We start from the raw sequence: 144179 nt of genomic DNA, 5'->3' as shown, positions 1-144179 counted from the left end.
ATATAACTGATGCTCCCTTAACTTCTTCAAGACCTGACGAAAATGTTGCTCATGCTCTGCCTCTGAACCAGAATACACTAGGATGTCATATATGAAGACATGACGAACTGATCCAAGAAATCTTTGAACACCCTATTCATTAGATCCATGAAAGTTGTCGGGGCATTGGTCAAACCAAAAGACATGACCAAAAGCTCATAGTGCCCATACCTCATTCGGAAGGCCGTCTTCGGTATGTCCTCATCCTTGATCCTCAGCTGGTGATAACCAGATCGAAGATCAATCTTTGAGAATACCATCTTTCCTTGCAACTGATCAAACAAGTCATCGATCCTTGGTAGAGGATACTTATTCTTGATGGTTAACTTGTTCAATTCCTTGTAATCTATACACATCCTCAAAGTCCCATCCTTCTTCTTCACAAACAAAACTGGAGCGTCCCATGGAGAGTAGCTAGGCCTGATGAATCCCAAATCCAGAAGTTCAAGTTGCTGTATCTTCAATTCTTTCAACCCTGCTAGTGCCATCCTATATGGTGCTCTTGATACTGGTTCTATCCCCGGTGCTAACTCAATAACAAACTGAATCTCCCTGCGGGATGGCAATCCTGGTAGATCCTCAGGAAATACATCCAAGAACTCACACACCAATCTAGTCTATCCCGGCCCTGCTGGCAAAACCCTGGTAGTGTCCACCACACATGCCAGAAAACCTATGCATCCTCCTGTAACAAGTCTCTGGCTCTCAACGTTGACATCATGGGTATGCGGGGTCCACATACCGCACCCACAAAAGTGAAAGGATCCTCACCCGCAGGCTCAAAAGTCACCATCTTCTTCCTGCAGTCATTAGTAGCCCCATACCTGACCAGCCAATCCATCCCTAAGATCATGTCGAAATCCTCCATGTCTAGCTCAATCAAGTATACTGAAAGCTCCCTACTATCAACCATCACTGGCAATGCCCTAATCCACCTCCTAGAAACTACCAGTTCCCAGTAGGAAATAAAGTCCCAAACCCCGCGGTATGGTACTCACTAGGTCTACACAGTCTATCAATCACATTACTAGAAAAAAATGAATGTGTAGCACCAGAGTCAATCAATACAGTAAAAGGAGAGCTAGTGCTAGAAAGTTGACCTGTCACCACCAAGGGACTAGCCTCGGCCTCTGCCTGTGTCAAAGTGAACACTCGAGCTGGAGTCAAGCTGTCCACCTTTCCTACTTCCCCTTTCTTCACTGTTGGGCAATCCTTCTTGAGGTCTCCCACTGTTCCGCACACATAGCAGGCCTTGGCTCGACACTCGCCCTAATGTCGTCTTCTGCACCCCGGGCACTCTGGATAACTCCTTCATGCCTCACCGCCTCCTTGACAGCTACCCTGAGCACTCCGACCCCTCCTATCAGGACCAGCAGCGGTCGAAGTGTCAGGGGTCTTTCTCTTAAAATCACTGAGGCCTCACGCCTTGCCGCACTTTCTTTCCAAATTGTGTTCTCCGCTTCCTCAGCGACAAGAGCCTTCTCAACAGCCTGGGCATAAGTCGTCCCCCCAGGTACTGTTGTGATCCTCACATCCCGGGCTATCATATCATTATGTCCTCGAATAAATCTATCTTGCCTAGCTGCATCAGTAGGCACAAGATCTGGTGCAAATTTCGCAAGTCTATCGAATTTTAGGGCATACTTAGTAACTGTCATTTTGCCCTACACCAACCCCACAAACTCATTAACCATCGCTGCTCTGATGGCAACATTGTAGTATTTCTGGCTGAACAAATCCTTGAATCCATCCCAATTCAAAGTAGTGACGTCCCTGTTCTGTGATGCCACTTCCCACCAGATGTGGGCATTCTCTCTCAACATATCTGTGGCATAGGCCACTCTGTCATAACCTTCTATCCTCATGAAGTCCAATATAGTAGTAATCATGGTCATCCACTATTCAGCCTTCAGTGGATCAGGTCCTCCCTCAAAAGTTAAGGGATGCTGCTTCCGGAACCGCTCATACAATGGCTCCCACCTGTTCCCAACTTCTAATGGCTGAATAACTAGTTCCACTACAGGTGGCACAGTAGGTGCAGAACTCCCTGATGGAGCCTGATGTCGTAGAAGACGAATCTGTTCATCTTGGCTCTAAATCCGCGCTTGCATCTCTGCCATAATCTGCTGCCAGTTCTCAGGGACTGGCGAAGGAATCTGGCCCTGATCATCACCTCCGGTCCCAGACCTAGTGCTGACTAATCGCGTAGCTATCCAAGTTAATCTTCAATCAATGACTCGGCAATCAGACCATGATGACAAGGTAAAAGCTTTCCAAAATCCACTAATGGAAAATAATCAATCACAAACAATCAAGATATAGGCATTCATCCGTACATTCACCCATATATACGCGATATGCAGTTAATCCTTCAAATATTCATTTACATGCATGGCAATACTAATAAGCACGCCTCAATATTATCACACAGCAGTCAAGGGCCAGGCCCTATCAGTATCTCATGCATCCTATTAATCCAACAGATAGGAACAATCATAATCCTTTCCAATCACTTAAGCATATAAGCACATATACACATTTACCAAACCCTAAGTCGAGCTTGTCTCTAGCAGAGAATGTACATGTCCAGCCGGTCTTCAGGAACCCTTAAATCTAGGATGCTCTGATACCAAGTTGTAACGCCCTGGGTAACCAAGATCGTTACATTGTGTATTTATAAAGGTGCAGGACTTGCTAATTAAGTCATATAGTTGAAAACGTGTCACTAAAACCATTAATGTACTAGGGTTAAAAGGATTTGGTCGTAAAAGACTCATTTCATTTAATTAAAATGTTTTGAACATGGGATCCCAAGAGAAACAACGTTTAAAAGTCAGTTTACAAAACTTCAAGGTATAAACAACCACTAGCCACTCTAAGGGCAAAACAGACATTTATGGTCCTCCTATTCCTGTCCCATCCTCAACCATGGTGGCCGAGGAGCTAGTCATGTACATTATGCTTTCAGAGCTCTCCGAATCAGGGCTGGTCAAGCTTACCCTTACCTTTACCTGCACCATGTAGCACCCGTGAGCCAAGGCCTACCAAGAGAACATAGCATCATAGCACAAACATTGATAATAATCATATAATTCTTAAAGCATGTTCATACACTTAACAATCCATATTAGTCACATATCTCATAGACATAATCATGAATCCACAAGTTAATACTCAGCTATTCAACATGTAATGTCCCAAATTTCCTAATAAGGTTTAGGACCATGATTAGGATGCCGGGAGGGCCATAATTGATTTATTATGCTATTTAATATTAATGTGCATGTTTATGTGAATTATATTATGATAAATGCATGCATATGGGTCCACATTTTATTATAAGGGCATTTTGGTAATTTGGCCCATTGAGGGCGTGATTGTGTATTTTCATGCATGTGGGTGAATTATAAATAATACCACATTATATGTGGATTTTTTCGAGCCATTCGGCATGAGACGATCATGGAGTGCAAGTTTTCTATCTAGTCATAATGGGATTAAGTTCGAGGCTCGGAGTGAGTCTCGGGGTAATTTGGTGATTAGAACGTTGCCAGGAATTAAAGGGTAACGGGATATGAATTATTAGCATTTGAGAATATTGAGAATAATGGGAATTAGAGGGTGTTAATTATAATTAACGAGAGAGGCGAGAAAGGACAGTTTTACCCTTGGAAGTCTTTAGAGGGATTTAATTGACCTAGGGCTATTATGGTCTTTTGACCTTAAGGATTTGTTTTAGCCATTAAGGCTTAGAAAGCTGTAGAAAGTGTAATAAAAATAGAGTAAGAAAAACATCTCTCTCGTACCTCTTCTTCTCTTCTTCTTCTTTGAAATTTTTGACCCCAATTTGAGGTATTAAGCTAGGAAATCAAGGTTTGGAGGTTATAAACTTGATTCATCCATTGAAGGGGATTCAAAACCAGCTTGAGGTAAGATTTTATCTATGAATTTCATGTATTGCTCTGTTTTTCTTTTAGTTTTCAGCCTATAGATTTTGATGTGTTAGTTGGGAATTAATGGAAGTTCTTGAGTTTGGTTGCTTGGGTTTTGATGAGGGTGTGATGTAGATGAGGTTTAGGGGTTGAATTTAGTGTTTGGGTGATGTTGGGGATTGGTTTGGAGGGTTGGTTTCAAGGGAAATTGCAAGGAGGGAAAACCAGAAAGTTTATGGTCAGTGGTTGGCACAGCAGCGCTAGGCAGGGCTGAGAGCTGGGCCTCTCTGACTTGAAATAGCTCCTCAGTGCCATTTAATAGGGCTGCAGTGCTGGTCCATTTTCCAGCAAGCCTATCTTAGGGCTTGGGATGACTTTTAAGGCTCGGGGATGGGTTCCTTTGCCCTGTTTGAGTAGATTAAGATTCTCAAGAGTGCGGGATGGATCCCGGGAGTGAGGATTTAGATTATAAACCTTTTTATGATTTATTTTATTGATGGAATTCCATATTTGGTTATGACTAGGTGACCGCTAAAGGATCAAAGGATTGATCATTTTCAAGGGTTGTTCTTTTACTAATTCTTGCTCGAACCCGAGGTAAGAAAACTGCACCTTGTGTATATGACATGCATGGTTGTTGTTGAGGTATATTGGTTGATAAATGTGGACATTGATTGCATATTAAATGCTAGCGAATATTGGTTACTTGTATATGGTACTGACTAGTCAGGGATACTGACCTAAGAGTCAGAAATGGCATAAGCGTCCTGAACGCAGGGCCGAATGAAGATTAGATCTAATCAATGTCAGCGTTGAATGACTCTAAGGCATTAATGCTGGACCGACCCTAAGGTCGATGAAACCTATAAGCACTTGGCTAGTCTAAGACTAGTTACTCAGAGCTAGGGCCTAAGGCCTAGGTGACTACTTGTCACATGGCTAGGGAACAGTGTTCCATAGTTATGACTCTAAGGTCATGAGGAAGGTTATGTTGATGACTAGTCATCATGCACCTATCCTATTTAAGCTAGTGAAAGGTTCACTTATCTATAAAGCCTCGGTGACCCTATCGTCACATGGCTATTGGGAATAAACCCAACTTAGTGACTATCACAACTGTCACTCTTCTATTTGGGGCTAAAAGCCTTGGATGATTATTATGATCATTGGTTGATGTGTTATACTCAACATTATGTGGATTCATTTGCCTGCTTGAATAGGGCTATATCTGCTAGGCGTGTGCCTTATGATTTGATGACATGTTATTACTGTTCATGAGCATATTAAGTTTTCTTGCTGGGCTTCGACTGACGGGTACTATGTGGTGCAGGTAAAGGCAAAAGAAAGTTGAACCATCCTTGAGTTGGAGAGCTTAGGTGACGATGTGTACATATGCAGCTGCTCGACCACCACGGCCGAGGTTTGAAGGGGAACTAGGGTTAAACCCTATTTTGCCGCCTAGAACGGCTGGTTGTAAATATTTTCTTGTAATAGACCTCTAAATTATATTTTTGGGATCCCAATGCATATAATAAACGTTCTAATGAAACGTTATATCTTAACCAAAATTAGTAATCCCTAAACCGCTAATCATACTTAGTTACACATTTTTGGCCAAATGACTCGATTAGCGAGTTTAGCACTGTTTACAAGGTACACTGTAACGGTCCCTGGAGTTGGGGCGTTACACAACACGTCATATTCAACAATTAATAATGATAATCAGATTGCACATTAACCAGGGTCGACGCCACTGACTCCGGTTTCCTTAAACTGACAAAAACGGACCAGTGGTTGTTTACCCCATTGACTTCAGTCCTTTTAAACCGAGCCCGATGAATATTATGCTATCCTCAGCTACCAGTGGCTGAGCCACGCATTGTGCGCCAATGTAAACTTCGGCACTCTTAGGCTGTTGGTTTAATATTCTCATGGCATAATACCAACTTTCATAATGCATACAATAATAAGGAACCCTTAGTCCCATTATAAATTCACAACCGGGTGCAGTTCTCTTACCTTTAATTTCCATGTGTTTTGAATACAAGAGATGCCTCTTGAGCACAATTCGTTTTCCAAGCCCTAGCTTATACCTAGTCACAAACAAGATAAGGGATACCATTAATAATTGTAAAAAGGTTTCTGGATAGAGTTCTAGCTCCCGAGACATCGTATTCCACGAAACACAGTAGCGGGATCAACCTCGAACACCCTAGGTTAGGTTCCTGCGCTTAAAAACTCCAAAAGGCCACAAATGTCCTTAAGGGCCGCAGCCCAAGCTCCCTATGCCGCGGCTTGCCCCCAACCATAGGCCCAGCCTCACCCAAAAACAGACACGGGCCGTGGCTCAACATTCCCCATGCCGCGACCGCCCTTCATTCCCAGCTACCATCTGTTCTAGAGGGCCACGACTCACCAAGAACTATGTCGCGGTCCAACCCCTTCGAACCCAGAAAATCCACCATTTTTAACACCCAAACCTCACTCAAATCCTCCCAAAACCACCCAAATGACACAATCCAATTATCACAAACATTCTAACATGTTTTCAGCAATATAACCCAACAAAAACCTAACCTAGAAACTCATCAAAACAACATTTTATTTTCTAAAGACTCAATCCTCCAAACAATTACTGAGCTATCTCCCAAGCCTTCTGCCTTAATTTAACCTTTAAATTCAGAACCCATAACAACTTAGAATCTAGCCCCAAAGCTATATAATAAAATGATCGAAAGTATAATTCAATGCTTACCTCAGTTCCTGGTTAGTTTCCTTAGCTTCTATTGAGTTAATCTTCCAAAGCCCCTACTCAATTCACTGAGTTCCAGCCAAGTTCCGTTAGTTTTTCTGTAGTTTCCCTTGAGAGAATGAGAAGAGAAAGAATGGCCGGTTGGTCTCATTCTACCACTTTTTGAGTTTTACTCAGTCTATACTTAAGCAATTAAGTCAATCCCGAGGCTCGAGGTACCAAAAACGTCCTCGAGGGCAAAATGGTAAAATTCCCCAGCATTCCCACCTAAGCTTCCTAACGTAAAATATGTCTCCAATTATTTATTTTCATAACCTGATAACCCAAATAACCATCCAATTCCCAAAATACCCCTTGACTTGCCACAAGTCAAGTATTAGGTCCCGTTGTGACTTTCTCGCTAACTAGCTCCCTAGGATCGCCTCAAGTCGCATGCTACATATTTACCCACATAATAATGTGGTCCTCACAACTATAACATATAATCACATTTGCGCCCTCAATGGGCTAAAATTACAAATATACTCCTTTAAGCTAAACGGGGCCTACATGCATACTAATACTCGTAGACATGCATTTCATATATATTCATATTATCATACAAGCATGCTTATCACAAAATCATGCATAAACTATTTACTTCACACATAAACCAATCGTGTCCTCCCGGCACACTTATTAAGTCCCTCAAGCCTTATTAGTGATTTTGGGTCGTTACAAAAAATGAGGGGAAATAAGTCATGGATTTTTTTTGCAAGGAAAAATGATCTATCTCCGCAGTTCTTTAGCAAAAACCGCCGAGAAAAATGTACTTTTCTCCGCGGTTTTCTCTAAAGAAACGCGGAGAAAAGTCCCCGCCTCCCCACTCTTCAAACTTTAGACTGGGCGCAATAAAATAGTACGCGGGTATTAAATGTGATATTTTAGACTCATTCAAATATTCTCTTTGCACTTTTTCTTTAAGGTTGAAAAAAAAAGCGCAGAAAAAGCTTATATTTATAGTAGTGATTAAATACTATGTTATTATTAAAATATAAATACAATAATGAAAAAAATGAGTGTTTATTTTCCAGTGCTTGGCTCTTTCATAAATATGGTGTTTCTTATGCGTATCAACCATTGGATCATTGATGGAGGGCCACAAAAGTTTTCTTACAGGTGGGGAAAAAACATGATTCCCCACTATACTATATAATAAAATATATATAAAAAAAAAAACATTTATTTTACCAATAACTTGAAAAAAAAAAAAATCTTACAGAATTTTAATTTCATAATTTCTATCCCAAATTTATTCAAGGGTAGGTAACCATTTGGTACCCTGTGTTTTTGCAAAGTATTATTTTGGTACCCTCTGTTTTCAATAATGCTCATATGGTACCTTGTATTTTAAAATCGTACATATTTGGTACCCTAAATTCAAATTTAATTAATAAAATTTTACCAATTTAATTAAACTGCTATCAATTATGTAAGTTCCAAATTTAAATTTAATTACTTAATTACATATAACTGATGACCGTTTGATCATATTGACAAAATTTTATCTATCAACTCTGAGTCTAGGGTATCAAATATGTATAATTTTAAAATACAGTGTACCATATGAACATTATTGAAAACAGAGGGTACAAAAATGATAATTTGCAAAAACATAGGGTACCAAATGAGTAAATTCCCTTTATTCAATGAATTTATTGTTTTTTTAGTTGTAGAACTTTAGCTAATAACAAATAACCACTTGTAAGTGGGGTGGAGGGGCACTGAGTTTGGTAATGTAGGGTTGCAATTCTTTTTTCCTTTCCTTGTACATATATATGATATATATTCATATTATAACATTGTAATGTTTAATATATTTGTATATTGTTCTCTATCTTGTGTTAGCATATGTTGTTATTTTGGTGTTGGCATCTTTTGTCTTTCTCATTGTAAGAAATGCGACACTCTTTCTTTCAAAGATGAGCTATCATATTATTGGAAAAAAAACTCAATAGAGTTATGCAATTGTTTAAATATCTTTTTATGGTGGAATTGTGTTCAGATTGGAGATGAATATTAATTTTTAAATAAGAGCTTATCATAATATTGTTGGAAATAAATATGTGGACTAGTATAAACTCATGTAACATTGTTGAACAACTATTTTTCATATGATAGTATTTTTGGAGACCATAATAGGATGGTAATATTTCTCTAAGTAAATAGATGGTCTCCCTATACACACTCTATTAAAATTATGTGACCAGCCTATTAGGCCGCATACACTCTTTTGATCCATTCTCAAGACCCAATAACCAACCATGTATATTAGAAAATGATTTTATATTCATTTTCTAATTTTGATATCTTTTAGACAAAATGGTTATATCAATATATTTGAGAGAAGTTGTTTTGGTTTTAGAACTCTGACTTTTGGTTAGAGTGACATTGAGGAGTGCTTCTAAAGAGACTATCACACTGTTATCATTTTCTGAATCTTGTTCATAATTTCAGGTTATACAAGATGAGTTTAATGCATGGAGAAAGTAGCAATGGTGGAGGTTAGTTGTTTCTAACTTTTTTCCTGGTATTTGGTATGCTTTAAAATCAAATGCATATCGTTTTAATGAGTTGAATATGTAAATCTATTGTACAATTTTATTGTTGCTCATTTATATTTATCATTGGTACTAGAGTCTCTGTTTTTTATTTTAAGGTTGCCAAAATAATTTGCATGTTGCTCTTTGTTTTTTTTTTTGGAATTAAGTTTTTTTTGGAGAATAAATTTATAAAATTCGGATTTGGGGTTTTATAAAAAAAATGAAGCTTGCATGATATTATAATGATGATTAGAAACTTTTTTTGCACCATTTTCCCCAAAATTTTCATGTTTAAGAGCCTCCATTTTCGAATTATTTTGGGTTAAGAGAGATTCAGTTTTGGGTTTCCTAGTTCATGCTTTAAAAACCATTTTGATCCAAATAAACCTCGTACATCACTTGGAATTGATTCAAGGAACAAATCTAGTTTTTCAGGGCTCAAAATAATGGTTGTTGACCCTCGATTTGGCCAACGACTCGGAGTCAAAAATACGACAAGAAATGAGATGATAATCAATAATGGAATCTAATTATAAAGAACAAACGCAAACAATTTATAGTGGTTCGGCCCCAATTGATGGTAATGACCTACATCCACTTAGTGCTATTATTAATATTGAATTCCAATGCCGTGATCAAAGAAATAGGGTTCTTGAGTTTCACAAACCTTGGGAAAATTACAAAAAGATGATGGATAATCGCACTGTATGTTCTTTTTCTTAGTATTCAGAGAAAGGATTCAAAAGTCAAAAAGTCCCTTCCTTGAGCCCTCTCATGCATACTTATAGGCTCAAAGGGGGTTACATGAGCCAATGGGCCTAAACTTTCCTTAATATCCGTGTATGAAGGCAATAAAGAGGAAATAATCAACGTAGTTATTACAAGATTACAATCTTTTAAGGAAATAAACCGAATCATACGACTAGCCTGGTCGTATCTAATCGTGAGGTTTGACGAAGTAAGGTGTAGCTAGTCGATAATGGAACATCATCTCCTTATTTCGACTCTGCCACGTGTCAAACACGTGTGAGAAATCCTTGCCACGTCATCAGCAGCTGTTTTTGGGTAAACAATGGCCGTAAGCCACTTTTTCAGGCGGGTCACAAACCGAGTCGGAGAGCCCGACTCGTTTGCAAAACAGGCGAAGAAGCACCCAGCCCGCTCGAACGACACGTTGTTTGAGCCAAATGACGTTGTTGTTTTCCTTTAAAAAAACATTCTTTTTCGGGCCGATTTTTGGGTTCTTTTTTTTGGCCTATTTTCTATTTTCTCTATAATTAGTCTTTAGACAATAACAAAATGTAATAATTTTTTCTACATATATCAATTTATTTGTTTACTTATTAAGTTTTTTTTATTATATTTTTCTGTTAAATCATTTTGTATGATTTATTTATATATATTTTTTGTTTTGTTTTGTTTAAAATAATCTTTCATGATTATTTATTTTTTTGTTGCAATTTTATAAGTAACCATTATCAATTAAATTTCATTTTATTATATTTCAAATTTTTGTGATATATATAATGATTATTTTTGTGATTAATATAATTGAGTGTTTAACTTCTTGCCTCTCATAAGATTTAACATGTCAATTATGAATGTCTTGATTGATATTGATATATTCACACATTTCGTTAAATAAAATAAATAAATTCTAAGATTCTATTTTTACTTATAAAACTTTAGCATATAATGATCATTTTGATTATTTGTGGATCATTCAACTTGAAGTTGGAGTACAAACAACATGATTTTGTTGATCAATGTAAATTGATAATTGTTACTCTTGTGTTCCTTCAACTTTGAGCAATCATAGACTCTCTGCTATACTGATGCTTAATGGGACTAATCATAAGGAATGGGTTCAATCGATGATGATGAATTTGTCAATTATGAAGATTGACACATCATTGAAGGAAGATGCTCCTGTTAAACCAACCAAGGATAGTACAACTGAACAGAAATCCTCCTATAAGGAATGGAACAATTCAAATGAAACATGTAGGTTGGTGATCTTATATAACATGGATGATGTTATTCATGATAGCATTCCTGAAACTGAGAATGCTAAGGAACTCCTCAAGGTCATTGCTGAAAAGTATGTGGAGTTTCCTAAGTGTAAGCGGGAGCACTACTTGGGTAAGATCCAGGATACTGTTTATGTGGGGTTAGTGGCAAAAGAAACCATGTAAGTTAGGTGATGTCTTTCTATATGAAGTTGAAGGGGCTTGGCCTTGATTTGGGAATATTAATCTGGTGCGCCATGTCATGAGGTATCTACCTCATTCATTTGACTTAATTCGGTCTAGTTACAACGCTAAGAAAACTCCTTGGACTGTAAGTGAGATGACTACCATTCTCTCAAAAGAGGAAGCTGATATAATAGCTAGGAAGGGAAATTCAATTTCCATGGTGACTTCCAAGGATACACCTAATGAAAAACCTAAGGAAAATCCCAATCAGAAGAAGAAGAACTTCTATAAAAAGCCTTATGGAAAGTCACACTTCAAGAAGTCCAGTTATGATGGAAAGACTAGTGGATCTTCTAATGCACCCAAAACTGAGTGTTTCACTAGGAAATGCAACTACTGTCATAAGATGGGGCACAAGAAAGACACTTGTTTTAAGTTGAAGAGAGCCTTAGAGATGAAAGGCAACAAAGTTGTGATGGTTTGTTTAGAATCAAATGTGATTGATGTGCCTTCAAATTCTTGGTGATTAGATACTGGTGCTACAATTCATGTTACTAATTCCTTTCAGGCACTGACAAGAAGAAGGAACCCAACTAGTTTGGAGGAGCATGTGTAAATGGGAGATGGTACTAAAGTCAAAGTGGATTTTTTTTAACTGCTAGACTTCAGCTGTCAACTAGACATATTTTATAAATAGATGATGTTGCTTACATACCCTCGATTAGGAGAAACTTGATTTCTGTATCTATTTTGGATAGACTAGGTTAGAGGAAATAACTCCCTTTTAATAGGAAATGGATGTTTACATGGAAATTTACACAAGCTCGTTTTAAATGAAGTTTCATCTCTCGCTTTCTCTTCTCTTAATGATGTTGTTCGTTCTAAACGTGTAAGATGCAATGAAATTTTTTCTATGTTATGGCATAGACATTAAGGTCACATTTATAAGAAGATAATAGAAAGATTGGTAAAGGATGGTGTTTTGCAAGATCTCGATTTCTCTGATTTTGATACTTGTGTTGGTTGTATAAAAGGAAAGGCAACTGCCAAGACTTGAAATAATAAAATTGACTGATGTGTAGATTTCCTTGAAATGATTCATTCAGATATTTGTGGTCCTTTTACTCCTTCTGCTATGGGTGGTTACAAGTATTTCATCACTTTTATTGATGATTTTTCATGATATGGTCATGTTGGGTTGATTCGTGAAAAGTCTGATTCCTTAGATGCTTTTAAAATTTTCAAGAATAGGGTGGAACTACAAAAGGGTAAGAAAATCAAGTTAGTCCATTCTGATAGAGGTGGTGAGTATTATGGGAGATATGATGAGACTAGTAGAAACCCTGGGCCTCTTGCTAAGTATTTGCAGAATTGTGGTATTGTTGCAACATACACAATGCCTAGGACCCTTGAGAAAAATGGTATTTCTGAAAGAAGAAATCCCATGCTTCTTGACATGGTGCGATGTATGCTTATCCATTCTTCTTTGCCAGAATTGTTGCGGGGTGAGGCTTTATGGACTGCTGCTTATATTTTGAACCAAGTACCAAGCAAGTCGGTTCCAAAACTCTATATGAGTTATGGTCTAATGAGAAACCTAGTTTCCACCATTTTCATTGTGGGGATGCAAGGCAGAAGTAAGGCCTTATAATTCGCAGTCTAAGAAACTTGATCCAAAAACCATTAGTGGTTTTTTTGTTGGTTTTTGTCTTAGATCAAGAGGTTCTAGATTCTATTGCCCTACTCACACTACTAGAGTGATTGAATCAGATAAAACTTTCTAATTTGAAGATGAGTTTGGTGAAAGCCAAAGGCCAAGAGAGATAATGCTTAGAGAAGAGCATGTCTTAATACCTATTCCTATTCCTGTTGCTTCCGCTGCACCTACAATTGACCAACCTCAAGTAGAAGCTCATAATGAACCACATGGTGAGGAAGTAGAAGATGTTCCACCTGTTAGTCCTGAAGAAGTTGGTTTAAGAAGATCTTAAAGAATACATAAACCTGCAATACCGAATGATTATGTGGTTTATCTTCAGGAATGTGAGTATGACATTGGAGACGTGTTAGATCCGTCACTTATCGCGAAGCAATTACTAGTCCTCAAAATGATCTATGGAAGGAGGATATGAATGATAAAATGAATTCCATGTCCAAGAATGAAGTATGGGAATTAGTGGAATTGCCTAAAGGATGTAAACCCATTGGTTACAAATGGGTGTTTAAGACAAAGCATGATTCAGATGGTCAAGTGGAAAGGTATAAAGCTATAATTGTGGCAAAAAGTTGCCGCCAAAGAGAAGGTGTTGATTCTAAAGAAACTTTTTCACCAGTTTCCACTAAAGATTCTTTTAGTATCATCATGGCAATTGTGGCTCACTTTGATTTAGAACTTCATCAGATGGATGTAAAAACTTCTTTCTTGAATGGAGAATTGAATGAGGATGTGTACTTGACTCAACCAGGTGGTTTTAAGGTGACTGGGAAAAAAAATGGTGTGTAAGCTGTTGGATAAACTTATTCGGGATCTTATTTATTTTCATGTAGATCTTATATTAAACAAATTAATATGAGATAGCCAAGAACATGTTTCAAAAATTGAATTCAAACAGAAATAATGATAAGAGCACTTACATTATATGCAGCGGAATGATTGAGTCATTCTTTCAGTTTCTTTAACCCTTGTATCATTTCTGTTGCAGGGTATCACTAAGAAACTGAACCGTTGTTCAATTTTCTTCACAACCTTCCAAAGTATCTTTAGAATCACCTAGACTAGAGTGGGAAATTCTCAACACATGAGATAGATACAATAAGAAGAAGAATAGAAGAGAAAAATTGAGGCTTAGAAATGGACTTATGTTGTAGAGAGAATATAAAACCTAGAGCATCAAGACTAGATCTTTTGATCTTCTCTCAGATAGTCTTTCTGTTATATTTTTCAACTCCCACTTAGCTTTCCTTTTATAGACTCAATTAGGTCATTTATTTTAATTAAAAACCAATAAATTAATAGCCAATTATCAGCCCTACGTCTAAATTCCCATAGACTTTAGGCCCGTGAAATTTCCCATTTAGTTATAAGCCTGTTGGACTTAAAATCAAGGCCTGTATTATTTTTTATTGATTAATTAATTAAATAATTATTTAAGTCCTTTATCAAATTAATTATTTATAATTTGAACCTTGATTTAAATTTATTTATTAATATAGACACCAATTTGTCTTAATTAATAAATCTGCTCTAAAATCTCTTCTTTTCTCTAAATTGTATAACTCTGTGAAACTAACCAAAATTGACCTGGTCAACTTTGATAATTATAATTGATAATTAAATCAATTAATTGAGACTATCAAGATGATTTTATTCAATGTACAATGGGGACCATGGGCCTATGAAATCAAGCTCCAATAAGTTATCATAAATTTAACAAATAAATTTACTAACTTATTAATTCCTCGTGACTCCACTAAAGACTCAGAGTTGCACTCTTGAATTCATAGAACACTCTATAAAAAATATAGATACATTATTTATTATCCATTGTTACAACCATAATTGTCACTCAATCCTCTATAGACGGTATACAATGAGATGGGACTAAAATACCATTTTACCCATCATTGTATTTTATCCTTAAAACACTTAGTTCCTTGTAAATGATATTTCAGTAAACTAATATTAATTACTAAAATGAGATCTCTATCATTTAGCACCTTGAACCGAACTAAAAGGAAACCATTGTTTCACTTCTTCATCAGAAGCTATAGATGTTCATATCTATGATTAAAACTGTCACTTAATTATACTATCGAATTCCCAAGATGTAAGTATGGGCTAGTCCGTAGGGTAAGCTGGTAACGAACAAATCAAAGAACTCAAATAATATAATCAGTTAGAATACTAATCACTCAAAATTGAGATTGAATTGACCTATGGTCAACTATATGATATGAATAGAATAGATAATAATGGTATGTTAACTTATCCTATCAACTGTCAATATCGGTCCAGTCTAATGTAACAAATACATTCGATCTTATTTACTTTGCTAATGTTCTGGAAAGAACATAACACTACAATGTGTAAGCAGATCATATCGTAGATTGGCAATTCAATGTAAATCTTGTGAACTGACTAATCTTAAGAATAATTTATGTTTGAACATATAATCATATTTATATTCCACTGTTATTACGTCACTATAAATATGATTAGCTATATGCCCGAGACTTAATAGAAGTTTATATTAAATAAATAATCATGAAAATAAAACATGTGAGCAAAGTGATTGATCATGTCAAAAAATGATTTCTATTCTTTTATTGATAATAAATGAGATTATAAAGAAACAGAGTTTTAATTATGGCATAAAACCCCAACAAACTCCCACTTGCACTAATGCCTTAATTCTACTAATCCCATTTCCTTGATATGCTTATCAAATGTAGCTTCTGGCAGTGCTTTGTAAACAGATCTGCAAGATTGTCTTTAAATGCAATCTTCATAACCTTCATATCTTCCCTGGCCACATATTCTCAAATTATGTGATACTTCCTTTCTATATGCTTACTCCTCTGTGACTTCGAGGTTCTTTCGAGTTGGCTATCGCTCCTGTGTTGTCACAAAATAACACAAGCAGTTTATCCATTTATGGAAGAACGCCAAGATCCGAATAGAACTTCTTTAGCCAGAATATTTCCTTAGCTGCTCCAGATCCAGCTATGTATTCAACCTCCATGGTGGAATCTGAGATTGCAGGCTACTTTACGCTTCTCCATATCACAACTTTACCCCCAAGAGTAAACATCATTCCAGAAGTAGACTTTCCTGTCATTGACATCGGTATGAAAATATGAATCGGTGTAGCCTATAGGTTCAGAACACCATCCTTGTAGACTAACATATAATCCCTAGTCCGCCTTAAATACTTTAGGATAAGCTTAACTGCTATCCAATGTTCTTGTCCTGGGTTTGACTGATACCTGCTCACTACTCCCACTCCATAGCAAATATTTAGTCTAGTACACAACATAGCATACATCAGACTTCCAATTTCAAATGCGTAAGGAACTTTTCTCATTACATCTTCCTCTTCAGGAGTCTGGGGAGACTGCTTCTTTGAAAGATGAATTCCATTGCGGGACGGTAAACGTCCTTTCTTGGAATTTTTCATTGAGAAACGTTCAAGCACTTTATCTATGTAAGCTGCTTGAGATAGAGCTAAGAGTTTGTTCTTTCTATCCCTAATGATCTAGATACCTAGAGCATAACTTGCTTCACCCAAATCCTTCATCTGGAATTGAGTGTTCAACCAATTCTTCACATCTGATAATTTCTTAACATTGTTTCCAATGAGTAAGATATCATCTACATAAAGAACCAGGAATACCACTATTTGATTTGCCTTCAATTGGTAAACACAAGGCTCATCAATATTTTGTTCAAAGCCATAGGTTTTGATTATTTCATGAAACCTAAGGTTCTAGGAACGAGAAGCTTGCTTAAGTCCATAAATGGACCTATTCAACTTGCAAACTTTTCCTTCTTGTCAAGCTACTTTAAATCCTTCTGGATGATCCATATAAATGACTTCATCAAGCTTCTCGTTAAGAAAAGTTGTCTTGACATCCATTTGCCAGATCTCACAGTCGAGAGCGGCTGCTATGGATAGGAGGATGCGAATGGACTTGAGCATGGCTACCGGACTAAAAGTTTCCTCATAGTCCTCGCCTTCACTTTGGGTATAACCCTTTTCCACTAATTGAGCTTTATAAGTTTCAATATTTCCATCAACACCTCGTTTCTTCTTGTAGATCCACTTGCACCCATGAACCTAAAGTCACTAGGCGCTTCCACAAGATCCCAGGTAGAATTTGAGTACATGGACTCCATTTCCTGTTTCATGGCTTCAAGCCATAGTTCCTTTTCAGGGCTTGCCATTGCCTATTTGAAAGAAAATAGATCATCGTATCCAGTGTCACCAACAACCATATTGGTTTCACCATCCAAACCATAGCGAACTGAGTTCCTAGAAACCCTCCCACTACGACGAGCTTTGTGAATGTTTGCTCAGGAACAGTGGAACTTTATTCAATTAAATTGACTTGCGTTGGTTGGACATGAAGAGTGGGAATTTCATCATCAAATTGTGTTGATGATGATGGAACATTGGTTGGAGTCAATTCTTCAACCATCTCCTCTAAAACTACTTTGTTGCGCGGTTTGAAGTTTTGGACATAGCCATTTTCCAGAAAAGTAGCATTCGTAGAAGTAAACACTTTCTTTTCTGAATGACTATAGAAAAGTCCACCCCGAGTTCCTTTAGGATAGCCAACAAACATGCAAACTTCAGTTCGTGGTTCTAGCTTTCCTTCCTTTTTCCTCAGGACCTGGGCGGAACACCCCCAGATTCTATAATGACGTAAAATAGGTTCATGACCATTCCAGTGTTCTAAAGGTATTTTGGGGATTGATTTGGACGGCACGACATTGAGAATGTCATTCGTAGTTTCAATTGCATGTCCTTGGAACAAAGTTGGTAGAGTTGAGTAACTAAGCATGCATCTAAACATTTCCAATAAAGTTCTGTTTCGGCGTTCTGCTACACCATTTTGTTGTGTAGTACCCGGGGTAGTAAGTTGTGATAAAATCCCAAGTTCAGTTAAATCATCTTGGAACTGCATATCCAAATATTCTCCACCCATATCAGATCGCAAGATCTTTAACGTTTTTCCTAATTGGTTTTGAGCCATAGCTAGGAATCCCTGAAACTTTGAAAATGTTTCTGATTTCCTATGCATTAGGTGAAGACGTGAGTATCTAGAGTAATCGTCAATGAAAGTGACGAAATACTCAAAACTACCCCTGGCTTGTACATTCAAAGGTCCACAAACATCTGAATGAACAAGTCCAAGTGGTTCCTTGGCCCTATCACCATTTGTAGAGAATGGACGCTTGGTCAGTTTGCCTTCTAGACAAGATTCACAGAAAGGTAATTCACCTAAAGTGAGTTCCCTCAAAGGCCCATCCTTTTGTAAGTCTTTGAATCCTATCATAGCCAATGTGACCTAGTCTCAAATTCCATAAATACGTCATGTTATCGTTATCGGTCTTTTGATGTTTATTGGTCCTAGGTTTTGCTACTTTGAATAAATCATTATTAAGAGCGAAGGGTTCGTTAGGTCGCAAAATATAATGCTCGTTTTCCAAACATGCAACTCACAATTGTGATCCATTGAAAGAAATAGAAATATTAAAACTTGTGAAAGTCATAACAAATTGTTCTAATTGCAACATGGAAACTGAAATTAAATTTCTACTAAAATTTGGAATAAAAAATACATCTTTCAAAATTAAATATTTATTTCTGAACTTCAGGCGGGCTCTTCCTCTAGCTTGGACAGCAATGAATGCTTCGTTCCCAACTCAAAGCTTTAAGCCGCCTTCATCCACCGCCTTCATCCACTTCCTCCCACGATTCAAGAAGTTGTAAAGAGTTACAAACATGGTTAGTAGATCTAGAATCAATAATCCAAACAGATTTATCATTCTCTAAAACATATGTTTCTAAGATAGATGAACTATAATCATTACATTTGTTTTTCGCTGCTAGAGACTTGGGGCAATCATGTTTCCAATGCCCCTTCTCTTTGCAATGAAAACACTTACCTTTACCTTTCTTGTTTTTCTTGTTCTTCCCCTTAGGCGTCTGTGCATTTGGTTTTGCACTCGTCTTTGCTGCCTTTGCAGGCTTGTGGTTGTTGTTTTGTCCATCTTTCCTCTTGTTTCTATCTTTCGAAGAGGAAGCTTGGTTAGCTTTAGCCTTAGCTGGATCAGCAACAGCAACAGTAGTCTTCTTTTCTACTCCCATACTAGGTCCACCCATGATAGAATAAAAAGTCTGAAGCTCGTTCATGAGCTGCATCAGACCATAGTTGAGTTGATCACGAACGTGTGGACATGGTGCCACCTGAGCCTTGGCATATTTCTTGGTGGCCTCAAAATGAGTCTGCACTGACTTTGAACCGAACATGTCTTGGAGCTGATCCATGATTTCGTAGGTCGTCTCGACAGTCTCCATCTTTGTCTTGAGAGTGTCGACCATACTAGTCAACATGTAGTGTCGTGCCTTGTTATTAGCTGCCTGCCAATGCTCATATTTATCTCTTACAGACTTGGGAGCTCCTTCAGCTGGAACTTCTGGGGATTCCTTAGACATGTTGAACTCGGCGTTGTCACAAATCAACACTATGCTGATATTCTGCTTCCACTTAAGGAAGTTTTCTCCAGTGAGTTTCTCCATAGAAAGTTGTTGTTAGAAACTTTATACAGGATCTTTATTTATTTTTATGTAGATCTAATATTAAACAAATTTATATGAGATAACCTAGAACATGTTTCTAAAATTGAATTCAAAGAGAAACAAGAATAAGAATACTTACTTTATACACAGCGGAATGAAAGAGTCATTCCTTCTTTTTCTCTAACTCTTGTATCCTTTCTGTCACAAAGTATTATCAAGAAACTGAATCGTTCTTCTACTTTATACACAGCAGAATGAAAGAGTCATTCCTTCTTTTTCTCTAACTCTTGTATCCTTTCTGTCACAGAATATTATCAAGAAACTGAACCGTTCTTCTAATTTCTTCACAGTCTTCCAATGTATCCTTAGAATCACCTAGACTAGTGTGGGTGTAGTGCACCAATTTTTTTTTTAGTTATTAAAATTTGTGTTTTATTTTATTTAATTGTTAAGTGTTGTGATTTATGTTTATTCAATTGTTAAGTGTGTGCTTATTTTATTTAATTGTTTGTTTATTTTATTTAATTGTTAGAATTTTTTGGTACAATTTTTGTGAATTTATTTGTTAAATGATATTTATTAATTTATTTTAAAAATGTGATTATTTGAGTTATGGTTGAATGCACTAAGGTGCATGGTAGGTAGTGATGCACCCTAGTGATTTAGTGTGTGCAAGTGCATGGTAGCATGGTGCACATGTGTAGAATTTTCTACACACTTTGAAGTTGACTTTTATTGAGATTATTAGAATTATTAGAAAATAAAAAGAAAAGGAAACAAGCTTGGGCGTGTAAGACATAGTGGGAAAGGAAGATAATTTTTCCATATTTTTTTTCTTTAAGAAAATAAATTAAATTGGAAGATAATAACTATTTTGGGTAAGGTGTGATCATATTCGTATCTTCTACCAATTTTAATAAAATCAAAATAAATAAAAATTAAAAGAAAATAAATAGAAAATAGGAAACTTACCTTTTCATCACTAGGCTATTATGGGCTAGGTTAAGGATAAAGGGGGAAGGAAAGAGGAGAAGAGCCATTTGCTCTTGTGACTGCCAAAATTAGAGAGAGAAGGAGAGGGAGGGGTGTGAGCTAGAGAGAGAAAGAGGAGAAGGAAGAAAGGAAGAAGAATGAGAAGAGAAACCAAGTCTAGAGTATGTTTTTCTTTGTGATTTTGTTTGTCTATTCTTTTCTTTTGATTCTAGTGATGTTGACTTTGTTTCTATTGTGTTCTGTTGAATCTTTCTTCTTCTCATGGTGGATTTCGAAAAACCCTAGGCTTGAACAAGGGGTGGTAAAATTTGGTATTGGTCACCTTGTGTTCTTGATTCTATCAATCAAGAAAGGTAATGAACCCCTAGCCTTTTTGGTTTTATGTATTGATAGTTTATATAAATGGGTATATTGATTTGTTTGACCTTTTTGATGTTGGGATTGAAAGGTTGTATTGGGTGCATTTATTGGAGATTTGATCTAGGCATGGCTATGATTTTGTTCTTATCTTCATGGTGATGAGTTTGACAAGGGAGGTTGTCATTTGAGGGTTTCGGCCGAAGGGGTTTGGGCATATTGGATTGTATGTTTTCCTTGTGTTTCATGCATGTTAGAAACATACTAGGTTTATGTGAAGGTTGTGTTGGTGTCTATGTTGCTATGATCATTTTTGAAGCTATTGATTATGTAAAAGCATGCAAGGGTTTGGTTTTGATCCACTAAATTTGATGATCTTGGTATTTTATGAATATGGGTTTCGGCCTATGCATGTCTATGGGTTCCCTATGTTTTATTATTTTATGTTGTCAATATGTTAGATCCATGTTCTAGGACCTATGAAATTTTGGTTTAATAAATAATTAGACTCTTATTATTGAATCCATGAAACTTGGTAAATATGTTTATATGAATATGTATCAATAAGTCATTGTATGCATGTAAGGTGATAGCAACATGCTAGGATGCATGTGGAAGTAAATGAGAATTTGGTTCGATATTTAATTCATGAAGGTTTTGGTTAAAAGGGTATAATGCATGATGAAGTTGTTGATTTTGTGTTGCCCATGCATATTAGGAACATGCTAGGGTTTGTGAATTAATTTAATAAGATTTAAACATGAATGGTAATGATGTAAATTATGTGAAATATAATGAAAGGAATGGAGTTCATGATTTAATGTGCTTGCTGATTTTTGTACAAAAATAATGTTGCATATGATGAGAATAATGTTTTGAGTGCTTAAATAAATTTTGCAAGTGTTTTGATGTTTTAAGAAATTAAATGGGAAATTAAAGATGCCTTGAAATGATATTTTGTGTAAATAATTACCTACATATTTTAAATATTTTTTAGAAAATATGAGTTTTTTAAAATAAGAATGGTGATTTTAAGGTTAAAAATAGTTCCTGGAATTTTAATAAAAAGTGAAGTTGTGTTTTTAAATAAAAGAGAATTTTGTGTATATGTTGAAATAAATTAACACCATAACCCATGAAAATATTAATAATGGTATTTTTATTATGACTATGAGTGATGATATTAATAGTTATGATTTTCTTTGTTTTTAATTAAGAAAAATGGTGAAATTATTTTACTTATGATTTTTAAATAAATTAAATCATGGCTGAAAGTTTAGTTAAATATTTATAAAAATAGTCATTGGATTTTTACATATGAATTTGTTTCACTTAAAATTAAGTCTTAAAAATAATATAATTAAAAGAATTTTTTTTCCATATCTAAATTAGATTTTTCTCACATTAAATTTATAAATTTGATAATTGAATTATAATGTTATTTTCTAAGTAAACATGTTAACTTATAAGTATTTTAAATATTTGTTGGTCTTTGTTATTTTATGGAAATTAAAAGTGATTAATGGAATAATTATATATTTTTTTATGGTTGATTAAATTATTTTTTTATGAAATAAAAATAATGCTTTTGGAAGATTAATCAACTTGAAATTTTTTAAAGAGATAAATAATGGTAATCAAAGCATGCTGCAATTTTATTATTTTGAAAACGATAGAAGTAAGACGCGTAGAATTATCATTTTAAACGCCACATTTACGCAACATTCCCACGTATGCATGTCGCATGCAAATTCACTTTTACGTCCAAAATTATGTATATTATGCAACCATGTAGTTTTTATAGAAAGATCATGCATGCAATATAAGTAGAATGTGTATTATTCTTTTATGACCTTATGTGTAACTATGCATATTTGTATGTTGTGAGTAACTCTTACCATGTGTGCATGGCCCATGCACACATGAGTTATATGAGTAGGAAAAATAGTGTTTATGTGAAGCTAAGGAATGTTATTTTGATTATGGTATATGTAATGCCCCAAATTTCCTAATAAGGTTTAGGATCTTGATTAGGAGGTCGGGAGGGCGATAATTGCTTTATTATGTTATTAAATGATAATATGCTGTTTAGGTGTATTAAATATGCATGTGAACCCACTTCTGAGTAATTAGGTGATTTTCATATTTTGGCCATTTCGGGCATATTTGTCATATATGTGATATGTGTGTGGTGCTTTATTATTATTTGGTTATGTCAGGGTTACTCAGCATAAGACGATCCTAGGAGGTAAGCTAGTGGGAAAGTCACAACGGGATTTATTCTTGACTTGGAATAAGTCAAGGGGTATTTAGAGCATTACCGGGTCATTGGGTAATGGGAATAAATATTTGGTGATAAATTGGGAGTTAGTAAGATCAGGGGGAAATTCTGGAGGTTTTGATTACTTTTCCCCAGGGAATGTTTTCGGGACCCCGAGCGTTAGGATTTGGTTGAGGCTACTTAAGCTTGAAGTAACCTTTTAAAAGAATAAAAGAACGTTCTGTATGTTCTCTCTCCCTCTAAGTTCCACTTTCGTGTCCTGATCGCATTTTCGAAGATAACTTGAGTTCTAGGACTCGGATTCAAGTGAGGATCGAGGCATAGCGATCCTAGGGAAGATTTGAAGCTTATTAGCCGAAGGATTTATTTGGGAACAACTCAATCGAAGGTAATTCAAGTTTTAAGTTCTAAGTTTTTAAAGTTTTTAAGCTTGAATTGGATTTTGTGTTTTGATGTGTTTTTGGGTGATTTGAGACTTGGGTTTTGTTGGTTTTGGATCATGGGGATGTTTGGGAACTTTGATTTTTGGGTTTGGAGATGTTTGGATATGTTTATGAAAAGATTTTAGATGAAGAAATGGAGGATTTTTGGCTAGGTTCGAGGTTGAGTCGCGGCTCTATTCTTGGGCGCTGCGGCTCAAGCTTGAAGAAGCTGGTGATTTGGTGCTAATGGGCTATTTGAGTTGCGGCTCTATTGGGTAGAGAGGATTTTTGGACCATCCTTGAGTTGGAGAGCTTAGGTGACGATGTGTACATATGCAGCTGCTCGACCGCCACGGTCGAGGTTTGAAGGAAAGAAACCAAGGCTGAACCCTGTTTTGCTGCTTAGATCGACTTGTTGTAAATATTTTGTTGTAATAAACCTTTAAATTATATTTTTGGGATCCCAATGTATACAGTAAACGTTCTAATGAGACGTTATATCTTAACCAAAATTTTTAATCCCTAAACCGCTAATCATACTTAGTTACACGTATTTTGGCCAAATGACTCGATTAACGAGTTTAGCACTGTTTACAAGGCACACCTTAACGGTCCCTGGAGTTGGGGCGTTACAATTTTGGTATCAGAGCCAGGTTAGGGTTTATGGGTTCCTAAAGACAAGCTGGGCATGTACACTTGTCACTGAAGATAGCTTCACTCAGGGGAATGGTAACTATTTTTGTAGTTATGTGCTTAACTGCTTAAATAGAATGTAAATGCTTTACCTGCACATTATATTGGGGAGCATGAGATTTTGATAGAGCCAGGCTAAACTCTTGACTATATGATTATATGCTCTGTGAATATATATATATATATGAATGTGATCATATGATTACCTGCTCCATGAATATATAATTGTAATATTTGCATGCTGGAGTTGGAGGCATGGTTTTAATGTTGGAAGAGCAGGGATCATGATTGATGTATGAATGCCATGGGCATGTTTTGAGCACTACAGTGATTTGTGAATGTGGTGTGGTAAGATTTATCCCGTGGGGAAAGCTCTCGATATGCTTATTATATTTAATGGGTCAAGTTATTGACTGCAGATTCAATTAGCAGGCATATAGTCAAGGCAGATAATGAGGCCTGGTGGTGGTTATACAGAGCCTGGGGGTTACAGCCAGGGTGTTAGTTCTTCATCTGTTCCTATGAGTTTTCAACAGATGATCACAGATTTGCAATCAAGATTGCAGAGGCATGAGGAAGAGATTAGGTGTCTGAAGCAACTACGGGATCTGTTGGGGAACACTTCTTCCTTGATTATGCCAGGAGTGGCACTAGCTTGGGCTCAGCCTAGGGTTGAGAACAGATGGGAATTTCTTTGTGGAAGATTCCAGGAGTATTACCCTCCAGTCTTCGAGGGAGGCCTATATCCATTTAGAGCTGAATAATGGATAGGCATGATCAGTTCCATTTTTGACAGTATGGGGCTGGTAGGTCACGATAGGGTGATCTGTGCGACATATGTATTGCGGGATGATGCCCGGACGTGGTGGGAAGTAGTATCCCATACACGAGACAACGTTGTGATGGATTGGAAAGAGTTTAGGCAGTTGTTTAATGAAAAGTATTATTGTGATGCAGCCAAGACTGCTAAGATGAATGAGTTTGTGGATCTCGTTCAGGGTAAAGCAACAGTAGTCTAGTATGTTAATAGATTTGATTAATTGGCCAAGTTCGTTGTTGACCTGGTACCCTCAGATGCAGCTCGAAAGAAAAAGTTTATTCAAGGATTGAATCCTGGAATAGCTCAGGGCATTATAATTGCCCCAGTGTATGAAATCGCTACCTATGCTCAGATGGTGGAGAAGGCTCTTGCTGTTGAGAGCATAAGAAATGAGAAGAAGAGTGTCAGAGAGCACGGAGCCCAGATAGTGGTATCTCCACTTATTGGAGCAAGTAAGAATGAAAGTTGGAAGAAACTTTATCCAATCTGCGCTCGGCGTAAGAGGCATCATTTGGGAGAATGTCGAGCAAGGGCATGTTTCTTATGTGACATGGTTGGGCATATCATAAAAGATTGCCCAAGGTTAAGAAAGGATGAGCAAAAGGGGATAGACAGCTCGACTCTAGTTCGAGTGTTTATTCTGAGGAAGTCAGAGTCTGAGACTGAGACTAGTTCCTCAGGGGTGGCAGGTCAGTTTTCTAGTTCTGAGTTTTGGGTTATGTTGATTGATTTTGGTGCCATTCTATTCCTTTGTTTGTCGTATATATAGAAGCATAGAGTCATTATGTTGATGGCATGGTTATGTTGTGATGGGAAGGCAATACCGTATTGGTGACTTAAGAGATGAGTTGGGTTATGATAAAAAGGACTCATCAGTGGTTTTGGTAAAGCTGGTGATGACTGGCTCAGTATGATTCTGGATTTGGATTGGTTAAGTAATTTTGGGGCAGTTGGCACTGTACATGGGTTGGATATTCTTACGACATCTGTATTGAGAGCTAGAGTTTTATGGCAGAGAGATGCGTAGAACTCTTAGCTAATGTGGTGGATACCCCTTAGATGGTGTCAGTGGAATCAGGACAGATTGGATTAGTCTGTGAGTTCTGGATGTGTTTCCAGGGGAATTGTCAGGGTTTCTTTTATATGGAGAGATAGAATGGTAAATGGATTGGTGCCAGGAAGGGATTCAAGTTTTAGGGCACTGTATTGATTAGTTCAGTAGGTTTGTTAGAACACGAGGCTTAGATTTTGAGTAAGATGGAACTCTCTAAGGTGGATCTTGGATCTGGTTAGGACCAGTTATAGATCAGGGAGAAAGTTATTTAAAAGACTGTGTTTGTATCAGATAAGAGCACTGAAAGTGCTGACAATGTCTTGAAAATTGGTCTAATGCCAAGTGTTTGTGAATCAAAAGGACAGAGCATTCAAAGGATTATTTGAATGGGATTTGTGATCGTCTTGGACGATGGTATTGTGGTATTTTCTCAGCGGAAATTTGCCAAGGTTAGGGAACGCCTTAGGGGCAGGAGTGTCCTTGGGTGGTAAGGATATTTCAGGTGCCTTGGGAAAGAGTTCTGAGTCTTCTTGCAGATCAGAATCAGTTAGTAGGTGATTATGACACCTCAGTGACACAGAGAAAAAGATTGCCTATACAACATGTTGGTTAAAGTATCTGACCAGAACTAGAGTAAAGTTTCTGGTGAACCAAGTGGTCAGTTTTATGTTCGAGATAATTATTTTAGAAAGGATAAAAAGGAAAGACAACTAATTGAACCACGGATAGGAAAGATTGAATGGAAAGTCTTAGCTGGATTAGCTAAGGGTTTTGCAGTATCAGGTATGCGCTTATTGTGGTGTAAGGATCAGACTTGGGATCCGATGAACATTGAGATTAATTGGGAGATTCTGGATGAATCTCATGTTACTCCTTTATTCTCTTCATTCAGGCATCATGGGAATGTGACAGGATATGAAAGCTTCATAGTGATGGCCTGTGATGGAGAGGGATGTAATGAGATGCGTGGTAAAGTTCTTAGCCTGATAGTTGGTCAGACAGAGTATCAGAAATCGATGAGGCCATTATAGCCTTTGAGTATTTTATAATGGAAATAAGATAGCATCGCGATGGGCTTCGCGGTGGGATTGCCCAGGTTAGTGGGTCAGCGTGAATTGACATTGAGTCATTATGGACTAGTAGTCCAAGTGAGTATATTTTTATCAGCAAGGATGAATAGTGCAGTTGATCAATATCAGATCTCCTTGTGAGAGGGATAGAGTGCCTTCATAAACTCAAGGTCTATCTTATCAGATGAAGACTCTATTGTGACTTCCAGGTTTTGGAAGGGTTAAGAAGGCAATGAGTATATAGATGGAATTCAATACAATTTATTACTCTCAGACTAATGGTAAATCAGAGAGAGAGGGTTATCCAATTATTATTGGAGGAACATCTTATAAGATGAATGAGTTAATATATATCTGGATCCTGAGGTGGTTCAGGGGACTATTGAGATTATCAAAGATTGAAGCTTGGGTGCTCACTTCTCAGAATGACGGAAAAAAAAAAGTTTTGTTGAATTGAAAGGTAGGAACATAGAGTTCCAGGTAGAAGATTGTATCTTCCTTAGAAGTATCACCATGGAAAGGGGTGACGAGTTAAGAGAATGTTGAGCCCTTGAGTAGTATAACAGTTTGAGTCTTGGATAGGACTGGTTAGGTTGACTTTGGTTCAACCTTATCTTTGGCACTGTCGATTGTGAACAGTGTATTTTGTATTTCCATGCTGAGGACATGGGTTAGAGGAAACTCATGAGTTGGGTTTTGAGAATCTGGGGATTTGAGGCTAAGTTGTCATGTAAGGAATAGCCAGTCCAGATATGGGATAGAAAGAATAAGGTTCTGAGGAACAAAGTGTACCTTGAGTTAAGGTAATGTTATAGAAACAGTGAGGTCGAGGGAGCGACCTGGGAAACTGGAATCAGTTGTGCGGAATTCTTATTCTGGGCTGTGTAGATAAATTTCGAGGACGAAATTTCTGTAAGGAGGGGATAATTGTAATGCCCCAAATTTCCTAATAAGGTTTAGGACCTTGATTAGGAGGTCGGGAGGGCCATAATTGCTTTATTATGTTATTAAATGATAATATGCATGTTTAGGTGTATTAAATATGCATGTGAACCCACTTCTGAGTAATTAGGTGATTTTCATATTTTGGCCATTTCGGGCATATTTGTCATATATGTGATATGTGTGTGGTGCTTTATTATTATTTGGTTATGCCAGGGTTACTCAGCACAAGACGATCCTAGGAGGTAAGCTAGTGGGAAAGTCACAACGGGATTTATTCTTGACTTGGAATAAGTCAAGGGGTATTTAGAGCATTACCGGGTTATTGGGTAATGGGAATAAATATTTGGTGATAAATTGGGAGTTAGTAAGATCAGGGGAAAATTCTGGAGGTTTTGATTACTTTGCCCCCGGGAGTGTTTTCGGGACCCCGAGCGTTAGGATTTGGTTGAGGCTACTTAAGCTTGAAGTAACCTTTTAAAAGAATAAAAGAACGTTCTGTACGTTCTCTCTCCCTCTAAGTTCCACTTTCGTCTCCCAATCGCATTTTCGAAGATAACTTGAGTTCTAGGACTTGGATTCAAGTGAGGATTGAGGCATAGCGATCCTAGGGAAGATTTGAAGCTTATTAGCTGGAGGATTTAGTTGGGAACAACTCAATCGAAGGTAATTCAAGTTTTAAGTTCTAAGTTTTTAAAGTTTTTAAGCTTGAATTAGATTTTGTGTTTTGATGTGTTTTTGGATGATTTGAGACTTGGGTTTTGTTGGTTTTTGATCATGGGGATGTTTGGGAACTTTGATTTTTCTGTTTGGAGATGTTTGGATATGTTTATGAAAGGATTTTAGATGAAGAAATTGAGGATTTTGGCTGGGTTATAGGTTGAGTCGTGGCTCTGTTCTTGGGCGCTGCGGCTCAAGCTTGAAGAAGCTGGTGATTTGGTGTTGATGGGCTATTTGATCTGCAGCTCTATTGGGTAGAGCTGAGGCTCTAATTGTTGTCAGAGAGGATTTTTGGACCATCCTTGATTTGGAGAGCTTAGGTGACGATGTGTACATATGCAGCTGCTCGACCGCCACGGCCGAGGTTTGAAGGAAAGGAACCAGGGTTGAACCCTATTTTGCCGCTTAGATCGGCTTGTTGTAAATATTTTGTTGTAATAATCCTTTAAATTATATTTTTGGGATCCCAATGTATACAGTAAATGTTCTAGTGAGACGTTATATCTTAACCAAAAATTTTAATCCCTAAACTGCTAATCATACTTAGTTACACGTATTTTGGCCAAATGACTCGATTAACGAGTTTAGCACTGTTTACAAGGCACACCGTAACGGTCCCTGGAGTTGGGGCGTTACAGTATAGGCTCGTTGAGAAGTTGTCGTTTTACTTAGCTTGGACCTGAGGTAAGGATGTTAGATATAATTTTGCTTGTTATGCTATGAATGGTAAGATTGTTTGTATGAATGAAAGTGTTATGATGCCTTGCGCTATGAATTATGAAATTCTTTGATATGATGATATGTTTGGATTGTATGTTGTATGCTATGAATGGATGTTAGCATGATGAACGCGACACATCAAAAAGGGGTTGCTAAGGATATGAAGACGTAACCCGAGTTACTAAGGATATGAAGTCGTAACTCCAAGGGCGGACACGCCGAGGTTATTCAAGGACCAGAGATCCTGTTTACCTCAAATAGTGACATGGACAAGTTAGCGGGCCATGCTCACAAGGAAATGTTTATGATGATGTTATGACGTTTATGTTATGATGATGATGTTAATGTTGACGTGATTATGTTTATGTTTATGATATGGACACCATTATGGAAATGATGCGATGATGTATAAAGATGGATGAATGTGTTTGTGATATGTTGTATCTTACTTGTTTGTTGTTTGTACTTCCTTACTGGACTTTTAGCTCACCCCATTACTTTCCCTTCCAGGTAGCAAATAGGTTTTCTCTATGACACGCATGGTGATGTGGGGAGTTCTGTCACCCTGGTGTGTATGGCGTGAGGGCATCCTATAGACGAGAAACGATCAGATTTAAATGCCATTTTCTTTTAATAATGTTATGTTTAATGGGATTTTTTAAAAATTGTGAGTGGGACTTGAATCTTTGGTTGTTTTAGAACTTTGCATGAAAACTGATATTTTCTTTTTAAACTATTGGGCCCAACTTGCATGTTTTAAGCAAGTCCCCACTGAAATCTTTATAATAAGTGGCTTTCTCTTATAAACAAATGAACATGTGAATGTTTTACAAAGCACTAGATTATGGCGTTTTACAGTGGGCAATTCTCAACACATAAGATAGATACAGAGAGAAGAAGAGTAAATATCAAATAGGCTTAGAAAATGACTAGTGTTTAAAGAGAATCTAAAACTATCAGAAAACCAGTGATTAAACTTGTCTGTCGTATGTCTTGACTTCTCTCTAAGCACTCATTTTATAAACTCAATTAAGCCATTTAATTTAATTAAAAAATTAATAAAATAATAGCCAATTTGAAGCCCTGTGTCGAAATTATCATGGGCTTTAGGCCCGTGAAATATCTCATTTGATTATAAGCCCATTGGACTTAAAATCAAGGCCTGTATTATTTTCTATTGATTTAATTAATTAAATAATTATTTAAATCCTTTATCAAATTAATTATTTATAATTTGAACCTTGATTTAAACTTATTTATTAATTTAGATACCAATTTATCTTAATTAATAAATCTTTCATAATTTCTCTTTTCTTCTCAAAATTACATAACTCTGTGAAACTAACCAAAATTGACCTGGTCAACTTTGATAATTCTAATTGATAATTAAATCAATTAATTGAGACTATCTAGATGATTTTATCCAAGGTACAATGGGGACCATGGGCCTATGAAATCGAGCTCCAATAAGTTATCATAAATCTAACAAATAAATTTACTAACTTATTAATTCCCCGTGACTCCACTGAAGACTTGGAATTGCACTCTTGAATTCATAGAACGATCTATAACAAATATAGATACACTATTAATTATCCATTATTACAACCACAATTGTCACTCAATCCTCTATAGACAGTCTACAATGAGATAGGACTAAAATACCATTTTACCCCTCATTGTATTTTATCCTTGAAACACTTAGTTCCTTGTAAATGATATTTCAGTAAACTAATTTAATTACTGAAATGAGATCTCTATCATTTAACACCTTGAACCAAACTAAAAGGAAACCATCGTTTTACTTCTTCATCAGAAACTATAGATGTTCATATCTATGATTAACACTCCCACTCAATTATACTACTGAGTTCCCAAGATGTAAGTATGGGCTAGTCCATAGCGTAAGCTGGTAACGAACAAGTCAAAGAACTCAAATAATACAATCAGTTAGAATACTAACCACTCTGAATTGAGATTGAATCGACCTATGGTCAACTATATGATATGACTAGAATAGATAATAACGGTATGTTTACTTATCTTATCATATGTCAATATCGATCCTGTCCGATGTAACAAATACATCTGATCTTATCTACTTTGCTAATGTTCTGGAAAGAACATAACACTGTAATGTGTAAGTAGATCATATCGTAGATTGGCAAGTCAGTGTAAATCATGTGCACTGACTAATCTTAGGACTAACTTATTTTGAACATATAATCATATTTATATTCCACTGTGATTACGTCACTATAAATAAGATTAGCTATGCGCTCGTGATTTAATAGAAGTTTATATTAAACAAATAATCATGAAAATAAACACATGCGAGATAAGTGATTGACCAAGTCAAAAAATGATTTCTATTATTTTATTGATAATAAATGAGATTACAAAGAATTTGAGTTTTAATTAGGGCATAAAACCCAAACAGTTGAGAAAGGATGGGAGTAGACACAAGCATACTTAAAACTACCAATTATCAATAAAATAGTAATCAATCACTTTTGCTCAATAAAACTTCTATTCACACAAATTTCAAGAAATAGCACAGCATATACCAAAATATGTAAGATATGGAAAAAAAAATACCGAAATAATCATATCTCTATTTATCTAGGTTTTTAACTATTCTATGATATTGTTGTCCCAGTTGGCGAGAGTAAAAAAATATCATTAGTTAAACAGAGTTGTAAAATCATTTAATAATGGATACCATTATTAACAACCTACTATTCGATCAAAATAAGAAAACAAAATCTCTTATTTTATGAGCTAGACCCATGGTTTCAATAATCAATAGATTTAATCATAGTAATCACCGTAGGGGTGAGTCTAGTAGAATTTGACCTATAATTATCTATCTTTCAAAATTTAGCTATTGAATCAAAGCGTCTCGAGGCCCCATTAAGCTATTGACCTTGTTAAACTAACGGTGGAGATCAAATATAATTTTTAAAATAAGCTCATTATTAAAATAGTTTATTATTAATTTTAAAAAATTAATGACTATGGTTCTCCAAAAAATTATAAGATAAAAATTTTAGAACCAAAGTCCTATAATTTTCTATTAATTCTAAAGTCTCACATTGAAACAAATTCAATTAAATTAGAATTAATTTGTTGCTAATCAATATTTAGGTTTAACTATTATAATGAACCTATACAATTAAGTCCAACTCAGGCAAATGAGCCTTAACAATTGGGCTTGTATGGATGAGGACTGAGTCCAATATGTCGTTCCCACTACTGAGGCCCACATACTTCCATAAGAGGTCCAAAAGACATGAATTAAGCCTTCGTTTTATTAATTGATTAGGCTCACTATAGTCATGAAATAAGCATTCATAAGTGGAACCACCCACAAGAGATGAATGTAAACTTTACATTTTCTAATGGGCCCAAATAAAACCTATCATTTTATGAATGTTTTACTTAGCAAAATCCACATATTAAGCAAACATATGGGCCACTATAGGCATCTAAGCCCAATTGTAAAAATATCACATATAGTTCAAACAGACATGTTATAATTGGATGGGCCTAATCATGTGACTATATAAGCAAGTCTATGAATTTATGCAAAAATACCACAATTTTTTTCATTTGCAAAAGTACCACAATTAATTTTCTAGAATTTATCCAAAATTCAAATTAATTAAATTTTGCAAAAATAAGTCAATTTAAATGAAATTTATCAACAATTAACAAAAGTTAATTTAAATTTTATTTATGAACGATCGATTTGGTTTAGGTTAATTTGAAAAATATTAATTTAATTTAAGTAGGATTTATTAAAAATTAACCAATTTAATTTAAATCCCATTTATTAAAAAAAATATTTTATTAATTGGTTTGAAAAACGTGATATTTAAAAAAAAAATTAACGAGTTATAAATTTTCAAAACAAATATCATCTGGTGTTTTTGAAAAAAATATCTTAAACACTTAAACAAATTCAAATATCTATAAAAATATCTAGTCAACAAATTTTCAAATTTCAAATAATTTAAATATTAAAATCCATAGAATAATCAGATATTAATATCTTAAAATATCATATTTAAAAAAAAATACCAAGTATTAAAAAATATCTTAAATATTTGATAACTTAATTCTAATATTTTAATATATTAAAATATTTAAAATTGATTAGTTAACCTATTTTTAAATTTGAATTTGAATCTTTGTAGAAAATATCTATTTTTAAAAGATGAAACAACAAAAATATCGTATTTAAAAAAATATATTTTAAATAATAGCAAATATATGATATTTTTGTATTAACCTATTAAAAATACATCCAAAAATAAAATATTAAGAAAAAAGCTAAAGCAGGCCACGGCCAGTGAAAGTTGGTGATCGCGGCCATGGGAGTATCTGGGTAAAAAATTGCGTGCTGGCCACGGTCAGGGGTTTAAGGTGGCCGCGGCCACTAGCGTCTGTCTCCTAAACCGCAGCTACTGCTCAAGAATATTTTTTTTAATAAAATTTGTGTTATTTTTCAAGCCAATAACCTTTTCTAAATAAATTTTACCGTGTTTTATATCAAATAAAAGCATTTATATAAAAATTATTTGCAAAGAAATTACAATAAAATAACCCAAATATGCTAATAATCACATAAAATTCAATATGCATCATAAAAAACATGAAATCCATCCAATTACTCAAGACATCAAATAATTCAATTTTTACCATGTTCTTGCATGAAAATAAAGATTACCAAAGGCTCTGAGGCCCGTTGTTAAATAAACTTATTCAGGATCTTGTTTATTTTCATGTAGATCTTATATCAAACAAATTAATATGAGACAACCTAGAACATGTTTCTAAAATTGAATTCAAACAGAAATAATGATAAGAACACTTACATTATACGCAGCAGAATGATTAAGTCATTCCTTCAGTTTCTTTAACCCTTGTATCCTTTTTGTCACAAGGTATCACCAAGAAACTGAACTGTTGTTCAACTTTCTTCACAACCTTCCAAAGTATACTTAGAATCGCCCAGACTAGAGTAGGAAATTCTCAACACATGAGACAGATACAATAAGAAGAAGAATAGAATAGAAAAATTGAGGCTTAGAAAATGACTTATGTGTAGAGAGAATCTAAAACCTAGAGCATCAAGACTAGATCTTCTGATCTTCTGTCAGATAGTCTTTCTGTTATATTTTTCAACTCTCACTTAGCATTCCTATTATAGACTTAATTAAGTTATTTATTTTAATTAAAAAATTAATAAAATAATTGCCAATTATCAGTCCTAGGTCAAAATTCCCATGCGCTTTAGGCCCGTGAAATTTCCCATTTAATTATAAGCCTGTTGGACTTAAAATCAATGCATGTATTATTTTCTATTGATTAAAAAATTATTTAAATCATTTATCAAATTAATTATTTATAATTTGAATCTTGATTTAAACTTATTTATTATTATAGACACAAATTTGTCTTAATTAATAAATCTTCCCTAAAATCTCTTTTCTTCTCTAAACTGTATAACTCTGTGAAACTATCCAAAATTGACGTGGTCAACTTTGATAATTAAATTAATTAATTGAGATTATTTAGATGATTTTATCCAAGGTACAGTGGGGACCACGGGCCTATGAAATCAAGCTCCAATAAGTTATCATAAATTTACCAAATAAATTTACTAACTTATTAATTCCTCGTGACTCAACTAAAGACTCAGAATTGCACTCTTGAATTTATAGAACACTCTATAACAAATATAGATACATTATTAAATATCCATTTTTACAACCATAATTGTCACTCAAACCTCTATAGATGGTCTACAATGAGATGGGATTAAAATACTGTAATGCCCCAAAATCTCCAATGAGGTTTAATGGTTGGATTAGTAGGTCGGGAGGGCCATAATTGATTTATTATGCCATTAAATGATTATATGCATGTTTATGTGAATTATATTATTATATGATGATAAATGCATGCATGTGAGTCCACATTTCATTATAAGGGTATTTTGGTAATTTGGCCCATTGAGGGCATAATTGTATATTTTTATGCATGTTGGTGAATTATTGATGAGGCCACATTATAATGTATATTTTTTCGAGCTATTCGGCATGAGACGATCTTTGAACACTAGTTAGTGGTTTGGTCATAACGGGGTTAATTTCGGGGCTCGGGGTGAGTCTCGGGGTAATTTGATGATTAGTGCATTACTGGGAATAAAAGGGTAATGGAATATGATTTATTAAAATTTGAGAATATTGGGAATAACAAGAATTGGAGAGCGTTAATTATAATTAACGAGATAGGCGGGAAATGACGATTTTGCCCTTGGTGGCTGTTAAGGGTTTTACTTAAGCTTGGGGGTATTTTTGTCTTTTGACCTAAAGATATATTCAACCATAGAAAGTTGTAGAAGGTCATAAGCTGAAGTAAAACAGAGTACTCTCCCTCTTCCTCACGATCATCATTCTCCTCTTTTCTTCCTTTGGATTTTGAAGCTCCAATTGAGAATTCAAGCTAGGGAAACAAGCCTTGAGGGTCTAGGATTATGTCCAGCCATTGAAGGGGATTCAATCTTGAGTTTGAGGTAAGAATTCAGCCATGAAATTTCTGGTTTTTGCTCTGTTATGAAGTTAGTTTTGAGCTAGAACTTTTGATTATATAATTGAGTAATTGGTGTGGTTTTTAGTGGTTCAAAGCTTGGGTTTTGTTGTTGGAATGTTGATTGTGTTATGGTAATGCTTGGTTTGGATTTGGAGATATTTGAGTAAGTTTTTGGAATGATTAAAAGAGGGGAAAATGAGGTTTTAATGGGAGAAAATAGGGGTTTTTGGCTGATGGGCAGGTAGGGACGCGACGCTTGGGAGGCATGTCGCGACATAGGGTGTAGGAGCTTGAGGCTGGTGCCTCTGTTTGGGAGGCGGGCAGCAGCATAGTGGGGGTAGGGTTGCGGCTCTTAAGAGAATTTTTGGCAAGAAATGTGTTTTTGTCATGGGAACTCAAACCTGAAGTCTCAGGATCGTTCCTACTACCCGATTTAGTAGGAATCGACGTCCCGGAGGCTAGGTCTTGGTTTGGGAACCTTTTATTATTCATTTATTGATGGAGTTCCAAATTTAGTTATGAATAGGTGACCCCTAAGGGACTTAAGGACTGATCATTCTCAAGGGTTGTTCTTTTATTATTTCTCACTCGAAACCAAAGGTAAGAAAACTGCACCCAGTATGTGACATGCATGGTTATTCATGAGGCATGTTGAGTGCTCTATATGTGGACATTGATTGCATATTAAATGATTATCAATCTTGCTTATCTCTGAATGGCATTGACCTATGAGTCAGGAATTAGCGATGGTGTCAATACTGACTATGAAGCTGTGACTTATTAGTCAAGTTCGACAGTAGTACTGAGCACTGGTCGTATGATATTGGCTTATGAGTCAAGAACGGTATTAGCATGTTTATTGCAAACCAAAAAGATTAGATCTAATTGACATAAGCATTATCGTCATGAGCATTAAATGCTTGACCGACCTTAAGTTCGATGAAAACAAAAGTGTTTCTCTAGTCTAAAGGCTAGTTACTTAGAGCCAGGGCAGAAGGCCCTGGTGACTACATCGTCACATGGCTATGGGTGCGGAGCCCAAGTTCATGACTTAGACATTAGCCATTTATCTGATTCAAGTTTGTGACTCTACAGTCACTCATCTGGTTTAAGTTTGTGACTTACTAATCAATCACCATCTGATTAGGGCTACACGCCCCAGCATGATTATTAGAATCTCGATACCATCTGATTAAGGCTACGTGCTCCAGAATGATTATAAGAATCTCAATATTATCTCATTAGGGCTACAAGCCCCAACATGGTTACTAGAATCTTGAAGTGATATTCACTTATCTGTTTAGGGCTATAAGCCCAGTACGATTATCATAATCATCAATTGATATTGTATACATGCAGTAATGAATTTTCTTGCTGAGCCTTGGCTCACGGGTGCTATGTGGTGCAGGTAAAGGGAAGGAAAAGCTCACCCAGCCTTGAGTGGAGAGCTTAGGTGGTGATGTGTACTTATGTGGCCACTTGACCACCACGGCCAAGGTGTTTCTTAGAGGAACTAAGGGTTAACCCTATTTTTGCCGCTTAGGTCGACGGGTTGTAATTTTTGCACTGCAATGACCATTTTGGTTTGTAAATAACTTGTAAACTATTTTATGGGCCCATGTACAGTTTTATGTTTTAAATAAAACATATCTTTTCCTTTTGATCGAGATTTTTCACCTTAGCCTATTAATAACACCTAGATGCACGTTTATAACCAGATGACTCGATTAGCGAGTTAAGCACGGTTTAAATTTCACAGTAACTGTCTTGGAGTAACATGGGCGTTACAACTTGGTATTAGAGCATGCCAAGGTTTAGGGTTCCTGTAGACTGGCTGGGCATGTACACTCGCCATTGAAGACATACTCGACTCATTGTTTGGTAACTATTTATGTAGTTATATATTTAACTGCTTAAATAAAGTATAAATGCTTTACCTGTCTACATGAAATACATTATCAAGGTTGGGCCTTGACTACTACATCATCAGCAAGAACGTGCTTATTAGCACTGATATTGCTATAACATACTTATTATTATTGTTCATTGTGAATTATTAACTAATATGTGTTAAATGCTAAATGCTATGATCATGTCTCCATTTGTATATCTGTATAATTGTGGAATATGGGTGATTATCTGTTGATCTTGGACCGTGAGGCAGAAAGATGTTTAGTTATCACTGCTTAACTGGTCGCATTGACTATTGCAGCAAGGTTTAAGTTGTAAGAATGATTCCAAGATAGATAGATTCACCAGCTGGCCAGGATGATCAAGGCCAGAATAACAGACAGGTTCAAGAGAATGACCAGAATTAGATTCCACAGCCAGCTCCTGATAACTGGCAGCAATTGTTTAATGACTTGTGATGCGTGTCGTATACCACAAAAAATTTAACAATGATTTTTCTTTCAATACTTCCAATTATTTTCGTATAATAGCAAGCACAACTCGAACCCACGAGGACTACCATTCACTTTATTATTCAATAATTAACACTAAAACTTAAAAGTGGGATTTTGATTTTTAACTCAAAATTAAATAACATAAACTAGAAAGCAAATAAAGATTGATATTATGATATTAAGAAACAGTTAAAGATTAATCTCCACCCTCAACAATCATTCCTAATCACTAATAATAAATATTATTCTAATTTCTCAATTAAACTATTAACCCCGCAGATAACGCTGAAGCAGTCAATTATCCCAGTCTCCCTATTATAAGTAATCAAGGCAAAGCGCTCAATAATTAACTTTTTAGCTAAGCAATAAATCTATGAATCATACACTCTATTTAACTTAGATAAAGCATTAATTTCTATGGAGACAAGTTAATCTAGGCAATAAATTAATTAAGCATATAATTCATTTAACCTAGGTTCTATTTTTCATCACAATCAATAATTCTTTTGACATCACTATCAATTGCAATTTATCACTTACACTTAGAATCCTAAACTATTAGGTGAGTAGTAATTCTAAGATGAAAATTGAATAATGTAAAACCTTAATTAGTTGGCCACCTAACAAGAAATCACAAAATTCATAACATTCAATTGGAAAAATAGAAACAATTTAATATTGAGTGAAATTAAAGAATAATATCCATTATCAACAATCAAGAATTCTTGTCTTGGATTTTGAATTAACCCTTAACCTAAAAAGAACCTACTCCATAATAGTAATCATAATCACAAACATAATTATAATTAAAATTAAAGAGATTAAGGGAAGAAAAGAAATTACATTGATGAACAATAGTGTTGTAGTCTTCTCTCCAGCCCTTTCTGAGTCCTTTTCTCTCCTAAACCGTAATAAAAAACCTCATTTCAAATTAACCCTAATAAATATTTTATAGTCTCCTTTAAATTAAATTTAAAATGTAATTAAAAATCTAAAAACAGCGTCGCATGTCGCGGCCTAGAAAATGCGTGTCGCGACCTAAAGCAAAATATGTGCGGAAATTGGTCACGCAGGCAGCGGCCTGAAAAAACTGGGCAGCAGCCCAACTCACTTTTCTTCACAGTAGGCAACGGCCTGTCTGGAACAGAAAATATAAAACGTCAATTTCAATTAAAGGGCCGCGGCTTGGATTTTATGGGTCACGACCTATCTTCAATTTCTTCAATTCTCAACCTTAGAAAGCTTGTACAGTATCGCCACTTCAACATTTCAATCCCGAAAGCCTGGAATGCTCCTAAAACTTCATTTTAACCTCATATCAGTGAGTCTTTTTTTCAACCTATGATTTATAAACTACACTTTCCATCAAAATGTCAGATTTATCATCATAAAATGCAATGTAGAAAATATGTTGTAGAATCACGAAACTAAGTTAAAACTACTAAAAATGTTGTCATAACACCATCCAAGCATAGAAAAACTTACCAATATTAATACAAAAATGACCTTATCAACTTGCAAGCCAGAATTTTGAGGCAGGAAGAAGAAATCTGCCTCCTGAGACAACAACAAGTTCTTGCAGGGAACATTTTGCCTGAGGCACCACCTGTATTGGTGCCAACAGTTGAGCAGCTGCCTGAGGCTGGAAACAAATGGGAACCTCTTTATGAAAGGTTCAGGAAACAACAACCTCCAGTATTTGAGGGCAGTGCAGATCCTGCTAAGGTAGAGAAGTGGATGAGTATGATTACCACCATCCTTGACTTCATGAGGGTGTCTGGTAATGAGAGTGTGGCCTGTGGCACATACATGTTTAGGGAGGATGCCCAAATTTGGTGGGAGGTTATATCCCAGACCAGAAATGTTAATGCCTTGCGTTAGGAAGAGTTTCAGACTCTGTTTAATGAGAAGTATTACAATGATGCCATCAGGGCTACAAAAGCTGAAGAGTTTATTAGATTACTTCAGGGGAGTTTATTAGTAACTGAATATGCTCTGAAGTTTGATAAATTGGCAAAGTTTTCCATGGAGATGGTGCCCGCAGATGGGACTAGAAGGGAGAGGTTTCTCCAGGGGCTACAGCCTAGATTAGCCTGGAATGTTTGTATCACCACTGTGGCTGGAGTTACTACTTATGCATAAGAGGTGGAAAAGGCGCTCACGGCTGAGAGTGCAGAAAACAAGATCTGGTGGGACAGTGCAGCCAAAAAAGAGTTGAGGAGGACAGGTCCTCCATTTGTGGGTTCTGGTAGGGGTGGAGGCCCCAGTGATCAGAAGAGGAAGGTTCCTGATACCTTCCCAACTCCAGGTCCTGATAGGCGACCACATGGTATTACAATGGGTCGTCAGGGCTGCAATGAGGCCTATAAGACTTATCCAGAGTGCCCTAGGTGCAAAAGGCGCCATTTAGGAGAGTGTAGGGAAAAGGCTTGCTTCTTATGTGGGGTAGTGGGTCATTTCAAGAAAGACTGCCCAAAAGCAAGAAAGGAAGAACCCAGAAAAGCGGACAGCTCGGCCCCAAATTGAGTGTTCCCATTGACATAAGCAGAAGCTGAGGCTTCACCCTCTGTAGTGACAGGTCAACTTCTTAGTGTTGGAACCCCTTATTGTTTTTTTATTGATTCAGGTGCTACACATTCTTTTGTTGCTAGTAGAATTATTGATAGATTGTGTAGACCCTGTGATTATTATGCTGTGGGGGTTTGGGACATTATTACCCACTGGGGAGTTAGTAGTATCCAGGAGATGGGTCAGATCTTTGCCAGTGACAGTGGAGGGTAAAGAGTTGTCAGCAGATTTGATAGAGTTAGTTATGACAGACTTTGACATGATTCAAGGTATGGATTGGTTAGTGAAGTATGGGGCAACCATTGATTGCCGAAGGAAGATGGTTACCTTTGAGCCTGAAGGTGAGGATCCTTTTACGTTTGTTGGTACTGTGCATGGACCCCGTATACCTATGATTTCTGTTTTGAGGGCTAGAGACCTATTGCAAGGAGGTTGCATAGGATTCTTAGCCAGTGTGGTGGATACCACTCAGGTCATGCCAGTGAGACCAGTAGAAACCAGACTAGTCTGTGAGTTTCTAGATGTGTTTCCAGAACATTTACCAGGGTTGCCACCACACAGAGAGATTGAGTTTGTGATAGAACTGGCACCAGGGACGGAGCCAGTGTCTAGAGAACCATACAGAATGGCCCCAGCAGAGTTAAAAGAATTGAAAGTACAGTTGCAAGAGCTATTGGATTTGGGTTTTATCAGACCTAGTTTTTCACCTTGGGCTGCGCCAGTTCAGTTTGTGAAAAAGAAAGATTGTTCTTTGAGGATGTGCATCGATTACAGAGAACTGAACAAGTTAACAATTAAGAACAAGTATACTCTGCCAAGGATAGATGATCTGTTTGATCAGTTGCAAGGTAAAAGGGTATTCTCAAAGATAGACCTTCGTTCTGGTTATCATCAGTTGAGAGTCACGGAGGGAGACATACCAAAGACTGATTTTCGAACTAGATATGGGCATTATGAGTTCTTAGTCATGTCCTTTGAATTTCCTAATGCCCCAGCTGCTTTTATGGATTTAATGAACTGAGTGTTCAAGGATAATCTAGACCAATTTGTGATCGTCTTCATCGATGATATTCTGGTTTATTCTTAGTCAGAGTCAGAACATGAACAACATTTGAGATTTGTTCTATAGAGACTTAGGGAGCATAGATTGTTTGCAAAGTTCAAGAAATGTGAGTTCGGGTTATCTCAGGTATCTTTCCTTGGGCACATTGTCTGTAAGGAAGGGATTAAAGTAGATCCAGCCAAGACTGAGGTAGTCAGAGATTGGCCAAGGCCAAAGAATGCTTATGAAGTTATAAGTCTCCTTGGGTTGGCAGGTTATTACAGATGTTTCGTGGAAGGGTTCTCTAAGATTGCTACTTCATTGATTGAGCTGACACGCAAGAATCATAAGTTTGTGTGGTCAAACAAGTGTGAGAAAAGCTTCCAAGAACTGAAACAGAGGTTGATTACAACTCCAGTTCTGAGTCTCCCAATAGATCAGGAGAAGTTTGTGATTTACTATGATGCCTCACATCAAGGTTTAGGTTGTGTTCTGATGCAGGCAGGAAAGGTGATTGCTTATGCCTCACGTCAGCTGAAGGAGTATGAACAGAGATATCCTACTCATGATTTAGAGTTGGTGGATGTGGTCTTTGCTTTGAAGGTATGGAGGCATTACCTTTATGGGAAAAAATGTGAGATCTATACTAACCACAAGAGCCTGAAGTACTTCTTCACGCAGAAAAACTTGAATATGAGACAAAGGCATTGGCTAGAGTTAGTAAAATATTATGACTGTGAGATCTTGTACCATCTAGGAAAAGCCAACATGGTAGCTGATGCTTTAAGCCGAAAGGGTCCGGGACAGATTTATAGTGCGAGGCTGATAGCCAGAGAATTTGCAGAGGATATGACCAGAGCTGGTATAGAGTTGTTGGTGGGCCAGTTGGCCAATATTACGCTACAATCTACACTGTTGGAAAGGATAAAGGAGGGTCAGTTGGGTGATCCACAACTGACCAAGATCAGAGAGGATGTTTTAGCTGGAGTGTCCAGAGATTACACAGTGTCTGATTTGGGCTTGTTGAGATACAAGAGTCGGATGTGTGTTCCGTTAGACGACACTACATTGAGACAGGAGATTCTAGATGAATCTCATACTACTCCTTATTCTTTGCATCCAGGCACAACAAAGATGCACCGGGATGTGAGATCATTGTATTGGTGGCCTGGGATGAAGAGGGATGTAATAGAGTATGTGGCTAAGTGCTTGACATGTCAACAGGTCAAGGCTGAGCATCAGAGGTCGGCAGGGCTATTGCAGCCTCTGGATTTCCAGAGTGGAAATGGGAGGACATCATGATGGATTTTGTGGTGGGGTTACCCAGGACTGTTGGTCAACATGATTCAGTATGGGTTATTGTGGATCGCTATACCAAGTTAGCTCACTTCTTACCAGTGAGGACTACTAATATAGTTGATCAGTATGTGGATCTCTATGTGAGAGAGATCGTGCGCCTCCATGGAGCACCGAGGTCGATCGTGTCAGATCGGGACCCCACTTTCATTTCCAAGTTATGGGGGAGTTTACAAAAGGCCATGGGAACACAGTTAAAGCTCAGTACTGCTTATCATCCTCAGACAGATGGACAATCTGAGAAAACGATCCAAATATTTGAGGATATGCTGCGAGCATGTGTGCTGGACTTTGGTGGATCCTAGAGTAAGTATCTACCTTTGATAGAGTTTTCCTACAACAATAGTTATCAGTCTACCATTGGGGTGGCACCTTATGAGATGTTGTATGGTAGGAAATGCAGATCTCCCATTCATTGGGATGAGACAAGGGAAAGGAGATACTTGGGTCCTGAAGCAATTCAGAGGGCCAGTGAGGCCATCGAGAAGATTAGAGCTTGGATGCTTGCTTCTCAAAGTAGACAGAAAATTTATGTAGATCCCAAGCGTAGGAACGTGGAGTTCTAAGTGGGAGACTGTGTCTTCCTTAGAGTCTCGCCATGGAAATGGGTGAGAAGGTTTGGGAAGAAGGGCAAGCTAAGCCCTAGATATGTAGGTCCATTTGAGATCCTAGAGAGGATTGGTCAGGTGGCTTACATGTTGGCCTTACCAACGGCATTGTTGACCATGCATAACGTATTTCATGTTTCAGCTCTTCAGAGGTATGTATCTGATGTGACTCATGTTTCGAGTTACGAAGATTTGGAGCTTGAGGCAAATCTCTCCTATGAGGAACAGCCAGTACAAATACTTGAAAGAAAGGACAAGGTCCTCAGGAATAAAACAATAGCTTTGGTTAAGGAATTATGGAGGAACAACAAGGTCAAGGAAGCGACCTGGGAGCTCGAGTCAGATATGCAGAATCAGCATCCCGAGCTGTTCAGGTAAATTTCGAGGACGAAATTTCTGTAAGGAAGGGATAGTTGTAATGCCCCAAAATCCCTAATGAGGTTTAATGGTTGGATTAGTAGGCCGGGAGGGCCATAATTGATTTATTATGCCATTAAATGATTATATGCATGTTTATGTGAATTATATTATTATATGATGATAAATGCATGCATGTGGGTCCACATTTCATTATAAGGGCATTTTGGTAATTTGGCTGGTAGAGGGCATAATTGTATATTTTCATGCATGTTGGTGAATTATTGATGAGGCCACATTATAATGTGGATTTGTTCGAGCTATTCGACATGAGACGATCTTTGAACACTAGTTAGTGGTTTGGTCATAACGGGGTTAATTTCGGGGCTCGGGGTGAGTCTCGGGGTAATTTGATGATTAGTGCATTACCAGAAATTAAAGGGTAATGGAATATGATTTATTAGCATTTGAGAATATTGGGAATAACGAGAATTGAAGAGCTTTAATTATAATTAACGAGATAGGCGGGAAAGGATGATTTTGCCCTCTGTAGCTGTTAAGGGTTTTACTTAAGCTTGGGGGTATTTTTGTCTTTTGACCTAAAGATATATTCAACCATAAAAAGTTGTAGAAGGTCATAAGCTGAAGTAAAACAGAGTACTCTCCCTCTTCCTCATGATCTTCATTCTCCTATTTTCTTCCTTTGGATTTTGAAGCTCCAATTGAGGATTCAAGCTAGGGAATCAAGCCTTGAGGGTCCATGATTATGTTCAGCCATTGAAGGGGATTCAATCTTGAGTTTGAGGTAAGAAGTCAGCCATGAAATTTCTGGTTTTTGCTTTGTTTTTGTAATGACCCAACTATTAATAAGACTTAGATTATTAAACCTACTAAACATAACTACTACTTCGAAGAGAACATACATGAGAAAAATTCATAACTTTATTTAAAACTTTAAAATAATATTTGTAATACATAAATGAGCTCATTGTTTTAAAATAAAACATAACTTTAAATGAAATTGTTTAAAAAGCTAAATGCGGAAAATACATAAAAATGTAATTTAAAGAGACTAAAGAAAATAATGTCGTCATCGAATCGACACGCAGCCCATCCACTCCACTCACCTCAACACACACACCAAGCTTCCAAGAACCCTTCCGCCTTTGTATCTATTTTCCTGCATCACACTAAAAATAAAGGAGTGAGCCTAATGCCCAGTAAGGAAAACTACTAACAACATAAAACATATACATAAATTATATCATAACCACATATAATATAATCATATGTCATATAATACTACAATGGCCATTATACTACTTGGGGCTTGTTAACTAGGCAAGTCATATGCCCAATAGATTTGTGGGCTTGCTAGCTAAGCAAGTCATATGCCCATAAATTATTGGGGCTTGCTCGCTGGACAAGTCATATGCCCAAGGTCTATAAACATACTATACATAATGTTAACATACAACATAAGATGCCATAACATATAACATAACATATCATACAAACATACAAGATCTATCCTATTTTCCTTACCAAAACCGGGATTTTTTAGAACAAATGCAGGACTTGGAACACTCCTAAAACCAACAATAAGAATGGTGAGAATTTCTAAAGAATAAATGTGGGAAGTAAACCTTCAAAAAGAAACTTACCAAGAAAGATCCTTAAGTTTCAAAAACCTAGTCAAAAACCAATATCAAAAGTTAGGATCTGAATAAAAGGAACTAAAGAAAAACTAAAGTAGTTTAAAGAACTGGACTTAGAGAATAGAAATACCTTAGTTAACCTTATGGATTGTTCTACCTTCAATATCGAAATACACTAATCCTCACTTCCCAAGTATTTTATAAAGCTTAAGAATGACAAAGTTTTTTCCTAACCCAAGTGTTTATCACTCTATGGTAGTACTAGCACCTTGGAGTCTCTGATCACAGCTTGAAGAATGAGGGGAAGGGCTGGGTACTAAGTCCTATTTATAGAGGTAAGGAGTGAAACTAACCCCGTTTTGATTTGAATAGAATAATGATTTTAAAATGAAAAAGAATTGAATTTTCGTCAATCAGAGGCTGAAGACTCGGTCAAAATGTTCAGAGGTAGGTCTAAGTACTTAAGGCTTGGTTTTTAAAATTACAAAAATAATAATTACTAAGGGCGATATATCACCCCTATGTGGCGATATATCGGCTCTACCCTAATCTCGAGCCTTCATTCGTACGATCGTTCAACGCCAACGTGTTTTCCGTACCCTTCGTCAGGCGATATATCGGCATACGTGAATATTTTAAACACGTAATTGCATTTTTTTTCAGCATAAATAAGGTTGGATAACTGCTTTGACTGAGTCAAAATACGACCCTAACAGTTTCTGGTAGGTGTTAAGGCTGCTATATCTTTATTTAATCATTAAAATACTTAATTCCTTAATAATCATGCTTATGACAAGTGCCATATTCTTATTGGCTCTATCTAAACCTTAGGTTATAATAAATATCATATTTATGACCATAAATATTAATCAAAGCTTATGTTATAATTAATATTCTTAAACTATAGGTTAAACTTATAAAATCCATAACCATTGCTAGGAGTTTCCAACTAAGTCCCGGTTTGAACCAAAATCCACGAAATCTAAAATACTACAACTACTACTAACTAGCTAACTAAGTAAACATTCTGGGACTCCACAATTCTCCCCTACTACAAAGAATTTCGTCCCCAAAATTTACTTACCAAAAAATTCCGGATACCGAGCTTGCATGTCCTCCTCCAACTCCCACATTGCCTCTCATTCATAAATATTTCTCCAGAGGACTTTGACTATCGAAATACTCTTAGACCGTAATTCCTTCATCCATCTATCTAGGATGTTAACCGGTTGTTCCTCGTAACTCAAGTCTTTCTGGAGTGCTATCATATCATACTTGAGAACGTGAGATGGGTTTGACACATAGCATCAAGATGTGGAACACATTGTGGCTATCTGCTAATGCTGGAGGTAAGGCTAATCTATATGCAACTGTTCCCCCTTTGTTCAATATCTCAAAATGACCTATAAACCTAGGACTAAGCTTGCCTTTCTTCCCGAACCGCTTCACACCTTTCATAGGAGATATCCTTAAGAAGGCTTGATCTCCGACTTTGAATTTCACATCATGCCGCTTGGCATCCGCATAACTTTTCTGACGACTCTAAGAAGTGAGCATATGCTTTCTAATCAGCGCTACTGCATCCTGAGCCTCTCTAACAGATTCGGGTCCATGTAGTTGTCTTTCTCCTACTTCGTCCCAATGTAACGGCGATCGACATCTCCTTCCATAAATTAGCTCGTAAGGTGCCATCCCAATTGTTGACTGGTAGCTATTGTTGTAGGAGAATTCTATCAGTGGCAAGTACTTTCTCCATGATCCTTCGAAATCAAGTACACAAGCACGCAACATATCTTCTAAAATTTGTATGGTACGCTCGGACTGACCATCGGTCTGTGGATGAAATGTTGTAGTAAGACTTAACTTGGTACCCACGGCTTGCTGCAAACTTCCCCAAAATCTTGATGTAAACATCGATCCTCTATCAGACACTATTGTCTTAGGGATTCCATGCAGTCTTACTATTTCTTGAACATAAATGTCTGCGTATTGTTCTGTTGTATAGGAAGTCTTGACAGGCAAAAAATGAGCTGACTTCGTTAATCTATCTATTACCACCCAAGCCGAGTCGTGTTGCTTATTTGTTCGTGGAAGTCCCGTCACAAAATTCATGGCTATGTCGTCCCATTTCCATTCTGGAATGCTAAGCGGTTGTAATAAGCCTGCAGGGCGTTGATGCTCTGCTTTTACTTGCTGGCATACTAAGCATTTAGACACATACTCCGCTATATCCTTCTTCATTCCTGGCCACCAATACAATTCTTTAAGATCGTGAGTCATCTTGGTCGACCCTGGGTGAACTGAGTATGGGGTATCGTGTGCTTCTTCTAAGATCTTCATCTTAATCCCTTGATCATTTGGCACGCATACCCGATCCTTATATCTCAATAAACCTTTACCTGATATTGAGAAATTTGCGGCCTTCCCTTCTCTAACGTGTCATCATGCCCTTGCCCAATTCGTATTTCTTCTAATAGACTTGACTGGATGGACAAGTTAGCCAGTTTACCAATTACTACTTCTATTCCAGTGTTGATCAGCTCTTGCTGTAGTGGCTTTTCTATTCCAGCTAATGCTGCTAGACTTCCATAATTCTTCCTACTTAGTGCATCAGCAACTATGTTTGCCTTCCCCGGGTGGTATAATATTTCACAGTCATAATCCTTCACTAGCTCTAACCACCTGCGCTACCTCATGTTGAGCTCCTTCTGAGTGAAGCAATACTTTAAACTTTTGTGGTCCGTATAAATCTTACATCGTTCTCCAGAAAGATAGTGGTGCCAGATTTTCAATGCAAAGACCACTACTGCCAACTCCATATCGTATGTTGGATAGTGTTGCTCGTATTCTTTTAGCTGCCTTGAGGCGTAGGCTATCAACCTGTCATTCTCCATCAGTGCACAACCCAACCCTTGTTTCGACGCATCACAGTAGACTACAAACTTGTCATTGGGTGTCGGTACACAAAGTATTGGTGCTGAGCATAGCTTATCCTTTAGCAACTGGAAACTTTCTTCACACTTATCATCCCAGTTGAACCTCTTCTACTTCCGAATCAGGTTGGTGAGTGGAATGGCTATCTTAGAAAAGCCTTCTATGAACCTCCGATAATAGCCTGCTAATCCCAAAAAACTTCTTACTTCAGACGCGTTCTGTGGTCTTGGCCAGTCCTTCACAATCTCCACTTCAGATGGGTTTACAACAATTCCGTCCTTGGATACTATGTGGCCGAGAAATGCTACTTGTGAAAGCAAAAATTCGCACTTCTTGAACTTGGCGTAAAGTTGATGCTCCTTTAGTCATAACAAGATCAATCTTAAATGTTCCTCATGCTCGATTTTATCCTTTGAATACACCAAGATATTGCCAATGAATACCATGACGAATTTATCTAAGTAGTCCTTAAAGACCTTATTCATTAGGTCCATAAGTGCGCCTGGAGCATTTGTAAGACCGAAAGACATGACTAGAAACTCGTAATGCCCATAATGAGTTCTAAAACCTGTCTTAGGAATGTGTTCTTCCCGTACCTTGAGTTGATGATACCTAGACCGTAAATCAATCTTTGAGAACACGGTCGCTCCTTGGAATTGATCAAACAAGTCATCAATCTAGGGTAGCGGGTACTTGTTCTTAATCGTCACCTTATTCAGCTCGCGGTAATCTATGCACATCCGGATACTCCCATCCTTCTTCTTCACAAATAGAACCGATGCTCCCCATGGTGAATGGCTCGGTCTAATGAAACCCAAGTCTAGGAGTTCTTATAGTTGCGTCTTTAACTCCTTGAGTTCAGTAGGTGCCATCCGATATGGTTCCTTTGAGAAAGGCTCGGTGCCCGGTACTAATTCGATTGTTAAGTCAATTTCCCGAGTCGGTGGCAACCCTGGTAAGTCGTCAGGAAATACTTCTGGAAATTCCTTTACAATATGAACGTATCCAACTTTTAGTGGTGTTTCCTTGACCACATCCGTGACGCTAGCTAAAAATGCATGACATCCTTTTTCTATCATCCCTTGAGCTTTGAGAGATGAAATAAGCGGTGTGCGTAGTCATGAAACTTGTCCCATAAAGCATATTTTCTGATCGTCAGGAGTATCGAACATCACTTGCTTACGTTTGCAGTCGATGGTTGCGCCATGCCTTGCTAGCCAATCCATTCCAAGTGTCACGTCGAAGTCTTTAATCTCCAGTTCTATCAGGTCTCCTTCTAGTTCTACATCCTCTATCTTGATCGGTACGCCTCGTACTATTCGTGATGATAAGACTACTTTGCCCGAAGGAAACTCAGTTACAAACCTAGTTCTAAATTTTTCACAAGGTTTGTCTAATTTCTCTATCATTCCTAACGAGATATACGAATGAGTGGCTCCTGAATCAAATAATACATAACATATATTATGGAGGATAGAAACCTGACCTGTAACTACTTTATTGCTAGCGTCAGATTCTCCTTGGGTTAAGGCAAATACCCTGGCACGAACCATCTTGTCTTCCTTTTACCCCTCTGGCTTAAGCTGGGGACAGTCTCTCTTCCGATGTCCTTCCTGACCATAGTTGTAGCATCCCTTGGTGTTTGCACGACACTCACTAGGAAGTTTCTTTGTGCATTTAGCACATTGCGGGTATTCTACATAACCCGGCCTATTACCTCCATTGTTTGTCTGTGCCCTTTTATCGTTATCAGATTGCTTATTGTCAGGATGTCGTCTCTTCTGACCATTACTATTGTTGCTGGATTGATTGTTGTTGTTGTTGTTCCGACCATTCTGAGGCTGACTCTGATGTTTAGGCTCAGACTTACTGGCCTCTTCTTTACCAACGTTTGCCTGAAGCCTTTCTACTTCTATTGTCATTTCTATAACATCAGTATAAGTAGTATTTCCTGGGTTGGCTAGCTTAACCCCTAATTCAATATTTGGTCGAAGTCCTTTAACGAACTTGGTCACCCTTAGAAAGTGATAACTCTATATTTTAGAGTTATTAATTGAGCTTTTGAACTTAAAAATTTAAGTGAAATAGAGTGTTTGTGTTATTATTGTGTGGTTTTAGTCATTTTGTCTATTAATTTTGTTTGTGTATTCTGTTTTAATTAATGATAACTCTTGTGGAAAATAATGGGATTATATTCTAAAAATGTGGTATCTATTTTGAAGGCAAAAAGAAAGGGTGCTTGGAAAGCTTAGTGAAACATGTGCAAGGAAATCATCTTGGAGCTGAAATTCTGGCATTTTGTTGTAGCATCAGTCAACTTTGCTGCAGCAAAGTGTGTACAACCAACAACATAAAGTTTGCACACTTGGCAAGTGATTAAATGAGGGGGAGAGGCTTGAATAGTGTGAGGATGAGGTGGAAAGGAGCTGAAAATTTCTAAAAAGAAGAGTGGTCCCCACGTGTAGAAGAAAAAGAAAGGGTTTATACCCAATTTTGGAGCTCTAGAGAGTTACTTTTTATCTTCTTCAACCTTGGAGCAGCCACCATTTTGGAGAGAGAGCTGCCATTGTAGAGAGAAAAACACGCAGAAAAATGAAGAAAAAGAAAAAGAAAAAAATATTTTATTTAAGTGTTAGTTTTAGGTTTGGTATTTTTCTGTAGTAATTTTATTTAGAGATTTGGCAAAAATCAAGAGGAAGAAGAAGAGGATTTTGGGGGGAAATCTTGGAGTCTTGTGACAAACTCCATATGAGTTTTTCTTTTTATCTTTCTCTAATTTAGAATTTTGTATTTTTGCACATCTATTTATGAGCTAATTTCAATTTTGCTAGTATTATTTTCTTGACTTGAAATTGTGATTTGGTACTTTGTTGCATGAATGTTTTGGTGGATGAGTTTTGTTCATTCAAGTGTGTACATTTCCTAATGCTTACTTTTGTTTGATCACCAATTGTCGGTTGATGAATTAATATTAATTATGGAAAGGTTAATGTTAATGGACACAAACTTGAATGGTGCAAGTTCTTAATTTCTTAGATTTGGATTTGTGATTGTATAGGGATATATTATCACCTTGCATGACTTAGAGGAATTGTACTTATATAGGTGTTCTTGAAATTAATTGGGCATAGGAATATGTTAATTAATTAAAGGACCAAACCATAAACACTTTGGAAAAAGGATTATGAAATTTAAATTCCTAGTCAACTTTGCCCAGTTGCTATAGCATTCCTCTGCAACATTGTTACCATAATTGCATTTTTAGGACAATTTAATAATTCTAGCTTGTTTCTTCTCTTAGTTTTTGTTTGTTAATTTTAGTTGCTTTTCATTGATTTAGTTTTATCTTATTGTTTTACTTTTATTTGAAACCAATTTGTGAGTAATTAATTTTGTGAATTAATTTCCAATTTTCAATCCCTGTGGAAACGATACTTGACTTATCACTTTATTACTTGTTTGACGACTGTGTATACTTGCACACACTATTAATTTTGCAACAAGTTTTTGGCGCCGTTGCCGGGGATTGAATTTAGTGAAATTTTTGTTTGTTAAAATAAATTGCTTGTCAATTTGGTTTCTTATTTTTCATTTGTTTATTTTTATTTTTCCTAGTTCCTATTTACGCCTGTTTGTTTAGTTCTTTTGCGAGGTACTTGAGATGTCTCATAGGCAAGTACTCATTAACTTTGTTCAACATGACTTGGAGCCTTTACATAGAGCATGGCGGAGATACAAAAATTTGTTCATGAGGTTCCCTTACCATAGTCTCTCTAGAGAGTGTTTACTTGAAGTCTTTCTCAATGGGTTGCATGCCACCACAAGAGAATGGGTTAAAAGAGGAGATGGTACCACCAATCTCTACCAATTATCCATTGATGAAGCCTATTGGATGTTGGAAGATATGGTGGAATATGATGAGTGGTATTGTTTGCTTTCTCCTATAACCAACCAAGTTTTGGAGAACAATTTTAGCCATATGGAGCCTACTTTTGAAGATTGCACTCAAGAACCATGGGAGGAAACATTGGAGGATTTTCAAGATGTTATCATAGAAGAGGAACCTCACCAAGTTGATCAATCAAGTTCGTTTGAGGCATTGATGATGGAGTTTATGGCTAAACTTGGCTAATCTGTAGAACTACCGAGCATATTCTGCTACCGTCAAGTTGCCCTACTTTAGACTAGCGAACTCCTCGACTCTTGAAGCGATGACTGCCGAATTGTAGTACTTTTTGTGGAACAGCTCCACAAATCAGGTCCAAGTCATGGTGGCGACATCGTGAGTCTGCTGAACTAAATCCCACCATATTCTAGCATCTTTCTTGAGCAGAGACGAAATGCAGGATATGCGGTCCGCGTTACCGAGGTTCATGTGTATCAGGATCGACTCCACATTTCGGAGCCATTCTTCTGCCTCGAAGGGGTCTGTTGTCCCTTCAATGTTCGGAGCGTGTTGCTTACGAAACCGCTCATAAACTGGCTCCATGTGCTGAGCTGGGTATGGCGCATAGTTCGCCATTGGCCATCCCCCATATGGACCAACTTGTTGGGGTGCTAGGGCCATTTGTTGAGGCTATGGTTGCGGCTGAGGTTGAGTCTGTTGTCTCTGTTGTTGCAGTAATTCCTCAACTTGTTGTTGTAGCCTGGCAATTTCTGCAGTGTTGTCAACCGGCGATGGTGGCGGCGGCGGTGCATTTCAATTGGCATTAGCACGTACTCCCCTTCTGTGAACTGGAGGGGCTTTATTGCTCTCAGGAGCGGTGTTAGGGACATTGACATTGTTGTGAGCAGATCTTCTGAGCGACATCTTCAGCAAAGTTCTAACAGTCGAGAAAAACATGTTAAAACTTTCCTTAATAGACTCTAAAGCAAAAACTTAATCTAAGCAAACATAACTCGGACCTATTAATTATGATTTCTTATGACAAGAATTATGTAAGCCTTCTTTATAATTAAGGTGTGTTTCTAAACTTAGAAAAATAAGCCATCTTTATTATTTTCTAAGTGTGTTTCTAATTATCCTATATGACTTAATTCTCAGGCTCAAAACTCATCATTGTCCCAAAGTTAACCATATTGAGGGAGGGCTGGGATTAGTAAAATCGTTCCCACTACTATGGCCCCCTAACTCTCAATATAGAACCCTGGTTCATTGATTTGTATCCACCCTCACCGAACTTAGTCATTATTTATTAAATTTATTATTTATTATGATTGCAAAATAAAAATCAAACTCATAAATGTCATCAAAATAACAATGATGTTAATTTGGAAAAACAGTTTTCACTAAGTTCAATCCTAAAGGAAAAATAATAAATAAAATAAAGAAACTAATCTATTCTAAAAATCGAGATCTTCTACATCAGATCTTTCATGTAACATGTCATCATTTATCTCATCATAATCATCATTTTCGTGAGCCTCAAAAATTCCTCGGGGAAGATTCGTAAAAATTCTATTCTTTTGTTCTTGTGTGAATTGGAATTCCATCTTAGAGGTAAACCTAATTATAAGAAAATAATAACTCATTGCCTCTGGTATTTCATCTTCAACATCTATTGTCTCTCATATTTCTTCCAAAGCAGCAATTACAAAAGAAAAATCTTTAAAAAGCCTAATTAATAAAATATATTGTTCCGTAGCTCTCATCATTATTTGCTTAGTCGTTTGGAGATGAACTATTTGATTATGGAATAAAAGAAATCTTCGAGAGATTGTTTCCAATATTTCTACTGTATTTCTTGGTTCTCTAATCCTTTTTAAGGCCTTAATGGCTCGGATATCGTTATATGATAAAGCTCCATCCATTCTTAACTGAAAACATAGGACTAAAACGTTAGCTAAAACACAGAAACATAATAGCTAAAACATAAACACTTACATTGGCGGTTGGATTCGGAGCTTGAGCGTGTGTATCAAGAAGAATTTTATGTAAATGGACCGTTGCTTTGATACCAACTATAATGACCCAACTATTACTAAGACTTAGATCATTAAACCTACTAGACATAACTACTACTTTGAAGAGAACATGCATAAGAAAAATTCATAACTTTATTGAAAACTTTAAAATAGTATTTGTAATACATAAATGAGCTCATTGTTTTAAAATAAAACATAAGTTTAAATGAAATTGTTTACAAAGCTCAATGCGGAAAATACATAAAAACGTAATTTAAAGAGACTAAAGAAAATAACGTCGTCCTCGAATCGACACACAGCCCATCCACTCCACTCACCTCACACACACCAAGCTTCCAAGAACCCTTCCGCCTTTGTATCTATTTTCCTGCATCACACTAAAAATAAATGAGTGAGCCTAATGCCCAGCAAGGAAAACTACTAACAACATAAAACATATACATAAATTATATCATAACCACATATACAATAATCATATGGCATATAATACTACAATGGGCATTATACTACTTGGGGCTTGTTAACTAGTCAAGTCATATGCCCAATAGATTTGTGGGGCTTGCTAGCTAAGCAAGTCATATGCCCATAAATTATTTGGGCTTGCTAGCTAGACAAGTCATATGCCCAAGGTCTATAAACATACTATACATAATGTTAACATACAACATAAGATGACATAACATATAACATAACATATCATACAAACATACAAGATCTATCCTATTTTCCTTACCAAAACTGGGATTTTTTAGAACAAATGCAGGACTTGGAACACTCCTAAAACCAACAATAAGAATGGTGAGAATTTCTAAAGAATAAATGTGGGAAGTAAACCTTCAAAAAGAAACTTACCAAGAAAGATCCTTAAGTTTCAAAAACCTAGTCAAAAACCAATATCAAAAGTTAGGATCTGAATAAAAGGAACTAAAGAAAAACTAAAGTAGTTTAAAGAACTGGACTTAGAGAATAGAAATACCTTAGTTAACCTTATGGATTGTTCTACCTTCAATATCGAAATACACTAATCCTCACTTCCCAAGTATTTTATAAAGCTTAAGAATGACAAAGTTTTTTCCTAACCCAAGTGTTTATCACTCTATGGTAGTACTAGCACCTTGGAGTCTCTGATCACAGCTTGAAGAATGAGGGGAAGGGCTGGGTACTAAGTCCTATTTATATAGGTAAGGAGTGAAACTAACCCCATTTTGATTTGAATAGAATAATGATTTCAAAATGAAAAAGAATTGAATTTTTCGTCAATCAGAGGCTGAAGACTTGGTCAAAACATTCAGAGGTAGGTCTAAGTAGTTTATGCTTAATTTTAATAATAAAAAAATAAAAAAAATTAATTACTAAGGACGATATATCGCCCCTATGTGGCGATATATCGGCTCTGACCTAATCCCGAGCCTCCGTTCGTACAATTGTGCAACGTCAACGTATTTTTCGTATCCTTCGTTAGGCGATATATCGGCTCCCAATTGCGATATATCGGCATACGTGAATATTTTAAACACGTAATTGCATTTTTTCAGCATAAATAAGGTTGGATAACTGCTTTGACTGAATCAAAATATGACCCTAACAGTTTCTACTTGGTGCTAAGGTTGTTATTTCTTTATTTAATGATTAAAATACTTAATTCCTTAATAATCATGCTTATGACAAGTGTCATATTCTTATTGGCTCTATCTAAACCTTATGTTATAATAAATATCATATTTATGACTAGCAATATTAATCAAACCTTATGTTATAATTGATATTCTTAAACTATAGGTTAAACTTATAAAATCCATAACTATTGCTAGGAGTTTCCAACTAAGTTCCGGTTGAACCAAAATTCACGAAATCTAAAATACTACAACTACTACTAACTATCTAACTAAGTAAACATTCTGGGACTCTACAATTTTGAAGATAGTTTTGAGCTAGAACTTTTTATTATAGAATTGAGTAATTGGTGTGGTTTTTAGTGGTTCAAAGCTTGGGTTTTGTTGTTGGAATGTTGATTGTGTTGTGGTAATGCTTGGTTTGGATTTGGAGATGTTTGAGTAAGTTTTTGGAAGGATTAAAAGAGGGAAAAAACGATGTTTTGATGGGAGAAAACAAGGGTTTTTGGCTGATGGGTAGGTAGGGCCGCGGTGCTTGGGAGGCATGCCGCGGCATAGGGTGTAGGAGCTTGAGGCTGGCGCCTCTTTTTGGGAGGCGGGCCGCGGCATAGTGGGGGTAGGGTCGCGGCTCTTAAGAGCATTTTTGGCCATAAATGTGTTTTTGTCATGGGAACTCAAACCTTCGGCCTCAGGATTGTTCCTACTACCCAGTTTAGTAGGATTCGAAGTCCCGAAGGCTAGGTCTTAGTTCGAGAACCTTTTATTATTCATTTATTGATGGAGTTCCATATTTGGTTATGAATAGGTGACTGGTAAGAGACTTAAGGACTGATCGTTCTCAAGGGTCGTTCTTTTATTATTTCTCGCTCGAACCAGTGGTAAGAAAATTGCACCCAGTATGTGACATGCATGGTTATTCATGAGGCATGTTGAGTGCTCTATATGTGGACATTGATTGCATATTAACTTCTTAGCATTCTTGCTTATCTGTGAATGGCACTGACCTATGAGTCAGGAATCGGCAATGGTGTCAGTATTGACTGTGAAGCTGTGACTTATAAGTCAAGTTTGGCAGTAGTACTGAGCATTGGTCGTGTAACGCCCTACTACCTTAGAGTCGTTACTTAGTGAGTTTAAATTAGAAATCGTGCTTTTGACTGACTCTAAGTGGTTTCTAAAACCAAAAGTGTGGATAAATCAGAATTTAAGGCTGTACTCTTTGAAAATGTTTAACTTCATTAAAATGTTAAGTATAAAGCATCTGGGATCCCAAAATAAGGTTTACAAAATATTTACAACTCAAAAATAGGTTTACACTTGATCAGTTATCAAAAGAATGATTTAATACAGCCATATACAAAATGCCCCCAACCAAAGCAGTCGGGCAGGCCGAACATGTACGCGCCGCTCCCACGCTCTCCATACTCATGGCCGGTTGACTGACTCCTTGCTCTTACCTGCCACACTGAGCACCCGTGAGCCGAAGCCCAGCAAGAAAACCCAAATAGCACATAACATATGCAAATAATATCGCTGGCATAATTCACTGATAAATAAGAAAATCATCAATTTAAACAAGCACGGCCATGCCGCCCCAGAGGCCTTACCAAAGCTTGGGGTCTCGGTCATTACCGTAGGATAACTCATGTATCCCTTGGGTCCCACCCTCGCTTTAGCATCCCATGTGCTGAGCGTTGCTTCCGGCCCCACTGCCGTACCCGGCCCTTGCCGCTCTCGGCCTTGCCGTTCATTCAATTACAATCACACATATCATACATTATGAAATAACCATTCAAACATACAATAGTTTATCTAAGATTACACATTTGCACACAATACAAACTAGGGCCGTGCCCAACAATCACACAGTGGGGCCATGCCCTAAACTCGGGTGTTACGGTTTTCTTACCTTTAGATTCAGCAGCCTTGATCAACCGGACTCCTTGAGCACGATCCTACCCGAGCCCTAGCGCTTACCTAAGCAAAATCCACAAGTCAAAGTCATCACCAATCCTCAAGTCCAAAACCTAGTCTCGGGACTAATCCCAAGCCCCCGGGAAGTCCTAGATCCCCAAAACAAAGTGGCGGAATCGAGCCCCGAACCCTAGGTCAAAATCCCTTCACAAAAGCCCAAAAATCCCCTCTGTGAACAGTGCAGCGCTACAGCGCTCAAAAGGTAGCGCTGTAGCGCTACAAGCAGAACCAGCCACACCAGACAGGGGCTAGCGCTACAGCGCCCCCTGCCTAGCGCTAGTTGCAGCACAGAAAAACCAAAAATCGCATCTTGCGATTTTCTTCCCCCATTTCGAACCCAAACTTGTCCAACTCTTTCCCAAGCCCAAAAACAAACATATATACACCACACACTCATCCCAAGCACCCCAAGAACTCAATCCCAAGCTCAAGCAACCCACAACTCAAAATCTAACCCAATGAACCCCAAAACCAGAAAAATCAATCAAACAACAAGGATAGGGTCTTAGAAATCATACCGTGGGTGGAATTTCGACCTTGAACTGAACCCTAGACCTCCTTGGCTTGCACCTTCACAACCTTGACCTGTTTTCCCCAAAAACCCCATCCATTTAGCTCAAAAACACAGTTCAAAACCAGAAAAACCCTAAAACCAAAAACCTCAAGAACTTACCTCAATCTCAGATTTGATCTTGCTAATCCCTTGCAAATCCACAAACCTAGCTTACCACTGAGCTTCACCTCAAGAAAAATCAAAGAAGAAGGGTGGGAGAACCACAAACCAAATCTTCCAAGCCAACCCTTCAGCTTTCCCTCTCTTCCTTTTCTCTTCTTTCTTTCTTTCTTTCTTTTCAGCTTATAATTTTCTCTACTAAATCCACTAAGTATAAAGGCCTTCTTTATTTTATCTCTTGCAAGCCTAATGACCAAAATACCCTCTCTTACAAATTCTAAGCCTTTATGTCCATAAAGGGCATTTTAGTCATAATACCCAAATTCCCACTAATTCCTCAAGTGTTCCTAATTATTCCCGTTCGCTACCCAATGCCTAATAAATCACCAAATACATTCCCAAATTCTCGATTAACTCCCCAGGCTTAACCCAAGCCTGGTACAGGTTCCCGCTTTGACTTTCCGCTAACCCGCTCGTTCTAGGATCGTCTCGAGTCATAGATCACAGGTATCAACATAAACATGCCCAACATGGCCAAATTACAAATATGCTCAATCAGGTCTACATGCATATTAATTCTCATAATCATGCACCACAATTAATCACATAATCATAAACGTGCACTAAATCATAATCATGCATAAAACCCATTAAGACCCACACAGAATTCCATTATGCCCTCCAGGCACGCTATCTCAGGCCCTAAGCCTTAATACCGAATTTGGGGTCGTTACAGGTCGTATGATATTGGCTTATGAGTCAAGAACGGTATTACCGTGTTTAACGCAAACCGAAAAGATTAGATCTAATTGACATAAGCATTATCGTCATGAGCATGAAATGCTTGACCGACCTTAAGTTCGATGAAAACAAAAGCGCTTGTCTAGTCTAAAGGCTAGTTACTTAGAGCCAGGGCTAGAAGGCCCAGGTGACTGCATCGTCACATGGCTATGGGTGCGGAGCCCAAGTTCGTGACTTACACATTAGTCACTTATCTAATTCATGTTTATGACTCCATAGTCACTCATCTGGTTTAAGTTTGTGACTTACTCATCAGTCACAATCTGATTAGGGCTACACGCCCCAACATGATTATTAGAATCTCGATACCATCTGATTAATGCTACACGCCCCAGCATGATTATTAGGATCTCAATATTCTCTTATTAGGGCTACAAGCCCCAGCATGGTTACTAGAATCTTGAAGTGATATTCGCTTATCTGTTTAGGGCTATAAGCCCAATATGATTATCATGATCATCAATTGATATTATATACATGCAGTAATGAGTTTTCTTGCTGAGCCTTGGCTCACAGGTGCTATGTGGTGCAGGTAAAGGGAAAGAAAAACTCGCCCAGCCTTGAGTGGAGAGCTTAGGTGGTGATGTGTACATATGCAGCCACTTGACTAGCACGACCAAGGTGCTTCTCAGAGGAACTAGGGGTTAACCCTATTTTTGCCGCTTAGGTTGGCGTGTTGTAATTTTTACACTGTAATGACCATTTTGGTTTGTAAATAACTTGTAAACACTTTTATGGGCTCATGTATAGTTTTATGTTTTAAATAAAATATATCATTTCCTTTTGATCGAGATTTTTCACCTTAGCCTATTAATAACACCTATATGTACATTTATAACCAAATGAATCGATTAGCGAGTTAAACACGGTTTAAAGTTCACAGTAACAATCTTGGAGTAACCCGGGCGTTACAAATACCGTTTTTCCCCTCATTGTATTTTATCCTTAAAACACTTAGTTCTTTGTAAATGATATTTCAGTAAACTAATATTAATTACTGAAATATGAACTCTATCATTTAGCACCTTGAGCCAAACTAAAAGGAAACCATCATTTCACTTCTTCATCAGAAGCTATAGATATTTATATATATGATTAACACTCTCACTCAACTATACTACTAAGTTCCCAAGATGTAAGTATGGGCTAGTCCATAGGGTAAGTTGGTAACGAACAAATCAAAGAACTCAAATAATACAATCAGATAGAGTACTAACCACTCAGAATTGAGATTGAATTGACCTATGGTCAACTATATGATACAAATAGAATAGATTATAACGATATGTTTACTTATCCTATCAACTGTCAATATTGGTCCAGTCTGATGTAACAAATACATCTGATCTTATCTACTTTGATAATGTTCTGGAAAGAACATAACACTACAATGTGTAAGTAGATCATATTGTAGATTGGCAAGTCAGTGTAAATCCTGTGAACGAACTAATCTTAGGACTAATTTATGTTTGAAAATATAATCATATTTATATTCCACTGTGATTATGTCACTATAAATATGATTAGCTATATGGTCGGGACTTAATAGAAGTTTATATTAAATAAAAAATCATGAAAATAAAACATGTGAGCAAAGTGATTGACCAAGTCAAAAAATGATTTATATTCTCTTATTGATAATAAATGAGATTACAAAGAAATTGAATTTTAATTAGGGCATAAAACCCCAACATATGCTTCAAAAGTCCATTTATGGGTTGAAACAAGCTTCAAGACAATGGTATTTGAAGTTCCATAGAGTTGTCACCATTAGTGGTTTCAAGGAGAATGTGGTTGATCAATGCATATATATGAGGATGAGTGAGAGCATTTACATTTTTCTAGTATTATATGTTGATGACATTCTGCTCGCATCTAATGACACCAATCTTTTGTTTGAAACAAATAATTTACTGTTTAGCCATTTTGATATGAAGGATCTTGGAGAAGCCTTGTATGTTTTAGGTATACAGATTCTTCGTGACAAGGCTAATGGTGTTCTTAGACTATCCCAAAGAACATATATTGACCGAGCACTGAAAAAGTTCAATATGCAATCATGTTCTCCTCTGAAAGCTCTTATTGTGAAGGGTGATAAGTTCTCTAGAGATCAGTGTCCTCAGAATAATGAAGAAAGAACTCATATGAATGTCGTCCCATATGCATCTGTTGTAGGCAGCTTGATGTATGATCAAGTTTGTACACGCCCAGATATAGCATTTGTTGTTGGCGTGTTGGGTAGATACTTGAATGATCCTGGACTGAGCCATTGGAAAACGGCTAAGAAAGTCATTAGGTATCTTCGGGATATCAAGGATCTTATGTTGACATATCAGCGATCTAACCTTCTTAATGTGGTTGGATTTTGTGATGCTAATCATGCAGGCTATGTGGATGATAAAAAGTCCACTTATGGTTACATTTTCATGATGGTTGAAGGAGCTATTTCGTGGAAAAGTGTCAAGCAGACACTTATACCTACTTTGTCAATGCATGCAGAAGTCATGGCATGTTATGAGGGTACTTGTCATGCAGCTTGGCTGTGAAAATTCATTTCAGCTTTGGGAGTTGTAGACTCCATTTCTAGGCCGGTGAAGATGTATTGTGACAATGCTACAACTATGTCTTTTTCCATTAACACCAGGAGCACTATTCCCTCCAAGCATATGGATATCAAGTTTTATTTTGTTAAAGAACAAGTTGCGAAATCCCTCATTACCATAGAACACATGCCTTCTGCCAACATGTTAGCAAATCCACTAACTAAGGGTTTGCCTATTTTTGTGTTTCAAGAACACGTATCTCATATGAGATTGTTGAGATCTTAGACCCTTTTGTGTGTGGTGAGACCTGATTTTATGTTTTATCGTTTTGTGATAAACATGTTGGTGTTTTTGCAAGAATCGCTTGTAATTTACTCTATACATTACATTTGCAATATATGTATTTTGGCCACTATTTTTACCATAATGTCTTGGTTGCATTTTGCTTGGTTAAGTGATAAATCAATGAGATATGTCTTGTTTTTGTATCTCTATTGTAATTTAATACATTATTTTGTTATGGTTGTTTTGTTTTGTGAATCTTATAAGTCTTGATCGTTAAAATATGTATATCATGTCGATATGATATTTTACGTTATTGTTTCGGTTTTGTGTTGACTGATAGAGATTCATTATACAATGATATATTTGTTTTGTTTTATTTATACTGTCCAAGTGAGAGAATTGTTGGAAATGAATATGTAGAGTAGTATAAACACATATAACATTGTTGAACAACAACCCTTTTTCATATAATGGTATTTTTTGAGACCATAATAGAATGGTGCTATTTCTCTAAGTAAATAGATGGTCTCCTTGGACACACTCTATTTAAATTATGTGACCAGCCCATTGGGCCACATACACTCTTTTGATCCATTCTCAAGACCCAATAACCCAACATGTATATTAAAAAATTATTTTATATTCATTTTCTAATTTTGATATCTTATAGACAAAAGGGTTACATCAATATATTTGAGAGAAGCGGTTTTGGTTTTAGAACTCTGACTTTTGGTTAGAGTGACATAGAGGAGTGCTCCAAAAGGGACTATCACACTATATCATTTTCAGAATCTTGTTCATAATTTCAGGTTATACAAGATGAGTTTAATGCATGGAGAAAGTAGCAACGGTGGAAGTTAGTTGTTTCTAACTTTTTTACTGGTATTTGTTATGCTTTAAAATCAAATGCATATTGTTTTAATGAGCTGAATATGTAAATCTATTGTATAGTTTTGTTGTTGCTCATTTATATTTATCAAATATGTTTTTTTTTTAAAGATATTTATCAAATATGTAATGTCTAGTAATTCATATAAATTTGGGATTTGTTATTTTTTTTGGAATATAATCATTTGGTACCCCGTGTTTTATCGAAATACAGACTTGATGCCTTTTGTTTTTAATAATACTCGTATAGTACTCTGTAATTTGAAATTGTACATATTTAGTGCCCTAGACTTAAATTTGAATAATAGAATTTTATCAATGTATCCAAATTGCCCTCAATTATATGTAATTGAATAATTGAATTTGAATTTGAAACTCATATAATTGAGGACAGTTTTATCATAGTGATAAAATTTAAGTTTAAGGTACCATATATGTACAATTTTAAATTACAAGATACCAAATAAATATTATTAAAAATATAAGATACCAAATTTATATTTTGTTAAAACAAAAAATACAAAATCAATATTTACCTTATTTCTTTATAATCGATAAATAAAATGCATTAAAAAAATGGAGTGGTTATGTTTCTTAGAAACTATTTCACTTTTGGCTTTTATGAAAAAAGAAGAGTGTGCGTGATATTAATTTAAAAAAAAAAACATTTAATCACATAATACGACGCAATTTACACCACTTGACTAACTAATCAATATGATGTTTTTTTTAAAGGGATAAATAGGGCGAGCTCGATGTGATCATAGTATATATTTATATGTGACTACTTATTTACTCGTGTACATGCCCAATAATGGGTCATGACTGCAAATAAAATTTAGAATGTATTTTATTATTATTATTATTATTTGAGATAAGAGTACTCCCACCAGTATTTATATTTTGTCTTTAAAATATATTATTAATTTTTTTTGTTATTTTACATCAGATTTTCACGGTACAACATACAATAATTTCTCTAAATTTTTCTTTACTTCATTTAAATATTATATATTAATTTTTTTTATTAATTAAAATAAAAAAATAAAAAAAGAAAGAGAAAGATAAAGATAAATAATAAAAAAAATAATTAATTAGATAAAAAAAGAAAGAAAAAGGAATAAAATAATGAAAAATAAATATATTAACATGAAAATGGGATAGCGTGTTTCACTTTAAAAGACTGCGAGATGAAAAGAGAATTGTTGAATCTTAAGTGCAATTTTTTAGCATATGGAAACAAAATAAAAGTGAAAAGTAAAATTTGATTTGATATGTTCTTAAATATATTATTTATTTATATTAGATTGAGTTTGGTTTGGTGGGTGGAGCAGCAGTCTTTAAATGGATGTGGCAATGGGGTTAGTTGATGAGCACTAGTAGTGGAGTGGAGTGGACCTCAAAAGGGTTGAATTGAAGGAGTAAACCCTAAAAAGACGCTGACGATGAGCAGCAATAAGGGCACACACGACGTACGTTAGCTAGGTAGCTAGTGGGTATGTGTCACTACTCATACTACACTATATATTAATACTGATGTTACTGCTATATAGCTCGTACCACCTACTCACTAGTCTATTTGTTTTGTTTTGTTCACCAAAGTATTATTATTAATAAATTAAGTGAAGGACTTTTCTATTATTATTCATTGGAACACCCCTATACTCTTATCTATTTTGACGCCAACCTGTTACGATCATGTAAGTACGTTTACGTATGTGTGGTTGGTTCACGGAGTTCCTTAAAATTGGCGCACACCGCTTTTTCTTTTGGCAGTGAGACTAGTCATGATCATCACCCTTTCATCTACTCCCCTACTTTTCTTTTCCAAATTTAGAAAGAGTTTTTTTTTTTATAAAACGCCAACTACTCTTAAAATTGGAAAGTTATAAACTATGTGTTAGAGTTATAAATTGAATAACTAATTGTTGCATATTTGTAATTTAGATTTTAAATGTGTAAAAGAAATTACACATTTAATTTGAATTTAAAGCAAATATAACTTATGGAGAATATAGTTGTTTTACATCATATTTTATTATTTGTAATGTGTACAAACGATATATATTTTGTTTTGAAAGTTTTTGGGAGGTTCTAGCAAAAGAGGAGAAAATCTCAAAGTGGGTAGCAATATGTCATTCATTGTGTGATGACGTATTGCCCATGGTACATTACCATGCGATGTCGCATGGTGCATAATTGCTCATTCAGAAGTTTTGTAATGTTTTGCTAGATTCTAACCGTTTCTGTATTCTCCAAATCTTCTATTTATGTTTATAAACACCCAATTAAGGTCTTACCATAGTCAAGGGGTCGGTGGATATATGATTTCAATATAAAAAAAGTGTTTGATTATAGTGGTCACTTAGTTCATGTGAGTACTTTACATTCTTAACGTAAATATATAGCACTAGGCTAAGAGTGATAGACTTAATAAATATCATAAGCATTTCTAGAGTGTTTTCCATAGTGTTGTAAGTCATGGAGGAAATAACTTTTTGGCAAAGTCCTTTGAGACTTGTTCAAGTCTTGTGTTTATCTTTTTTCTTTTCTTTTCTTCGTTGGTGTTGTGTTATTTACTTTTAATCTCTTTAGTATTGAGTTTGTATTCTTCTCATCTTTTTCTTGTGTGGTCTTAGTCTTTATTTGTAACCTTTTGCTAAGATTGTAATCTCACCATTTGTTGTATTTTATTCCAACATAAAAAAATGATATTTTTGTAATTGAAAAATATCATTTTTTTTATAATTTGAGGAAAATGTAACTTTATCAAAAAATATAACATTGCTAGAAGAAACGTAGGATTTTTTTTTCTTTTTGTTGAAAACATGTTATATTTTGTTTACAATTTGAAATATAAGAAGATTTAATTTTTATAAATTGTTATTGTAAAGAAGTAATTACATTTGGGCTTGTAAAATTGATTTTATTTAGAAAAATAACAGCTCAAATTTTATTTACAAAAATATCAAAATTTCAAGATTTTACACTCAAAATACCATATTTTCCCCACACTTTCTATCCACGCCATTTACTGTGAAACCCAAATGTTGATCACCGCTCATTAGAGTAGTAGACATGCCAGCCCCCGTTGAAGCCTGTCTATCAATGACCTTGATGCCCAAATTTTGTTGCTAGAAACTTTCAGATGGCAGGGCATTCTCCGGTTAAAGTCGTCCAAGGCATGACTTTAACTATATTTTTCGACTAACACCTTCCACCCCAAGCATGGGGTGGTGCCACTAAAATGAGCACTGCGAGGGGAACAAAACCAATCACCGATTCACATCGAGCCATGTTTTGGCGAGATCATGGGTATAACCACCTTAAAAAGTAATTTTTTAGTTACTTTTCTATTTGGTTAACAAAAAGGTAACTATAATTCAAACATAAATTTAATGAGTTACCAAAATGTGTATATTTGCTGTGATTTAAAATTAACTTTTAAGTTACTTTCTATTGGGTTTATACAAAACTATTTATAATTCAAAAGAAAATTCCATGAATTATCAAACTTTTGAGGGGTTCGGTATTTCGTGTGATGACATTATGAAATTATGTACTAGTGTGAGTATCAATAAAATGACTTCCAATTTCTCTTATATTGTTGAATCTTCTACTTTTTCTTTATGGCATCTTAGTTAGACGTGTGCATATATGATTTATTAATATGAAAAAAGTTGTTACATGTAGAAGTTTGTTAGGAATTTTGAAAAATGTAAAACTTGAGTTAAATCTAAGATGGTAATGAAACATTTTCCAAGTGTTGAAAAATCATCTAACCTACTTGATTTAGTGCATAATGATTTCTGTGAACTAAGTAGTGTTTCAACAAGAGGTTGTATAATATACTTTCTTACTTTTATAGATGATTGTAGTAGATTTACTTTTATATTCCCGTTAAAGAATAAAATGCTTTTAATTATTTTAGTATATAAAACAGAAGTTGAAAACCAACTTAATAGAAAGATAAAGGTGCTTAGGGGTAATAGAGGAGGTAAGTATTTCTCTAATGAATTTAATACATTTTGTGACGAAAATATTCATGAGTGCACACAACCTTATATATCACAACAAAATGGTAAATTTGAAGGGAAAATTAGAACTTTCGTAGAGTTGGTGAATGTCACGTTGTTGTATTGCAAGTTGAATTTAAGCTTGTGAGGTGAAACGTTGTTAACTGCATGATGTATCCTTAATTCTATATATTGGTGAAGAAGAATGTGATGTCTCCCTATGAGTTATGGAAATGAAGGAAACCTAACATATGTTACTTCAGAATGTGAGAGTGTCTTGCATATTGCAAGGAAACATAATCCAACAAAAAAGTGTTATGATTGGTTAAATATAAGTTTAAGTGTATTTTCACAAAGTGGTGCAAAACACTTAATGATTTCACATAATGGTAATGTGAAGTTTGAATTTTTGGTGCAGGCATTCAAAAATTGTCTTTTAAAGTCTAAAGTGATACAATGAGGAATCTAAGCATGTAAAAAAGTTTGGGAACATTTGGAGGTGTTTAAGGTCACTTTTGGACAAGTTGGACATACCTTAAGGCGATGCATCGCCACCAACTGCATTGGTAGGAACTATGTTTTTTTGTCTCCAAAATATGTTTTAAGAAGGTCTAATCCTATTGGTTGGGCCCAAATTCGATGCCTAACTATTTAAAGGTTTTATTATTATTATTATTTTTAGAGTTTTTGGGACTTGATCACTCCTTCAAACTCTCTTTATAGCTCTCCAAGATTCTCAATTTTCTCCAAGAAATTCATCAAAATTGCTTGACTTGAGAATTTTACAGGCTTGTTGTATCCCACTCCTTATTCCTTCATAGTAGAAACCTCAAGCAGCTTTCTAGTGGTTTGGAATAAAGGTTTTGGGCAAAGATCGACATATTGTGCAAGTATTTTGTGATTTTGTGTTATTGTCTTTCATTATTTTGTGTTATTGTTCTAAGTAATTGTTGAATTCCATTGTTGATTTATACCACTACCCCAACAATCAAAACCTTTATTCTCCCTCCTCTTGTGATCTCTATCATATTCAACAATGGAAGACGGTTCTAGATCCATGGTGGCTCTCAAACTCATGCATCAAGACTAAATTAGATCAGATCGCTTTGATGGAGCAAATTTTGTGCGTTGGCAAGACAAGATCTGGTTTCTTCTCACCACTATCAAAGTCTCCTATATCTTGGATTTTGAATTGGAAGAAAGATGACACTGCTGAAGTTATCTCCAAGAGGAAGAAAAGAGAGAAGGATGAACTCATATATAAGGCTCATATTCTCAACGCTTTGTCGGATAGGCTATATGATCTCTACACCAAAACTAATGGCGCTACGGAAATTTGGGATGCTCATGAAAACAAGTACAAAGCGGAGGAGGAGGGTACCAAACAGTTCCTAATTGCTCTATATATAGAGTAAATTTTTTCATGATAAAGCATTGCTTCCTTAAATTCATAAATTGCAAAATATTGCCAATAATTTGAGTACCCTAAAGGTTGTATTACCCGAGGCATTCCTTGTTGGTGAAATCATTGTCAAGCTACCTCATGTTGGAGGGGCTATAGAAAGAAAATTCTTCACAAGAATGAGGAAATCTCATTAGAAGAGATTCTTAAACATTTGAGAAATTAGGAGGAATCCTGCTCTAGGGATAAGTTTGAGAATGAGGCCAATAGAGGGATCTCAAAGGAAAATGTGGTACAAATTCTCAAATCCTCTAAATCTTCTAATCAAGGGTGATAACCCTCTAGCACCTAAGAAGAACAAAATACAATTCAAGGCAAACAAAGACCCTTGTTTTGTATGTGACAAGAATGGTCACTATGCTAAAGAGTGTAGATTTTTCAAGAACCCAAGTGGGGATAAGGTGAATTCTAAAAATGATGGAATTGTGGCTGCCCTAAGTGAAGTCAATGACATCTAATTCATGGTGAAGGGATGGTGGTGTGAAACATGTGACACCATTCATGTATGTTATGACAAGACACTTTTGAAGACATTTGAAGTGATTAAAAATGGTCATGAGACACAAATGGAAAATGGGAAGAGGTTAAAAGAAGAAGGAAAATGCACCATTGACTTAATCTTCACATCCAAGAAGAAGGTGGTTCTCACCAATGTACTCTATGTGCCCGAGATGAATGGAAATTTGTAAGTGGTGATTTACTAAGAAAATTGTCAATCAAATTGGTGTTTGAATCCGACAAGCTAATTTTGTCAAAGGGTGGGGTCTTTATTGGGAAGGGGTATTCTTGTGAAGAAATGGTTAAATTGTGTACTCTTGAAACCAATGTTTCTAATAATAATTCATCTCATTCTTGCTATGTTGTTGATTCTAATTTTCCTTCATTGTGGCATAATAGACCTACTTATATAGGTTATAGTATTATTAAAAGAATTATTAAATGTAGCATGATAAATTGCGATGTTAGAAATGTTGATAAATGTGAATTATGCATTAAATCTAAAATGGTTAAGAAACCTTATCCTAGTTTTGTTAGAAGTACAAACTTCATTGACTTAATTAATAGTGATTTGATTAAATTGAATGACATGTTAACTAGAGGTAAAAATATATATTTCTTAACTTTCATAGATGATTGTTCTAGTTTCACTTATGTATATCTACTTAAAAGTAATGATGAAACTTTTAATGCATTTAAATATACAAACATGGAAACTTGAGCTTAACTCCAACATGTGTTTGTATGAATAAGCAAACATAAAGGTAAACTTTTAATATAAATTGCTTGAAATATTTCGATCCAAGATATGCAAAGCATAAATATTAAAGTAAAGTCAAATATGGTATTACAAATATCATAAATATATAACTCTTTTACGAGCTGTAAATCGTTTTTGCCTCAAGGGCATAAAAAGCAAAAGATAAAAACTATTACAAAAGATTCAGAGCGACGCAGCCTAGGATCGAGATTTAGGAGGTAGGAGCACCCTCCTTAGCCTTCTCAGCATTCTCCTTGGCCTTCTCAGCATCATCGAAAGCACTACCCTCACCAGAATGAATAACATGACTATCCTCCTGAGCAGCTTCCTCCTCATCAAGTCGAGCTTGCCATTTGGCAACAAGCTCTTCCTCAAAAGAGCCCAAGAAGCTCGTATCGAGATTGGCGTTGCTGGCCCAAATCCTGTACATAGCCAAGTCAACCGCCCGATCCTTCCTCTGCTTGAACTCTTCAAGAAGACGAGTTTTTTCATCCTCCATCACCTCAAAGGTGGCCTTTTTCTCCTCCTCAAGATTTGCATTGATCTTCTCATGCTCCTCAATCTTGAAACTCTTTTCTTTAAGCTCAACCTTCAACTTCTCGACCTCAGCCTCCAACTTTGACCTTGCGGCATTGAACTCGTCAGTGAGCTTGAGCTGGATATCCTTCGACTCTTGAGCATAGGACATGCTCGAGTGAACCTCATTGTTCAGCTTATAATTTAGCTGAGCAAACGCGGTAAGAGCCTAACACACAAACAAATCAAGTTAGAGCATGCTCCAAATAAAATCACAATAAATAGCGAGGTAGGAGAAATTACCAAAGAAATGAGCTCGGTACCCTTGTTGTAAAGGGTACTCAAGTCCCGAGCATTGACCAAGAACTGCCATTGAGGAACCCCGAGATTGCTGATGCTCTAGCCCACCCGAGACAGGACGTCTGAGCTAAGAGTGGCTTCGTGAGTCCCAGCAGCATTGTCAACAACATATTCATCAACGTGAGTAGAAATCGACAATAGGCGCTCCTTCGAGGTCGCTGGTTTATTTGAAACTGACCCCAGCGTTGGGAGAATCTAGATAGCAGGAGGAGCGTTGGGAGGATCCGCAGCAGGAATATCGGTCTGGGGAGTGGAGGTTGCTACTGGGCTCGAAACAATAGGAGCTGAAGGAGGAGTTTTCTCGGTCCTTCTAGGGGCCTTGGCAGGCCGATCAGACTTTTGTGCAGCTCTCTGGCACTTACTCCTCTTAGCCCCCTCATCGCTGGCGAGCATATTCTCGAGGTCGAAGTCCATAGTACCTGCATGGTCAAATCACATTAGAAAGCGATCTCAAAACACTAAAATTAGTGTAAAGCAGACAATTAAAGGAATTAAAGACAAGTAACGGGAAACCTAACTGGAACTCTCCCCCGAGCTCGTGCTCGGCGACCAAGTAATTCCCCTATCTTTAGAGGAGGCTGGGGGAGTCCCTTCCCTATATGTGGAAGTCAACCTCGAAAGGTTCCTATAGTCGTTTGTCCCATATTGTATGGCTATTCCATCTCAGACCTCATTCAGACTATACATTGTGTCATATATCCCTAGCCAGCTATCAAACCTATGGACCGTCTCATCTACCCAGGACCATACATAAAAGTTGTCCCTATCATCTTCACATAAGATCAAGGTGTCGGGTTTATGATTAAATAGGGAAGGAGACCATAGGGCCGAGATGAGAATGACCTTACCTTTGTCACTCGAGCTCGATGCTTCATCATTAGCATCGTTCCCTGAGCCTGGACTCCTACGACGACGAACTGGGGATCGTGCCTTCGAGCTCCACCTCGGAGGAAGACTGCCAGTTGGGAGAGGAACAAACTCCCTCTTGGTGTATTTCTTGTAGGCCCTATCGTCTATTGATTGGCCTTCCTCCAGAAGACCGCAGGCTCGAAGCTTATCTTATTGGAGAAGACAAGATATGGAGCACCTACCATAAGGAAGCTGGAGCAATGCTTCTTTATGCTCCCTCACTGCGTCCGAGGGAGTAGGATGGTGATAGTTGGCTAAAAGAATGGAATACATTATGTGATAATTCGAGCTCAAAACAAAAGTCGAGCATGAGAGGAAAAGGGATCGTATACTTACGGATTTGCCTGAACGAGTAATAATTGGAGGGAGCCAGGCCATCCGTCCAGAAGAACGCCAGTTTGAAGTTAGGAGGATGGTTGGGAATATCCTCGAAAATCTTCTTCTCCCTGGGATAGCTCGAGAGGTAGTAGAAGCCATCCCCTTCCCGAGCTTGAGAGGGGTTGCTTTTTAAGCAAAAGATGTAATGCCCCAACTCCAGGGACCATTACGGTGTGCCTTGTAAACAGTGCTAAACTCGCTAATCGAGTCATTTGGCCAAAATTGTGTATCTAAGTATGATTAGCGGTTTAGGGATTAAATTTTTTTGTTAAGATATAACGTTTCATTAGAACGTTTATTATATACATTGGGATCCCAAAAATATAATTTAAAGGTCTATTACAAGAAAATATTTACAACAGGCCGATCTAAGCAGCAAAACAGGGTTAAACCCTAGTTCCCCTTCAAACCTTGACCGTTGTGGTTGAGCAGCTGCATATGTACACATTGTCACCTAAGCTCTCCAACTCAAGGATGGTCCAACTTTCTTTTGCCTTTACCTGCACCACATAGCACCCGTGAGCCGAAGCCCAGCAAGAAAACTTAATATGCTCAGGAACAGTTATAACATGTCATCAAATCATAAGGCACACGCCTAGCAGATATAGCCCTATTCCAGCAGGCAACAAATCCACATAATGTTGAGTATAACACATCAACCAATGATCATAATAATCATCCAGGGCTTTTAGCCCAAAATAGAAACGTAATGTTGAGTATAACTCATCAACCATTGATCATAATAATCATCCAGGACTTTCAGTCCAAACAAATAGGTGATAGTCGCAAAAGTCACTAAGTTGGGTCTAGCTCCCTTTAGCCTTGTGACGATAGGGTCACCGGGGCTTAATAGATAAGTGAACTCTTACTAGTTCGAATAGGATAGGTGCATGGTGACTAGTCACCAACATAACCTTCCTCATGACCATAGAGTCATAACCCTGGAACATCGTTCCCTAGCCATGTGACAAGCAGTCACCGGGGCCTTAGGCCCTGGCTCTAGTAACTAGTCTTAGACTAGACAAGCGCTTATAAGTTCATCGACCTTAGGGTCGGTCTAGCATTAATGCCTTAGAGCCATTCAACGTTGATATCGATTAGATCTAATCTTCATTTGGCTCGGCGTCATGACGCTATGCCATTTCTGACTCTTAGGTCAGTATCCCTGACTAGTCAGTACATATAAAAGTAAGCAATGCCACCAAACATATATCACATATCCAATATCCGAATACAAGGCATTCAGCATGCTTACTTAACAAATACTAGCATAATTAGGATCATGCATAAACACAGAGGCTCATGCTTTGAACAATATCATACTCAGTATACAAAGCATGTTCTAATCACATGTTTCTCATGCATCACATGCATCATATTTAACCACTTGACATGCCCCAACAATAATCATGCATGCCACATTTAATAATCCAACATGCATCAATAATAACCATGCATGTCACATAAACACAGGGTGCAGTTTTCTTACCTTTGGTCCAAGCACAGGTTACCAATAAACGAGCCACAAGCACGACCCTGATCCCAAGCCCCTAGTGAAGACCTAGTCACAACCAAGATATAAAAGCTCATCAAAATGGGTAAGTAAATACTTCCAAACCCAACCCAAGCCTTCGGGACGTCGAATCCCACTCAACTAGGTAGTAGGATCGATCCCAGACCCTTAGAGTTAAGTTCCCATCACAAAAACTCACATTTGCCATTTTTTTTCCCTTAAGGGCCACGACCCAACAAGGACCATGCCGCGACCCGCCCCCCTGGCAGAGCCTCCTCCACCTTCTTCAAGCTAGGGCCGCATCACCCTAGAACAAGGCCGCGGCCCAACCTCGCACCAGCCACTTTTCTTCATTTTTCCACTTTTAAAACCTTCCAAAAATCTATCCAAACATCTCCAAATCCCAAAATCAAAGTTCCCAAACATCCCCATGATCCAAAACCCATAAAACCCAAGTCTCAAATCACCCAAAAACACATCAAAACACAAAATCCAATTCAAGCTTAGAAACTTTAAAAACTTAAAACTTGAATTACCTTCAATTGAGTTGTTTCCAACTAAATCCTCCAGCTAATAAGCTTCTAATATTTCCTAGGATCGCTGTGCCTCGATCCTCACTCGATTCCAAGTCCTAGAACTCAAGTTACCTTCGAAAATGTGATCGGGAGACGAAAAGGAAACTTAGAGGGAGAGAGAACGTTATTTTATTCTTTTAAAAAGTTACTTCAAGCTTAAGTAGCCTCAACCAAATCCTAACACTCGGGGTCCCAAAAACACTCCCGGGGGCAAAATAGTCAAAACCTCCAAAATTTCCCCCTCATCTTACTAACTCCCAATTTATCACCAAATATTTATTCCCATTACCCAATAACCCGGCAATGCTCTAAATACCCCTTGACTTACTCCAAGTCAAGCATATACCCCGTTGTGACTTTCCCACTAGCTTACCTCCTAGGATCGTCTTGTGCTGGGTAATCCTGGCATAACCAAATAATAATAAAGCACCACACACATATCACATATATGCCAAAAATGCTTGAAATGGCCAAAATATGAAAATCGCCCAATTACTCATAAATGGGTTCACATGCATATTTAATACACCTAAACATGCATATTATCATTTAATAACATAGTAAAGCAATTATGGCCCTCCCGGCCTCCTAATCAAGGTCCTAAACCTTATTAGGAAATTTGGGGCATTACAAAAGAGATATAGAATCTCTCTTGGCGAAGGTCCTTCCCACTTCAGTTTGTGGTAAAGCGACCTCAGGGCTGACAAGACCCTGTACGAGTTAGTCTGGAGTTGGAAAGGCATGAGTCCAACAAAATCCAGAAAGTCCTTAAAATAGGAATTTGAGGGCAATAAGGCCCCTGCCTTCATATGCTCGTGGCTCCAACCCGCTAGCTTTAGCTTATTATCGGGATTGCCATCTCCCAGGGCACGGCAGCTGCGTTCTTTGGAAGTGGGAGCTCGACATCTCAGCGAGCCTGATAATCCTAGGCCATGCCTAGCTAGGATGTCGGAGATTTTTCCCAAAGAAGAAACTGAGCTCTAATAGTCCTCGGCCTCGAAAAACTCCCCCCTCGAGGTGGGAATGGTAGTCGGCTGTGAGGTGGATGCTTGTTTTTTTGATTCCCCCATTAGTGAAAATTTGTGCTCGCCTGGTTTGAAAGCTACCACCACTTTAAGAGTAGGGTCGAGAGGGACTGGCCTGGGCTCAGGGTCCGGGTCAGGATAGATCGCGACTCGAAGAATTTTTCTCTTTCTCTCTTCGATTTCCTTGATTTGGCATCGAAAATGAGCTTGAGTATCCTCTTGCTCACATTTCAATTCGTGCTCACTGATCAGGCGCTGATTCCAAGTGAAGGGCGAATCTGGGCTCGGAGTTGTCAATGAATAAGGAATCGCAAGTCTTGACCCCCCACCGTTTTTCCAAATTCTGCGACATCTAGCAAGAAAGAAAAAGGGTGAGGGCCAGGCTTATAAGAGATTAAGGATAAAAATAACATGGTCTGAGCTCGAATGCTCGAGACCATGGAACGAGCTCGATCAAAAGAACCAGATCAGGCTCGAAGCGTGTATTCCACGTAAAAGGGGGAATAATGGATTTATTTTTAAGAATCTCGGATTTTCAGGGAAAAAAGTTGGCGGTTACTAAAAAAAGCGATATTTTTGGGAAACGTGCAATCTAAAAACCCTAATTTCATACCCCATTCCTTGTTCTACACGAAATGATATCCAAAACTTAAACAAAATAGTAAAAGAACCATATTTGCATCTTTTACTCAAAATCTGGGTTTGGAACCCATAATATCAAGAAGAACCTAAAGCTAAATGATATTGGCTAAAACATTCTAGTACAAAACTAGTAAATGTGCCTAAAATGCAACAACATAAACATGCATGGAAAAACAAAATATATACATGAGCATATGGGGTCAAGAAAAGATACTTACACAATATAGATGGTGGGTAAAGAGAAATTGATGACCAAAGGAGAGGTTGCAAAAACGATGTCACGGAGTCGAACAGGCCAACGATGTTTTGTTTCCTTGGCTTGGAGAACATACAAGAGCAGAACTAATTTTGGGTTCTGGTTTTAGTTTTTCTCTTCCTTTTGAAAGCTCTGCAAAAGTAAGGGAAGAAGATGACACAAGCATATTTATAGCCCACAAAAGAATGTCAAACCACGAATTAATCTGGACCGTTGGAAAAGTTTGGCATCTGATCAAACGAACGGGTATAGGCATGGCAATGGCGGAAAAAAGGTGGCAGATGAGAAGACGTGGGCATGGTGCAAACACACTCAAGTACTCTGATCATCCAATACCTACCTGACGCGTGTTCACACTCGAGTGCAGTTGACAGTACAGTTTCCATGAAGGGCAGTTCAAAAGTTTCCTTCTCATGGGATTCGAACTAATACTTTTGAGGGGGAAAAATGTTACACCCAGATTTCGAGATAAGAAGTTATGGAAAACTGGGCTCATCAGGTATGAGTTTGAAACATATGCGGTCATCATATAATCCAACCATTGGATCTCTTTGAAGTAAACAACGACCTCGGGTATAGCCTCGAATATGCTGCTCTGAGCTCGCAATGACCATGATATGACACTTGAATATATGTTTCCGTGATTGCCTTCAAGCGAGATATCTCGAGCTCGGGAGGTTCAAGCTCGAATGTGACAACATCGTCAGCATCTACTTGTTCCAAGCATAAGCGAAGCTGAGAGGCGAGCTCGTGATCGAATGATAGTCTCGGCAAGTTCAATGACAACTACTAATCTCAAAGACTTAATGAATCCCATATCCGAGTTAATCGGTTATGTGTGAACATGTTTATTGTTGTACGATCCCAATATTTAAGGGATATCATTTAATCTGTTATCCGATCCCACTTTTCATGGGACGTTTCCGTGTATGAAGGAAATAATGCATTAAATAGCATTATATTAATTTATTTATAGAATATCTTCCCGAGATATGTGGGAATAAATTGTACAACCTTCTCTATAAATAGAGAAGGAAGCACCATTTGTAGAGGGACCGAATTTTGATTTATGGAGAAAAACCTCTAGGGAACTATTCTTTGAAAAGTTTCTAGAAAACTCCCAAGTCTTAATAACATAGACTCGTGGACTAGGCAGATTTAATTGCTGAACCATGTAAAAACTTGCTGTGTTTATCTTTACTTATTTCCTCCATATTTTCTTGTTTAATTTGCTCTGTCATTTAAGTTGACGAAAAATGACGTCAACAACTTCATTAAAGAATAAAGTGTCCATTGATATAATAATTACATACAACGTTAATCCTCTATTAATGGTTCATAATTAAAACGGAATACAATTACCGTTTTACCCTTTTTAATATATCTTGTTCCTAGTGTACCATTATCTTTACTAGTGAAAGTTGTGTCACAACAAGTTTGCGACATGAGTGCTCATAACCTTTTCAGTTCCAAAAGTCAACCTAATAGGGAACCATTATTCAATCTATAAGAAGGTATAGATTCCATATTTGTTAAATTATGTCCCCAGCCATATATATCATTGAGTCCCCAAAACAATTATTCTTATCCTGATCATTCTGGCAAACCTTAACGCATGAATCAAATGATCATATGACATATATAGGAGTTCATAGCAACCTTAGGATTATGATCATCGTTTGATGTGTTTGATTAATACTATGAAATAGTGATTAAACAAGTATTAAAAAATCACATCTGGTCCAGTTCTATATATTACTATATATAAAGTACATTAACTAAAGTGTCATACTACACTAGTGACCCGGATCTAGGTCACTTATATTCATAATACTAGCGAAATGTACTAGTAGTAATTAAGACCACATAGATAAACTTTTGAATTTTCTCATATTTACTTAATATTATCAACATAATATCAGACATATTCTATATATATAATAATTCAATTTAATTATTTATTTCATTTAAAACATTTGTCAACTACAATTGCTTTAAGGGCACTATTCCCAACAAGGAGGAGACTCAAAGAACACACTGAGTAGGCAAAGGCTTGGAGATCAAGTAGTCTATCATTCTATTTCATTGTTTACTTTTACTATCTGTAGCAGTGATGTTGATATTTGGTTTAATGGATTGTACTATGTTTAGCATGAAATAATTTCTTATTTAGGGTGTTAATGGATTCTCTTGAAACTTATGATTATCTAATGAAGGTTTTATGATTTTCCTATCAATATTGTGAATTATTTGTCTTGTGCTTAATTCTTGTGATTAATTGGCCACTAATTGCATGATTTATATGATTTTCACCTGAGATACGAGAAGTGAAGGATAAATATGCTATAGTCAAATAATCGTAGATTTATATTGGACAAGAGTACCTGTATGATCTGTGTAGCTTAGAGATTACGTGTTTAATGCATGTGATATGTTAGTTTACCACAGAGATGTAGGAGATTGCTTATTGTGGAGAATTATAAGTCCTAGTAAGAATATAATTTATAATTGTAATCTGCTATCACACAAGAGATATGAGTTCGTACATTCTCATTAGAAAGCATAGGTAAATAGTTGATGATTTAATCCATTGAATTAATATTTAGTTTTGAATTCTCCATTGTTCTATTTTATTGTTTTATTGTTTTAGTTTTATAAATTCATAATTTATTAATTGTCAATCAATTAGAATCAATGATTAAGTTTTGGTAATTAGTAACAGTCCTCGTGGGAACGATACTTCACTTACTATTTTATTATTTGTTACGATTGCGTGCACTTGCGTAGTTCAAAATTATCACAACAAGTTTTTGGCGTCGTTACCGGGGACTATATTACTAATATCAATATAGTTGATTTTTATTCTAAATTAGTTTTTATTTCTAGTACTCTTTCAATTTGTGGCTGTATTATGTTTCAGGAATTGTTGGAATATGCGACGAAGTAGACAAAAGTAACTCATACCGGTAGATCTTGAAATTGAAAGAACGTGCAGAAAAAACTGAAAGATAAGGAAAAGGATGGATTTTTCCATGGCTGAGAATCAAGGAAATGCAGCAAGCAATGCTGCTAATGTTAATAATATCCCAAATATTGCATAGGTTCCAGTGGAACGAGGACCAAAGACACTTAGAGACTATGTACTTCCCATTGTCACAGGAGTGCATTCATGCATCAGACACCTTGTTATTACTACAAATAATTTTGAGACCAAGCTAGAAATATTACAAATGGTGCAGTGTGTTGTTCAGTTTGGGGGGTTGTCTATGGAAGATCCTAATTTGAACATAGCCAATTTCCTAGAGCTATGTGCAACATTTAAAATGAATGGGCTGAATGACGATGCAATTAGACTTAGATTATTCTCATTTTCTCTACAAGACTGAGCGAAGAGTTTGTAATTTCACTGCAAGCTAATTCTATCACAACATGGGAGGAGATAGCCTAGAAGATTTTAGCAAAGTTTTTCCCTCTAGTAAAAGCTGCAAAGTTGAAAGGGGAAATTAATAATTTCTACCAGATGGAAGGGGAATCACTGTATGATGCACGACAAAGATTTAAAGACTTGTTAAGAAAGTGCCCACATCATGGTATAGAGAAGTGAATGCTAGTCCACAACTTTTATAATGGGTTGAATGGTACTACTTGTACTTGTACAAGTATAGATGCTACAGCAGGAGGTGTGTTCATGAGCAAAAGTGCTAATGAAGCGTATGAATTGCTAGAGGAGATGGCAATGAATAACTACTAGTGTCCAACTAAAAGAGGACAGCCAAAGAAGGTGGCTGGTATGATTGAACTGGATGCTATTTCTATGCTTACAGCACAAGTGGCAGCATTAACAAAACAATTACAATAGACGAATCTTTCATCCCAAGCCATGCAAGTATAGAATTTATGCAAGGCAGGTGGTAGTGGTCATCCACTGAATCAGTGCCCTGTCCTAGATATGAATAACATGCCCATGGAAGAAGTACAAGCTATAGGAAATTACCAAAGACAAAACAATAACCCTTTTTCCATGTCATACAATAATGGTTGGAAGAACCACCCAAATTTCTCTTAGACAAATAATCAACCCCCTCAACAATCTTATCAACAACCTCCACTAGGCTTTTATCAAACACAACATAGACCTCCACAACAACCAATGCCCATGAAATAACATGAACCACAACCTGATGCATTGAACAAATTCATCAAAGAGACAAAGGAATCTATAAGGAGTTTGGAGATGCAAATAAGGCAGTTGGCCAATCTGATGACGAATAGAGCTCAAGGAAATTTTCCTAGCACGACTTAGGTCAATCCTAATGAACAGTGCCAAGCCATCACCTTGAGAAGTGGAACACAGTATAAGGAGCCTAAGAGAACTCCGTCAGAGGAGATAATTCAGGAGAAAAAGGACCAAGGCATATCAAAGAATGTATCTAGTGAAGAGAAGGTTACTAAAGGCTTAGCAGAGAAAGAAGTGCTACCACCAGTGACCATTGAGCATTATATAAAGATTCCATATTCATAGAGACTCCGTAAGTAGAATTTAGATAAACAGTTTGTGAAGTTTTTAGAAGTGTTCAAGAAGCTACACATTAACATACCATTTGCTGAAGCATTAGAACAGATGCCTAGATATGTAAAGTTTATGAAGGATATCCTGTCTAACAAAAGGAAGATGGGAGATTATGAAAATGTAGCATTGATTGAAGAGTGTAGTGCTATTTTGCAAAGAAAGCTCCCGCAAAAGTTAAGAGATCTTGGTATTTTTACTATACCATGCACCATTGGGGAGTTTGAATGCAAGCATGCATTGTGTGATCTGGGGGCAAGTATAAATTTGACACCATTATCAGTATTTCATAGACTTGGATTTAGAGAAGTGAGGCCCACGGCCGTCACATTACAACTAACAGATAGATCAACCAAACACCCAAGGGGCATTATAGAAGATGTGTTGGTAAAAGTAGATAAGTTTATTTTTCCAGCAGATTTTATTGTTCTTGATATGGAGGAGGATGAGAATGTCCCAATTATTTTGGGGAGACCATTTTTAACTACTGGGCAAGCTTTAATAGATGTGAAAAAAGGAGAATTATGGTTGAGAGTACAAGGTGATGAAGAAGTATTCAATGTATTCATGGCCATGATCTATCCTAGGGCAAGTGATAGTTGTTATTTGGTGGATGTGATAGATGGAGCAGTAGCAATTCAGAAGCTAGTAGAAGATCCGCTTGAGCTAAGTCTTACAGTTGATGACGTAGATGAAGAGGATTGTGAGGAGGCAGTGAGTTATTTGAATTGGATACAATTGTATGGACCATTGAGAGAAAAAATGTTTGAAGAACTTGGGCACGGGCCTGAAAGACCATTACCATCCATTGAGAACCCTACTATTCTAGAATTAAAGGCTTTGCCAGAGCATTTACGCTATGCATATCTTGGAGCAAAGGAAACTCTTCCATTTATAGTATCTGCATCTCTTACTGAGGTTGAGGTAGAAAAGTTATTAAGAGTTTTAAGAGTTCATAAAAATGCTATTGGATGGACTCTAGCTGACATAAGGGGAATAAGCCCATCGACTGTGATAGATAGAATTTTGATGGAAGATGATGCTAAACAGGCAATTGATACTCAAAGAAGATTAAATTCAACAATGAAGGAAGTGGAAGAAAATAAGTTCTTAAGTGGTTAGATGTTGGAGTAATTTACCCAATTTCAAATAGTGCATGGGTGAATCCAGTGCAAATAGTTCCAAAGAAGGGAGGAATGATGGTGGTTAAGAATGAGAATAATGAATTAATTATGACTCATACTATGATAGGTTGGAGGGTATGTATAGATTACCATAAACTAAACAAGGCCACTAGAAAATATCACTTTCCCTTGCCTTTCATTGATCAAATGTTGGATAGGTTTGTGGGCCATAGTTATTATTATTTCTTGGATGGGTATTCAGGATACCATCAAAATGCCATTGCACTTGAGGATCAAGAGAAAACTATGTTTACATGCTTGTATGGTACATGCTTGTATGATGACTATATTTTTGGACATGGTAGAAAAGGTTATTGAGATATTTATGGATGATTTTCCTATTTATGGTTCTTCTTTTGATAACTGTTTGGCTAATTTGGAGCTAGTTCTGAAGAGATGTGAGGAATGACACATAGTCTTGAATTGAGAGAAGTGACACTTTAAGGTAAATGAAGGAATTGTTTTAGGGCATAAGATCTCAAGTAAGGGAATTGAGGTAGATCAGGTAAGACATCAACAATAGAGAATTTACCACCTCCAGTTTCACTTAAAGGAGTTAGAAGCTTTCTTGGTCATGTAGGTTTTATAGAAGACTCAGTAAAGATTTTTCTAAGATTTTGAAACCCCTATCTACATTGTTAATGAATGGAGTAGCTTTTGAATTTGATGAGAAGTGGTACCATGCTTTCAAGGTACTTAAGGAGAAATTGACTTCCGCATCGATAGTCACTGTACCTAATTGGGCATTGCCATTTTAGTTAATGAGTGATGCAAGTGACTATGTAGTAGGAGCAGTGTTGGGGCAACGAGTTGACAAGGTGTTTAGAACAATTTATTATTCATGTCGTACATTGAATGATGCTCACATTAATTATGCTACTACAGAAAAGGAGATTTTGGCCATTGTGTTTGCTTTTGATAAGTTTAGGCCATATTTCATAGGGAATAAGGTAATAATATACACTGATCATTCCGCCATTAAATACCTTATGGCTAAGAAAGATGCAAAGCCTCGTCTCATTCATTGGGTTCTATTGCTACAAGAATTTGACATGGAGATTAGGGATAAGAAAGGAATTGGAAATTTGGTGGCTGATCATTGGTCTAGATTAGAACTGGAAGAGAGTCAAAGTATGAAAGAGGTGCAGATTAATGATTCTTTTCTAGATGAGCAATTATTTAAAGTACAGGAGAATAAGGAGGTACCGTGGTTCGCTGACTATGTTAATTTCTTGGCTGCCAATATAATGCCTCCATAGATGTCTAGACAACAACTAAAAAAGTTTCATTTAGAAGTAAAGCGTTATTAATGGGAGGAGCCAATCTTATACAAGCATCGTGCAGATCAGATTATTCGTCGTTGTGTGCTTGAAGATGAGATGGTATCGATTTTGACTCATTGTCATACTTTTCATTGTGGTGGTCATTTCGGAGCAACAAGGACAGCTGTAAAGGTATTACAGTGTGATTTTTATTGGCCTACGTTGTGGAAAGATGCGAATACCTTTGTAAAAGCTTGTGATCGATGTCAACGAGTTGGCAGTATTTCAAGGAGAGATGAGATGCCCTTACTTGGGATTCTTGAGGTGGAATTATTTGATGTATGGGGCATAGATTTTATAGGTCCCTTTCCATCATCTTACAATAACAAGTACATCTTGCTAGTGGTGGATTATATATCTAAATGAGTGGAAGCAGCAACAACACCTACAAATGATAGCAATGTGCTACTAAAATTCTTGCACAAGCACATTTTCACTCGTTTTGGCACGCCTAGGGCTTTAATAAGTGACGAAGGTAGCCTTTTTTGTAACAAGATGATGGATGCCTTGCTGGCTCATTATGGTGTTCATCATAGAACCGCTTTGCCATACCATCCTCAAACTAATGGTCAAGCAGAATTGTCAAATAGAGAAGTCAAAAGTATCCTTGAGAACACAATCAATAGATCAAGAATAGATTGGTCTAAAAACTCAATGATGTATTATGGGCATATAGAACTACATATAAGACTCCTATTGGCATGTCACCCTACCAGTTAGTTTTTGGTAAAGCATGTCATTTGTCGGTGGAGATGGAACATAAAACTTACTAGGTAATGAGGGAGTTGAATATGGATGCCAAAAAAATAGCAAGATATCATAGGTCTTTGGAGCTGAATGAGATGGACGAGTTTCGTAATGAGGCCTATGAGAACGCCAAGATCTATAAAGAGCGTACTAAAGCTTGGCATGATAAAAATCTTGTTCGCAAGGAGTTTCAACCTAGGCAGCATGTGTTGTTGTTCAATTCTAGATTGAAGTTGTTTCTAGGGAAATTGAAGTCGAGATAGTCAGGGCCATTTACGGTGGTTAAAGTATTTCCTTATGAGGTAGTGGAGTTGCAAGGAAAGGATCGAGAGATGTTTAAGGTGAACGGGAAATCCCATGTTCTTTTTAGTGTTTTAATTCTTTTATTTGAACATGTATTTTTATTGTTTTTGGTTTGATGTTAAATTTTTATTTTTATTTAATTTTCTTTAGAATTTTGGACCTTTAGACTTTAGATTGTAAATATGAGCTGTGGAATTTGTGAAAACTATAAAACTACTAACAAAATGCAGTTTTTCAGCAGGAACCCATTTGTGTCGCAACGCTCCCATATTTGAGCTACGGCATGTGCACGGACAGAGCTCAGGAATTTCGTGAGTGCCCAGGTCCCGCGCCCTTACATTGAGTTGCGACGTGGATCCCCATAATTGAACCCAGATTTTGAGACGGGCCGCAATGCTACACCTTATGCGCTGCGGTGCTTCTTCACGAAATTTCTATAGCCTCTATTGTTTTGTGTTTTTCCATCACTTCATCATTTTCTCTCTACACATTCTGAACTTCTTACCTACAATACACCATTTTTTCAGGCCAATCCTTCAAATATCCCCATAAAACTTCTAATAATATCCATATAACTTTTATTCAATCACTTTTCCACCATTACTTTAGCTTAAATCACCTTTCAATTCCATTTTTGCCATTCATAAACCCTAAATTCAAATTTTGGGGGAGGTTGTGCACTGTTTGGAAAGCTTGAGGAATTCAGAGTATCTTTCATCATTTTTCATTAGGGTAAATATTTCTCTCCTATTCTCTGGATATTTTGGTGTTTTTGCAGCCTATTATTGTGAATTGGATGGTTAAGAGGATCTATTGTCTAGTTGGGTATTGAGTGTTTGTTTGAGATGATTATTTGTGAGATTTGTGATGTTTTGTTGATTTGGAGAAGAGAAAAAAACAAGGGGAGGTGCTATTAAATTTTTGTGGAACTTAAGATTTTGAAGAGAAGAATGGGAGCGAAGAGAGGTAGTAGTAGTGCTTCATCCTCAAGGGGGTCGCCCTCTTATGATAGATCAAGATTCATAAGTAAAGAGGCTCAAGAGCGCTATGAGCGTTTAAGTAGAAGGACTTTGATTCCTGATCTAGGAATGAATGATCAAAATGAATCATATGATAATGCAAGTTATGAGCCCATTAGATTTATTCTGCAAGTTAGAGGTTGACAATCATTGGTTGATGGTAGGCAAATTAAAAAACCAAATGCTTGTTTGGTTTATGAGTTTTATGGAAATCGGTAGGAGCAAGAGAATAATCAATGTTTTGTATGGGGGAAGAAGGTGTCGGTGAATGCAGCTACTTTTAATAGTCTTTATGACCTTCCGAATTATACGGAGGAGCGGAATGAGTTTAGAGCATTTCTACACACAGAGATTGATTATGTAGAGTTTGCACAGTATATCGGTTGTCTTGGAGCTAGAGTTACTTATAATCATGATGAGCCTAAGCATATGTATAGGACTCAATTGAACCGAATAGTGCATGCGTTGATGTATTTTGTAAGCACTCGGTTGATTCCATCCACACATTTTTTCTGACATTGCTATGGATCGATTACTTATGGTTTATGGGATTATGAAAGGGATGAAGATTGATGTGGGGATTTATGTGACTAGAGGAATGGGACATGGTTCGCTTATAACAGATTTATGTGAGACTTACGGGGGTGCCCATGTATAATACTGATGTTCAGGGTAAGGTGCAAGGCAACATTACTAGGGGTGCGGTGTTTAATTATGCTCTGCCTATTGTTGTTTTTGACCCTAAGGAACAAAGACCGCGTCGTCGTCGGCATGCCGAGGCTGTTCAACCAGAGGAAAAAGAGGATACAAAGGAAAATGCAGCGACTGCTATGGATGAGGATCCAATGTTGGCAATTGGTGGACCGATTAATCCTCATGTCTAATATACACATGCAACATTATTGGATGGCTAGGAATGCATATGAGCATACACATGTCGATCAACTAAATGCTTTGGTCAATCATTGTAATCTGAATGAAGCTCCAAAACCTTATTTTTAGTATCCTCTGGAGTTGCATCCTTACCAGCAACCACCGCCTCCTCCACCATTCTTATGTGTTCGTTGGGTAAGTTTTCTTTTCCTTTTATCTTTTTAACACATTGGGAGCAAGGTGTTATTTAATTTTTTTTTTTTGGGGGGGGGGGGGGGTTACTTTGTTTTGTTTTAGTTGTTTTTAGTGTTTATAATTATGAATCAAGTTGTTTTGAAGCCGATGATACTTATAACCATGTGATGTGATGTGAGTGATTTGTTTTTGAAAAACTATGTGAATCTGTGTGTTTGGTGAAATTAATTTAGTGATTAGCTTTGATATGAGTTTTAATTGTCATGAAATCCTTACTTAATAAATTTCTTACAATCCTATAATATATGCATGTTAAGTGGGTTAGTGGATCTGTGGATCAAAATTTGAAAATATTCTAGAACTTGCATAGTTTGTTGATTGAGCTTAAATTTGAATGATGCATGCTTAGGACTATGATTTAGGCGATTCTTTGGAACGATTGAGCATTTCAAGCCAACCTTAATATATTAAATCTCTAGTTACCAAAATTTTTAGCTTAATGTGAATCCTTTTGTTGTTTGCCACTTATGTTAAGCCTAATTGAAACGTTGTTATTTACCATTCCCTTGATGGAAACCATGAGCATATGAAAAGTGTTTGGGGGATGGTTTGTAATGAAGTTTATATTTGGAAATTTGCGTCATTAATAGAAGGAAAATGGAGAGAGAAAAAAGAAAAAAATATATATATTGAAAATGAACTTCACTCCATATCGAAATATACAAAGAAATACGTGTGGAGGAGTGTAGTATCATTAGAGAAAAGAAAAAAAAAAATCAGCAGTATGAATTCTCTCAAAGTATGAAATTTTGGGAAATTTTGGGATCGTTTGTGAGTTTCAAGTTGAGGATGATTGGCTTGTTTGCTTTGTACACTCATGGTATATTTGAGCCTAAACGACGTTTTCATCTACCTTTACCTTAGCCGTTCAATTGTAAGCCATGAAAGTCCTATTGATTTTTAAGCATGTGTTATCATATTAGGGGAGATTGATGAATTATGCAAGCATATGAAATACTTGGTTTTGATGGAATGATTTGGAAGATTTGACATGTATATGGTATTGGGATTGTGTGTTATTTACTGGTTAATCCTGATTTGTGTAGCAAATATTGAAGTTGATTACTGAATTGATTTTATTGAAATTTTGGATGAAATGTAGTTAAAAATTCTGAGCTTGTATTGTGTGGTTTTTATGAGGTAGAGGCTTGTTAGGTTAAACTTGATTCATGTCTGTGATTAGTTTGTTTCAGAAAGTGTCAATAGGTTTCACTCGAGGACGAGTAAAAGTTAAATTTGGGGAGTTTCATAGAGTAGCTTTTATAGTATTTTCAAGGGGTAATTTTATGGAATTTTTGAGTTTATTTAGTTATTTTTTTGCGCAGTATGACGTTTTGTTTCTTGTGTTTGATAATATTTCAGAATTTATGTGAAGTAATTGATAAATGACCACGTTTGGCTTCAAAAAGATGTAATTTGTTGAAAAAGGACATTTGAGCTGCGACACAAGCATATTAGAGCCGCGACACTTGAACAGTCAGAGACGAGGCGTATTCCAGTTTTTGGACATGGGCTGCAGCGCCTCATTTAGAGCCGCGGTGCCTGAGCGGTCAAACTTGCAGAATAGGGCATTTTACGCAGGGGCAAAAGTGGAATTTCACATACAAAGCACATATTACTATCTAATAATCATTATGACGATTTTTGAAGAAAGAACCCTAAGGAGGAGACTCATAGAACACACTGAGGAGGCAAAGGCTTGGAGATCAACTAGTCTATCATTCTATTTCATTGTTTACTTTTACTGTCTGGAGTAGTGATGTTGATATTTGGTTTAATGAATTTTACTATGTTTAACATGAACTAATTTTTTTATTTAGGGTGTTAATGAATTCTCTTGAAACCTTATGATTATCTAATGAAGTTTGTATGATTTTCCTATAAATATTGTGAATTATTTGTCTTGTGCTTAATGATTATGATTAATTGGCCACTAATTGCATGATTTATATGATTTTCACCCGAGATCTGAGAAGTGAAGGATAAATATGCTATAGTCAAATAATCATAGATTTATATTGGATGAGAGTACCTGCATGATCTGTGTAGCTTAGGGATTACGTGTTTAATGCATGCTTTGACGAAACTAAGGTAGGGTACGTCTTCCATATACTCGTAATTCCAAGGTTTACGAGTATGTTAAGCACTTGATCAAATGAATTAAATAAAATGATACTAAGAAATACAGAAAAATTTAAAACTTTTATATAAACTTATTAATAGAAATTATTACACGTATGAATACTTTAAGTTTAAATGTAGCAATATGAAAAACCCTAAACCACTATTGCATTGCTACTGAGTCCGTGCTCCTCAAGTTGCTCAACATCTAAAGCCACACCTGGAAAAAAATGTTGGAAAATAACATAATGAGCTTGCGCTCAGTAAGTAAATCTCATGCATACACATACACATGAATGTCACGAGTTTGAAGTGCACATATATTCATATGCTGACTTATAATACTTATGCATTTCATTTATTGCTCATGCACTTTCAAACTTTACTTTTATGTTTTTTCTCTTTTTACTTTCACATTGTTATGGGCCCATTATCTTATGTGCACACTGTTCGATTTAGCCATTGCCTGCAAGGATTGTTACTCATATAATATGAAATCCCATGGGTTCTCCTTCGGCTAGCCATCACCGCAGCTGGGCTCATCGTATTACTCATTTCATCATTGCCATAGTTGCCATACTTATTACACATGTAAATGGAGGAGAAAGACAGGATTATAGCAAACATATTTGAATGGTCAACTCTGACCTAGCCCACAATAGTGGGCAGCCACTATAAGCGTTATAGACTTCTGTCTTCTTTACTGAACTTACTTAATTGCTTCATCGATACAGTGGCACCCTTTTTAAACGTCTTATTATCACTTTGCTTAATCCTTGTGTCATTAAAATATTTAACTTTACATAAGACTTTTCAAGGCATTTCATAACTTTTCTCATATTCTTATGCATGGTCTTATATCACATAACTGTACATGCCATGCATACATGCTGATGCTGAAATGCCAATGTTCATGTTCATGTTTGATGGTATTCAATCAAGGCATTGTATCACATCTCATATTACTCAAAACATCTTTATTCATAATACATGAATCTTTGGGTTGGTGGCGTTGTTATACCTTAACGTAGAGCTATGGCTCAGGTCTAAGGTTTCCAGCCTAAAAGCTTAAAGGCTTCCTATATCATAACATGTAACAAAATCATGAACATAAAAGGTAATCCACATATTCATCAACATGAGAACACATAGTTGCACATATCTCATATCAAACTTAACCAATTAAGACAACTTTCACATATCATGAAATTCATCTATTATATGTCATATAATCTACTATGATATACATACCACACATAACTCGTATAACCATTCATCACATACTCATCATATGCATCTTGATCTCATACTTAAGACAACTGAGATACACAATTAATGTAGTCATGTATATCACATTTAAGCACACAATATAAAATTTACTTACCTTAGGTCCTTAGCTTATTTTAAAACCGCTCACCAAGAGTCAATCAATCCAATCCATAAAGATCCTATTCAATGTACATCATTTATTAAATTCCATCAAAATCATAAATATTCACTATTGATGGTGTATATTAACAATACCAGAAACCACATAAATGATAATAATAATTATTATCATCATAACGATAATACTCTTCATGCATCATAATCCTCTTTACAAAACACTGCTTTAAACCTTGCTCATATAATCCTATATTTTTAACATATAATCCTATTTTATAGTTGTTGTGCTGTCCAATTTTCTAGAAAATATTAGACATTAAATAAATTATAAATACATATAATCCCAAACAACCAATATAATTACAGAAAAATATTCAGTATATCAAGAATATATAAATATATACTATAGGTACACATAATAAAAATTACTCTAATCATTCAAAATTAAATCACAATATTTAGGTCAAAAAAATTATACCATAATGATCGGGATGTCAAAATGAGTTAAATGATGATTTTTGAAGCTTAAAACAAACTTTGAAACCTCGAAACTATGTTTTGACCATCGGTCTATGGTGGATCACGGTGGGCCCGCCACCCAACTATAGTAGATGTGGGAACAATTTATTGGGTTTTGAAGCCCACAACACGAGGAATACGATGGTGGTGACGGATCAACTAATAGATGATCGAGGTGGCCGGATCGCAACTTTGAAGTCGCGCGGTGGCCGTGTTGGGGTTTTATGCCATAATTAAAACCCAAATTCCTTGTAATCTCATTTTATTATCAATAAAAGAATAGAAATCATTTTTTGACTTGGTCAATCACTTTGCTCACATGTTTTATTTTCATGGTTATTTTTTTAATATATACTGTTGACCCAAACTCTTAAGTCTCCTTGTTTTGATGATTAACAAATATTTGATTATTATTTGTTACTAATGATTTGTTGATTTTGTAGCAAAAACCAAAGTGAATTAGCACTTCAAAGTCAAACTTATGACCAAGGGCAAAATGGTCATTTTACCAAGTTTTCCGGAAATGACCCGAAATGGACTTCAAGACTCAAGAAACTCAAGATAAAGGTTTAACTTCATTTCTTAGTCTTGTAAAATGATTGCAAGTATACTTTAAGTCATAAGTATAAAATTTGGCTCACTCACGTACTAAAAAATGGTGATTTTTTAAAATGAGAAATAAATATTCTAAATTCACTTTTATGAAAATACATCCCGATACGGTCGTAACGCAATTGGAATTTTTGAAATCGGATAAACGAGCTAAAAGTTATAAAGAATTGAAAAACGGGAAAATAGGCATAAATCGGTATTTGCTCTCTGTTTGCCATCCGGAATTCCAGATTGGCAACCGGAATTCCGGTTGCTTCCAGACCGGAATTCCGGTTCCCCATCCGGACTTCCGGTTCGCGGCAGACAGCTTCGAAAATTAACCCCTAACGGCTATAAACGGCTAGTTTTTTCCCAAACTCTATATAAACTCGTTTTTTACTTCAAGTTGGTGGTTGGCTGAGCATTTATTACATATACCAAACCAAATCCATTGATTTCAAAGAGCTTTCAAAGTTTAACTCATCCAAACACATATTCACAGACTTGAGCCAAAATTTGTATTTATTTCTTCTAAGTGTGCTTGCTAATCACTCTAGGTTTCTCATTGTATTATCATACTTCTAGAGTGATTTTTGCTTGTAATATCAAACACATTCCCATATTGTGATTGAGGTGAGGTTGGCACCGGTTTTGTAAACAACCCGGTTAGAGTGAGATTGACACTTCAACAATCCGAAAAAGAGGTTGATAGTCCTTGGTGGTGGAAAACTATTGTAAGAGGTTTGGAAATACCTTGGTGAAAAATTCCCGGTTGTAAGGGTTAGTCAAGCCCACTAACTTGGCTCGATAGTTGAACTCAAAGCTAGGTCCATAGCTTTGAAGACCAAGGACGTAGGTGGCTTAGTTCTACCGAACCTTGTAAAATTCGAGAGTTTGCAATTTCTTAACCTTCAACTCTTTACATTACAAGTTTGATTATTTGCTATATCTATTTGATTGCCATATTATTTGCTTTAACTTGATAAATTTGATTTATTGCATAATTTGGCATATTAAGTTTTAAATTTCCGAAATTAGTTTAAATTTCCAATTCACCCCCCCCTCTTGGAAACATATCTTGGGTTAACAATTGGTATCAGAGCAAGGGCTCATTTATTTGATTAGATTTCACAATCTAGAGCATGGCGTTTCCAAGTAATTCACAAAATAACATGTTAGAAGGTTTAAGCACAACTAGAGCACCATTCTTCAATGGAGTAGACTTTCCCTATTGGAAAATTAGGATGGAAACTTATCTTCAATCTATTGATTATGATTTTTGGCATATAGTGTCTAATGGTCCTTACATTCCTAAACATGTCATTAACGGTAAAGAAGTTATTAAGACATATGAGGCATATGACGAAGAAGATAAGAAAATGCTTTCTAAGAATGCTAAAGCTAAATATGCACTTATATGTGGATTGGATAGAGATGTGTTCAAAAATATTGAACAAGCCTCTACCCCTCATGATATGTGGAAAATGCTTGAAGTCACTCATCAAGGAACAAATGCTATGAAGGAAACTAAAATTCAAATTTATTCTACTCAATATGAGAACTTTAAGATGAAAGCGGATGAAACTATTGCTAACATGTATACTCGTTTCACTACTATCACTAATGGTTTGAATTCTCTTGGCAAGGTACTTTCACAAAAGGAGATGGTGACCAAGATTTTGAGAAGTCTCACCAAAGCCTATTAAGGCAAAGTGATTGCCATTCAAGAAGCCAAGGATTTCTCAACACTTCCCTTGGAAGAACTAATTGGTTCACTCATGAACCATGAAATTTTCATGAGTGCACAAGAAGAAGAGGAGGTTGAGAAGAAAAAGAAGACTATTGCATTCAAGTCTTCCTCATCCCGTGCCATTAGTGAGGATTATGAGGATAGCATGTGTAGTGACATGGAGGACTTGGCACTCTTCACAAAGAAGTACAAAAAGTTCATGAAATTCAAGAAGAACTTTGAGAAGAAGCCACATAGAGGAAATGACTCAAAGGAAAGGAAAAGCAAAGATGATCCACCGATTTGCTTTGAATGCAAGAAGCCCGGCCACATGAAGATGGATTGCCCAATGAGAAAGAAAAATAAATACAGAGGAAGGGCAATGTTGGCGGATTGGCTCAATAGTGATGAGGAGGACTCCGACAATGAGGAGAAGAATGAAGTAGCTAACATGTGCATGATGGCTCTTGATGATGGGGTAAGCATTTCTAGCCAAAGTGATTATGATAGTGAAAATGATGATGATAACTTAGAAATACCATATGATGAGTTGTCTAGTTCATTTAAGGATCTATTTAATGATTTTGGAAAATTGCTTGCTAAAAACCAAACTCTTAGAGAAAAGACCAACATGCTATTAAAAGAAATTGAGATTTTGAAATTAAATGAAAAAGAACTTTTAACTAAATCTCAATGTACTACTTTCTCCTCATATAAGAAAGAAATTGGAAAATTGCATGATAACATAAAAAGCCTTAAGAATGACATATATACTTTTACAAAAGGTAAAGAAGGCTATGAACTTATGCTAGGGAGTCAATCTTGTGGTTTTGGAAAAAGTAGTATTGGATATGATCCTAGTAGGAAACAAAATTTTTTGAGAAACTTCTTTGTAAAACCAACTAGCCTACCACACTTTACATGCACATATTGTAACCAAGATGGTCATACTATTTCATATTGTCATGTAAAGAGAAATGCATATCTAGGCAAGACCAAATGGGTACCAAAGGGTTCCAAAACTAACAAGAAAGGACCCAAAGTTGTTTGGGTACCAAAGGCCAACAAATGATTTTATTTTTGTAGGAATCAACAAGGAAGAGCAAAAGCTTGTGGTTCTTGGATAGTGGTTGTTCCAACCATATGACCGGTGACCCATCAAGATTTTCGAGTTTTAAGAGCAAGGAAAGTGGCTTTGTCACTTTTGGAGACAATTCAAAAGGAAAAATCTTGGGCATTGGTGATATCGGTAACATATACTCTCCATGTATTAAAAATGTGCTTCTTGTTGATAACCTTAAACATAATTTACTTAGTATTAGTCAACTATGTGATAAAGATTTTCGTGTTGTTTTTGAATCCTCAAAATGCTCCATTGAAAATGCTTCAACCAATGAAGTTATTTTTATTGGAGAAAGGAAGGATAATGTTTATGTTATTGATGTCGATTCCTTTGATAGCAAAAATAAATGTTTAACCATTATGAATGATAATTCTTGGTTGTGGCATAGAAGATTAGGACATGCTAGTATGGATTCTATTTCAAAGTTGGTTAGAAAAGATCTTGTTGTTGGTTTGCCATCTATTCTTTTTGTTAAAGATAAACTTTGTGATGCATGCCAATTTGGAAAACAAATTAAAACATCTTTTCATTCCAAGAAAGAGATTTCAACCTCTAGACCTTTGCAATTGCTTCATATTGATTTATTTGGTCCTTCAAGAATTGCTAGTCTAGGTGGTCAATACTATGCATTTGTGATTGTTGATGATTTTTCTAGATTTACATGGGTTATATTTTTGAAACTCAAAAATGATGTTTTGGAAAATCTAGTTAAATTTTGTAAGAGTGTGCAAAATGAAAAAGGGTATTCAATCACCTCCATTAGGAGTGATCATGGTGGAGAGTTTGACAATGATGCCTTAGAATTGTTTTGTGATGAACATGGTTTTAACCATAACTTTTCGGCTCCAAGAACTCCACAACAAAATGGAGTTGTCGAAAGGAAGAATAGAACAATTCAAGAAATGGCTAGGTCAATGCTCAATGAAATCTCATTACCTAAATATTTTTGGGCCGAGGCCGTTAATACTTCTTGTTATATTTTGAACCGTGTTTTCATTAGGCCTAACATGAATAAAACCCCTTATGAGCTTTGGAAAGGGAGAAAACCCAACATTGGATATTTTAGAGTTTTTGGTTGAAAATGCTATATTTTGAACACCAAGGACAACCTTGGAAAATTTGATGCAAAATCCGATGTTGGAATTTTTATAGGTTATTCAACACATAGTAAAGCTTATAGAATTTATAACAAAAGAACTAATGTAGTTGAAGAATCTATTCATGTTGCATTTGATGAGTCTAACCCTCCTACAAGAAAAAGTGTAGATGATGATGTTGTAGGTTTGGGAGAAGAGGTTCAAAAGCTTGACATTGGAGAATCATCTAACGCTCCATCACAAACTCCCAAAGAGGAACCACCTGAGGAAAAGTTAAATGAAAGCAAAGGTATGGATTCTAACCTCCCTCATGAGTGGAAGTTCAAAAGTGCTCATCCTATAGACCAAATTCTAGGTGATCCTTCACAAGGAGTCACAACTAGAAGCTCCCTTAGAAACTTGTGTAATTTCATTGCTTTTATTTCTCAAATTGAACCATAGAATTTTAAAGAGGCCGAGTTCGATGAATCTTGGCTTCTAGCTATGCAAGAAGAAATAAATCAATTTATTAGAAATGATGTTTGGGAGTTAGTTCCAAGACCGTCACACCAATCGGTGATTGGAACAAAATGGGTCTATAGAAATAAGGTAGATGAGCATGGGGTCATTGTGCGTAACAAGGCTAGATTAGTGGCCCAAGGTTACAATCAAGAAGAAGGAATTGATTATGAGGAGACCTTTGCCTCGGTAGCAAGACTTGAGTCCATAAGAATGTTATTAGCTTTTGCATGCCACAAGAATTTTGTCTTGTATCAAATGGATGTTAAAAGTGCTTTCTTAAATGGATACATTATGGAAGAGGTTTATGTCTCTCAACCCCCCGGTTTTCAAGATCACAAACACCCTAACCATGTTTATAAATTAAAGAAAGCATTATATGGTTTAAAGCAAGCTCCTAGAGCTTGGTATGATCGTTTAAGCACTTTTCTTATCTCAAATGGTTTTTCAATGGGAAAAGCGGATAATACACTTTTTATTAAAAGAAAATCAAAAGACATTATTATTGTACAAATCTATGTTGATGATATTATTTTTGGTGCTACTAATGATGTTCTTTGTGAAGAATTTTCAAAGTGTATGCATAGTGAATTCGAAATGAGCATGATGGGAGAGCTCAACTTTTTCCTTGGACTTCAAATAAAGCAACAAAAGAATGGAATATTCATAAGTCAATCCAAGTACATCAAGGATCTACTTCAAAAGTTTGACTTGGCCAATGCAAAGTCCATGAAAACCCCTATGAGCACCTCCATAAAGATGGACAAGGATGAAAGTGGTAAGGATGTTGACATCACCAAGTATCGAGGTATGATTGGTTCATTATTATATTTAACCGCTAGTAGACCCGATATTTTGTTTAGTGTTGGTCTATGTGCTAGGTACCAATCATGTCCCAAGGAATCCCACTTAAGTGCCGTTAAGAGAATCTTTAGATACTTGATAGGCACAATGAATCTAGGACTTTGGTATCCCAAGAACTCAAACTTTGAAATCATTAGTTACTCGGATGCGGACTTTGCCGGTTGTAAGTCGGATAGGAAAAGTACTAGTGGAACATGTCACTTTCTAGGAAACTCTTTAGTGTCATGGTTTAGCAAGAAACAAAACTCGGTAGCCCTATCCACAACCGAAGCCGAATACATTGTCGCCGGTAGTTGTTGTGCTCAAATACTTTGGATGAAACAAACTCTTAAGGATTTTGATGTTGATTTTGAATGTACACCCATAAAGTGTGACAATACTAGTGCCATTAACCTCTCTAAGAATCCAATCTTGCATTCTAGAGCCAAGCATATTGATATAAGGCACCATTTCCTTAGAGACCATATCCAAAGAGGTGAAATTGTACTAGACTTTGTAAGCACCGAATTCCAATTAGCGGACATATTCACCAAGCCTCTTAGAGATGAGAGATTTAGTTTCATTAGAAGAGAGCTAGGAATGACCAACCTCAATGAAATATAAGGTTCACTAGCGACTTTAAATCATTGGTATCATATCTCTCTTTACTTATAAATTTATGCATATGTACTCTCAATATGATATTTACATGTTTCAAATGCATAAATAAATTAACTAAATGATATATGACCTTGTACTCCTTGAAAAATCAGATTATAGGTCATTTTGTGATTTTTAGGCATATTTTAGACATACTTTTTGAATTAGTACACACACAAATTTTTGCATTGTTGATCATTATATAAATTTATATGTTTAAACATGTCTAAATGAGTGAAATTAGTATGCCTATAGGTTCTAAATGGTTGAAGCCTAAAAGAGGAATTTTTCCCAAAATGCTCAATTTTTATCATTTTTCGAAACCGTAACTTCCCACACCTCAAATTTAACATTCTTGAGGCGTTGCAAAAAGAATTTTTCAATTTGGATAAATAAAACTCATTTTCGGTACGTTTCCAGTTTTCTTGACTAAAATCGAAAAATCTACCCAAAATCTTCAATTTTCAACATTTTTCTGATTTTCTTGTTTGAGCATCTTCATTTTATCATATTTAAGGTTCTGGAAAAAGTTTCGGGTCATTCGGAGTAAAAACAAAGTTTTTAGACAACTTTTACGAAAAAGCTGCTGATATATGACCAACCGGAATTCCGGTTGGTTGGGCACATTCCATCCGGAATTCCGGATGAACCGGGAAGTTTAGTATTAAGGGTAAAAATAACTCTTTCCACCCATTTCTCTCATACAAAACACCCCACACATGATTTTACACTCATTATCTACCCAAATCTCTCAAAACTCACCCTTATTCTCTCTATTTTCATCATTTGGTAAAATAGATTTGGTCATCCACCATCATAGCATGTGCATCATATTCTTGTATATTTTTGGTTGACTTTGATGGTTATTTCAATCAATGGCTAGTTATGTTTTCTTTGATTTTTGCCATTTATTTTGTGAATTGCTTTGCCATCCTTTTTGATGAATCAAAAGGGGGAGAAGTGATAGGATTATTTTTTAATGTTTGGCAAAACCTCAATATCTAAGACTAACAATGTTATTTGAACTTAAGTGATATATTGAGGGGGAGTTTACAAAATCATGCAAGGTAAAACTAAAAGGTAAATTTCTTTTATCCTTGCACACATTAAGGGGGAGCTAATCTAATATTCATATTTAAAAATATCTTCTTTCCCTTTTAAAATAATCAAATATTTGATATCATCAAAAAGGGGGAGATTGTTGACCCAAACTCTTAAGTCTCCTTGTTTTGATGATTAACAAATATTTGATTATTATTTGTTACTAATGATTTGTTGATTTTGTAGCAAAAACCAAAGTGAATTAGCACTTCAAAGTCAAACTTATGACCAAGGGCAAAATGGTCATTTTACCAAGTTTTCCGGAAATGACCCGAAATGGACTTCAAGACTCAAGAAACTCAAGATAAAGGCTTAACTTCATTTCTTAGTCTTGTAAAATGATTGCAAGTATACTTTAAGTCATAAGTATAAAATTTGGCTCACTCACGTACTAAAAAATGGTGATTTTTTAAAATGAGAAATAAATATTCTAAATTCACTTTTAAGAAAATACATCCCGATACGGTCGTAACGCAATTGGAATTTTTGAAATCGGATAAACGAGCTAAAAGTTATAAAGAATTGAAAAACGGGAAAATAGGCATAAATCGGTATTTGCTCTCTGTTGCCATCCGGAATTCCGGATTGGCAACCGGAATTCCGGTTGCTTCCAGACCGGAATTCCGGTTCCCCATCCGGACTTCCGGTTCGCGGCAGACAGCTTCGAAAATTAACCCCTAACGGCTATAAACGGCTAGTTTTTTCCCAAACTTTATATAAACTCGTTTTTTACTTCAAGTTGGTGGTTGGCTGAGCATTTATTACATATACCAAACCAAATCCATTGATTTCAAAGAGCTTTCAAAGTTTAACTCATCCAAACACATATTCACACACTTGAGCCAAAATTTGTATTTATTTCTTCTAAGTGTGCTTGCTAATCACTCTAGGTTTCTCATTGTATTATCATACTTCTAGAGTGATTTTTGCTTGTAATATCAAACACATTCCCATATTATGATTGGGGTGAGGTTGGCACCGGTATTGTAAACAACCCGGTTAGAGTGAGATTGACACTTCAACAATCCGAAAAAGAGGTTGATAGTCCTTGGTGGTGGAAAACTATTGTAAGAGGTTTGGAAATACCTTGGTGAAAAATACCCGGTTGTAAGGGTTAGTCAAGCCCGCTAACTTGGCTCGATAGTTGAACTCAAAGCTAGGTCCATAGTTTTGAAGACCAAGGACGTAGGTGGCTTAGTTCTACCGAACCTTGTAAAATTCGAGAGTTTGCAATTTCTTAACCTTCAACTCTTTACATTACAAGTTTGATTATTTGCTATATCTATTTGATTGCCATATTATTTGCTTTTACTTGATAAATTTGATTTATTGCATAATTTGGCATATTAAGTTTTAAATTTCCGAAATTAGTTTAAATTTCCAATTCACCCCCCCTCTTGGAAACATATCTTGGGTTAACATATACTTATATTAAATCTCGAGCATATAGCTAATCGTATTTATAGTGACATAATCACAGTGGAATATAAATATGATTATATGTTAAAAATAAGTTAGTCCTAAGATTAGTCAGTGCACAGGATTTACACTGACTTGTCAATCTACGATATGATCTACTTACACATTGTGGTGTTATGTTCTTTCCAGAACATTAGCAAAGTAGATAAGATCATATGTATTTGTTACATCAGACATGATCGATATTGACAGTTGATAAGATAAGTAAACATGCCGTTATTATCTATTCTAGTCATATCATATAGTTGACCATAGGTCAATTCAATCTCAATTCTGAGTGGTTAGTATTCTAACTGATTATATTATTTAAGTTCTTTGACTTGTTCGTTACCAGCTCACCCTATGGACTAGCCCATACTTACATCTTGGGAACTCGATAGTATAATTGAGTGGGAGTGTTAATCATAGATATGAACATCTATAGCTTCTGATGAAGAAGTGAAACGATGGTTTCCTTTTAGTTTGGTTCATTGTGTTAAATGATAGAGATCTCATTTCAGTAATTAAATTAGTTTACTGAAATATCATTTACAAGGAACTAAGTGTTTTAAGGATAAAATAAAATGAGGGGTAAAACAGTATTTTAGTCTCATCTCATTGTAGACCATCTATAAAGGATCGAGTGACAATTATGGTTGTAAAAATGGATAATTAATAGTGTATCTATATTTGTTATAGAGTGTTCTATGAATTCAGGAGTGCAATTCCGAGTCTATAGTGGAGTCACGAGGAATTAATAAGTTTGTAAATTTATTTGTTAGATTTATGATAACTTATTGGAGCTTGATTTCATAGGCCCATTGTAACGACCCAAAAATTACTAATAAGGCTTAAGGGCCTTGATTAGTGTGTTGGGAGAGCATAACTGGATTATGAGTGATTTAAATGATTAAATGCATGTTTAAATGACTAATTGGATAAATGTGATGCATGACTATGTGTACTAGTATGCATGTAGGCCTTGTTTAGGTTATAAGAGTATATTTGTAATTTTGGCCCGTTGATAGCATAAATCTAAATATTTGTGGTAAATTTTTGAGGCCACATTATTATGTGGAAATACTTGTAACTTGTGACTCGATGCAATCCTAGTGAGTGGTTTAGCAGAAAAGTCACGGAGGGGATTTATACCCGACTCGGGGTGAGTCTGGGGGTATTTCTGGGAATTTAGAAAATATATTGGAGACCGTTTGATATTGAGGAATATAATTGGTGATTAGTTTAGGTGTCGAGATGTAAGCAATAATTAATAGAAACACTCGAGGAATAAGCAGAATTGGGAACAAATGACCAAAATACCCTTAGAATGACTTAAAGGTTTAGGATTTATTGGGAGGGCAATATGGTCATTTGGTGTAACGCCCTGGATAGCCAAGACCATTACACTGTGTGTTTATAAAGTGCTAGACTTGCTAATCAAGTCATTTAATTAAAAGCGTGTTACTGAAACTATAGAGGAACTAGGGTTAAAATGTTTTGGTCTCAAAAGTCGCATTTTCATTAAGAAACATTATCTGTTTACACGGGATCCCAAAAATAATAAGTTTAAAGACCGTTTACAAAAGTCATAAGCTTTAGATACAAAAACAAGCCATATTAAGGCAAAACAAACAGTTAGGCAATCCCTGTCCTGATCCACTCCTCGACCATGGTGATCGAACAGCTGGCTATGTACATTCAACCCCGCAGCTCTCCATCTCAGGGTTGGTCCAGCTTGCCTTTACCTTTACCTGCACCACGTAGCACCTGTGAGCCAAGGCCCAGCAAGAAAACACAACGACAGAGCATAAGCAATCAATAAACAAATCAATATCTCATATCGCATCACAAGTTCTCAACCATATAATCATTCAGTATAATCAAGTATTCAGCACACTAACATGTCATCTCATATCATATATCAGTTCACAAATGATAACTAGGGCTAGCGCCCTCAGGCTGCTCCCTCTGTTATCCCACTGACTCCGGCCTGCTTAAACCGAGCTCAGTGAATATTAAGCTGTCCTCGGCTACCAGTGGCCAAGCCGCGCCCTGTGCGCAAATATTATGTACAGCACTCTTAGGCCGCTTTTACATGTCCCATGGCATAATACCATCATTGACACGATACAAATATCGGGAGAACTTAGTCTCATCACAAACATATAACCGGGTGCAGTTTTCTTACCTTTCGATTCGCTAGCTTTGATCACTTGACTCCTTGAGCACCATCCCTCTCGAGCCTTAGCGCTCACCTAAACACAACCATAGGCCAAAGTCATCATCAATACTCAAGTCCAAAACCTAGTCTCGGGGCCAATCCCGAGCCCCCGGGAAGTCCTAGTTCCACAAAACAAGGTGGTGGAATCAAACCCCAAACCCTTGGTCAAAAACACTTGCAAACAACCCTAAAATCCCTTTCTGAAAGCAGGGCAGCGCTACAACGCTCTTAGGAGGGCACTACAACGCTACAAATAGAAGCAAAATCCCCTCAGCATGCATGGCCTAGCGCTACAGCGCCCAAAGGCTAGCGCTGTAGCGCTAGTCACAGACAGGCAAACACCAAATTTTACTTCCTGCAATTTCCTCGAACCAAACTCAACCAAAACTTCTCCAAACCTTTACCAAACTCAAAAACAACCTTATGAACATACGCCACTCATCCCAAACACCCCAAATACTCAAAACCCAACCACATGCATCTCTAATCCCAAAATTCACCATAGCTGACCCTAAGCTCAGAAACTCAGCAAAACCAGTCAAAACATCAGAGTTAGAAGCTTAGAATTCATACCTTTAATGGGGTTTCAATTTCAAGACAGCCTCTACACCTCTTTGGCTTGCTCCCCCTCAAATTTTGGCCTGAATTCCCATTAAACTCAGCTTATGCACCATAGTTTATAAACCAAAACCAGAAACTGAAGAAACTATAGAACCTTACCTCAAGTGTTAAGGTGTTCCTGCTAAACCTCTGCCAATTCTCCAAGCCTAGCCTAGGATTCTTGATGGTCAGCCTAACCCAGCTCTCCTCTAAGCCTTGCTCCAAGAAAACCCCAAAAAAGTGGTGAGAGAACCACAAACCGACCCAAGAGAATACAACTCTGTTTTCCCTTCCTTTTCTCTTCTCTTTCTTCTTTTCTTTCCAGACTTCTAATACTTTCTACAATCTCCACTAACATAAAGCTTTAGTAACACTTAACTCCTGTAAGCCAAATGACTATTATGCCCTCCCTATTAAGTCTAAACCCTTTAATCCACTTAGGGGCATTTTAGTCATTTTTCCCAATTCCTGCTAACTCCTCAAGTGCCTCTAATATTTCCCGCTTAATTCCTGATACCTAACTAATCTCAAACTATATTCCTTGATGTTAAAATAGACTCCAATATACTCACTAAATTCCCATTTATACCCATAGGCTCACCCCGAGCCGGGTATAAATCCCCACCATGAATTTTTCGCTACTTTGCTCACTAGGATCGCCTCAAATCACAGATCACAGATATATCCACATAATAATGTGGTCTTGACAATTATCACATATATCAAAGCAGTTATGCCCAAAATGGCCAAAATTACGATTATGCCCTTCTAACCTAGTCAGGGCCTACATGCATACTAATACACATAGTCATGCATCTCAAATATTCAAATAGTCATATAACATGCTTTAAATCACAATCATGCATCTACTCATCAAAGTCACACATAATTCTCATTATGCCCTCCAGGCACACTAATCAAGGCCCTTAAGCCTTATTAGCGAATTTGGGTCGTTACATTTGGTTTATAAGAGGATAAGTCATATTCAGCCTTTATACACTTAGTGGAATGTTTAGAAACTGAGGGAAGCTGAATGAAAAAGGGAAAAGACAAAAGGGAAAGAAGGAAAAATAGAACACTTGGGGCTTACCCTTTTCTCTCTATCGGTTTATCATTTTCTTGCATCATTTCTTGTGAATTCTTGGAGCTGTGGTTCAGAGGAGGATTAGGTCAAGTTTAACACTTGAGGTTCTTGGTGAAGCTAGGAGCTCTACTAAAATTCGGTCCAATTAAGGTAAGTTTTAAGGTTGTTTTTTCAGTTTCTGGTTTATGATGCTAAAATGGATTTCTGAGTTGAGTTATGATGGGAATTCTAGGGAATTAAGGCTGAGGTTTTGAGGAGTGAAAGGTAAGGAGGTGTGGAAGATAACCTAGGTGAAAATCCTCCATCAAAGGTAAGATGTTCTAGCTTCAAAGTCCTAAATTTCTGTTGTTCTGCTCAGTTTTGAGCTTAAAGCTCAATCATGGTGAATTCTTTATCTTGGAGTGCATGTGGTAGATTTTCATATGGTTGGGTCTTATGGGATGTGTTATAGATGTTGGTAGGCTTGTTTTGGGATATGGTTGAGGTTTGGATGAGTTTTGGAGAGGTTTGGCTCGGGGAAAATCGAAGGAAGAAAGTCTAGGATTGGCTGTGCTGTGACTAGCGCTAGTCATTGGGTGCTACAACGCTAGGCCCTATTGTTTCAGAGCTTTCTGGCTTTGCTTGTAGTGCTATAGCGCCCTCTTTATGGCGCTGTAGCGCTACCCTGTTTCCAAAAGGGGATTTTTGGATTATTTCTTAGGATTTTTTCCTGAGGGCTCGGGGTTTGATTCCACCACCCTGTTTGGTGGAATTAGGGCTTCCCAAGGGCTCGGGATTAGTCCCGAGTTTAGGTTTTGGGATTGAATTTTGGTAATGGTTCTAACTTATGACCGTTACTAGGTGTACGCTAGGGCTCAGAAGGGATCGTGCTTGAGGGTTGTCATCATTGATCAAAGCTACCGGAATTCAAAGGTAAGAAAACTGCACCCGGTTATGAGATTATGTTAGGACTAAGAGCTCCCTATATCTGTATGATGTCGTAGATGGTATTATGTCATGGGACATGCGATAAACGGCCTAAGAGTGCCGGCATCAATATTTGCGCACGGGGCGCGGCTCGGCCACTGGTAGCTGAGGACAACTTGATATTCACTTAGCTCGATTTAAGCGGGCCGGAGTCAGTGGGATAAATAGGGGGTGCGACCTAAGGGATCGATCCTGATTGTTATATGTGAATTGATTGTTAATGATAATAGATAAGCTTGGTATGATGAGTGCCTGATTATATGCATGTCTCGAACTGTTGAGTGTGTGATTACTCTGTATGAATTATCTGATTGTTTGATTGATGATTATGCTCTGTTATTGTGTTTTCTTGCTGGGCCTTGGCTCACGGGTGCTGCGTGGTGCAGGTAAAGGCAAGGGTAAAGTGGACCAGTCCTGAGTGGGAGAGCTTTGAGGCTGAATGTACATAGTCAGCTGATTGGCCGCCACGGCCGAGGAGTGGTATAGGACGGGAAAGCCTAAATGTCTGTTTTGCATTAGAGTGGCTAGTAATTGTACCTATAACTTGAAATTTTGTAAACTGTCTTTTAAACACTATTTCTTTTGGGATCCCAGGTACTAAAATGTTTAAATATATGAAATGCAACTTTTGTGACCAAAATCTTTTAACCCTAGTTCACTTATAGTTTCAGTAACACGTTTCTAACTAAATGACTTGATTAGCAAGTCTTGCACTTTTATAAATACACAGTGTAGCGGTCTTGGCTATCTAGGGCGTTACAACTTGGTATCAAAGAGTCCTAGGTTTAAGGGGTCCTGAAGACTGGCTGGACATGTACATTCGCCGTTAAAGACAAGCTCGACTCAGGTTTGGTAATTGTGCAGACGTGTTTATATGCTTAGATGATTAGAATGGAATATGACTGTTGATATTTGCTTTATTAATAGGGAGCATGAGATACTGATAGGGCCTGGCCCTTGACTGCTGTGTGGTGATATTGAGGCGTGCTTATTAGCATTGTTGTGTATGTGAATGAATATTTGAATAAAATGTTATATCTTGATTGTTTGTGAATGTTTGAGTTGTAATGGTGTGTCATGGAAGGATTATTACCCTGTCATCATAGTTTGAACGTCGAGTCGTTGATTACAGATTAACTTGGATAACTATGCGTCCAAGGAAATCTACGCGACTAGCTGACACCATGTCTGAGACTAGAGGTGATGACCAGGGCCAGACCCCTCTGCCGGTCCCTGAGAACTGGCAACAACTTATGGCAGACATGCAAGCACAACTATAGAGCCAAGATGAGCAGATCTGAATTCTGCGACCGCAGGCTCCATTAGGGAGTGTTGCCCCTATTGTGCCACCTACGGTGGTACCAATTGTACAGCCGGTAGGGGTTGGGAACAGATGGGAGCCGTTGTATGAGCGGTTGAGGAAGCAGCAGCCCCCAATCTTTGAGGCAGGACCTGATCCACTGAAGGCCGAGCAGTGAATGACTATGATTGCTACTATCCTGGATTTCATGAGGGTAGAGGGACATGACAGAGTGGCATGTGCCACATATATGCTGAGAAAGGATGCCCGTATCTGGTGAGAAATGGCATCACAGACCAGAGATGTTACCACTCTGAGTTGGGATGGATTCAAGGACTTATTCAGTCAGAAATACTATAACGTTGCCATCAGGGTAGCAAAAGTAAATGAGTTTGTGGGGCTGGTTCAGGGCAGCATGACAATTACAGAATATGCCATGAAGTTTGACAGACTTGCGAAGTTCGCACCAGATCTTGTCCCCACTAATGCAGTTAGGCAGGGCAGATTTATTAGGGGGTTTAATGCTATGATGGCCCGAGATGTGAGGATTACAATAGTTCCTAGGGGGACAACTTATGCCCAGGCTGTTGAGAAGGCTCTTACCGCCGAGGAAGCGAAAAATAAGAACTGGAGATAGAGTGCAGCAAGACGGGAGGGTCGTAGGGCGGTGCCTCCATATTCTGGTTCTAGTAAGGGTAGAGGCCCCAGTGATCTGAAGAAAAAGACCCTTGATGCTTCGACTGCTCCTGGTCCTGATAGGAGAGGTCGGGGTACTCAGGATGGCCGTCAAGGAGGCGGTGATTCATGGAGAAACTATCCTGAGTGCACGAGGTGCAGAAGATGCCATCTGAGCGAATGTCGGGCTAAGGCCTGTTATGTGTGTGGGGTAGTGGGACACCTTAAGAAGGACTGCTCGACAGTGAAGAAAGGAGATGCAGGGAAGGTGGACACCTTGACTCTAGCTCGAGTGTTCACCCTAACGCAGGCGGAGGCCGAGGCTAGTCCCTCGGTAGTGATAGGTCATCTTTCTAGTGATGGCTCTCCTTTTACTGTATTGATTGACTCTAGTGCTACACATTCATTTGTTTCTAGTAAGGTAATTGATAGACTCTGTAAACCTAGTGATTATCATACTTCAGGATTTGGGACTATTTTGCCTACAAGAGAACTGGTAGTTTCTAGGAGGTGGATTAGAGCACTGCTAGTGATGGTTGATGGTAGGGAATTGTCAGTAAACTTGATTGAGTTGGTTATGGAGGACTTTGACATGATTTTAGGTATGGATTGACTGGTTGGATACGGAGCTACTATTGACTGGAAGAAGAAAATGGTGATCTTTGAGCCGGAGGGCGAGGATCCCTTTGTCTTTGTGGGAGCGGTGCATGGACCCCACGTACCCATGATATCAGCGCTGAGAGCCAGAGATCTGTTACACGTAGGATGTATATGTTTTCTGGCTAGTGTGGTAGATACCACTAGGGTTTTGCCAACAAGACCGGAGGAGACCTATTGGTTTGCGAGTTCTTGGATGTCTTTCCTGAGGACTTACCCGGATCGCCACCGCGTAGGGAGATTCAGTTTGTTATTGAGTTATGGCTAGAGACAGAGCCAATGTCGAGGGCACCATATAGAATGGCACCGGCAGAATTGAAGGAATTGAAGATACAGTTACAAGAGCTTCTAGATTTGGGGTTCATCAGACCTCGCTACTCACCATGGGGTGCTCCAGTTTTGTTTGTGAAGAAGAAGGACCAGACTCTGAGAATGTGTATAGACTATAGGGAATTGAACAAGTTAACTATCAAGAATAAGTATCCCCTACCAAGGATTGACGACTTGTTCGATCAGCTGCAGGGTAAGATGGTGTTCTCGAAGATTAATCTTCGATCTGGTTATCACCAGCGAAGGATCAAGGACGAGGACATACCGAAGACGGCCTTCTGAATGAGGTATAGGCACTATGAGTTTATGGTCATGTCGTTTGGTTTGACCAATGCCCTAGCAGACTTTATGGATCTAATGAACAGGGTGTTCAAGGACTTTTGAGATCAATTCGTTATTGTCTTCATCGATGACTTCTTAGTGTACTCCAGTTTAGAGGCAGAGCACGAGCAACATCTACGACAATTTTTGCAGAGATTGAGGGAGCATCAGTTGTACGCCAAGTTTAAGAAATGTGAATTTTGGCTACCAGAAGTGACATTCCTTGGACATATTGTTGGTGCAGATGGGATTAAGGTGGATCCATCTAAGGTGGAGGCAGTTAGGGATTGGCTGAGGCCAAGGAACGCCTTAGAGTTTCAAAGTTTTCTTGGTTTAGCGGGTTACTATAGACAATTTGTGGAAGGCTTCTTGAAGATAGCAGTGCCAATGATAGAATTGACACGAAAGAATTTGAAGTTTATTTGTTCAGACAAGTGTGAGAACAGTTTCCAAGAATTGAAGCGACGACATATTACCGCACATGTGTTGAGTCTTCCTTCAAAGGAAGGAAAGTTTGTGGTTTATTATGATGTGTCAAGGTTGGGTTTAGGTTGTGTGTTGATGCAGAACGAGAAAGTCATTGCTTATGCGTCACGGCAGCTGAAGGAGTACGAGCAGCGGTATCCTACCCATGATTTGGAGATAGCAGCGGTGGTGTTCGCACTGAAGGTTTGGCGGCATTATCTATATGGGGAGAAGTGCGAGATATACACCGATCAAGAGTTTGAAGTACTTTTTCACACAAAAGGACCTGAACATGAGGCAGAGACATTGGCTGGAGTTGGTAAAGGACTATGATTGTGATATTCTTTACCATCTGAGGAAAGCCAATGTAGTTGCGGATGCGTTGAGCCGGAGGGGTCCAGGTCAGTTATATAGTTCCACCCAGATCTCGAGAGAGTAAGCTAATGAGATGGTCAGAGAAGGGATAGAATGGGTGGTGGGCCGGTTGGCCAATATTACTCTGCAGTCAACCCTGCTAGAGCGGATTAAAGAAGGTTAATTGGTAGACGCTCAGTTACATGAGGTTAGGAAGAATATCTTAGCGGGAGTAGCTAAGGACTATTCTATTTCTGAGGTTGGCATGCTATGGTATCAGGGACAGATTTGTGTTCTAGCTGATGAGGGGATTAGACGGGGGATATTGGATGAGTCGCATACTACACCGTACCCACTTCATCTGGGTACCATGAAGATGTATCAGGATCTACAGAAATTATATTGGTGGCCCGGGATGAAGATGGATGTGGTGGAGTACGTAGCCAGATGTTTAACCTGTCAGCAGGTGAAGGCTGAGCATCAGCGACCGGCAGGGTTGCTTCAGCCTTTGGGTATCCCCGAGTGTAAATGGGAGGATATTACGATGGATTTTGTGGGAGGTTTACCTAGGACAGTAGAGCTTCATGACTCGGTGTGGGTGATAGTGGACAGATACACCAAGTTAGCTCATTTTCTTCCCGTGAAGATGACATATACTGTGGATCAGTATACAGAGTTGTATGTGAGGGAGATCGTACGTCTCCATGGGGTTCCTAAGTCTATAGTGTCAGACCATGATCCTATATTTACCTCCAAGTTTTAGGGTAGTTTGCAAAAGGCTATGGGGACTCAGTTGAAGTTTAGCACGGCCTTTCATCCTCAGACTGATGGACAGTCTGAGAGGACGATTCAGGTTGTAACGACCCAAAATCACTAATAGGGCTTAAGGGCCTTGATTAGTGTGCCAGGAGGGCATAATTGGGATTAGAATGAATTTTGTTGATTTAAATGCGTAATTACATGATTAATAGTGAGCATATGATAATTGATGATATTATATGATGATGTGAAATATATGTATGTGATATATGTGAGAACCACATTATTATGTGGATAAATCTGCAGCCGGCGACTTGGGGCGATCCTAGGGTTAGATAGCGGGAAAAGTCACAACGGGGCATTATGATTGACTTTGGACAAGTCAGGGATATTTTGGGTATCGGGTAGTGATTTAGACTATCGGGTTATGAAAATAAATAATTGGAGATATATTTGAAGTTAGGATGTCTAAGCGGGAATACTGGGGAATTTTACTATTTTGCCCTCGGGGATGTTTCCGGTACCCCGAACTTTGGGATTAGTCTGATAACTTAAGGATAGACTTAAGGAATATTTTAGAAAATAGTAGACACAAGTTTAAACCGACCTTTCTCTCCTACTCTCTCTTCTCTCTCTTAGCAAAGGAAAAACCCTGATTTTCAAGGGGAATTAACTGAAACTTGGTGGAATTGAAGGGCTGAGCTAGAGGATTAGCTCAAGGAACTAATCAAGGGTTGAATTAGAGCCAAGGTAAGCATTGATTTTCGTTCTGTGGTTAGGAACATTAAGAAAAATGGCTGAGCTTTTAATATTTGTGATTTTGATATTCTAGGTGGCATTTGAGGCTTGAAACTTTGAAGATAGGTCAGGAGATTCTTGGAGGAACGAATCTACAACTGAGGTAAGTTTCAATTCAAAGTTTGATGGTTGAATTTTAGTATTTCCATGGCTGGTTTTGCGTTTTTAGGTTTGAAATCTCAGAAATTGGAATTGGGATTTTGGTGAGTGTTGGGCTGGATTTTTGGTGAAATTGTGTTGTTTAAATCATTCTAATGATGTTGTTATTAATTGGTTTTGAGTTGGGAGCTTTGGGATGGCCAAAAGTGAGGTTTAGAGGTTGAAAACGGTGGGTTTTTCTGGGTTCGAAGGGTCGGGCCGCGGCATAGTTCTTGGTGAGTCGCGACCCTTCGAAGCTGATGCATGCTGAGGAAGGAGGGCGGGCCGCGACATGGTCCAAGCAATGCCGCGGCCCTCACCTATTTTTGTGCCTTAGGAGGGCTCTATTTGGGGCCATGCCGTGGCATGGATGGCCTATGCCGGGGCCCTTAAGGGATTTTGGGATTTTGAGCTTTTAGGCTTGGGAATTTAACCTAGGGTGCTCAGGATTGAATCTTTTACCATATTTGGTGAAGTTCAATGTTCCAGGGACTAGAACTTGGTTTAGAAACTCATTTAAGATTGTTAATGGTATCCTTCATCGTGGTTGTGACTAGGTGCTAAGCTAGGACTCGGGGATCAGATCGCGCTCAAGGAGTATCGCCCGTAACTAGTATAACTGGAAGCCAAAGGTAAGAAAACTACACCCAGTTGAATATTTGAACAGGACCAAGGGCTCCCTGATATATATGATTGAAAGAATGGTATTATGCCATGTAAACTGTAAACCAATGGCCTAAGCGTGCCACAGTTAACTTGTGCAATTGGCACGGCTCGAACACTGGTATTCGAGGACAACTTATTATGCACTAAGCTCGGTTTAAGCGGGCCAAAGTCAGTGGGTTAAACAGAGGGTGCGACCTAAGGTGTCAGCCCTAGTATTTGAGTTAATTGATTATTATATTTGGCTATGAATGTGATTAATGAGTTTGTTGAATCATCTAAGTATAGATGAGGTTATTTGTACCTTGAAGTATGCTTATATGCTATGGATTGAACATCTGAACATGCTTATTAGAATATTTGTTTGATAATATTGTATATGCTGTGTATGTTGTTTTCTTGCTAGGCCTCGGCTCACGGGTGTTGCGTGGTGCAGGTAAAGGCAAGGGAAAGATTGATCAACCCTGACTGTAGAGCTCTGCAGGGTGAATGTACATGTCAGGCCGCTCAGCCACCACGGTTTAGGAAATTACAGGGACGAGAGGACCAGAACCTTGTATTATGCCTTAGTATGGCTAATGTTTACCTTTAACTGTTGAATTTTGTAAACTGGCTTTTAAACTTTGTACTTCTGGGGATCCCTTCTGTAATTGTTTATAACTTATAAAATGTATCTTTTGAGGCCAAAATGTCTTTTAGCCCTAGAACACTTTAACTAATGACACGTTTTGATTAAACGACTTAGCAGTCTTGGCTATCCAGGGCGTTACACAGGTATTGGAGGATATGCTCAGAGCATGTGTGATTGACTTTGAGGGATCGTGGAGTAAGTATCTCCCGTTGATTGAATTTTCATATAACGATAGTTACCAATCGACGATTGGAGTAGCTCCCTATGAGATGTTGTATGGGAGGAGATGTAGATCACCTATTCATTGGGATGATATGGGTGAGAGGAAGTATTTGGGGCCGTATATGGTTCAGAAGACAAATGAAGCTATTGAGAATATCTGAGCTAGGATGCTCACCTCATAGAAGAGCTACGCTGATCCCAAGCGTAGAGACGCGGAGTTCCAGGTTGGGTACCACGTGTTTCTTCGAGTTTCACCACTGCGAGGGGTAAGGAGATTTGGAAAGAATGGCAAGTTAAGCCCTAGTTTCATCAGACCTTTTGAGATCTTGGAAAGGATCGATCAGCTGGCTTACAGGTTAGCCTTGCCACCGTCGTTATCGGGAGTTCATGACGTATTCCATGTTTCTATGCTCCGGAAGTACGTCTCAAATACGTCCCATGTGTTAAAGTATGAAGATCTGGAATTGCAGACAGATCTGTCTTATGAGGAACGACCGGTTCATATTTTGGATCGAAAGGATAATGTTCTACGCAATAAGATGATTCCTCTTGTTAAAGTGTTGTGGAGGAATAGTAGGGTCAAGGAGGTGACCTGGGAGCTTGAGTCAGCAATGCGGGATCAGTTCCTCGAGTTATTCAGGTAAATTTTGAGGACAAAATTCTCATTAGGAGGGGATAGTTGTAATGACCCAAAAATTACTAATAAGGCTTAAGGGCCTTGATTAGTATGTCGGGAGGGCATAACTAGATTATGAGTGATTTAAATGATTAAATGCATGCTTATATGACTAATTGGATAAATGTGATGCATGACTCTGTGTACTAGTATGCATGTAAGCCTTGTTTAGGTTATAAGGGTATATTTATAATTTTGGCCCATTGAGGGCATAAATGTAAATATTTGTGGTAAATTGTTGAGACCACATTAGTATGTGGACATACTTGTAACTTGTGAATTGAGGCGATCCTAGTGAGTGGTTTAGCGGAAAAGTCACGGCGGGGATTTATACCCAGCTCAGGGTGAGTCTGGGGGTATTTATGGGATTTAGAAAATATATTGGAGTCCGTTTGATATTGAGGAATATAATTGGTGATTAGTTAGGTGTCAGGATGTAAGCGGTAATTAATAGAAAACTCGAGGAATTAGCGGAATTGGGAACGAATGAACAAAATGCCCTTAGGATGACTTAAAGGTTTATGATTTATTGGGAGGGCAATATGGTCATTTGGTCTATAAGAGGATAATTCATATTCAGCCTTTATACACTTAGTGGAATGTTTAGAAACTGAGGGAAGTTGAAAGAAAAAGGGAAAAGACAAAAGGGAAAGAAGGAAAAACAGAAAACTTGGGGCTTACCCTTTTCTCTCTATCGGTTTATCATTTTCTTGCACCATTTCTTGTGAATTCTTGGAGCTGTGGTTCAGAGGAGGATTAGGTCAAGTTTAGCACTTGAGGTTCTTGGTGAAACTAGGAGTTCTACTGAAATTCAGTCCAATTAAGGTAAGTTTTAAGGTTGTTTTTTCAGTTTCTGGTTTCTGATGCTGAAATGGATTTCTGAGTTGAGTTATGATGGGAATTCTAGGGAATTAAGGCTGAGGTTTTGAGGAGTGAAAGCTAAGGAGGTGTGGAAGATAACCTAGGTCGAAATCCTCCATCAAAGGTAAGAAGTTCTAGCTTTAAAGTCCTGAATTTCTGTTGTTCTGCTGAGTTTTGAGCTTCAAGCTCAATCATGGTGAATTCTTTATCTTGGGGTGCATGTGGTTGATTTTCATATGGTTGGGTCTTATGGGATATGTTATAGATTTTGGTAGGCTTGTTTTGGGATATGGTTGAGGTTTGGATGAGTTTTGGAGAGGTTTGGCTCGGGGAAAATCGAAGGAAGAAAGTCTGGGATTGGTTGTGCTGTGACTAGTGCTGTAGCGCTAGTCATTGGATGCTATAGCGCTAGGCCTTGTTGTTTCAGAGCTTTTTGGCTCTGCTTGTAGTGCTATGGCGCCCTCTTTATGGCGCTATAGCGCTACCCTGTTTCCAGAAGGGGGTTTTTTGATTATGTCTTTGGGTTTTTGCCTAGGGGCTCGGGGTTTGATTCCAGCACCCTGTTTGGTGGAATTAGGGCTTCCCGAGGGCTCAGGATTGGTCCCGAGGTTAGGTTTTGGGATTGAAGTTTGGTAATGGTTCTAACTTATGACCGTTACTAGGTGTAAGCTAGGGCCCGGAAGGGATCGTGCTTGAGGGTTGTCATTGTTGATCAAAGCTACCGGAATTCAAAGGTAAGAAAACTGCACCCGGTTATGTGATTATGTTGGGACTAAGAGCTCCCTATATCTGTATGATGTCGTACATGGTATTATGCCATGGGACATGCGATAAACGGCCTAAGAGTGCCGGCATCAATATTTGCGCACGAGACGCGGCTCGGCCACTGGTAGTTGAGGACAACTTGATATTCACTGAGCTCGGTTTAAGCAGGGCGGAGTCAGTGGGATAAATAGGGGGTGCGACCTAAGGGCATCGATCCTGATTGTTATATGTGAATTGATTGTTAATGATAATTGATAAGCTTGGTATGCTGAGTGCCTTATTATATGCATGTCTTGAACTGTTGAGTGTGTGATTACACTGTATGAATTATCTAATTATTTGATTGATGATTATGCTCTATTATTGTGTTTTCTTGTTGGGCCTTGGCTCACGGGTGCTACGTGGTGCAGGTAAAGGCTGAATGTACCAGTCCTGAGTGGGAGAGCTTTGAGGCTGAATGTACATAGTCAGCTGATCAGCCGCCACGGTCGAGGAGTGGTACAGGACGGGAAAGCCTAAATGTCTGTTTTGCCTTAGAGTGGCTAGTAGCTGTACCTATGACCTGAAATTTTGTAAACTATCTTTTAAACGCTATTTCTTTTGGGATCCCATGTACTAAAATGTTTAAATATATGAAATACAACTTTTGTGACCAAAATCTTTTAACCCTAGTTCAGTTATAGTTTCAGTAACACGTTTCTAACTAAATGACTTGATTAGCAAGTCTTGAACTTTTATAAATACACAGTGTAATGGTCTTGGCTATCCAGGGCATTACACCCATGGTCCCCATTGTACCTTGGATAAAATCATCTAGATAGTCTCAATTAATTGATTTAATTATCAATGAGAATTATCAAAGTTGACCAGGTCAATTTTGGATAGTTTCACTTTGATAGCCTCTCGGAGGATTCTGCACATTTTGGTCATGCACATGTCTATATGTGGCGAACAGAAAGTGGTCGTTCGTCGTCGGCAATAGTAGCACACAAAGAGGAAGAGAAGGAGAGAGAAATAAAAGAAAATTTTTTAGGAGAGAGAGAGAGTGGCTACGGGAATATAAGGCTAAAGCCTTTTTTTAAAAATTACCTTTGGACCCAAAATATTAAAATTATTTTCAAATATGCCCTTTAACAAAACTTTCTTAATTTCATAAAAATTCCCAATTAAAATTATATGGCATTTGGGTCCAATACTTGATTGCTCAAATTTCTCTCTCTCTTTAATCTCGTTAATAACATAAAATCATGTTTTAAACACTATTTTTTCATTACTATTTCTTGAATTTGTAAATTTGTACATTTTATGTATTGAAACTCTGATTATAATAAAAACTTTATTTTGAAAAATGTTGGGTGTTACACATGCGATATAATAGTTTACCACAGAGATGTAGGAGATTGCTTATTGTAGAGAATTATAAGTCCTAGTAAGAATATAATTTATAATTGTAATCTGCTATCACACTAGAGATAAAAGTTCGTAAATTCGCATTAGAAAAGTATAGGTGGATAGTTGATGAAGTTAATAACCCTAATTCTTAATCCATTGAATTAATATTTAGTTTTGAGTTCTCCATTGTTCTATTTTATTGTTTTAGTGTTTTAGTTTTATAAATTCAGAATTTATTAATTTACAATCAATTAGAATCAAAGATTAAGTTTTTGTAATTAGTAACAATCCTCGTGGGAATGATACTTCACTTACTATTTTATTACTTGTTACGATTGCGTGCACTTATGTGGTTCAAAATTATCACAACATGAAGAACGCGCGGGAACCAAACTAGGAGGTGCCCCCATGGAACCACAAGTGGGCGAAGACACTTGAGGGGCACTTGAAACCATCGAGAATGGGGAAGTAACCTGAACAATTCATCTGGGCTGCTCTATCTAGTCGACAGATGCACTGATATAAATTGATAATGAACGAGACATAGAACTTGAACCTGTGCCAAGAAATTTAGTTGCCAACTAACTGGTACACTCTCTTCTCGAAAAATTAAACTGGGATGCTAACACAGCCTCGTCATCTGAATCATCATTGGAATTAGCATGAGGGTTTTTCTCTTCTTCTAAGGGTCTGATGAACCCATGGTTCGTTGGGCTATGATTGGTTGGGATAGTGTTGGGACAGCAACCCAAAAATTCACAGAACGAATATGCTCAGCACTAATATTGAGTGCAACTCTGGGAATCTCTATGGAAGACACCCTTCTGCTTCTGGCCTCCGAGGCAGAACGATGCCTCTCATGTGCTGTTTGAGTCTCTGAGACTGTTCTCTCGATCTCTTCATTAGAAAGGAAAATGGCAGAAGATGGGAGAGGTTGGGTAGTAAACCTCTTCATCATTTCCCTGCACGCCTTAAGAACATCCTCTTCCTTCCCATCACCAGATATTGCCCGAACTGCGGGGACATTGGGGTCCGTATCCATCGTAAAACTCAAGCTAGACATAATCTGCATACAGTAAGGATTGTATAATTTCCAAATGGTGATAGATAAATCCTTGGACTCATGAAAGAAACCTCTTTGCATCAAGAGATTCTCTCTTTCGTCACTGATTTTTATGGTCGGCCAAATTTTTTTTGGAATTGCAACAAAACAAGTGCAACAATAAGGTTTTAAGGAATAAGACAAATAATAAAGACTATTTCCAAGCATAGGTCACTAACTATTACAGGGAGTTCAGTTTTGCGAAAAACAAATAAAATTATAAAATAAGATTTCGAAATCAGAAGCTTACCAGTCATAAAATTTATGGCAAGAGGGAATACATTTTGACGCAGAAATCTGGAATACCACTCCCCATCGACTGCATAGACAAATTCATCCCAATTCTTATTGGAACTATCTTAATCAGTGAAAATATAATTGTCCTTCCGAGGAGACAAGTAGAACGTCTTCCATGACCTGTTCTCAGAAGACTTTTTGTTAGAATTGGTAAAGGCAGCATAAATGTCCCATGTGCCGATTGACACACCTTGCATAGATCCCATCATGTGCACCCCAACTATCTCCTGAACGACATTCAGAATGAAATGAAAAATATGCGCCTTAGAACAAGAGACGATTTGAATAAGAATTGTAGGGAGAGGGAAGCGTAGAAATTCAATATGCTTAGAACTAAGCACAATTTTCTTCTGGTTTGACGACATCCTTATGTCCCCAGTTATGCATCTCACTCTTTACAAGCTTACAAATTGTGACGTTCTTAGGAATATCGCAATCGACGAGTATGTGGTCGAGAGTCGTCTGGTAGTTTCTCTTTACAGTAGCATCTGAAGATGATCTGCGAGCCATGATTCCCAGATTTTGGGGATGAAAGGGGATGAATCTTCGAAAATTTGAGAAGGCGTCTGATTAGAAAGTTGAGTGAGAAGAAGAAATAAAGAAGCAATTTTTTATTCTCATATTCAAATAAAGAAGGAAGCTAAAGCGCCAACTGTCGTGGGGGCTTTCTATTGGTCCTCGATTCTTTGAAACGTGGGATGTGACTGCTAAAACTAAACAGTCCATGATTATAAGCAATAACTGCTTACGACATGATTAGACCATGGGCATTTTTGGAATGATTGTTCACGGTGATCGACCCACTTGCACGTCTACTGAACGATCGGATATGGACCGAGGGGCAATTGTTAGAAGCCAAAAAATGTCGCATTGTGCATGAGACCGATTATACCATATGAGATTGGGCCCAAAATCATTGCTCAACCTGATTAACGTTTCCTTAAGGAAAAATCCCAATATGGTGTGTTTAAATAAGTAATGAATCGAATGTATTAATAAAATTGCTTCCGCGAAGAAAAAAGGTGAGATCTTTTGGCAGAAGCGGAATAAAGATTGCTAGTTTTTGTTTTAGTTATTGAAGGGGAGTAGAGGATAAAAGGTGGGAAAGTTGGTTATTCCACAACCAATCAAATTCCTCAACCCATTCCATAATTCCCTTCTTAACCACTATAATATAGCCAACGTTGTACTCAGAAAAAAAAAAAATGGTGATTTCTCAATCGTTACTCTGCTTAAATAAACACTCAATTGACTTAAGTATCAGAGAGTTTTCTTGCAGGTAACCCCCGATGCTTTATTCACTTCGAAGATTCAAGATTTCAATCGGAGAAGGGAGTCAAAGCCGCTAGAGAAGGAAGCTCACATTTAGAAAATGCCGACAACAAATTTCGTCTACAGAACCCCGTGTGTCCTTGACAAAGGTTCTATCTGATGATGGACATTCCATGTGTCGATGGAGGTCATCTCTTGCTTGAAAATGTTGTACGACAACTATAAAAAAAAAAAGAACAAAAAAAGAAAAAGGGATAGAGAGAAACTAAGAAAGGGAGAAAGATTGAGAAATAGGTCTGAGAATGAGAAACAAAACGGAGAAGACGAGTTGATTTGGGTCTCATAATGAGAGATGAAACAAAGAAATGACTTGATTTGGGGGAAATGAGTGGGGAAGACAAAGAGTATCGTATGATACAAGCAGGGGTTCTACCGACAACATTTGTTGTCGGTAGAAGGTAAGAAGTTGTCGATATAGTGAATGAAACAAAAAAAAATGTGGGAACATCTTGCAGGATTGTGAAAATAGCTCTACCGACTACTTATTTCATTGTCATCGGTAGAGTTGTTCTCTTTAGAACCAATGTTTTTTGTAGTGTGTAAATTTATACATAAATAATGTAATTTTACATTTATCTAACAAAATGTACATTGTCTTATTATGAATAGGGACATTTGCGGCAAAAGTACCTAAATTATTGTGTTTGTAGCACTTAAGTACTCAAGTTATTTTTTTGGCAGTGAAAGTACATTTCGTCCATGTTTTTGTGCAGTTTAGTGCAGTTGCTTGTTTCGTCGTTAAGTCTGCCTACATGGTGTGAATTTTTCTTATAACTTGGGTATTTTTACTGCAAATATCTCTTAAATTGAGTATTTTCTCCACAATCATCTTTTAAATTGGGTACCTTAGTTGTTAATATCCCTTTAATTTTGTACTTTTGACTACATGTTACAGACGAACTTAACGATAAGAATTAACGTTTGTATCAAACTGTACGAAAATTTTACCGCTAAAAAAATAACTTAAGTACTTAAATGCTACAAACTTAATAACTTTGGCATGGCACATTCACTGCAAATACCCTTATGAATATAATACATAGTACACGGACTAATCTCTCAACTATATCCTCTGTAATATGATATTATATTAATCCATCTTCGAAATTATTGATAATATATACAATACGATGTGGTCATATTGGACTCCTTGCTATGTTGTGCAGTTATGTACGTACGCTGAATATATACAATACGATGTGGTCCTCTTTAAAATCTGACACAATACATTACATGCTGACGCTATACTAAGATATGTGTCTGACCACAACCACTCAACAATAATAACTTTAGTATGATCACTGTGTTGTGGTCGTATACGATTAACTTTCAGGCTTCCTGCCAAAAAGAGTTGAAAACAGACCGAAGAAGCCATTATACAAAGACTTTAATCCAAAACTATAATATAATGAAAACGACAATACATACAAACACCACTGAGTAAATACTGTTATGCTTATCATCATTGTCGTCGTACGTAACGTCATATATATGTTCATTTGTTCTTTGCCGTATTTGGTGGAACTGATAAATTTGATTGGTTTTTGGGTATCTTGTTCTCATAACCTTGAATGTTAATTTAATCGATTGTCCTTTTCGTCTAGTTAGTATTCTATTCATATTAGCTTCACCGTCAGATCTTGTGGTTAAAAGTAATATTTCAAGTAGTCAAAATTATACCAATTGAATCCTGAACTGGTGTTTGGTTGAAAAAAAAATGGCAATGATGATAGCAATGAAAATGAGATGATTTTTTTTTTGTTTGGCTGAGATTTTAGAATAATAATAGAATAATAATTAATAATTATTATGTTTAGTATAGAATAAAATATAGTTTATATTATTTTAACCAAAATACAATTATTTTCATAAATATTTTTTAATCAAATTATTATTATTTTTTAATATTAGTTTTTATTATATACAAACTTATCATTTTTATTAAATTATCCTTATAAACAAAATAATTTTATAGAAAAAGTACAATAAAATATCATTAATACTTAAAAGTTGTACTTAATTGAAAAATAATTTTTATTTTATTAAAAAATTCATGAAATCTAATTTTATTTTAAATCTTGGTAAGATATCTATATAAATATCAATTTTAATAATTTGAAATTGATGTTATATTTTAAATAATTTAAAATTTTAACATAACTTCTTAAAAAAAATGTATATTTATATTATATACACATATTTAATTCTTTAATTTAATAAATATGTGATCACTATGTAATCATGTAGCCTTTCCAAAAATTTAAAAAAATTAAAATTTATTTTTAGAAATATTAATTAACAACTATAAATATTGACTATGGATCTTAATCTAATGATTAATATTAAAGTAATCATCCATGGGTAGTAACCATTAAGAGTGCCCCCATACATATATATATTATTTTTCTTGTTTAAAATATATAAATTTACAAGTTATACATACACAAATTTAAAAAAAAAAAAAAGATATAATACCATTTCAAGCTTAATGTATATATAACTTTATTATCACATTTTATTAAAAAAATTATAATATAATATATATATTTATTTTAAAGGATAATTTATTTCAAATATAATAAAAATGTTGTTAAAATAAATAAGGGGTCATAATGTAATTAATATAAGAATCACATTTTTTTTTTTTGATGAAAAGAGAATATATTGAATCACAACAACCAATTACAACTCAAGCTCATAAAAGAGCACCCTCAAACAGAGACATTACAACAGGACTAACTTCTCAATAAAAGCTAAATCTTTGTTCTTAATTTTAGTCCTAGGAAGTCTAACAATTCTAGCTTTCATATAAAACTTGATCAAATGATCCATTCTATCAACAGTCATAGAGTAAAAATTGAAAAGACAATTGTTTATATTCCACCAAATCAAATATACTGAAGCAGCTAAAGCAGCTGCTGCAATTTTTTGCTTCAGACCCTTAGGCCTCCCAATCATCCAAGAGGACCACTCTTCAAACTTAATTGGCCAAATATCAATTCCCAGCCAAGCAGCAACTCTTGATCTAACTTGCTGAGAAAACTGAAAATTAAAAAATAGATGGCCATGAGTTTCCTGCTTCAGATCACAAATTGGACACAGTAAAGAATCTATACACAGATGGCAGTGCACCAGATTATCTCGGGTAAGTAAGTGCCCAATAGTAGCTTGCCATAAAATAAATCTGTGCTTGGGAACTGCCAGATTGCACCAAACCACATTAGCAAAGTGAACCCTCTCTTTATTAAGCATCTGAAAATAGAGCTTTCTCAGATTAATCTTGTTATTCTTGATTGCCTTCTCCATAACACCCTGAGTGATAACTACTTGCAAATTGACAAGTTTACGCCAGTACCAGCTCACATCATAATTGATCTTATAATCCCAAAGGTTCTGCCCTTTGAGATAAATGGCATCCACCCATTTCACCCAGAGGATATCTTGTTTAGAGGAAATAGCCCAAAGGTATTTAGCTAACAACACCTTATTCCATTTGGACCCTTCCTTAAACCCAATACCACCCAAACTTTTAGGCAAGCAAACCTGCTCCCAAGCAGTAAGATGCAATTTGCTTCTATTCCTTTTACTGTTGTTAGTCCCCCATAAAAATCTTCTGCATAATTGATCAATCTCATTAATGACACTCTTGGGGAGGAGGAATATACTCATCCAAAACGATCTTATCCCCAATAACATAGAATGAATAAGCTGTGCTCTCCCAGCAAACGAAAGATGACGACTGGACCAATTATGAAGTTTCAAGTGAATCTTTCTGATGATTGTGGCACAGTCTCCTGCCTTCCATTTAGTAGGCCTGAGAGGAATTCCAAGATACTTTAGAGGGAAAGATCCTTCAGTAAATTGAAGCCTCACCAGAATATTCTTAGACTCCTCCTCTGCCAAACCCCCAAAATAAACCTGAGGCTTAGCCAAATTAGCAGTTAAACCAAAAGCAAGACTAAAAGAAGTGAAACAATCTTTGATAATCTGAACTGAATTAGCAGCTCCCTTAAAAAACAGCACCAAATCATCGGCAAAACAAAGGCTAACCAATTTTAGCTTCTTACAATTAGGATGAAATCTGAAATCCTTCCTATATGAAGCTTGAATAAGCAGCCGAGTAAAGTACTCCATTACAAGAACGAATAGCAAGGGAGATATAGGGTCCCCTTGTCTAAGCCCTTTCCTACCAATAAAGCTCCCTTGCAATCTACCATTCATCAGAATTGAGTAAGATGTGCCCTTTAAACAATCCATAACCCATCTAATAAACTGACCAGGAAAACAGTAGCCAGTAAGAATATCCTCCAAAAATTTCCAATCTATACTATCATAGGCTTTGCTAAGGTCAACTTTCATCACACATCTAGGGGAGATATTTTTCCTCTTGTATCCTTTAATAATATCCTGAAAGATAAGAATGTTATGAGCCAACAATCTATCTTTAACAAATGCTCATTGATTTTGATTAATTAACAGAGGAAGAACTTTATTCAATCTACCACATAACATTTTTGAAATACATTTGTAAAGAGTATTACAACAAGCTATGGGTCTATACTCCACTGCCTTAGTAGGATTTTCAACCTTCGGAATCAAAGATAGAGTTGCACTATTAAGCTCATTAGGCAGCATTCCATGGTCAAAAAAACCCAAAATGGCATCTGATATTTCATCTCCTAACTCTTTCCACATTACTTTGAAAAAACCCGAACCATATCCATCAGGACCCGGGCTTTTAATCGAATTAATACTGAACATAGAAGCTGCAACATCCTTCTTGGTGAAAGGTTTCATCAATCTCAGTTGCTGATCCAAGGACAAGATGCCTCCATGAATAAAACACTCTCTCTGAATAGGAGCAGAGGCTATACTATGACTGCCCATAATACTACGAAAATGATTTAAAAAGTGAGCACTACATCCTCAAACTTCTCATTGATCTGCCCAACATCATTAATAAACAAAGTAATTCGATTAGTAGCCTTCCTCTGTTTCAAACATGCATGAAAATAGGCTGTGTTATCATCCCCAAACCGAAGCCAGTTGATTATGCTCCTTTGCCTTAGATAGCTATCATATTATTTAGATTGCTTAGCAAAAGTCTCAAAAGCAGACCTTTCCTCTCTTGAAGATCAGCTGAATGAGGGTCCTGTTGGAGCTGACATTGGGCAGATTGGTAGTTCTCTTTGGCAAGATTAAACTTGTGCACAACATTACCAATTTCCCTTCTATTGAACCGGTGAAGGTGTAGAGTCCAAGAACTTTACTTAGCTAGTTAGATAGTAGTATAATAGTAATAGTAGTAGTATTTTTATGACTGTGGACTTTGGTTTAGACCGGGATTTATTTGGACACTCATAGTAACACTTGTAGATTTTCTAAGTTTAACCTATAGTTTAAGAATAGTAGTTTTAACCTAAGGTTTGATTAATATGACTGATATTGATGGTGATATTTATTATATTATAAGGTTTAGATAGACCCAATAAGAAAGTAACACTTGTCATGTGTATGTTTAATGATAATTAAGTATTTTTGAGGAATGAGTTTATTAAGAGTAATATTTGAATATCCTAGGGTCTGTCAGCAGCTTTGAAAGCGTTAGAGGACTTAGTCAAGGCTGTTTACTCAATTCAAATTAAGCTAAAATTGTGTACTTTTGTGTTTAAATATTCAGCGTATGCCGATATATCGCAGCTATAGGGGGCGATATATCGCAGTACGAGGATACGAAAAACACGTAACTTCACACGAGCACCTCGACGAGCCTCGGGCATGCTGGCCCAGGCGATATATCGCCTACAGGGGGCGATATATCGGCTCCTTCAGTGCATTTTGAAAGTTTTTGAAAACATTCTCATTTTAAATCTTTAACCTCTTGATAAGTCCATCATCTTTCTGAACGAGTCTTCAGCCTCTGCTGAACGATAATTCAAATATTTTTCTCTTAAAAAGCCATTATTTTTATTCAAGTTAAATGAAGATCTTTTCATTCTTAAACTCTATAAATAGGACCTAGTACCCAGCCATTTATTCATTCATCAAGCTAAGTTCAGAGGCTGCAAGTTGCTAGGTTATTGAGATAGTGTAAACACTTGGGTTGGGAATGATAAGCTTACCAAACACTTGGGAAGTAAGGTTTATAGCACATTTCGGTTCAAGGTTTAGATTTGTCATAGAAGCATTCAAGGTATTCCAAACTCTAGTTCATTTGGTATTATTTTTCTTTTAAGTTCTTATAGTTTTCTACTCATCACCCTAACCTTATTCTTTATTCTCGGGAAATTGCCGCCAGGCTTGCCGCCAACTCAGGAAATTGACTTCACAATAGAATTAGTACCAGGCACCGAGCCTATCTCTAAGGCACCATACCGGATGGCACCCACGGAATTCAAGGAGTTAAAGATGCAGCTACAAGAACTCCTAGACTTGGGTTTTATTAGGCCAAGCCATTAGCCATGGGGAGCTCCGGTGATTTTCGTGAAGAAGAAGGATGGAAGTATGCGGATGTGTATAGACTATCGCGAGCTGAACAAGGTAATGATTAAGAACAAGTACCCGCTACTTCGGATCGACGATTTGTTTGATCAACTCCGAGGTGCGACTGTATTTTCAAAGATTGATTTACGGTCCGGGTACCATTAGCTCAAGGTAAACGGAGAAGATATTCCTAAGAAAGCCTTTAGATCTCGTTATGGACATTACGAGTTCTTGGTTATGTCCTTTGGTCTTACTAACGCACCAGCTGCGTTTATGGACTTAATGAATAGGGTCTTCAAAGACTACTTAGATAAATTCGTCGTTGTGTTCATCGACGATATCTTAGTATACTCTAAGGATGAAGTAGAGCACGAGAAACATTTGAGGTTGATTTTGACGCGATTGAAGGAGCATAAACTCTACGCCAAGTTCAAGAAATGCGAATTTTGGCTTTCGCAAGTGGCGTTCCTCGGGCACATTATATCAAAAGACAGAGTTGCAGTAGACCCATCAAAGATAGAGGCCGTGAAGGATTGGCCCAGACCAAAGAACGCATCTGAAGTAAGAAGCTTTCTAGGGTTAGTAGGTTATTATAGGAAGTTCGTAGAGGGCTTTTCTAAGATAGCCACTCCGCTCACCAACCTGACCCGGAAACAACAAAGATTCAACTGGAATGATAAGTGTGAAGAAAGCTTCCAGTTGCTTAAGGATAAGTTTTGCTCAGCACCAGTACTCTGTGTATCGACACCCAACGATAAGTTCGTAGTTCACTGCGATGCATCGAAGCAAGGATCGGGTTGCGTGCTGATGCAGAATGACCAGGTGATAGCCTACGCCTCACAACAGTTGAAGGAGTATGAGCAACGCTATCCAACTCACGATATGGAGTTGGCAGCGGTGGTCTTTGCGTTAAAAATCTGGCGCCATTATCTTTACGGAGAACGCTGCGAGATTTATACGGACCACAAGAGTTTAAAATACTTCTTTACTCAGAAGGAGCTTAACATGAGGTAGCGCAGGTGGTTAGAGTTAGTAAAAGATTACGACTGCGAAATCTTATACCACCCGGGGAAGGAAAATGTAGTTGCCGATGCGCTAAGTAGAAAAAGTTATGGAAGTTTAGCAGCTTTAGTCGGAATAGAAAAGCCGCTACAACAGGAGCTGATCAGTGTCAGAATAGAAGTAGTTGTAGGCAAGCTGGCTAACTTGTCTATCCAGTCGAATCTGCTAGAAGACATACAGATTGGTTAGGGACATGACGACACACTAGCAGCACATATGGATGCAGTCAGAGAAGGCAAGACCACAGATTTCTCAATATCTAGTCAAGGTTTATTGAGATATAAGGATCGGGTATGCGTGCCAAATGATCAAAGGATTAGGAAGACGATTCAAGAAGAAGCGCACAGTACCCCGTACTCAGTTCAGCCAGGATCTACCAAGATGACTCTTGACATCAAGGCAATCTATTGGTGGCCAGGGATGAAGAAGGACATAGCAGAGTTTGTGTCTAAGTGTCTTATATGCCAGCAAGTGAAAGTAGAGCATCAGCGGCCTGCGGGCTTATTGCAATCGCTTAGCGTACCAGAATGGAAGTGGGACGATATAGCCATGGACTTCGTGACAGGTTTGCCAAGGATGAATAAGCAGCATGATTCTGCTTGGATAGTAATAGATAGACTAACTAAGTCGACTCATTTCCTACCTGTTAATACTTCATACACGGCAGACCAATATGCAGACATCTACGTCCAAGAGATAGTACGGTTGCATGGAATCCCCAAGACAATAGTGTCAGATAGAGGATCGGTGTTTACATCGAGATTTTGGGGAAGTTTACAGCAAGCTATGGGTACTAAGTTAAGTCTTAGTACAAATTTTCATCCTCAGACAGACGGGCAGTCCGAGTGTACGATTTAGATTTTAGAAGATATGCTACGCTCATGTGTACTTGATTTCAAAGGATCATGGAATAAGTACCTACCGCTGATAGAGTTCTTGTACAACAATAGCTACCAGTCAATGATTGGGATGGCACCTTATGAATTGCTTTATGGAAGAAGGTGCCGATCACCGTTGCACTGGACGAGGTAGGAGAAAGGCAGCTTCTAGGTCCCGAAGCTGTTAGACAAGCTCAAGAAGCAGTAGCGCTTATTAGACAGCGTATGCTTGCTGCTCAATGCCGTCAGAAAAGCTATGCGGATGCCAAGCGTCGCGTAGTGGAATTCAAAGTCGGAGATCAAGTCTTCTTGAAGATATCTCCTATGAAAGGTGTAAAGCGGTTTGGGAAGAAAGGCAAGCTTAGTCCCCGGTTTATAGGTCCTTTCGAGATATTGGACAAAGAGGGAGCAGTTGCGTATAGACTAGCCCTACTTCCAGCACTAGGAGATAGTCACAACGTGTTCCACATCTTGATGCTACGCAAATATGTGTCAGACCCATCTCACGTCCTCAAGTACGATACGATAGCACTCCAGAAAGACTTGAGTTACGAGGAACGACCGGTTATCCTTGATAGGGGGGTGAAGAAGTTACGGTCCAAGAACATTCCTATAGTCAAAGTCCTATGGAGTAATAGTTCTGAACTAGAGGCAACGTTGGAGTTGGAGGAGGACATGCAAGGCCGGTATCTGGAGTTATTTGGTAAGTAAATTTCGAGGACGAAATTCTTTTTAGTTGGGGAGAATTATAGAGTCCAAGAACCTTACTTAGCTAGTTAGATAGTAGTATAATAGTAATAGTAGTAGTATTTTTATGACTGTGGACTTTGGTTCAGACCGGGATTTATTTGGACACTTATAGTAACACTTGTAGATTTTCTAAGTTTAACCTATAGTTTAAGAATATTAGTTTTAACCTAAGGTTTGATTAATATGATTGATATTGATGGTGATATTTATTATATTATAAGGTTTAAATAGACCCAATAAGAAAGTAACACTTGTCATGTGTATGTTTAATGATAATTAAGTATTTTTGAGGAATAAGTTTATTAAGAGTAATATTTGAATATCCTAGGGTCTGTCAGCAGCTTTGAAAACGTTAGAGGACTTAGTCAAGGCTGTTTACTCAATTCAAATTAAGCTAAAATTGTGTAATTTCGTGTTTAAATATTCAGCGTATGCCGATATATCGCAGCTATAGGGGGCGATATATCACAGTACGGGGATACGAAAAACACGTAATTTTGCACAAGCACCTCTACAAGCCTCGGGCATGCTGGCCCAGGCGATATATCGCCTACAGGGGGCGATATATCGACTCCTTCAGTGCATTTTGAAAGTTTTTTAAAACGTTCCCATTCTAAATCTTTAACCTCTTGATAAGTCCAGCATCTTTCTGAACGAGTCTTCAGCCTCTGCTGAACGATAATTCAAATATTTTTCACTTAAAAAGCCATTATTTTTATTCAAGTTAAATGAAGATATTTTCATTCTTAAACTCTATAAATAGGACCTAGTACCCAGCCATTTATTCATTCATCAAGCTAAGTTCAGAGGCTGCAAGTTTCTAGGTTATTGAGAGAGTGTAAACACTTGGGTTGGGAATTATAAGCTTACCAAACACTTGGGAAGTAAGGTTTATAGCACATTTCGGTTCAAGATTTAGATTGGTCATAGAAGCATTCAAGGTATTCCAAACTCTAGTTCATTTGGTATTATTTTTCTTTAAGTTCTTATAGTTTTCTACTCAGCACCCTAACCTTATTCTTTATTCTTGGATAGGAAATCTAAGATCTTGAACATAAGGTTTTTGGTATGTATATTTCTTGATGGTATAGTTGTCCATTCTTTTCATCTCATTCTCTTTAGTACACTCACCCTTCAATTTATGGTTTTTAGGAGTGTTCCAAAGTCCCAAATCTGTTCTCATATCCCAGTATTTTTGGTAAGGAAAATAGGATAGGATTCTATATGTTATGTTATGTGTTATCTTATAATATATGTGTTATGATTAACCTATGATTTATGTGATGTTATGTATGTTTGTAGACTTGGGCATATGACCTGTATAACTAACGAGCCCCAATAAATTTATGGGCATATGACTTGCTTAGCTAGCAAGCCCCACAAATCTAATGGGCATATGACTTGTTTGTTTATGGGACCCCAAGTAATAATGACCATTATAGTATGTATGTGACATATGTTTATGATATGTTTTATGTTACATTATGAATTTTATGTATATGGTTTATGTGTTAGATTTTCCTTGCTGGGCATTAGGCTCACTCCTTTTATGTTTATATGTGCAGGAAAATAGCTTTGGTGGCGGGAAAGGTTCTTGGTAGTTTGGGCATGTGTATTGAGGCGGAATGGAACCGAAGGGCCGAGAGTTCGATTCGAGGATGAAGTTTCTTTACTTATGGTTTATATGTATTTTTCCGCATTTTACTATGTAATCAATTACATGTTTTTTTTCTTTTAAAACAATGGGATCCCATATCCTACTTAAAGTTTTATGTAGTTTAACATTTGTTTGTGCAAGTTTTTAATGAAGTAATATTTATTTCCCTTGTAAGTTTTATTAAAGATTAGTGTCTATGTATAGTTATCATTAATGGTCCAAAGTCTAGAGTAATCGGGTAATTACAGAAGGACATGTTTCAGCCTCATCAATTTCCTCATTATTCTCTCTAAACAATGAGCTTTGATCGACTTGGTCCAGCTCTGCAAAACAGTTTCTTTGAAACCTTCATGGTCAGCCCACATATTGAAGAAACGGAAAGGTTTAATACCTGAGTTCAAAGCTGAAATGGCTTTAATGATGCAAAAACAATGGTCAGAAATTACATCCCACTTAACATAGGCTATAGAATCAGGAAATAAGTTCATCCAAGCTTCATTTTTAAAAATTCGATCCAGTTTATAAAATATTCTAGCCTCAGCAGCTTGGTTATTGGTCCAAGTGTAATGGGAATCAATAGTTCGAAGTTCATCAACCAACCCCATAGATCTCCATGTCTGAGCATCAGCCATTTCCAAAGCAGAAACTGCACGACCACCAAGCCGATCATCAAAATCAAAAGCAGAATTAAAGTCGTCAGCCACAAGCCAAGGTTTAACTGGAAAAGACAGACAATATAAATCCTACCATAACTGAATCCGCTCCTGAATAGTATTCATACCATACACAAATGACAAACAGAAATCTCTACCCGAACACAACTCTTTTACATAAGCATGAATAAGCTGATCACTGTCTTGTAAAACCTCAACAGACATAATATTGGCCTGCCAAACCAACAAAATTCTTCCTTCATTAGCAGACCCATTATAAAACTTCTAGCCAACAAACTGACTAGCCATCATCTCCTCCAATTTAGTACCACGTAACTTGGTCTCTAGAAAAGCTCCTATACCAATTTTATTCAAACAATAAAAAGTACGAAGGGATCTCTGCTTCTCCCTTTTATTTAGGCCTCGAACATTCCAGCTAAGAATGTTGTAATCCTCCATTTAAAATAGTTGTTGTAGATAATCCCAAATTTGTAACCTCCATTATCTTATCTTGCAAAACACTATAAGAGTTCTTCAAATTATTCTGAGAAATAGGAGCCAAATTCTTTACACCCCCCATTCGTTTAGGAGTGAGCCAATCTGCATCATGTCCCTCACTTGTGTCACATCTCTCCTTACCCACAACTTTCTGAGAATTTTTTGAGACTATTCCATTATCTGTATTAGGAGGAGTTGATATCGAATGGGGGTCACATCTCTCCTTAGATACTTCTTTCTGGTTATCTTTTGAGATAACCTCACTAACTAAACCAGTATTTACTGATAAAGAGTTCAGATCAGTGGACTCAGTGTAAACGATGAAGAATTTATGGTCATACCGAGGCTTTGTGTAATAGAAAACAGGGTGAGGTTTGGAGGAAGAAAGACAAGAATACTGATGGAGAGCCTAAACAAAAGAATCACATTTTTAATAATATAAAAATGATATAATAATGTAAATGATGTAATGAAATGGTTTTTCCACCCAATTTTGAGTGTAATAACTATTTTGTCAAAATGTGTAATAACAGTCACATTGGAAAACTCTTTCCTATTTGAATTTACCAACTGTTGACGCGGTTCTTCGCCAACAGGTAGTTAAGAAAAGAAAGAGAAAGGGATTAGTGCTTATGTTGAACCGAAATAGATGAATGATCTTGGAAATGGAATGGTGACACAAAATACGTTTTTAGGTGGTTCAAAGGTTAAAATCCTTCTACTCCACCAGTCAGTATTATTGCTATATACTGGGTATTCTTTTACAGGGTATTTCTTACAATATAGAATCCAACCCCTTATAACTCCCAGGGTCTCCATATTTATAGGAGAAGGCACCTGAGAGTTGGTAAGAAGGTCATCCCGTGACCTTCTTACCTATCATGTCAACCCTGTGACATTCATGATTAATTCCTAAACCTGACACATAAGTGTGGTCAAATCAATAGGTAAGGGGATAATGGGCCGCACGGCCCAAGCCAGTCGTGGGTGTCTGAACACGCACGTTCTTGCTGCGTGTCCGAGAAGTCAGGGGTATATCAGACGCGTGATGTCTGATATATGCACGTTTACCTTGCGTGGTTGACTTTGCAAAAGGTCACAACCTCCAACTCTAGCTCGTACCACGAGCTGGATGCTTCTCTCGACCTGTTGCCCTCAGAGTCCAGACAGTCCTTAAGCAATCTTGGCGAACCCTTAGGTTACCTCGAGCTAAGGATGTAGGACCTTACGATGGCAGCTCCGGTCTTGGGGATGTCCACGTGGTAGTCACGATTAGGCCGTATCTCAGCTCGCTAATCAGCCCGTGGGAAAATCAGGGCGTACACCAAACAAACAATGGAATTGAATAAAAATGTATTTTATTCCATTCCATTCCATTCATTTCCATCAAACCAAATACTACCTAAGTGCTTTTAGCCAATCTTGAAGATTGAATTGAAAAAAAAAATTATCTTGTGGCACTTTAACACTCTTTCAAATAAACATAGGAAGGAGTGCTAAGGTTAATCTTCTAATTTCATTTTTTACTCAATTTCCACTTTTAAAAATCTATTTCGGAGTATTTTTTTTCAATTTTTTTTATGGTGGTGTTTGTTGTAGTTACGACATCCATATTGCAAAATTTTAAAAGCATTATTAATTACATTATCATATACTTTACTTATTTTTTATTTACGTTGTAATTGAATACTGATAGACACATACTTATTTTGTATACCCAAAATGCACACAATTATGTGACATACATCTTAAACTATTCAATTTTTTTAAGGTGGGACCCACTATTTTATGCGTGGTTTAATATGCATACTACATAATTGTGTGTATTTTAAATATACAAAATAAATGTGGCCCTAGCATTACTTATTGTAATTTATATTAAGATAGCTATACTTTTTTTTTCTTATTACAAGAGGTGTTAAGTCTAATAGTTGTTAATAGTATCAAAACTCTTTGAAGAAAAAAAAAAAGACAAACTATTCATTTCATTTAAGTTATTTTTTTGACAACTAATTTACTTATTTTATTTTTATAAATAAGTCTTCTCATGATTTCTTTTGTTTTACTATATCTCATTACTAAGTAGATGCTACATATATGTATTTGTCACAAATATTCAAATAAAGTTTAAAGTGTTTTAAAGGTGATTGTTTTGTTGATGAAGGAGTATGTGAATTAAAATGATTATATGAGTCAATAATTATTGATTGTGTATTCAAGAAGAATAATTGTGAAAATATAAATAATTTTTTATATTAAAAATATCCATATATACTATCAAATTGCATGATATCTATTTTATTATTTTCAAATTATAAGTTTTAAACCAATAAAATAAGATTTTTATGAAGTTTAAGACTAACATGTACTAATCCAGATCTTTTTCTATTTAATTTGTAAATGTTGTTTATAAAAGAAAATACTATATATATTTACGATTATGCAACTCCGTATTTTTAAAAAATTTTAAAATTCCATATTTTTAGTATTTTTTTAATTCTTATATTTTTTTTTATAAAGTTCCCAAAAAAAATTTATTTGATATTGTTCGTTTTAAGTTTAGTAGTGCATAATAAATTAAATTTTAGTATTTGTAAAGTTATAGTTTATAAAATATTGTGAATTCTAATTTAAATTAAATGACTATTTATTTTTTTCAAGAAAAATACATATGAATTAGAATTTAATAAAATATTAAATATGTGAACTTAAGATTTTAATTTGACTTTAATTAATTATCGAACACTACAAAAAAGTTATATAGACAAATATGTCTACATATACATATTATTTAATTAATAATTTCAACAATTAAAATAATTAATTCTTCCTAAAGAAATAAACATGCAACATAATAAAAAAATAGCAATATAATTTAAAATGAGATTAATAAATATTATAATTTATTGTTAATTGTGTGCTACTAATAATACTTTATCTTATTATACAAAAAGGAACATATAAACTATTGTATTGGTATTAAAATTGAAGAGAAAGACTTCTAATAAATAAAAAGATATATATATATATATAGAGAGAGAGAGATATTTGAGAGGAATTCTCGCATATTATCGTGTTGCAAATGATTAATTAATAAGTAAATAAATTTTTTAATCCAACAATAAATAGGACTGCGTTAACGTTTGTACCATTTTTTGGTGGCAACTGCGTATTGTTGTTCAGTGCAATGGAAGAGATCGTAGGTCAATGGGGTCGCCTTGCGACCACTAAGGAGGAAGAGAGGTTATTGGAGTTTTGGAAGTGGTGGTAGCCAAAGGAAGAGTTCATGTGCGGAAAGGACTGTTGGGAATGTTACTGATCTAGAAACCTTTTAACAAGAATGCCTTTAAGGAAACTATGAGGGAGCTTTGACTCTTAGATGGGCCAATGTCAATACATGATATGGGGAGAAACTTATTTCTACTTCTGTTTGAACTGGACTCTGATAGAGTATCGATTCTTGAGAGGGAGCCATAGAATTTTGACAAAAGTCTTTTAGTTCTTAAACCTGTAACATCCCAAATTTCCTAATATGACTTAGTGCTTTGATTAGGGGGCCAGGAGGGCAATAACTAGTTATTGTATTATTATGTGATAATATGCATGATTATGCGACTGAATTTGCATGCATGTTGGCCCGTTTCTTATTAAAATGACATTTTAGTAATTTTGGCCCGTTATAGGAATATTTGTATATTTGTGTGTATATTGATTGAGACCACATTGTTATGTTGACATATTTGGGTTATTCGGCACGAGGCGATCCTAACCAGCAAGTTAGTGGTTTAGTCATAACGGGGTCAGATGCCCGACTTGGGGTGAGCTTATGGGTATTTTGGTAATTTAGTACATTATCGGAGTTTATCGGGTAATGGAAAATTATTTGGTAATCATTTGAGAAAATTGGAGATAACGGGAATTTACGAGACATTAATTATGATTAACAGGGAAAAGTGACAAAAGACTGTTCGCCTTTAGGGGAGTTTGATGAGTAAGAGTTTAACTAGGGGTAACTTGGTCTTTTGCCATGTTGGAGGGACTCAATCACTAGAGTGTTTTAGGGGAAGGAAACATAACACTAAGGAAATACTCTTAGCTCATTCTAGCTCTCTCTTTCTCTCCTTAACTTGGGGGAATTTGTTGAATTTCAAGGAGGAAAGCATGGAATTGAAGAGGGATTGGAGCTAGGAATTTACTAGCAACAACATAAGAGTCGTGGTTCTTCAGTAAGGTAAGATTATACTCTGTTTTCTGGTAAATTCTTGCCATGGTATAAGTTTTAGCAGAGTTTTAAACCAAGGGCTTGGTTTGGATTTGCATTAGAGATTGAGTTTGGTTTTTGAGGTGTTTATACTGCTTATGATCTCTTGTTTATGATTTTAGACTCATTTGGGCCCCTGATGCAGGTTTGGGATGAGATTTGGGAGTTTTGGCTTGGGGAAAAATGGTGAAAAAACCCAGTTTTTCTGGGTTCGCGTAGGGGCGCCGCGGTGCTGGCATGTAATAGGGCAGTGATCAGTAAAATATGCACGCAAGTGTACGTGGTCGTGTCAAGCAATAAATTCAGTAAAAACATATATCATTCCACAGAGACTATTAACCAATTACAATTAATTGCTTTTCACTTTCTATTTGGTGATTAAAATTGAAATGAATAATTATAAACTACAAACACAATTTAAATAAATGTAAACAGAACAGTAAATGAAAAGATAAAATCAATAACAAAAAAGCCTAGGGAATTAATTTAATCAACTTTTCATTCTATTAAGTTTACTAATCAGTTCTAAATCTCTTCTTCCTATTTTAATAGTAGGTTAACTAAAATCGATTTCTATTCTTTTTTCAAGATATAAGATCTCAACCTATATGCAAGTTTTCTACATCTCTGTGATAAACTTAAACACATGGCAGACATTAAGAATGGTAACATAATTTCTACACAAGTCATACAGCTACTCTCGTCCAATATGTAATCTATGTCTATATAACGATAGCATATTCTATTCGCATCTTTTGAGTTTTGAATAAAAATCATAAATCAATCAAATAGTGATCAAGTATTTAGTAGCATTAGGCAAACATCATATAGATTAGAATAAAGCAGAAGTATCAATAGAACATCATAATAAAATTAAATCGAAATTCAAGCGATTACATTAACCCCTAGAAAGATGACTTAGTTCATAGACAACATAATGACAATAAAATTCAGATAATTGTTCATGGAAAATAACCTAAGGAATTAAGATGTAGAAGAAATCTAGAAATAAAAAAAAAACAATAAAACAAACAGTCTTTATCTTAATCTAGGGCTAACCAACCTCCTCCTTAGGGTTCTCTTTTTTTTTTCTTCAGAAATCGTCATAATGATGATTAAATAGTAATATGTGCTTTGGATGTGAAATCCCTCTTTTGCCCATGTGTAAAATGCCATATTCTACGAATTAACCACTCAAGCACCGCATCCCGTGTCCAAAATCTGGAATGCGCCTGGTCTCTGTCTGCTCAAGTGCTGTGACTCTAATAGTCCTGCACCGCGGCTCAATTTCCCCAGCCAATAGCACCACGGCTCTCAAAGGCAGTGTCGCAGCCCTAAGCATCTCGATGGTTCGACCTCTCTGTCTAATCGTAGTGTCGCGACTCTAATTCCAAGCGTCGCAACTAAAATGTCTCTTTTTCAACTCCATCTTTTTGATGCCAAACGTGGTCATTTATCACTTACTTTCCATAAATCTGAAATATCATCAAAAATAGGCAACAAAACGTCATACTGCACAAAATTACTAAATAAACCTAAAAAATTAAATAAAATAACCCTTTACAATACTATAAAAACTACTCTATCAAACTCCCCCAAACTTAACTTTTACTCGTCCTCGAGAAAAACCTATTGACACTTTTTGAAACAACTAATCACAGACATGAATCAAATTTACCTAACAAGCCTCCACCTCATGAAAACCATGCAATACAAGCTCATAATTTTCAACTACACGTCATCCAGAATATCAATAAAATCAATTCAATAATCAACTTCAATCTTCGCTATGCAAATCAACCTCAACCAATAAATAGCACAAAATCACAATACCATATGCATGTCAAATCTTGCAAATCATTCCATCAAAATCGAGTATATCATATGCTTGCATAATTCACAATCTCCCTTAATATGATAACACATGCTCAAAAATTCAAAAGGACTTTTACGCTTATAATTGAATGGCTAAGGTAAAGGTAGATGAAAATGACATTTAGGCTAAAGTATACCATAAGCACACAACCAAACAAACCTATCTTGTATCCACTCGCAAACCCCAAAAACAATCTCAAATTTCCCAAATTTTCTTACTTTGAGAGAAAATTCATAAACTGAAATATATATTTTTTTCTTTCTTCAATTTTCTTTCTTTTCTGATGATACTTTCAATTGGAGTGTAGTTCATTTTCAATAATTTGTTTGTTTCTTTCTTTTTCTCTCAATTTTTCTCCTGTTATTGACACAAATTTCTCAATATAAACCAAATTACAATCCATCCCCCAATCACTTTTCATATGCTCATGGTTTATATCCAAGGGAAAGGTAAATAACAACGTTTCAATTTAGCTCAAAATAAGTGGCGAACAAAAAAAATTCACATTAAGCTCAAAATTTGGGTAACTAGGGATTTAATATATTAAGGTTGGCTTGAAAGGCTCAATCGTTTTAAAAAAATTGCCTAAATCATCTTTATAAGCATGTATTATTCCAAGTTCAACTTAGTCAACAAACTATGCAAGTTCTAGAATCTTTTTAAATTTTTGATCCACAAATCCACAAACCCACTTAACATGAATATACTAAAGGATTGTAAGAAATTTATTAATCAAAGATTTTATGACAATTAAACTCACATCAAAGCTAATCACTAAATTAATTTAGCACATGGATTCACATAGTTTGTCAAAAAAAAAAAATATCACTCACATCACATGGTCATAAGTATCATTGGCTTCCAAAATAACTTGATTCATAATTATAAACACTAAAAACAAGTAAAACAAAACAAATAAAACTAAAACTAAAACAAAACAAAAAATTGCCTAAATCATCTTCCTAAGCATGTATTATTCCAACTTCAGCTCAGTCAACAAACTATGCAAGTTCTAGAATATTTTCAAATTTTTGATCCACAAATCCACAAACCCACTTAACATGAATATACTAAAGGATTGTAAGAAATTTATTAATCAAAGATTTTATGACAATTAAACTCACATCAAAGCTAATCACTAAATTAATTAAGCACATGAATTCACATAGTTTGTCAAAAAAAAAAAATCACTCACATCACATGGTCATAAGTATCATTGGCTTCCAAAATAACTTGATTCATAATTATAAACACTAAAAACAACTAAAACAAAACAAATAAAACTAAAACAAAACAAAACAAAACAAAAAATTGCCTAAATCATCTTCCTAAGCATGTATTATTCCAATTTCAACTTAGTCAACAAACTATACAAGTTCTAGAATATTTTCAAATTTTTGATCCACAAATCCACAAACCCACTTAACATGAATATACTAATGCATTGTAAGAAATTTATTAATCAAAGATTTTATGACAATTAAACTCACATCAAAGCTAATCACTAAATTAATTAAGCACATGAATTCACATAGTTTGTCAAAAAAAAAAATCACTCACATCACATGGTTATAAGTATCATTGGCTTCCAAAACAACATGATTCATAATTATAAACACTAAAAACAACTAAAAAAAAAACTAAAACAAAACAAAATAAAGTAATTCCTCCCCCAAACTTAAATAACACATTGCCCCTAATGTGTTAATTTTTTTTAAAGGAAAATAAAACTTACCCAATCACCACATCAGTAGGGTGGAGGAGTCAGTGGCTGCTCATAAGGATGAAACTCTGGAGGATATTGAAAATAAGGCTGCTCATAAGGATGAAACTCTGGAGGATATTGAAAATAAAACTTCTGCCCTCCATTCAAATTCCAATGACCGACCAAAGCATTTAGTTGATCGACATGTGTATGCTCATATGCATTCCTAGCTATCCAATATTGTTGCATAAGGTTGTTCTGCTGAATAATATAATTCAACTAATCATGTGTATATTAGACATGAGGATTAATCGGTCCACCAATCACCATTATTGGATCCTCATCATTAGCAGCCACTACATTTTCCTCTGCTTCCTCTAGTTGAATAGCCTCGGCACGCCGACGACGACAACGATGCGGTCTTTGTTCCTTTGGATCAGAAACTTCTATAGGTGCAGAATAACCATAAACAACACCCCAAGTAATAATGCCTTGCACCCGTCCTTTAACATCAGTCGGATGCACCAGAATTCCATAAGTTTCACACAGATCCGTAATAAAGGATCCATGCCCCAATCCACCAGTTCTTGTGAGTCGACAAATAAAACCAATACTATTTCTAAGCTGTTTTCCCACATCAATTTTCATCCCCTTCATGATTGCATAAACCATAAGCAATCGGTCCATAGCAATATCAGAAAATGTGATGAAGTGATCAACTGAGCACTCACTAAATATAAGAACGCACGTGCTATTCGGTTGAGATGATACCTATACATATGTTTGGGCTTATCACGAGTATAAAGAACTCTAGCTCTAGGAAAACCAATGACCTCTGCCACCTCCTCATAATTAATTTCAGTGTGTAAGAACGCATTATACTCATCTTGCTCATTTGGGTAAGACTGAAGCTCATAAAAATTGTTAAATGTCACAGCACTAACCGACACCCGCTTCCCCCACACAAAATATGTATTATCCTCTTGCTCAGGCCACTTTTCATAAAACTCATATACCAAAGAAACACTTGGTTGAGGAATGCTGTCAACATTTACCAATGACTGCCAACCTCTATCTTGAAGTATAACACCAATAGGCTTATAGGTCGAGTCATCAAAAGGAAAATTCTGATAATCCATTCCTCTCTCTAGAACTAAAATCTGTTTTCTTAATCTCTCATGTCTATCTTGAGCTTCTTTGCTTACAAACCTTGATTTATCATAAGAAACTGCCCGTAGATGACGATGCTCCATGACTCGATTTCTTAGGTCCCATTACACTTCTTAACACTTAAATTCTACAAAACATTTGACAACACCTCCCCATGTTTTTGCCATTTCCCAAATCAACAAAACACCAAAAATCTCACAAACAAGCTTTTCAAAACAACACTCAACACCCAATCTAGACAATATAACTCTTAACCACCCAATTCACAATAATATACTGTCAAAAACACCAAAATATTCAAAGAATAAGAGAAAAATAATTACCCATAATGAAAATTGGATGAAAGATATTCCTCAAGCTCTCCACAGATTGCACAAGCTCCCCCAAAATTTGAAATTAGGGTTATGAATGGTAAGAATGGAATTGAAAGGGGATTTAAGTCAAAGTACTGGAGGAAAAGTGTTTGAATAAAGGTTATAGGAATATTATGAAAGATATTATGGAAATATTTGATGGGTTGGCCTGAAACAATGGTGTAATGCAGGTGCGAATTTCAGACTGTGTAGAGAGAAAATGATGAAGTGAGGGAAAACACAGAAGACTTAAGGTTTATAGCAATTTCGCGACTAAGCGCCGCGGCGCATAAGGTGTAGCGCCATGGCTCGTGTCAAAATTTAGGCTAAATTTTGGGGATGTGAGCCGCAATTCAATGTTAGGGCGCCGCAGTGCCTGGGCACTCACAAAAATTCTTGAGTTCTCTGTTTGTGCTTGCGCCGCGGCTCAAATATTGGGGCGCCGCGACTTAAATGGGTTCCTGAAGAAAAAATCCATTTTGTTTATAGTTTTATAGTTTTCATGAATTCCACGACTCAATTTACAATCTAAAGTCTAGAGGTCCAAAATTATGAAGAAAAACTAAATCAAAAATAAAAATTTAACACCAAACCAAAACCAACAAAAATACTTGTCCAATTAAAAGAATTGAAATACTAAAAAGAACTTGGGATGCCTCCCAAATAACGTTTTCATTAACATCATTTAGCCGGACTTTGAACACCCAATTTAGAGGGGTTCCAAGATCACCACAGACTTGCATTTTTCCACCGGCCTTCCAAATAGTGCTTTAATCTCTGACCATTCACCCCAAAGTGTCCCGTTTTCTCGCTATGAATTTGCACCACTCCATAAGGCAATGAGACAATAACTGTGTATGGTCTCAACCATCTCGACTTCAATTTACCCGGATTGAGCTTTAATCGGGAGTTGAATAACAACACTTTGTCTCCCAATTGGAAATCCTTCCTAAGTATCCTTTTATCGTGAAAGGCCTTGGACTTTTCTTTATAAATCATTGCATTCTCATAGGCTTCATTTTGAAATTCATCGAGCTCGTTCAACTCCATAAACCTTTTCTGTCCTGCCATAAAGAGATCAATGTTCAGCTTTTTCATAGCCTAGCAAGCTCTGTGCTCCAGTTCCACCGGTAAATGACAGGCCTTACCAAACACCAATCGATACAGTGACATACCGATCAGAGTCTTGAAGGCTATGCAATATGACCAAAGTGAAGCATCAAGCATTTTCGACCAGTCCTTCCTTGATGTATTTACAATCTTTTCCAGTATACTCTTAATCTCTCGATTTGAAACTTCTGCTTGACCATTTGCAAGTGGATGGTAAAACATAGCCTTTCGATGATGAACTCCATAACGATCACATAAAGTAGTGAATGACTTGTTGCAAAAGTTACTTCCTCTATCACTAATAGTTGCACTTGGAGTACGGAACCGGGTAAAAATATTTTATTGAAGGAATGTAAGTACCTCTTTACCATATCAAGTAGGAGTTGCTGCAACTTCCACCCAGTTAGAAACATAGTCCACCGCAAGCAAAATGTACTTGTTATTATAAGATGACGGGAAAGGTCCCATAAAGTATATTCCCCACACATCGAACAACTCAACTTTTAGAAATCCAGTCATTAGCATTTGATCTCTTCTAGATATGTTACCAGTCCTTTGACAACGATCACAATTCTTGAAAAATGCACTAGCATCTTTAAATAACGTAGGCCAATAAAACTCACATTGCAGAACTTTTGCTGTTGTCCTTGTTCCTACGAAGTGACCACCACAATGAAAAGTATGGCAATGAGTAAGAATAGAAATCATCTCCTCTTTCGAGACACATATTCTAATTATTTGATCAACATAATGATGAAAGAGAATTGGCTTATCCCAATAATAATGTTTGACTTTCGAATAAAACTTTTTAAGTTGCTACCTTGACATGTCTGGAGGCACAACTTTAGCTACCAAATAATTGACATAATCAGCGAACCACGATAGCTTTTCTTCACTTTCAATAGAACATAACTGTTCATCCGGGAAGTTGTCATCAATTTCTACCTCTTTCTCATTAGGCTCTTCTTCTTTTTCCAATCTAGATAAATGATCTGCAGCTAGGTTTCTATGTCCCCTTTTTGTCACGAATTTCCATATCAAACTCTTGCAATAATAGGACTCATAGAATCAAGTGGGGTTTGGCATCCTTCTTGGTCATAAGGTACTTAATAGCAGAATGGTCTGTGCAGACAATCACCTTATTACTAATTAAATATAGCCTAAACTTATCGAACACAAAGACAATTGCAAGTAATTCCTTCTTAGTAGTTGCATAATTTAATTGAGCATCATTCAAGGTCCGACTAGCATAATAAATTGTTCAGAATACCTTGTCAATTTGCTCTCCCAGAACTGCTCCCACTGCATAATCACTCGCATCGCACATCAATTCAAAGGGGAGTTCCTTATTCGGTGGTACCACGACTGGTGCAGAGATCAATTTCTCCTTCAAAGTATTGAAGGCACGTTGACAATCATCATCAAAATTAAATTGTACTCCATTCATTAATAGTGCATATATGGGTTTAAATATGTTTGAGAAATCTTTAATAAATCTCCTATAAAATCCAGCATGTCCAAGAAAGCTCCAAACACCCTTTACTGAAATTGGAGGAGGCAAGTTCTCAATAGTTGATATCTTTGCACGATCTACCTCTATGCCTTTGCTTGAAATCTTATGGCCCAAAACAATTCCTTCCATCACCATGAAGTGACATTTTTCCCAATTCAGGACCAAATTAGATTCTTCGCATCTTTTTAACACATTCTCCAAATTCTTTAAACACATATCAAATGAGGAGCCAAAGATCGAGAAATCATCCATAAATATTTCAATGCTCTTTTCCACCATATCAGAAAATAGTGACATCATGCATCGTTGAAAAGTAGCAGGAGCATTGCATAATGCAAATGACATTCTATGAAAAGAAAATGTATCATAAGGACAAGTGAAAGTCATTTTCTCTTGGTCTTCAGAAGAAATAGGTATTTGATTGTAACGCCCTGGTTACCCCAGAACAGTTAAGGTGAACGGTGGACCGGAAATTTGACTCGCTACCCGAGTCCTTTGGTCAAAAATGTGCTCTACGTGTAATTAACAGGTTAAGGTATAAAACCAGTAAAAAGGAAATGGAGATTTTCATTACAAACTGCTCTGCAGAGCTAAATAAAACATTTACAAGTTGTTCTCAGTACAAAATGGTCACTACTGTTTAAAATTTACAATCCCGCCGACCTAAGCGGCAAAAATAGGGTAAACCCCCTAGTTCCTCTGGGAACTCCTTGGCCGTGGTGGTCAAGCGGCCGCATATGTGCACATCACCACATCAGCTCTCCACTCAAGGCTAGGTGAGCTTCTCTTTCCCTTTACCTGCACCACATAGCACCCATGAGCCATAGCCCAGCAAGAAAACATAACACTTTGCATAACACATTATCAAATGATTATCATTATAATCACACTGAGCATAAAGCTTTCAAACAAATGAGTGAACATCACATGAGGTTCCGATAAACCATACTGAGTGATTGTCTAGCATGTCACTAATTCAAGTGGAAGAGTGGCTGTTGGGTAAGCCTCTAGCCTTCAACAGGTTCTGGTAAACCATACTGAGTGATTGTCAAGCATGTCACTATTTCAAATGGGAGAGTGGCTGCTAGGTAAGCCACTAGCCTCCAAGCGCTTATTTCATTCATCGACCCTCGGGGTCGGTCTGGCATTAATGCTCTTTGAGCCATTCAATGCTAATAGTTGATTAG

The 144179-nt window shown here is 36.8% G+C and overlaps 1 protein-coding gene across 1 annotated transcript; it reads right to left on the bottom strand.

Moving 5' to 3' along the window:
- Positions 1 to 141095: 141095 nt before the first annotated feature.
- On the bottom strand, positions 141096 to 141701 carry LOC133799700 (uncharacterized). Its single transcript, XM_062237701.1, has 2 exons — positions 141545 to 141701; positions 141096 to 141433 (listed from the first exon to the last, which is right to left on the bottom strand). The coding sequence occupies exons 1-2, from the start codon at positions 141699 to 141701 to the stop codon at positions 141096 to 141098; spliced, it is 495 nt and encodes a 164-aa protein (XP_062093685.1).
- Positions 141702 to 144179: the final 2478 nt, after the last annotated feature.

The sequence above is a fragment of the Humulus lupulus genome, chromosome 9 (assembly GCF_963169125.1).
Source record: "Humulus lupulus chromosome 9, drHumLupu1.1, whole genome shotgun sequence".
Lineage (NCBI taxonomy): Eukaryota > Viridiplantae > Streptophyta > Magnoliopsida > Rosales > Cannabaceae > Humulus > Humulus lupulus.
This window is presented reverse-complemented; position numbering and strand designations above follow the sequence as displayed.

Bases quoted from the DNA above. Each gene is read 5' to 3' on its own strand.
- LOC133799700 (XM_062237701.1), bottom strand. From the start codon at position 141,701: ATGTTTTACCATCCACTTGCAAATGGTCAAGCAGAAGTTTCAAATCGA. The intron at 141,434-141,544 runs GTATGTCACTGT...TCTTTATGGCAG, and splicing joins AGCCTTCAAGACTCTGATCG to GACAGAAAAGGTTTATGGAG.